Source organism: Haliotis rubra, unplaced genomic scaffold (assembly GCF_003918875.1).
Source record: "Haliotis rubra isolate DU_JTF1 unplaced genomic scaffold, ASM391887v1 Scf518, whole genome shotgun sequence".
NCBI classification, from domain to species: domain Eukaryota; kingdom Metazoa; phylum Mollusca; class Gastropoda; order Lepetellida; family Haliotidae; genus Haliotis; species Haliotis rubra.
The window spans coordinates 234,740-378,918 of NW_025767211.1; the positions used below are offsets into that span (position 1 = coordinate 234,740).

The 144,179-nt window shown below is 40.3% G+C and overlaps 3 protein-coding genes across 3 annotated transcripts; 1 reads left to right on the forward strand and 2 right to left on the reverse strand.

Annotated features, from left to right (window-relative positions):
• Positions 1-16,678: 16,678 nt before the first annotated feature.
• Positions 16,679-70,016, forward strand: LOC124292454 (electrogenic sodium bicarbonate cotransporter 1-like). The gene is given in 24 exon segments (XM_046729541.1): positions 16,679-16,784; positions 49,072-49,184; positions 52,165-52,287; positions 52,629-52,655; positions 53,718-53,856; positions 54,209-54,369; positions 54,842-55,054; positions 55,390-55,496; positions 56,009-56,041; positions 56,043-56,255; positions 56,511-56,657; positions 56,866-56,954; positions 57,759-57,933; positions 58,795-58,928; positions 59,388-59,970; positions 60,444-60,557; positions 60,987-61,151; positions 61,686-61,864; positions 62,490-62,562; positions 62,756-62,824; positions 63,340-63,516; positions 64,380-64,520; positions 65,127-65,314; positions 68,440-70,016. Coding segments are annotated over 23 exon segments (3,447 nt in total). The 5' UTR covers positions 16,679-16,784; positions 49,072-49,102; the 3' UTR covers positions 68,555-70,016.
• Positions 70,017-74,269: 4,253 nt separating this feature from the next.
• Positions 74,270-95,936, reverse strand: LOC124292449. The gene is made up of 3 exons (XM_046729533.1): positions 95,885-95,936; positions 79,008-79,619; positions 74,270-75,254 (listed from the first exon to the last, which is right to left on the reverse strand). The coding sequence occupies exons 2-3, from the start codon at positions 79,485-79,487 to the stop codon at positions 74,508-74,510; spliced, it is 1,227 nt and encodes a 408-aa protein (XP_046585489.1). The 5' UTR covers positions 79,488-79,619; positions 95,885-95,936; the 3' UTR covers positions 74,270-74,507.
• Positions 95,937-128,599: 32,663 nt separating this feature from the next.
• LOC124292445 (solute carrier family 35 member F5-like) lies at positions 128,600-140,886 on the reverse strand. The gene is made up of 12 exons (XM_046729528.1): positions 140,715-140,886; positions 137,261-137,464; positions 136,976-137,107; positions 136,510-136,563; positions 136,056-136,125; positions 134,990-135,190; positions 134,217-134,388; positions 133,530-133,696; positions 132,967-133,126; positions 131,468-131,558; positions 130,651-130,805; positions 128,600-129,796 (listed from the first exon to the last, which is right to left on the reverse strand). Exons 2-12 carry the CDS (start codon positions 137,363-137,365, stop codon positions 129,733-129,735), a joined length of 1,371 nt encoding a protein of 456 aa, XP_046585484.1. The 5' UTR covers positions 137,366-137,464; positions 140,715-140,886; the 3' UTR covers positions 128,600-129,732.
• Between the last annotated feature and the right edge of the window lie 3,293 nt (positions 140,887-144,179).

Genomic DNA, 144,179 nt, shown 5'->3' on the forward strand with positions numbered 1-144,179 from the left:
TACATCAATACCATATACACATATACCATTGTTACTAAGTCTTAATTCAGTTAGTAAATCGTTTATGAAGACAAGGAAGAACCATGCAGACAAGACTCTACCTTGCCCTACACCTTGTTTTACTTCAAATGTGTCTGAGCTATTTCCGTTGTACATTACAAAAGAAGAGCTGCAGGTGTAGCTGTGATATAGCAGATTCCACATTTTACCCGTTATACCCAAATTGTGGAGTTTTAAGAATAGACCGCCATGCCAGATGCGATCAAAAGCTTTCTCATTATCGAGAAAAGCTGAGAAAACTTGGGATCCACGCTCAGCATAATATGTTACGCAATCATTGAGCATGAACGTCGACATAATTGCACCATGTTCTTTTCTAAATCCAAACTGTAGAGGGTCTGGAAAGTGGGGATTAATATGGCTTATATAACATTGTAGACGTGACAGTAATAGTTTTTCAAATAGTTTCCCTATACAGGAGGTTAGGGTGATACCTCTGTAGTTTTTGGGATCACATTTTGCACCTTTTCCTTTATAAAGTGGAACAATCATACCCAGTCTAAAGATATTAAGAAAGTACACAGCTTTCATAATTGCGTTGTATAAGACGCAGAGCTTATCGACATGTACAGATATTGCTTGTAGAGGTAGTGACATGCACAACTATTGCTTGTAGAGGTAGTGACATGTACAACTATTGCTTGAAGAGGTAGTGACATGTACAGATATTGCCTGTAGATTTAGTGACATGTACAACTATTGCTTGTAGAGGTAGTGACATGTACAACTATTGCTTGTAGAGGTAGTGACATGTACAACTATTGCTTGTAGATTTAGTGACATGTACAACTATTGCTTGTAGATTTAGTGACATGTACAACTATTGCTTGTAGAGGTAATGACATGTACAACTATTGCTTGTAGAGGTAATTACTTGTACAACTATTGCTTGTAGATTTAGTGACATGTACATCTATCGCTTGTAGAGGTAGTGACATGTACAGATATTGCTTGTAGAGGTAGTGACATGTACAACTATTGCTTGTAGATTTAGTGACATGTACAACTATTGCTTGTAGAGGTAATGACATGTACATCTATCGCTTGTAGATTTAGTGACATGTACAACTATTGCTTGTAGATTTAGTGACATGTACAACTATTGCTTGTAGAGGTAATGACATGTACAACTATTGCTTGTAGAGGTAATTACTTGTACAACTATTGCTTGTAGATTTAGTGACATGTACATCTATCGCTTGTAGATTTAGTGACATGTACAGATATTGCTTGTAGAGGTAGTGACATGTACAACTATTGCTTGTAGATTTAGTGACATGTACAACTATTGCTTGTAGAGGTAGTGACATGTACAACTATTGCTTGTAGATTTAGTGACATGTACAACTATTGCTGGTAGATTTAGTGACATGTACAACTATTGCTTGTAGATTTAGTGACATGTACAGGTATTGCTTGTAGAGGTAGTGACATGTACAGATATTGCTTGTAGATTTAGTGACATGTACAACTATTGCTTGTAGAGGTAGTGACATGTACAACTATTGCTTGTAGAGGTAGTGACATGTACATATATTGCTGGTAGATTTAGTGACATGTACAACTATTGCTTGTAGAGGTAGTGACATGTACAACTATTGCTGGTAGATTTAGTGACATGTACAACTATGAATGAATGAATGAATGTCTTTATTTCCTCCAAAAGTATATTCGAAGATTACATAAACAAACATCAGTTAGTTACATGTATCCACATATGATATGTACAAAGCACGGATATTTACAACAATGATAGTTCAGAAAGTATACATCAAGGAATTCTTTAAAGAATAGATGTAGTTCGAAAAATGTAGTATGATCGTTTGCCATGCTGTTTCATGAAGGCCAGGGATGTGAAGTTTTGCACCACAAAACAGTACAAGGGCATCTTCATCATCAAGCATTTCAATTAATACATATAATTCTACGTCCAGTAGGTCAAGTAGCGTCATATAAAAGTTATTTCTTTGGTTCATTACAGATTCACAATGCAAAATGATGTGGGCATCGTGGTCATAGCAATACTTATTACAAAGCATACATTCTTTTGAGAATTTGGCTTTAGAACCGACTAGTACAGCAAGTTGTATATGGTCTTTATATTCTGGGTACAGATACATTAGAGTGTAAAGTCTATGTAGATTCAGTGTTTGATGGATTACAGCATATCTGGACATATCCTTCTAATGGAGAGTCTCAATTTCCATTGAGCCTCTTCATAAGAGAAGACAGAGCTTATAACTATTTTGCGCCAAACTGTCTTTGACGGAAAATACCAGTTTGCACGTAATTTGATACATAGTCCAGTAGGTTATACTTCCGTGCTGTACATAACAGAGTGTTGCAAATACTGCGTGAGCTAATATTTAAGTGAACAGTGAGTGCTAAAAATGCACAGAAGAGTGTTTTCGTTGATGAATTACAGGCGTTATTACATAATCTTCCAAGGAATAATAATCTACACTTGTCAATGTACCCAACCATTGTCCAGAGACCTAGGTTGGCACATACAGAATCTGATGGCATACGTCTGTTGAACCCTTGAATACACTTAGCGAAATATCTTTGGGTATTTTCCACCAAATCAATGTTTTTGCCATATAGCGTAGGCATGGTTTCACAACCATAGAAGCTTGTAGGTAAAACCATTCTTTTCCATATATTAACACATGTAACTGGATGTAAGTCAGTACTGTTAAGACCCAATGAGCGCAAGGAATTTATGGTTTGCCTGGCCTTTTGACAGTTAGCGAAAACTCTATCTTTACAAGACAGATCTGATGAGAGTAGGATACCACCATATTTTACTGATGGACTTATATTAATAGAGGTGTCGCAAAAGGAGAATGTGAGCTCAGGACAAGATTGTTTCCCTTTCCGAAAAACTACAACAGTGCTTTTCGATGCATTATATGTTAAGCGCCATCTGGAAGCATATTCTGAAACAATATGAAGTGAATTCTGCAGCCCAGACGGAGTGGTACTTAACAATGTCGTATCATCGGCTAACAGGACTGATGGTACATCAATACCATATACACATATACCATTGTTACTAAGTCTTTAATTCAGTTAGTAAATCGTTTATGAAGACAAGGAAGAACCATGCAGACAAGACTCTACCTTGCCCTACACCTTGTTTTACTTCAAATGTGTCTGAGCTATTTCCGTTGTACATTACAAAAGAAGAGCTGCAGGTGTAGCTGTGATATAGCAGATTCCACATTTTACCCGTTATACCCAAATTGTGGAGTTTTAAGAATAGACCGCCATGCCAGATGCGATCAAAAGCTTTCTCATTATCGAGAAAAGCTGAGAAAACTTGGGAGCCACGCTCAGCATAATATGTTACGCAATCATTGAGCATGAACGTCGACATAATTGCACCATGTTCTTTTCGAAATCCAAACTGTAGAGGGTCTGGAAAGTGGCGATTAATATGGCTTATATAACATTGTAGACGTGACAGTAATAGTTTTTCAAATAGTTTCCCTATACAGGAGGTTAGGGTGATACCTCTGTAGTTTTTGGGATCACCTTTTGCACCTTTTCCTTTATAAAGTGGAACAATCATACCTAGTCTAAAGATATTGGGAAAGTACACAGCTTTCATAATTGCGTTGTATAAGACGCAGAGCTTATCGACATGTACAGATATTGCTTGTAGAGGTAGTGACATGCACAACTATTGCTTGTAGAGGTAGTGACATGTACAACTATTGCTTGAAGAGGTAGTGACATGTACAGATATTGCTTGTAGATTTAGTGACATGTACAACTATTGCTTGTAGAGGTAGTGACATGTACAACTATTGCTTGTAGAGGTAGTGACATGTACAACTATTGCTTGTAGATTTAGTGACATGTACAACTATTGCTTGTAGATTTAGTGACATGTACAACTATTGCTTGTAGAGGTAATGACATGTACAACTATTGCTTGTAGAGGTAATTACTTGTACAACTATTGCTTGTAGATTTAGTGACATGTACATCTATCGCTTGTAGAGGTAGTGACATGTACAGATATTGCTTGTAGAGGTAGTGACATGTACAACTATTGCTTGTAGATTTAGTGACATGTACAACTATTGCTTGTAGAGGTAATGACATGTACAACTATTGCTTGTAGATTTAGTGACATGTACATCTATCGCTTGTAGAGGTAGTGACATGTACAGATATTGCTTGTAGAGGTAATGACATGTACAACTATTGCTTGTAGATTTAGTGACATGTACAACTATTGCTTGTAGATTTAGTGACATGTACAGGTATTGCTTGTAGAGGTAGTGACATGTACAGATATTGCTTGTAGATTTAGTGACATGTACATCTATTGCTTGCAGATTTAGTCACATGTACAACTGCTTGAAGAGGTAATGACATGTACAACTATTGCTTGTAGAGGTAGTGACATGTACAACTATTGCTTGCAGATTTAGTGACATGTACAACTATTGCTTGCAGATTTAGTGACATGTACAACTATTGCTTGCAGATTTAGTGACATGTACTGACATTTATCGAATCTACATATAATGCACACGTCTACTATTGCATGTATAAGCAGTGAATTGCACTTTGTCATGTTCAAAACATTGTGTTAAAACACTTATATGTTTAAGTGCCACTTAAATTTGATAGGTAGTAAATATAACATTTCTTACTCGGCCAATGGGTAGGTTGAAGTGTTTGTTTGAGGCAGCATATTCTGTCGCTGCTTTAAAGCGAACACTTTTTCCCTGAAAGATGGATGCGAAAATGTTTTTATGAAATCCAGCATGTGTAAGTATTAACTTCTAGGATCTTTTTCAGTATTTTCTGGAAAAATTGTTTGTTGTCAGACATACTTCAGCCAAATTAGGTCGGTCCCGAAAGTTCTTATGTGCGTGCCCACCTTATTCAGTCTCCTCTATTACAACTTAAGAATAACATGCACAGTAAATCTCTTCTGACATCTTTCCCGTAAAATAACACGAAAGTAGGCGACAGCACATTTCAGAACTTTAACCTACAGTCGTCCATATCAACAGGGTTACCATGGTGATGTTGCTTCTAGTCACGTGATCCTCCTGTTTAGAGGTCAATCTGTCTTTGACCATGTCACCTGTCGCGTGGTGTCATAAACTGTCCACGTAAACGTCAGACCCTTTGTCATATGACGCCCCAACACACTGGCTAATGTGTTATTGAACACAGCGGCTTAAGTTACGGTACAACCAGCGGTTGAGAGACGATGATTGAAAAATGGACCGTGCCCTGTGCCCCTCACTCAATCAAACGGTGATGTTTCCCATTAATTCGTTAAGCCTCCCCTTTAATCCTTTACATAACTGTTATAGGTGTCGTTTGTTTTCAAGCTTGGATGTCGGATTCTGACAACCCTGTTTCGATTTGAGTGAATGTTTCCGACTGATCCAGAAGATTGACATTCAGACAGAATACTTTTATCACATACATGTCAACAGTCTCTTATTAATAGTCGCTGACAAAGGAAATTATTTCTTTCATCGAGAGTGCCGTTATAAATTCTATTATCATAAATGTATTGTGTTTAACAGTTAATTATTTACCCGTGAAGACCCGGGTTAGAATGCCCGTTAGAAGTGGTCTTCAGGAACCTACACTTATTGTAAGAGGCGACTAACGGGATCGGGTGGCCAGGCTCGCTGACTTGGAGGACACACTGAGCAATATTCCAGCTATATGAGAGAGAGAGAGAGAGAGAGAGAGAGAGAGAGAGAGAGAGAGAGAGAGAGAGAGAGAGAGAGAGAGAGAGAGAGAGAGAGAGAGAGAGAGAGAGAGAGAGAGAGAGAGAGAGAGAGAGAGAGAGAGAGAGAGAGAGAGAGAGAGAGAGAGAGATTGTTTATTGCATTCTCACCCAGCACATTTACAGAAAGGTAAAACAATATTGCCTTGGTAACATGCATTGACCACCATAAAAGGTTATGAGAGAATGTTTAAAAACATAGTAGGCTATAGACCCTATAAGTAACATTTTTGTTTACAAGCATTCACATATCTTAATATAAAGATATCGTAACCATTCATACTACAGCATCACACACACACAACATAAAGTTCAAATATGATACCAGAGTGGGGGAAAGTAATAATAAACAGAAATATAAAATATTAAATGTTGTTTTTTATAATACTTTTTTTATACTTTTTAGTACTTATTAAGTGAGGCTAAATAAGGTTATTTCTTCTTGCAAACATTTTGGAAATACCATCTGCTAAATGATACTGGTATTTGCACAGCATTACTGAATTAAATTTGTCTTTTGATGAGAGATTTGTAGAAATAAATTCTAAACAACAGTTCTTAAAAAGTTCACATCTGATGTCACTGTACATTGGGCAGTCAATGAGGAAATGAGTCTCATCTTCTATAGTGTCTATAGTTTACACACTCCATGAAACTTGAAATAGAAGTTATGGTTGTATTTAAGTCCACATTTATTTTGTTTGCAAGGGAGACAATCCTTGAAAACCATGATTTTCTTCGTCGCTTTGACCAAGTGAAGATGGAGTGTAGAAGTGATCTGTTGGGTTTAATTAGCCTTGTGTAAAGTCTGAAAATCTCAACTCTTTGTTTGGTTATACAGGTTTTCCACCCCATCTCTCCATCTAAAGCTGGCGTTGGGGTTGAACGTTGGACTCCAAGAAAAAATCTACTTACTCTGTTCTAGATAGAGTTAATGCAACGGTAATCATTAAAACCCCATATTGCTGAGCCATACAGAAGCACAGGTTGTATTAGGTTTTCATGCAGCTTTGTATATGTATCATAAGTAATTCCACCTGCTGATATACATTTTGCTTGAAGACTTGATAAGGCTCTGCCAGCAGATTTGGCTATTTCCTTGACTGTACGTTGTAGGTCCAAATATTCGTCTAACCACAGTCCTAGATATTTATATTTGTTGTCTATCATAATTTCATGTTGCCCACAAAAATATTTACATTCAGTTGCGCTGATATTTTAATTTCTGAAATGTATTATCTTTGTTTTATCACTGTTGAGGGTTAGACGCCATTTAGAGCACCACATTGACACTGTGTTTAACATGTCATGTAATCATTCTTCTTTTGGAGCAAGGAGCACAATGTCATCTGCAAACAGCAACAATGACACACAGGTGTTATCAACATGGATTCCACAATTTAAAGCATTTATATATTCCACAAGGTCGTTAATGTATACTGAGAATAGAGTGGGGGATAAGGAACATCCCTGCTTCACACCATTGTTTTATATCAAACATTCAGCTCATATGACCATTAACCCGCACAGAACATTTCACATCTTCATCTGGTTGATGAATAGATTTTTCCACTGATTCCAGTTTGGCATAACTTAAACCATAGACAGTCACGGTTCCCATTGTCAAAAGCTTTTTTTCAGGTCAATGAAACATGCGAAAGTGCTTTGTTTTGCTATCTTTCTGTCTTTGAAGATTGTATACAGTGAATATATGTGCTCAAGACAGCTCCTATCCTTTCTGAATCCATTTTGCTCTTCTGATAAGATATTATGATTTTCCAGCCATGTAGACAGTCTCTGGTTCAAGATAACACAGTAAATGTTACATGGAACCGATAATAGTATGATTCCTCTGTATGTTGACGGTTTTCTCACCTCTGTACTCCCAGGTTTCATTATTGGATTTATAATTCCGTATTTCCAATGGGATGGTGTCATTCCATTTTCAAAACAATGAGTATAATGTTTTTGCAATAATTCACCTGATTTTCATGTTTCAGGGCTTCTGATGGAATTTCATCAAATCCAACCGCTTTCTTCTTTTTCGCTCTGAAAACAGCAGATCTGACTTCAGATGAAGATATTTGCGAGTTTAATAATGATTAATTATATGGCGGCGGTCTGTAAATAATCGAGTCTGGACCAGACAACCCAGTGACTAACAGCAGGAGCATCGATCTGCGCAATTGGGAACGGATGACATGTGTCAACCAAGCCAGCGAGTCTTAGGGATTGGCAAAGAAGCCAAAGGCTGATCTTAATGCCGCTGCAATACAAAAGCATTGATTATATACATATATATGACATATCAACAGTAACACACAGAAATAATTAAATGACATAGAATTTGGTCAAATGAAATAAATTCTGTATATAATCAAGTCCGGGCCACACAAACTGGTGATTAATAAAGTAAGCAGAACCCTCCGCAATTGGAGTAAGATAACGCAACCAGATAGCCAAGACTCATAGCCTGATCCATTCGGTTGTCTAAATCTTTAACATCAGTTACGTTCATTTATGTAAGATTCAGACACATTTTGACTTTAAAACCTCGCCTCACCATGCCTCGCCCCTGTACCGAAAGGTGCGGTAATAAGTATATTTCAAGTTTAAATCCGCAAAGACAGCATTACTTACTAATCTTATTCGTGTCATTCACAGGCAGTAAGGCATGTGCTCGGACATCAAGTTACGTACGTAGCATGAGTGAGTTTTAGTTAAACGCCGCTTTTAGCAATATTCCAGCCATATCACGACGGGGGACACCTAAAATGTGATTCACACATTGTACCCATGTGGTGAATCGAACCCGAGTCTTCGGCGTGGCGAGCCAACGCTTTAACTACAAGGCTACCCCTCCGCCCCGTTCCTTAAGGCGCATTATATCACAATGCTAATAACACCAGTCGGAAATTTGATGATAAATCTTAGCCGTAATTGCAATTACACTGGTTTAGATGCATTATATTGCATTGTAATAACATTAATCACAAATTGGATATCAGATAATAGCTAATATGTCACCTTTATGTATTTATTTATTAGGATTGTAATGGTACGAGAAGTCATGTAACAATTCTACTTCTGTTTTATGAATTTTAGGTAGTTTAATTATGGTTACCGCATTTCTTGGAATAAAATTTGAGTTGATTCATATCATTTAATCAGTGTTAATCAAGGACAGAACTTGAAATAGAACAACTAAATGAAGTCTTGTTTAATGCACATATGAATGTCTGTCAGAAGCATAAATACATGGCACGCTGTTATGGATAACAGCTTCTTTTTATTCTTAAAACGACGTTTCAGAGCTAATTCTTGCTCCTTCATCGTCGTCCAACTTTTGAATGCCTTTCAAGAACTTCTGTCAGAAGCAGACACACTGTAGCCTTCAGAAATATTTAAAGACCCGGGTTCGATTCCCCACATGGGTACAATGTGTGAGGCACATTTCTGGTGTCTCCCGGCGTGATATTGCTAATAGCGGCGTAAAACCATACTCACTCACTCACTAAAACATCTTATACGTTGCTAAGTATGGTAGAAAACACGGATGGTGCAATGGAATCGGGGAAGGTAACTCTGATCATAGCCTATTACTGAGTGAACTGTTGTATTTTATTCTAAACTGACACCCACATGTTTCATTACATTAAAATCAAAGTGGTTAAGCATTTGATTTTAACCGATATCAGCATTTTATTCATTTATTTAAAAAAAAAATCAATATTCTGATGTGGACTGATTGTTTTTATATTGTATGGATACATGATATATCATCATCCGGTCATGACTAATTGGAGTCATTGATCGATGAATCAATCAATTGTAATAACGCTTGTAACATTGAAACATGTGTTCTCTGGCGCGTGTGGTCAAGTCACTCCATCAGCTGTGATGTTAGCCAGTGATTAGTCACTACTGGCTCGTGCCTTATTACAGGTGACAAATCATCTGGTAATCAGTGACATAATTGTAATCTGTGTCATTTGTTTGACGTTGGTCTGTCACAGACCTTAAGGCTAGGTAACCGTATCCACACACCCGTTCATCCGTTCATTGTCTACAGGCTGTTGCTCGGGCGCGACAGAGCGTTCTGTAACGAAAGGGGCGCGACAGAGCGTTCTGTAACGAAAGTGCCAGTGTAGACACACAAGCACGCACATACATACATGCATGCATGCATATGTATAATTTTACATGCATATATTTATAAATATCCTTATACCAATATCTTCTTCCCTTACCAGAAATGGTTTGGGAATAATGAACAACGTGTCCTCAGTATTGTTCAATTGACCCTGTGGTAGAACTTGGAAAGTATAGTGACAATTTCGCATCGGACTTTATGAAGCCGTGAATCTCCGCATCATAAACGAATCAGAGGCGGACTCGGTGATACCTCAAGTCAAATGATACTCTTGAAACCGCGTGTTGTTTCCGGGTCTTTTTAAAACAATTGTTGCACAGAATATTCCTCTCAGAGTATAATGAAAGTCATGATGTCATGATTACTGTCACAGGTAATTACATGTACTCCTAAGGGCCGCAACTGGTGGTTGGGGCACCAGTAACACACACGCGCCCCATATCTCTCTCTCTCACACACACGCACACGCACGCACGCACGCACACACACACACACACACATACACCTCTCTACTAGTTCGGTGTTACCTAAACGTGTCTAACGTTGAGTACTGATGTGAGACAGCTCCAATACAGATTCAGACAGATACGTTTCATTGCCCTAAGCTTTATGTCGAGACAATGATGTTTGATTTGTGGTTTATGTTGTGTATCGTTTTTCAACGCTTGAGGTCATCAATAAAGATGCCATAGATTAAAGGGTCGTTTTTATATGCATCACACGCTAACATAAATTTACAAATTTCATCTCAATGTAAGTTATGTCCAGTAACACGCTCTTCATGATATGATGAAGTTATAAAGGACCTAGATCATATACCCGGTGCTTAAGCTTCAAATCCACACGGGACGGTGGGGTAGCCTAGTAGTTAAAGCGTTCGCTCATCACGCCGAAGATCTGGGTTCGATTCCCACATGGGTACAATGTGTGAAGCCCATTTCTGTTGTTCCCCCGCCATGATATTGCTAGGATATTGCTAAGAGCGGCGTAAAACTAAGTTCACTCACTCACTTAAACCACTCGTGAAGGTCCGGGCTAGAATTGGCCTTCAGTAACCCATGCTTGTCGTAAGAGGCGACTAACGGCTCGCTGACTTGGTTGACACGTCATCGGTTCCCAATTGCGCAGATCAATGTTCATGCTGTTGATCACTGGATTGTCTGGTCCAGACTCGTTTATTACAGACCGCCGCCATATAGCTGGAATATTGCTGAGTGTCACGTAAAACTAAACTCACTCACCCAAACCACACTTGAACGCTTTTCGTGTGGATGCCTACATGGGTGGTTGAAGTGGTACATTGGAAAAGTATAAAAATGTGTTGAAACATATTCCACAATAAACGAAACTCGTGACCACGTGAGTAAACACGTGTAAACATGTCTTCACAGGACGTGTGGTGTAGTTGGGGTTTATATTGCACGTTCTATATTCAGCAAACAATGATTTACTACCTACACTATCATTAAACATTCCTTTAATTCAGGTTTATTCTCCCCAAGTGTGTCAAGCACCGGTGATATTTATGGCTCCTATTTTTGGAAGTGTGATTCTAATTTTGGAGACAGGGAAGATCTTCTTGCCTAGGCAAATCTCCTCGTCGTGCCACATGTCCCATTACCGCCAAGGTCATGTTGGTGTAAGGTCAAAGGGGATTGTGTCGCCACGTTTGACAGGGGGGACGTGAGACTATGTCGTGTTTGCACTTCGACCCAGTGTAACACAACACGAAATCAGAACCTCCTTTCTACACTGACTAGTGAGTGTTCTGCTGGACTACAACCTACTGGGACTTACTTGTCGGAAACCCCGTCGAGATATAGGTCTCAACTATGCTGCCACTGGCCAATGTCTGTCCTGCAAATGTTAAATATACGAAAAGCCCGCATCGATGAATGTGGCTATTTAGATGACAAAAAGAGATGGTCATCAGATTCTTAGACGGTGACCATATGAGAGAACAGTTGATGGTCCTCCGTGATGTTGGTTGCTATGGGAGTCTTTGTTTGATGGTTTCAGACAATTAAGCTATCGTGAATTGTTTTTACGGATATCGCAAGAAATGAATCCAGTTGCTTGGGACATTATCATAAAGGTACCTTCTAAGGATGGCACCCATGGCGTTTGTTGTTTCAGTGGATGTCACAATACTTGATGATGGTTGAGAAAGATGTCATCACACGTGGAAGCTAAGGATGCTTTAGCCTGATGGTATTTGCCTACGAAGGCCTCAGTAGAATATATTCAAGAGAAATATATATGTAGCTGCTCATGATCTTTATTAATATTATTACCATAAGTGAGTGAGTGAGTGAGTGAGTTGGGTTTAACGTCGCTTTGAATAATAACATTCCGGTTATATCACTGGAAATTCAGAAGAGATGGATAGCCTCACACCTTTACCACTTTGGGGAAGCCACGAGCTCAGCTTTGCTGCTGCCAACCAGAATTATATTGGAGGGCACCTGGATTCGAACCTAACTGTTTCCTTGCGTGCAAAAGGGGCGACACTCTTCTGCGCCTTAGACGACTGGGAACTAAGACAAGATGGGTAATTATAATAAAAATTTAAATAAACAATACAGAATTACTATTGTCAATACTTATAATTTATTTCTGGGCCCTCACCAATATGTCAGCTATCGACCTTTAACTAATCTAGACGGGGCCAGATAACCAGTATTTCGTATCGGCTTACGATTAGACGTTATCAGTCTAGCCTAGCTACACGATCTATTAACTCAAATATTACGACAAGCGTATATACTGAATTCAAACATTAAGCATGTTTGAAATTATATGATATAAGACATAAGTCAAGAAGAAAGTCATTCTCTTATGGTGTAGTGGCTGCTGATGAAAGCCTTAGTCGATACTGAAATGTCATTTCCCATCATTCTTAAGTGACGTTACCAAATGGCGAAATCAAATAACATCTTATTGACATCATCACAAAATACTTCTGGATAATAACAAAGATCATTTCTGTGTTCACTTTAAGGACACGTTGTTTTCTTTAATTTCGTAACAAACATCATCTCTTTTTTTCACCGCTGTATCACAATTTTATGTTAGTCGCGTATCTTTTGAAACTGTGTATATGCTGCCAACAACCAATTATTATACGGAAAACCAAAATGGAATTTCCCAGACCGACAAGAACACAGTGTACTATAATGATCACTGCCCTATACATGGATTTCAAGCACACCCTGCTGTATAGTAGTAGATGAATTGATATCAGATGAAAAAAAAGTCATGTTTCCGAGGCGCACGCTATAACTTAGCATCATTGGCTTTTTATAGCACGTGTGGATTCAAATAAAAATGTCAGCATTTATTGAAGTGTCACGCAATTGCCACAATTTGGAATCCCGACATCCTCCTCAAAGTTCTTGTTTGGATTAGCTTCTCGAGTGGTATTTGTATATGCTCAAATACGTGAGTATTTAAACCCTTAGGATTTGATCCCGTCAAGGACAGATACTCGACTCGGGCTCCTCTGACCGAAAACAAATCCTGTCTCCAAAAACATCCCCTCTCCCCCTCCTAATAGTTAAAGTTTGAAGATCTAATATGTATAATTATAGTGAGTGAGTTTAGTTTAACGCCACGTTCAGAAATATTCAAGCTAAATGGCGGCGGACTGAAAATAATCGAGTCTGGACAAGATAATCCAGTGATTGACAGCATGAGCATCGATCTACGCAGTTAGGTTACAATGTCATGTATAATTATAGGATTAGATTGGCATTACTAATTGAACAACGGTGCGGATAGAACCGGGTTCCCAGCAACCGCGTTGTACGACGCGACTAAATGAGTCGGATGGTCAAGCTCGGTGGCTTAGTTTAAAGTGTGTCACCGCTCACACTCTCCATCAATTTGATTGTCTGGTCAATATATCCTTCAGACTACCAACATGTACCTGGATTATTGCTGTATGTTTCAATATAGACAAACTGTGTTGATAACAATTTCTTTTAGGACGTGAGTGCGACGTTTCGATACAGATTCTTGTACCGATGTGAAGCAGGATAGCAGCTATGTATCCTTACAAAAAACAGCCAGGAAACTAATTAATTAAACAGTATTCGTAAAGGGAAACCAAGTTCTATGGATAGTCCACTTCTTTATTGCAATGAGTGCGACGTTCCGGTGTAGGAACCTCCTTGATAACGGCGATAGTACCTACACCGATAAAGACTATCCGTAGAACTTGGTTTTTCTTCATCTTTACAACTTCTAAAATGCCTCTCACAGAAGTATTCGTAAATATTGAAAGAAATCAACACCAAGTCTTCAGTTACGTACCCAATTAACAGATGTTGCATTGCAACAATCATTCATAACTATGGTGAAACGTATATAGGAACTCGGTCACGATGACCACGATGGAAGGTCTACACATACATAGCGAATGTATATTTTTTTCCCGACTAAAATAAAATTAAGTGATCCACATATCACTGAGCCGCGATGTTCATTCAAGGCTGCTCTATATAAGTGTCATCTATTGCGTCAATTCAGCGACAAGCGTTATTGTTGTACTGTTTTGTGATGGTGTTTGTATGGTGTGCATTTCAGCGGTAGCTCGTCAGACAAGTTAGATACCTTCACCTTTGAAATTGCGTAACAGTTTAGTGACAGGGATAAGGCAAGTCATTTCAAGTATGGAGCTGTGTGTGATTCTGTCTGTATATATGGGCCTATATCTATAGAATGCGTCCACCTTCCTACTAATACTACTACTACTAATACTAATACTACTACTCCGCCATATAGCTGGAATATTACTGAGTGCGGCGTAAAACTCAACTCACTCAACTACTACTACTGCTGCTGCTGGAGCTACTACTACTACAGCTGTTGCTGCTACTGCTGTTACTATTACTACGACAACGACGGCTATCACCCTCAGCGTCTTTGATCATGAGCTATACTGAACAACTATACTACCATTGCTCTTATTATTATGATAGTTATCATCATTGCCTTCATCGTCATCACCAGCAGCGGCCTTAAATGCTTCACTCCTATTGTAGCTAAAACTTCGCCGTAACCAGCTGTACATGCAATGTTTCTTATCACAGATAATATAGTAATAATTGATACAGCACGCCATCACGCCTAAAAGGAAATTACTCTACAACAACACCATTATGTACCATGAGATAAAGAACACTACCGTATCTGTTTGAACAAGACGTCATAAAACCCTCGACTGGGTCACGATCTCCTGGGTACCGATCTACAAAGAGTGAGTGAGTGAGTTTAGTTTTACGCCGCACTCAGCAATATTCCAGCTATATGGCGGCGGTCTGTAAATAATCGAGTCTGGACCAGACAATCCGGTGATCAACAGCATGGGCATCGATCTGCGCAATTGGGAACCGATGACATGTGTCAAACAAGTCAGCGAGCCTGACCACCCGATCCCGTTAGTCGCCTCTTACGACAAGCATAGTCGCCTTTTGTGGCAAGCATGGGTTGCTGAAGACCTATTCTACCCCGGATCTTCACGGGTCCGATCTACAAAGAGCTCGTAGTGCTACGACATTCGTAAGTTTATGGTAAAATGTAGAGTTACGACAGGTCGTAACGTTACGAATTCTATGTTGATTGGGATACATATCCATAAGCCCTCTGTCCACAACTTTCCAAAACATTCATTATCACTGCTGACGTCTTCTCTGGCTCAGAAGTACACCTTTATTTACGAACATTATACTCAACTCACAAATGTTAAGGACCATATTACAATCATTAACCCGTCACACGCTGCATCCCCTGAATCAAACCTGATGCATATACATACACAATACACTCCCCTCCGAGAAGCATTATGACAAAGGTTATTTAACTCACTGCAGAATTCACCCTGGAACAATCCTACCACAATTACTCAAAAAACAGATTTACACAATTACTCCTGTAAAAGCATTTATTCCCCTGGGCTATCGAGTGCTACCGACATGCACACTGCCAAACACAATAATTAACGTATTCTGTCGAACGTCGAAACTGACAGTAGTTTCATCATTATAATCGTCGTCATCTTCATCATGGTGATGATTGATGGGGTAAAAAACACCGGATTATTGTATTATCTTCATCCTCGAAAAGCAATGTTTATCAATACCCAAATGAATCAGACTGAATTAACGAACTTGATAAATTAATATTTATGTGACAGTTCATATTCAAGTGCTCGTTTATTGTGACATATTCACAAAAAAGTATGATATAAGGTAATCAAACGGCACTGTTTCTGAAACGTGTCATCTCACAATCAAACAGTGCTAGAACATGGTGTTAATATGCAATACTGACGACACTCGAACCGAAATCAAAAACACGCTTTAATAGATACATACCCCGCTATTGCGCGCCGGATGTATCTAAATAACTAGATTTGTACAAAACTGATAATTTCACAAAGGTGGGTATTATATGCCCGCTAATTGAGATGATATGTCAAATGGCCCTTAACCAATTAACTGCCGGCAGCTATGAAAGCTCTCAAGTGCGACCAGCTGTATAATTTATGGAGGATGCGAACCTTATGCTAACCGCTCTCATATGTCAAAGGAACGACTTAAGAACCTAACGAGCGACAGGTATAATATCTCCTCCAGTTTATCACCATGTGACGTCACAGGCTGAGCAGACGACACTTGGGTGGGTTAGAAAAGATCCCAGTCTTTCTGGAACTGTCGTCTGCTTGGGTGGAGGCTGCTTGCGGAACTGACGATCTCCTTTGAGAATTTCTGGAGTACGATGAACAAGGGCTTATAGGTAAGTGTTTACACGTACTTGTTCCTTGCTGCATTTGCAAACAATGATTTGTGATGAATGAGATATGCATGCTTCAATTCATACGTAGTTTGTATAGTTGACGTTGACTGACAAACGTTACATTGTAGGATGGAACATTTATGACGTTTTTCATTGCTTTGAAATATTTTCTGATTGTTCAAAGCAATAGCTGAAAAGAAACAGCAAATGCGTGCTTGTGAAATAATTGCTTGAATGTCAGCGCAGGTAAAGGAAGCTTCAATGATGAATGGACCATCTAGTTTTAGAATAATACATCGTTTGTCTCAGAGACTCTTATATATTGAACAGTCGAAACGCTGGATGTTCTGAAACCATGCTGTATCACATGAATGCACTCTCATACAGAACAGACTTAACTTACCACGCATAATACACATTGTAGGTTAAAAACAACGAGATGGGCGTGTCTTCATTCACAACCGTTCTTATAGTGCCTCTCCGTTAATCCACGAAATGGACATTTATTCTCATGATTAAAACAAATGCGTATACGTTGAAATGGTTGCTATGAATGGTTGCTATGTGACTGATTTCGAAATCAAATGAGAAACCGTGTCACAAGTTTCGAGCGATCACTAATAAGCAAGTCACTTATTTCGTGACTGACTTCGAAATAAAATCAGAAATCGTTTCATAAATATCGAGAAATCACTAATAAGCTAGTCACTTATTTTGAAACTGGTCGGGTAGTATTATATGACACTGCAACTTGATTTGTATTCAAGCCTTAAAGTAGCTTGTAGTTTGTCTTGCTAATGAACAACATATAGGGACCCTGTGACATACAATTCGACATCCTCTGCAGAATGTGGACAGAGAAGAAACGTTCCTATGCGAACTTGTTACAAATCTTATGATGTTTTCAAAACTTAAAGTGAAAGCTCTAAAGTTAAAATTTTGAACTTTTAAATCTAACCTTTGAAAGGGCGGGGTCACACTTCTACGAGTGACGCATTTTCATGAACTGAATTTCGAAGGTTGTAGTTAGTGGAGGCATGGTTGATCCTTATAACACAATCCGCTAGCATCGGAGAATTGATTGAGATGAATCACTAAAGTTTTTAAATATGAACACTTCTGACAGCAGAGCACTATGTCCTACAGGGATTACGACAGACCTTCTTTACGCCGTTTTTTTAATCAAAAGAGTAGCTGGAGAAAAGTGAACATTTGTATCAGATTTCATGATGGTTCTGTGCGACACGTGTGATTTCCTCTCATCACTTAAGCCTTCTTGCTACACTACACTGTTGGTGGCTATTCCCGAACTCCTAGGTACTGCGTGTATCATATCTACACTGTTGGTGCGCTGTCCTTGTCGAATCGCGTTTCAAGACCTTGATATCCAGTGTTGCAGCTCTGATAGTTGATACAGTGTTCATTGTTCAGCTAGTGTGATGGAATGGTTGTATAAAAAATATCATGAGCATGTTTTCTCAATCACCTCCACCCTTTTTTAGATTTAGGCTATAGCATTTAAAATATGAGCATCTGTTTTTCATCATCATCATCATCATCATCATCATCATCATCAGGTTGACGGTTGTTGGTAGTTGTGCTAGAAGTAGCATACATTAAGTTTCTTATATATTTATTGACTCTTTCATCAGTTGTAGCGGCGTTGTCGTGTTTTTTTATCTGACGTTGGAACATGTCACCATTTCTGAAGCTGAGAGCAATATCTTGGCATAATCGTAAACTCAAAAGTATTGTATTATCTAAATATTAATATTTGAATAATTTGCAGAAATTCTGCTTAAAGTAGTATCAAGTTTCGCCAACTTGTTTTGAAATTACCTTTCTTGTTGAATTCGGGAACAGCAGCTTTCGGCATTGTAAACCTGTCACAAGGGGCGGAATGGGGACTGGGAAATACTGGCTGCAAGAGCCTGGGCGGGCTAGCACAAGGGTAGACAACTCACCCAGGACTATATATGACGAGGTGGATGACTGCACACGATGTTGTTTTACAGGCGAGAGTGTTATATTGTTATCCCTCGACACAGACGTAATACTGATTGCGCTGGAAAAATGCACACTTTTCATTTACTTTTAGTTACTTAATCGAATATTTGGATTACCTTTATATCGACATTAAACTATATTTGAATCTATTTCGTTTATGACGTTTAAACGCAATGAACGCTTTGACAAAAACGAATTGTTTCGCCATTTATTTACAGTCATCTGACCTTAGTTCACTTTTGATTTCGAAATACATCCTCTCGTCCCGAAAAACTGTATCTGCGCATTGAGTGAAGCGTCCGATAATCCCCTCACCCGCAACCAGTCGTGTTCCCAGCACGAGCCAAAACACGTGACTTTTCAGCATCCGGGTTAAAAGTTAGTGACACGTGAAGGACAGAACAGATTTGTTGTGTCCTGTTCGGCAACAGAAGGTGTGAACATGTTAAAGTGAGAAGTGAACAAAATCCCACTAAGAAATACTAAGGAAACGATGGGTGAAAAGTTCATTTAAGAACACGTTGTATGTGCATTTGCGTTGTAACATTTTTAGTGAATGAATCACTGTTCTTGGGAATATATAAATGGAGGCATACGATCTGTACAGAGCGCACACCTGCTGTGAATTAGTTGGTAAGACTGACCCCTATGACTGAACACCTGACTATTCTTTGCATCTTTGACTAATTACTGAGTGAGTGAATGTTGCCTTATGCCCCCAATCAATATAGATGTCAGTTAAATAACAATGGTAGCTAAATAATACAATCAGGACCTGGAATTCAAGCCGAGAATGACATACAATCAGTAAGGTTTGTTTCGTGGCCACCCAGTCCCCGTTCTAGCGCATCTAATGGCGTCTATCTTCTTCCCTGTAATTAATGGATATATATCACATTTTATACTCTCAAGCAAATACAGGGTATTGGTGGCCGTTTAGGGGGCAGAAGTCTCAACACGACTCATGCCATAAGTGCTTTCGTTCTTGTACTGTAGTGTACGGACCAAAGTAAGTCGGTCAGGTTTCTGAACGATGTCCAGTAACGGACGCCAGGAACACGCCATAAAGATAATGTACGAGCTTCGCCAGTTCATGTTACTGTCAACCCATTTTACTTGTAATATATAGGTATAAAACACATGGTGACGCAGCACTGTGTATGAAGAAGCATATGTTTGACTCAGTTACCGCCTGGATGGAGGTTGGTTGGTTTGTTGTTTAACACCGCACGCAGCAATATTCCAGCTATATGGCGGCGGTCTGTAAATAATCTGGACCAAACAATCCAGTGATCAACATCTTGAGTATAGATCTATGCAACTGGGATAAGATGAGATGTGTGAACCAAATCAGTGAGCCTGACCACCCGATCCCGTTAATCGCCTCTTACGACAAGCATAGGTTATTGAAGATAATTCTAACCCGGATCTTCACGGGTTTCGATGCAGGTATTGCGCCACTTCCAAACAGTAGCAGCGTTAGCAACGACAAGTAACTTTCAGCGATCGTAGCCCTAATGACGACCTACATACTACACAGTAGCAGACAGGACAATCGTAAGGCTAAGATCGTTTTAAGGAACGGGCCTCTTAACCGTGATGTCGTGCAGCTTAACCTCTGCAAGACCGGCCATCTGTTTTGATAGAACAGTTGCCTCATCTACGCAAATGGGCAGACATAGTTTGAGATTTAAGTTGAGTGAGTGAGCTGAGTCAACCCTCCCATATCCGTTTGCTGTAGAAGGACTGTCCATAGATCAAGGTCGTTAGAGTCTTTTGTGGACCAAAGAACATGGGTATACTGATTAAGCACCATGGATCATAATCGGATCCTATTATGTGTATATTTCCCAGCATGATAACTACTCGTTAATAATTTCACTATAATTAGTAACTTAGCTTTTGATGCAAAAATATTTTCTCACGTTTACAAAAAAACATCATTACAGCCTGTCCCGCTGCTATGCAATTGTCCCCGTGGACACTTGTAATCATGTCTGTTTGTATACTATGCATAATAACTTTAAACACAACAATTAACAGTGTCAGCAAATAATGTGACCTTTGGGAGGACATTCCAGTCATTGCACAGTAATTGTTAACACGAAAGCGGCAATTTTTTTCAAAATAAATAGAAATGTGAGATATATTAACATTCTTGACCAATAATTGTTGAATGCCGATTTAGATAATTGAAGTACATATAACAAGATAATGATCAGAGTAGTAGTAGAGGTGGTGGTGGTAGTAGCAGTACATGTTGACATAGCCACAGCAGCAACACCAGCAGCTGAGTAGTAGTCGTCGTATTCATGGTAGTGGTCGTCGTCGTCATACTAGTAGTAGTAGTAATAGCAGTAGTAGTCGTATTCGTGGTCGTCGTCGTATTTTCGTAATAGTAGCAGGAGCAGCAGCAGTAATAGTAGTAGTAGTCGTCGTAGCAGTAGTAGTAGTAAGGTGGGAGCATTCTACATGTATAAGGACACATACATACGGACAGAATCACACATAGCTCCGTCATGTCTGGCGTTATCGCTGTTACTAAACTGTTACGTAATTTCCTACGTGTCTGACTTCACTGACGAGCTGTCACTGACATTCATACTATCACTGAACAAAAGGGTATTGTTTCCGCAAACAACACCTTCAAACTACAAACGATCTCTGAAGGATCGGCTTGCGTCACTGGTATAATCTTTGTTGTATAGATTTTATATTGACGATATGTGAATATGAATATGAATTACGCATTGCAATATGTAATGCAAACAGCTATCTTGTATTCATTTAAACAATATTTAACCGTTCCGTCATAAACACGTACTAGAATAGACTTCAGAGATGACATCATAGAAGCTGAGTGACAACGGCCGTGTAACTTGCTGGATGAAGGTACAAGCACTGTTCCAAAACGCCACAAGAATACAAATTGACTCCACAAAACAACTCAGTTGTCATGGAAACTAACCAGGCAAAAAGAACGTACACACCATTTGATAGTGAAAATAGAATCAGATGATTTTATTTAATGGCGATGCAATTTGATACGGGTATGATGAAGGTATTTGGGACCTTAAGGATGCAGTGTTTGAGCGAATGTTTTCAGCTTAGTACCGATCAGAAATGTCTGAAAAGTTGGGTTTTGTTTTTTCTTTTTTTCTTCATTTTTTATTTACAAAAAACCTTTTGCATATTTTTCTTCTGTCAAATCCAGTTTTCCTCATTTGGACCTTTAACTTGACCAAATCACAAAACATGACACCATCCGTCTTGATGAAAAACACCTCATGCCAATGACCTTGTCATCACTCACACCGGACGGCTTGCACCTGTGTCAGTCCGGCAGGTCTAATGCATGTCGGCAACAAACACGGCATTAGATACAGATGAACAGTGTAATGAAGGACCTACACAAACATTTACAAGCTGGACCTGCCATTTATAAATCTCTAGTGTCAGCCACGGGGACTGATCGAGGCAAAGACAGATTTATAACCGTCGCGTGCCACGTGATTGTTTTACCACATCCGGGGACTGTTTATACCACAGGACATGTTATTTGCAGTTTGGAAGAATTAATTGTTCGCGAAATATATGACTCACTGCGATTCACATTCTCTGTTTTCACCCTCTTGACATCTTTCATCCCGCATGTCTTGAACATTTTAATTTGTTTACGTTTTATGCTTACTAAAATATTCCTCAATATCACTATGAGGGACACCCATAATAGGCTTCACATTTTGTACCCGTGTGAAAAGTCGAATACAAGCCTTCGGCGTGATGGTAGAACGCTTTATCCGCAAGGCTACCCAGCTGCCTTCAATGTGTTTAAGGAAAGACACAAATTGTGTTTTCTGTACTATCCAACTTTACATAAGTTAATGAATATATATTACTAAACATACACCATCTATGTGGCAAATAACATTTTTATTAGAAAAAGGCAATTTCGTTAACTCGAACTCGATATTTCGTTTAAGACGGTGCATCCCGACAGAACCAGTAATGACACTGTCGTTTTACGCGATCTGTGAATGGCGAGACATATATAGTGGCTCCATGGCATCCACATTCCGGCACAACGTATCCGACTTAACATATCACTGCCACAGGCTAATTTGCATATCACGTGACCGGACTTTTCTCTTGTTTGTATTCAAACGCGCATATTCATAATAAGAAGAGACTGGACTCACGAAAGCTTTTCGGCGCTCTCTTCATAATGTTTTACATTGTTACATATATATTCGTCCACAACTGCGACAGTAAGGTCTATGACAGTACATATGTAGATATCAAACTGGCTGCATCGTTTGCTCTCCATCAGCTTCGATGACAGCACGTGGAGCCGTACAACCTATGTAAACAAAGGATCGCTACGCAAATCGAAATAGTGTTACATGTTTTTGGATATTTTCTCAGTGAAACTAAACCATTCTATTAAAGATTTTTAGTTAGATGTGTAGACTTGTCAAAAATAAAACAGTTAAGTCATCTGTACATTATATTGAATGGACATTGCAAGATGTGACGAATCGTCACATTTTTCTGGCCTGTGGCAGAGATACTATGCTGGCTTGCCGCATGGAACTCTGGGTAGGAGAGTGCATGGCATCGACACAACGAGTTATAATGTTTTATTAACAAATATAAATACCCACGCAAAAAATTAAAACAAATTCCTTTAAGCAATTAGTCTTTTTCGAAACTACAGTTCACGATCGTTAAAGAGAAAGGGCTGACACAAAGATGCCTTAACTGGACACAAAGATGCCTTAACTGAACACAGGGACGCCTACATAGCAAGTACAGATACAATCACGTATCTTGCCTGGCTTCGCCACATATCAAGATGAGATACGAGGCACCTAGTAACATATGATCTCGTAATAATATGAAATATTTGACAGAAATCTCGTCGTTCAAAGAACCACTTACAGTCATACCTGTCCTCCTAATGTCCCTTCTGGCAACCTTTGACCTCCAGGGGTCAACTGAGGTCGTCCGCCTGATGGATTGAGGTTAAAGTGGGTTATGGCTGAAGAAGAACGTCGAGTACAGTAGGGTGGTGTGAGGTCTCTCAGCGTTTTTTCAGTGCAGCCGAGGACTTAATTTATAATGGACTCTGAGCTTTACTTGAAACGTGACTATAGGTTACTACAAGTTTGATAGGGAAGCGCTATAGAACATTAGAAGATCCACCTCCGACATGAAATGTTATTAACAATGTCAAGAAAAAATCAAGAATAAAAGTAACAAAATTATTTATAGGTGAAGTAGCAAAATTACTAACAAAGATGGGTGATGATAATGACACTCATCTCAGGGTTACTGAAAATTCAAAGCAACCAAATAACGTGTTGTCTTAGGTAACCCGGCAGGCGCAACGAGTGACTTTGAACGATGTTACGGAAACGCCCGAGAAGATCCAAGTGGCATTTAAATATAGACCAGGAACATGTCAGTTAAACAAGAGAGAACACTTTATCTTAACATTTCCTTAATAATGTCACTTTTTCATCCCTGTGACAAATCCAAATCCAAAAAGGATGTTTGTGTGATGTCACGAAGCCTATTAACATAACAAGGTTAAAATATCAACTGGGTTTTTGTTAGGCTGTCAGATGATGTTTGCGCATATCCGTTTATAAGAATTATTGTCATTACTGTCGTCATTGAATATTTCCAATGACATTAGGGGCGGTGGGGTAGCCTAGTGGTTAAAGCGTTGGCTCGTCACGCCGAAGACCCGGGTTCGATTCCCCACATGGGCACACTGTGTTAGCCCATTTCTGGTGTCCCCCGCCGTGATATTGCTGGAATATTGCTAAAAGCGGCGTAAAACCAAACTCAGTCAGTCAGTCAGTCCAATGACATTAACAATTTTAAGGTCTTTGTGCTTGTATATCATTCTATGCAAAATGGTAGAAATGGAGTTTTATAGTGATCTATCGTAAAAAATAATTCCTTTGAAAACGTACAGTTGCTGATGAATGCTTAATATAATTTTTCTGATGTACTTTGGGTATTCTCTGAAAATGTTAATTTAATTATTAAACCAAACAGTATCTAAACAGGTTAGGTCGGAAACACAACAACGTTGTATTTATTAAGTTGACCTTTTACGAAGCACGCAAATACTGGTGACGTCATAGCACGACTTAAATTGACTGCTGACACGATGGACCCATCCCATACACGCAACACGCTCTAATGCTCATGTGGACCGCATCTCCGTAACTATAGATGGAAATATCATCAAATATGCCTGTCATGGTTGATTCAGCTCAGCTGTATAAATTTTGAAATGCACGGAAACACCAGTACGAGCCAAAGAACACGACAGCTCCATTCAGTGTGGAGATACTGTGTTCAATGCCTCAAATAGGAGGCTTGCATGACATATATCCTACGGTTAAAAAATTAAAAGATTACAACGTTCATCGCCAAATGTCATACCCTCATACGACCTAAACCTTAATGATGATGATGATGATGATGACACGTTCAAACCGATTTTATTATATAAAGCGTGACTAATGCTTTAAGAATGAAAAATAGCACGATATTGAACGACATGACTTTGTATACCAACATCGGGAACCAAAAGAAGTTGTTTAATGTATATTTCATGTCGTTTTACCAACGATATCGACTGTTGATTGAAGTACAAACGACATTTTCAAGTGTTGTTGACGGAATAGTACTGAAAAACCCTGAACATCTGAAAATTTGCAGACTGGTTAACCTCACACAGGCTCACAGTTTAAGAAATTAACAAATCCTGTTATGGGATATTTGAACAGGTGACAAAGCCTTATCGTTTCATAGCCACTTGTATCTTCAAACTGGCCGAAACACGTCACCACGCCACGTGAAATACAAATCTAACCATATTTACACGTCTAATTATATAACAGTGTAGAGTACAGTGGAAAAGTACAACTGTAGTACTATATTAAACCACACCAAGTTGATTGTTCACGAATTTCATCGATAGTCAGAGCAGACGACAGGTCACGTGACAGACGTCATGAATATTCATCGTCTGTCCTGTAAATGTCCCAGCTGAAGGTTGGGGAATCTCTAGTCCTTCAATGTCGGCTGTTGAGTATGCCTAGAAGAGTTTGGAAAGAAGTGAGCTGGACCAGTTTTCACAGTCTACGCTGGGCGACAACTAGCAATCACTTATTCATACAGGTAACGTAATACACAACACATTTCTTTCGTAGTGTTTGTGATACTCCATGGCGCGGAAGACTCACGTGTGACGATGTCAATAATTTTAAATGTACATCATCCACATGCGATGCTTTATGTTTATAGATACATATATATGGCGTTGTTTGTCGACAGCAGTGAAATAACTCAACAGAATTAATTTTAACCCGTACAAACATTTTAGTAAGCGATGACCCGACCGTTCATTGTTTGACATTCTCATCAGGTGAATGACTGAGACATGATATTTGAGGACAAAAGAAAGTGTTGCTATGGCAACTTGAGTTACAGGTATCATCTTGGACCGTAAACATTTTAGGGTTGGGAAAGGGGGTTCAGATGAAGAGGGACGGGAGGGACGCGGTCAGCTGAACATGTGAAACATGAATGATACATCATGTTGAATAGGCAGCCACACACTTCACTGGGATCTATACGATGAACGAGTAAGCTGAAACATCTGGGCATGTTGGTACAAATATATCCACACAAACCTTGTACGTAACAGGGAGTAACGAGTGCAGTCGATATCGTCATTTGAACATTTGAAAATAAAATCCGAATATGATTATAAAATCCGGTTTATATGAATGAAGTTAAGCTGAGGTATGAATCAAAAGGATTAGCGGTAGTGACCTATATTCATATGAACAAACTGTCCTCAACCTGCCATTGAGATGAATTTCTATACGTTTTAGGCAGCTGTCACTGTTATACATCAACCACTTAAGCGGAAACAACAGTACGAATTCAAATTAACTCCTGCTTTTCGGGGACATTTCTTGAGTGGGATGCGTGGGGGTCAGTGTGAATCAGATCATGCCTGGGGTCACAAAGTGGACAGAAGACCGATATTCCGGGGTTAAAAGCCGTCCGTTTGTGGGATCTTCCCCTCATCCAACGCCCCTTTGTTTGGGCTAACATTGTTTTGTGTGCATGTCGCCTTCAGCTGTCGTTATTTATGTTTCTCGGTGAACTTGGACAAGGGATTGGTAGGCGTCATTTCGTGGGATATGTCTCGAGTTAGTGTGTTTGCTTCCGGCTCCGTTGTATGTGCGTTTGTGTCCGTCCTCTACTCTACCACACTCCTCTTTCAAACTGATCTGTCCTCTTTTGCCTTTTCTTTACAATCTTGTCTTTTTCTCTATCATGCATACATGCCCACCTCTGCTGATCTCAACATGTGCCGGTTCATCTACCTCACACGCACACGCACACGCACACGCACACGCACATACGCACTCACACAAACAAGCGTCCTCCTTCTCCAACTCCAATCATCAAGCCCACCATCGTCCCACCCAGTGCTACATTAATTGCCATTGTCAGTATAAACTGCTGTCGTCTTTACACACGACGTATGCTTTCCTCTTGGTTGAAGATGAAGGCCGAGGTCATTTCTCTCTCCATCGCCCATTCACACCTCTCACAGATCTATTCATAATCGAGACACTCTCGCCTCTACAGGCCAATTGAAAAACTAATCTGAGGGACCGTATCAAAACCACAAAGAGCAATATCAATCAGTAGTTGTTAGTTTCTATCTATAGTTTAAGTCTGTTTTCCCAGTGATAAATGTTCAATTTATCGGTCCCGACCGATACCGTATCGAACGTTGGACACACACAGGTTTGTAGACTAGGTCAGGCAGATAGAGTCTCATTAACTGTGGAAAACCATTCATCCATTTCAATGCCCGTTGACCTCAGGAGGTCAGACTTTGTGAGCCATTCACAATTTCAACAAGGTCCATGAAGAATGTACATGTACAGCTTTGTTTGATAGCGGGACCACGTGGAAGTTGAATGCCAGGAAAATGATTAATTCAAACGTGTGGCCCAGCTTTCGGGTGGATATCGAGGTTTCAGGCAAATTATGTTTGTGGTTAATTTGAATGCGTGAAAAAAAATTTAAAAAAAAATAATAATTAAATTTGAACCCATGAATTCTGCATGGTCGAAGTGTTTGTCTCTCGGGGCAAGGGTGTCACGCTGGCAGTGTCAAAAGTGCAAACTAGATTTTCTTATGGGCTAATGGACATTCTCGCCTCAGAAAGATGGTCTCTGATTTGAATTGACAATGCAATTGTGTGTCGCAATAGGGATTCTTCATCCAAACAGTCACAGAACCTACACGTAAACCGTAAAAATCCGGGTTAGAACTGGTCTTCAGCAACCAATGCTTGTCGTAAGTGGCGACTAACGGGATCGGGTGGTCAGGCTTGCTGACTTGATTGACACATGTCATCGGTTCCCAACTGCATAGATCAATGCTCACGTCAATCACGGGACCACTGGTCCAGACTCGATTATATACAAATTATACGATTATATAGATGGAATATTGCTCAATGCGGAAGTAATAGCAAAGAGAGCATAACCTGCAGAGACATCATTACATTTAACTAGTTGCTATAATAATATGATTTTTGAGTCATCAGACATCGGCTCGGATTCAGCTGTTTCAAATCAGAATAATAATGCAATATTTAGCTCCAGGTCTGACCACCTAAGTCCATTAGCTATTGAAAGGGTTGAATGGTTCTCGAATGTTCATAAGACCTCTATCAAACATATGCTATTTCTTGTATATAGACCCGTGAAGATCCGGGTTAGAATTGATCTTCAGTAACCTATGCTTGTCGTAAGGGGCTACTAACGGGATCGGGTGGTCAGGCTCGCTGGCTTGGTTGACACATGTCATCGGTTACCGATTGCGCAGATCGATGCTCATGCTGTTGAACACTGGATTGTCTGGTCCAAACTCGATTATTTACAGACCGCCGCCATTTGGCTGGAATATTGCTGAGTGCTTCGTAAAACTAAACTCACTCTTACTATACATATAGGATCAGTTCTCTAATATACTGGCGTTACTGCATATTCTGATTACTGAATGCGAAGGTTACAGTCTGAAATCAGTGGGTGTCCAATCACGCATGGCGTCAACCAAACCAATTTAATGTTACAACCTGTGAATCATCAAACGGAATGATCGCTGTTGCTTAAGATCAACCATCAAATATACTCTCCCAAAAAGAAACGCATATAGGAATTTCGACTGTATTTGTATGTTTATTTTGAAACATCTTGTAGGCTTTATGTGTCAATGAAATATAGCGAAATTGCACACTGGGAATGCAGACTTATCCGTCTTTGGCACCAACTCGAGGAAAAGTCAGTTTGAGTGTCACATGGAGACGTGTGGTGGCGCTGAAGTCAATACCTCGTGTGACCACGGTGGGCATCCAGAACTGCACGGCATCGATATCGCCTCGGCATCGAACGAATAAGTCTCAAAATCTCGTGTTGCCCAATCGCAGCCCACTCTGCCTGTAGTGTCTGTGCGAGTTGCAGAAGTGTCTGGGGCTGAGGGTTACGGCGTCGCACCCGTCTGTCCAGGGCATCCCACAGATGTTCGATCGGGTTTAAGTCCGGTGATCTTGAGGGCCAGGGGAGCACATTGATGCTGTGGTTCTGGAGGACGTCTCTAGTGTGACGTGCTGTGTGGGGCCTGGCATTGTCCTGTTGAAACAACTCCCTCTGGCGATCAATGATTGGAAGGAGGTGTGGGCGTAGGATTTCGTCACAGTACCGTTGAGCTGTCAGGTTGCCCTGGATCATCACCAAATCACTTCTCCTACGGCAGGTGATCGCTCCCCACATCATAACACTGACCCGGCCGAATCTGTCCACCTGGGGAACGCAAGCGTCGGCGAAACGTTCACGTCGACGTCTGTACACCTGCATTCTTCCATCGCGTCGTTCCAATAGAAATCGTGATTCATCACTGAACCAGATTCTACGCCAATTCGGTAGGTTCCAGGCCTGAACGTTGGTGCACCATTGAACTCGATGTCGACGATGTTGTTGTCGAAGCACAGGGCCAAAATAAGGTCTTCTGGCACGTAAACCAGCCTCTCTCAACCTGTTCCTGGCGGTCTGTGCAAAATACTTCCTCAATCCGGGTATTTGTCGCCGTAGCTGTTCGATGACGCAGGTGATGTGCGCCGCAGTGGTCGCTCGAGGTCGCCAACTGCGAGGGGCATCTGCTACCGCATTCTGTCGGCGATATCTCTCCCAGAGCCGTGAAATGGTGCTTTGGTGAACATTCATGCGTCGGGCAACTGCACGTTGAGACTGGCCAGCTTCAAGCAAACCAATAGCGATATGACGGTTGGCTTCACTTAGACGTGGCAGTTTGCGTGTCGTCAACAATATTCCAAATACAGTGAATAATCGACAGACAGCGATCACCCTTTTATACCCATCATTGAGACTATCTGATCCCAAACTTTCACGTGCATTGCATGTGAATTGTGTATTCTGTGACACTACACGCCGAAATTGAAAATCATGCTGTTAAATACGGGTATTTTACGGATGGTGCGTTTTGTTGTGATGTTTCAAAACATAAACACCATAGGACTCATAAACAGAGCAAACCCTTTTGTAAAATGAATCACGTTTTAATTCATTGCTACATGAAATTGCTATTTTCATGATGCGTTTCTTTTTTGGGAGAGTATATTTTAGCGAACCAGGCTTTACGCCAATCATGTATTTAATGATAAATAATATGAGTCATTAATATAATATCATACCACTTAAGGTTTAATAACATTCGGAACACACCACCGCAATCATGATATACGGGATTCTTGCAGTCGGAAACTAGCACCGAGAGCCTCCCTCTAGGATATTTCTGATTTCTGTGTAAGTTCGGTAACTTGGCCATCTTGTTTGATGAGATTCCCGTCTCCCCGAGATCGCTGCCCCCAGACGTGTTTGGAAGCCGGTAACACTTTAACCGTGGAAAGTTTTCTGGTTGAGGAGGTGGGTATCTGGAACGCGGTGTTGCAATACCGGTGTGGATGAAGAGAGTTAACGGTACTTACGTCACGCGCTGCACCAGTTTATGTCTCTTCATTCACTGTTCTTGGTTACTGGAGGTATGGGGCGGTGGGGTAGCCTCGTAGTTAAAGCGTTCACTCGTCGTGACGAAGACCCGGGTTCGATTCTCCTCATGGGTACAATGTGTGAAGCCCATTTCTGGTGTCCCCGGCCGTGATATTGCTGGAATAGTGGAAAACGGCGTAAAAAGAGACTCATTCACTACTGGAGGTATAGGTGAGGTGAGGTGAGGTGAAATTGGGTTTAACGTCGTGCATGAGAATATTTCGCTCATATGACGACGTGCATGCGTGGGTATGTGTATGTGTGGCTGCTTGTACTAGCCCAGACTGAAGCTGGTTTTATAGTGCTAGCCCACTGAAATACCACGCCGCAGTGAAGCATGAATACCCCACTCAGACACATTATACTGACTCCGAGCCGACCAGTCCTTGTTGTACCCATAATGCCGAGCGCCAGGCAGGGACCAACAAGTACCATATTTTAACGTCTTTTGGTATGACGCGGTCGGGGATCGAACCCGCGACCTTCCGCTCTCCGGGCGGACGCTCTAACCACTACACCAAGGAGGCGGTTTCTGGAGGTATGGTAGTTAATGCTAACGATAACATGGTCCTAAATACTACTATTACTATTTTGGGAGGGCGTGGTTTGAGGCTCATCGTTATAGAATAATTTTATTGTGAACTTTTGCCCACATTTTTAGTCTGATGATCCTCTTGTGATGCATGTTAAAACTCATGATGACACAGTTTTCGTGAACAAGTCAAAGGTGTTGAGCACAATCTCAATATCAAGTTTACTAATGGTTTTGCACTCTTTGACGATAAGGAAATTAGTGTCACTAAAGCCTCATGTCAGTGAGTGAGTTTTAGTTTCTCGCCGCTTTTAGCAATATTCCAGCAATATCACGGCGGGGAACACCAGAAAAGGGCAAGTGTCATATGAAATCAGCACAGTGTTTACAAGGAAAGGCCTCCTTAACGATCGGTCCAACCACCGAGTTTATGTGTTGAGGAAGAGAGCAGCCAAGCGGAGTCCTTAGCTTTGATGAAGTTGGCTAACCTGAAAAGTGAACCAGAAGGCTTTTTTAAGCTTCTCAGGATCAGTTACTTCCAACACGTAAACATCGGAATGTGATTTTGCATTAACCTATACATATGAACTTTATATCATGTATTGAAGTTTCTGAACTGCCCAACACCTTGTCAGCGGAGCCCCGTGTCGCCACAACCACAACACTTAAAGCGACGTGATCACGCGGCTCGTTCCAACACCACATGCAAAAGCTTAAAGCCACTACACACTGTCGTATGCTCTACATATATAACAGGCTTGGCTGGGTGTAATGTTCCACGCAAGTGGGTTAATTCTGTGCAAAAGCTCGAGTTACGTTTTAATGTTTTTCTATAAATAATGTGTGCAACATCTGGCAGTTTTTGGTGAGTTCAGTCGTCAAATACGTCACATGTCACATGTCACTTACGACCATATTGTATACTAACGCATATGTTGTAAATATTCATACATGCGTGGATAATGCAGTAATGTAAACGAATAAGTAAACAGTCGACTGTTGTTGTTTATGACTGTGGTCTGTAAATAATCGAGCATGGACCTGACCTTCCAGTGATTGTCATCATTTGTATTGAACTGCATAAATGGGATACGATGACATTGTCCAACCCAATCTACGAGCCTGACCACTCGATCCAGTTGTCACCTCGTGGTCAACAACATATGCGTTAATTGCCTAATATGGTCGTAGGCATGTGATGAACGTATTGTTGAGCTCACCAAAAAGCTACCGGAAATGCACACATTATTATAGAAACGTAAAACGTAACTCAACTACTAAGGAATAACGCTGCGTGGGTATGCCAATAGCCTGATGTGAAACATACGGCTGGTGTCGAAAGTAATAGCTGCGTAATATTAGGCTGGACTTCGCGTGATCACGTCATGTTAATATTGTCTTGACTACAAAATATTATACATGCAGCTTAAAGCCACTGCACTGTCGTATGCTCACATATAACAGGCAGTTGTAATGTTCCGCAAATTGGGTTAATTCTGTGCAAAGCTCGAGTTGCGTTTTAATGTTTTCTGAAATAATGTGTGCAACATCTGGCGGTTTTGGTGAGTTCGGTCGTCCGTACGTCACATGTCTTTATGTCTTACACGACCATATTGTATGCTAACGCATATGTTGTAAATATTCATACATGCGTGGATAATGCAGTAATGTAAACGAATAAGTAAACAGTCGACTGTTGTTGTTTATGACTGTGGTCTGTAAATAATCGAGCATGGACCTGACCTTCCAGTGATTGTCATCATTTGTATTGAACTGCATAAATGGGATACGATGACATTGTCCAACCCAATCTACGAGCCTGACCACTCGATCCAGTTGTCACCTCGTGGTCAAGCATGGGCTGCAGAATACCAATTCTAACCTAGAATTTTACGGGTCTCAGGTTACAATAACACGGACAGCCTGGTCACTTGTCATGGGAAACCTATTTCAGAGGTGAGGTGAGGTGAAATTGGTTTTACGTCGTGCTTGAGAATATTTCGCTCATATGACGACGTGCATGCATGTGTATGTGTATGTGCGGCTGCTTGTACTAGCCCAGACTGAAGCTGGTTTTATAGTGCTAGCCCACTGAGATACCATGCCGCAGTGAAGCATGAATACCCCACTCAGACACATTATACTGACTCCGAGCCGACCAGTCCTTGTTGTACCCATTAATGCCGAGCGCCAGGCAGGGACCAACAAGTACCATATTTTAACGTCTTTTTGGTATGACGCGGTCGGGGATCGAACCCACGACCTTCCGCTGTCCGGGCGGACGCTCTAACCACTACACCACAGAGGCGGTCCCTGTTTCAAAGATCCTATTGTTAGTCGTAAGACCTTAATAGACATCTCACATTAATAGATAATAAACGGTAATTAATGAATAAATGATACAGGCAACATCTGGAGCTTTGCCAAGACTGGCGTAATTCCAGCAAATATTTCCGACGGATCGCATTAAATGAATATCTAGTTACAGTGAGTAACTATGGCCAGTGTAATACCTGCAGCTGACAGTTATACTTTGAAACAGACCATCTCCCACACAAGAGCACATGTGGAGGGTGTGAGGAAGAAATGGAGGCATGCTTGCCGATCGTGTGTGTTATTACTTGGCAGGTTTCCGGGACAATCCTGTTTTGGACTCAAAGGCCAGAAGCCACTGGCGAAATGCTAGTTCCTTGCGGTACGCCATTCAGTTTGGGTTAAGCATTAGCCTCGTGCAGTTGTAATTCCAACGCCTTTGATCACGCTCACGTTGAGGGTGTCGTAGTTGAAGCAGCGTCTGTGACGACATGTGCCAAGTGAGGAGACACGCTATACGTTGTGTAATCTATTCCCGGACGCTGTGTCCAGTGAAACAGGTAATATCTATACCTATATCACCTCATCATTTAGATGCAGTAATATTCAACAGCATGCGTGACCGTCTGTACAGTACCGTACAATAATAAGTGTCACGAGCAGGTCATACTCCGTTCGTGTTATGACTGTGCGTTTAGATCAATGCTGGATATATCAGTCTATAGATGCTGTATCCAAGCCATTTGTCTTGCTGTCCTTTGGGTCATCAAGACCATCAAGTCCGTCTCAATCACTTTCCCTATAATGGTCAGTCCGACAGAAGTCCCATCCCGACGTTAAAACGGTCCTTAGTATACCTTTACTTCTACTTTGTAAGCGGCGCCCTTTTACATGTTGTTGTCAGCATCTTTGTCGAATTACGTCCATGGATCCCTTTCTAATGGGTCATGTGGGCTGTGGGTTAGCCTAGTGGTTAAAGCGTTAGCTCGTCACGCCGTAGACCCGGGTTCGATTTTACACATGGGTACATGCGTGAAGCCCATTTCGGTTGTAACCCGCTGTGATATTGCTGGCATATTGCTAAAAGCGGCGTAAAAGTAAACTCGCTCACAACTGTCCCCAAGAGGTAAAAGGGACTAAGGTTTGTCTAAGGTGTCAAACCGATCATGCAAGAGGATCGGGTGGTCGGACAATGTTCATCAGGTGTCAGTGTGCCTCCATGATGGGAATCGTTTCATATGCTGTCACTGGTTCACCTGGACCAGAATCGGTTGTTTACAGGGAGCCCTGACAAAGTATAATGATAACAGAGCGTTTAAATGTATTCACTCAGTTTACATGCAGTACTGACAGTAATACCATATATGGATTATTCAAGGCTCAAGCATGTACGTTACTAATCATACAGTTTGTCTAAATTCTTATTATAACTAAGACAACAACAAACAAAGATATACATTCGTACGTTCTATATAGAAGTGGGGGCGGTGGGGTAGCCTAGTGGTTAAAGCGTTCGCTCGTCGCGCCGAAGACCCGGGTTCGAATCCCCACATGGGTACATTGTGTGAAGCTCATTTCTGGTGTCCCCCGCCGTGATGTTGCTGGAATATTGCTAAAAGCGGCGTAAAACCAAACTCACTCACTCACTCACTATATAGAAGTGATGTGAATATAAGAACATATATGCATGATACGAGCTATACATTTATACATGATAATGAGATCGGCTGTTTGTTTAGGCTGTATCTTGTCTGGAAATAACGATTTATTTGATATATAAACAATAACATATGGAGATATCTCCATTACGTCGACGTGTTTGCACAACAAATGAATACAGCGTTCAGTACACATGCTCTGTTCCCATGAACCAGTGCACGTGGCGGGCATACTGCCTCTCTACATGCGTCATTGAATAGCGTGTACACAACCGGAAGTAACATGATCATCGTAGTTATCTCCCCTTCAATCTGGTCTCGTTCTGATATGTGTCCTTTACGAATTCTGTCTTTCACTTTGTTTCTGGAAATAATGTGCGCACACTTCGTTATCTGGCTGAACATTGCTGTTATCTGCTGGAATCGTTCAGGATCCGATGACTATGGGTTCGAATCCGGGTTCACGCCGATTATGTCAACATTTTACCCCAGCTTGTGGTTATTCAAAAGTGGATATTGTCCTATGTCACTTCGAGGAATCTCTTACGTAAAGCTAACACACCGCGATAGAACTGCAATGGCGTGACCTTCATCTAACTCACTTTCTAATGAACCATTATCCACTCCTGTCAAGCAGGAAACAACGGTACAAAAATCTGTATCGAAACTTCGCACCCACGAAATACAGTTGTTATCCATAAAAACTTGTCCTATATTGTACGTCTGAACTTCTAAAATGCCACTCAAACATTATCCACTAGGAACATTCTATGTTCTACTGTGATTTTCTTTTATATAAAAATATAAAAATTATCTATTATCGTACCGTGTTATAATCTCCATTATCAGGTAACAGACCCGTGAAGGTCCGGGTTAGAATGAATCTTCAGTAACCCATGCTTGTCGTAAGAGGCGACTAACGGGATCGGGTGGTTAGGCTCGCTGGCTTGGTTGACACATGTCATCGGTTCCAAATTCCGCAGATCGATCCTCATGCTGCTGATCACTGGATTGTCTGGTCCAGACTCGATTATTTACAGACCGCCGCTATATAGCGGGAATATTGTTGAGTGCGGCGTAAAACTAAACTCACTCACTCACTATCTGGAAACATCAGGATACACCCACTGTACATTCAGTACTTCAAATGATAGCTGGTGCTTACATATAGACTACTGGAAATTAACGTATTATTGCTTGAAAGGTATTATTACGAAAAACGATTGCACCTAATTTCACCGTACAACAATGTATTTTAATCGAAAAGTCCAAGTCCTTTCCTGCATTGTCTGTTCTATAATTAAAACAAGATTATTACGTACAATGGAACTATTTTTGTAAAATACCACTTGGGTTAACTGACCTAGACTTTGTAACACAAATACCGCCCTCTAGAGGGAGGGAAGGTCATGAGACAGGCAGTAAAAGACGATTTATGGCAGCCATCTTGAATTTTTCTACACCTTAAGTGACTGCACGTCAGACTTCGCGTCCTGCTCCGCTACTTTTAGACATCTTTAACTCTAATCTGGTTGAGTGGACGAGCCTATAAATCTAGCCATACCGTTAAAATAAGTATTTGTAAACAGATCGAAGTTCATTGGGAACAGGTTCGCTTCTTCTGATACAAAGTGTGAAGTAAAAATTTGATCACGTGGTACCTGAGTGATTGACATGCGTTTAATGTCTTTGAACCCCACCTCTTTATGTCATGTCTTGTAATCACCTGAATATGTACAGAACGTTGATAAATGTAAGACCCTAAAATGGTTGAGGGCAAGAACAGACACTTGACTAGTTAAAATCTAGAGGAACTAGTTGTATTCTACAAAACCTACCTATTTTAAATAAAACATGTCTGCGGACTTCTTTGATTTGACACTTCACTGGCTCCAGCTTAACATAGCGATCTCAGAGCCACGGCTGGATAGTGTATTCTTGTTTAATATGGTAACATGGAAAAATGATAATTTTCGTAACTAATTAACCCACTTGAAAAGAGTCTTTAATCCTTGAGGTCTTCTGTAAACTATGTACAACGCTTTTTAACACGTGGATTGTCAACATATGACCTTTTCTCTGAGTCGACATTTAAGGGCTTAGCCTCATTACGGGTTTATCTATGTTTGGGGCCCGTACATATTAAAAACACTATAAGGTAAATGAAATATCGGTTTCCTACGCCTGCTAAGGCAAATATTTGAAAATCAAAGCAATTTCAAGTCTACAAAAAGGGATAAAGGCAATTACCCCAAACAGTCTCTTTTCGGAGAGCAGTGAGACAACTCAGACAACTGGACAACATGAGTGAGTGAGTATGGTTTACCGCCACTTGTAGCACTATTCCAGCAGTTCTAAGGCAAGGAACACCAGAAATTGGCTTCCCACATTGTACCCATGTGGAGAATCGAATCCGGGTCTTCGGTACGAACGCTTTAACCACTAGGCTACCTGAACGTCCCTTGGTCAACGCAAGTCAGTATTGACTGACCACGGTGAAAGGAAAGTAATTGAGAGATTGAACCGAGTTTTCGGTGAATAGTTTGAATTAAAGTACTTCATTTATAATATAGGATGTCAGCATATGAGAGTAAATGCCATGTGACTTCTCCCAAGCTTCACATTACAGTGAAACCAACATTCACGGTGGTCGTCTTGACTTATCAATTTTCACACTGGAGTCTATGATTTGAGCAACGTGTTATGGTGTGAAACCTGTTTTATAAACCAGTATAGACTATTGCGCAGGTGTTATACCAAACTGAGTCAAGTAGACCTCAAGATCCGATTATATGTGTATATATATTGCATGTCCAATAACCTCATCATTAACAGTTACAGTTATTGTACAGTTACAAACCATAAACCCTAACGGTTCGTTGATATACCATCTCTTTGCGTCTTGAGTTCGTTCAATAAAAGTGCCAGCGGTGTTGTTGGACTATGCACTCTCTCCCTACGTCACGTGGTCTCTCGTGTGACTCAGAGTATATGGTATAGACAACTTTCATTTAACTGAAATGTTGACAACTCTCATATGTTGACTTTTGATTAAACAAGAGTTTATCGTATCATTTAAGATATTTCTTTCGTTCTTACTTTGTCAGATTCTGACTGACCAGAAACTATCCACAAATCTAAATGTATATAGTAAGTGAATGGGTTTGTTTGTAATATTCCAGCATTATCAGGGCGAGGGACACCCGAAATGGGCTTCACACATTGTACTCATATGGGGAATAGAACCCGGGTCTTCCGCGTGACGAGCGAACGCTTTAACCACTAGGTTACCCCACCGCCCCACGAAATATATAGAGATGGGTGACCTTCAACTATTTCGAGCAATATTCCAGCCTTTCACGTCCACATTTTACAACTTTGAGATACAACCAAACATTTTTTATTTCTACGAAGATTTCAAAGAGAGTCATATATTTCTTGCTAAAAAGTAGTTTGATATGGGTTACAACATTCACGGCATAATAAATCTGTCCAAACAACTACGGTAGTCATAATATCCGACTGTTCTAACTACAATATATTCGGCGTTAACAACAAACAAACACTTTTGTTCCACTAAGTCCTCGAGTAAAATAACCGACTCCGTTAATTGACCCGTAGCTCGTTTAACCCATATTTGTCATATCCGTGTTGTAGGGTCCTTGTGAGAGGATGACAGTAGTTTGTTATTCCTCGAGAACGTAAGCTACAGAACGAGTATATACCTGCGGTCGATCATAAAAACAACACACAGTGGTTGTATTGAGTCCAGGAAACCAAGCTGGATTTTATCTGTAATGAGACCATACGTTATACATACATTAACTAGATTATTGAGATCCCTGTATATATAGCACAAGGAAGTGAGGGAAGGTTGAACTCAAACAGGATACGTCGGAGTCCACATCCTTGTCTTGATCCTTACATCTGTATCGTTGTAAAAACTTACGTAGTACAGACTACAGTGAATTGTAACGCTCATGGTGACTCGACAAATTGTAATTGCAATATTACCTGCAGGGTGTTTTACCTTTTTTACTTGCATAATTATGTTTATTGGAACAATCACAAGTATAATTGCAGCCTCTAGCTACAGGACGTTGAGAATCAGGCAACAAACATCTACGTTTATGTAATTGTAAGCAACTGTGTGGTGGTTGCTTCCGGTAAGGTGGATATTCTTGCGAACACCTGGTGTCATCGTGGATTTTAGTGATCCATTCACCGCTATTGTGCCTTTTACTCCCAGTGGAATCTGTTTCAGAGATGGTTATTCCATTATTCCATTGGCGTTTTGTATTAAATATATTCAGCATCAATGACGTCTCCTCCTTACAAAGGTGTCAATCAAATCAATGTTTCATTATTTCAGAGTACAAATTGTAAAACCCATTGTGGTGTCCCGAATCCTGATTTTTCTGGAAAATGGTTTAAACCCATACTCACCCAGTCTTAATTAGATCCGAAAAGGTTTCGTAAGATGTGTATCGCAAGGTTAAGATGGGTATGGGTGTTGTTGTACACCCTGCCTATGTGTGTCTTTCCGTTTTGAAAACATCTTTGATATGACGTATTCATATATTTCATATATCATAAATATTTCATAAATTACATATATCAAGAACATAACGAACACGCTTATTACGAAGTGGTGGATATAACGTAATATTTATTGCCCGTGACACCTGCTTTATCTTAGTATTTTAGTCGAAATGCGTATGACGAACTACGGTTATAACGAACTAAAATGGCGGTGTGTGGTCCTGTACGTAGAGCTCAGGTCACGAATAAGTTGAAGTTAAGCAACGTCGACCTCGGAGAGTCCTTGGATGGGTGACCGTGTTTGGCAGCTTGACTCCTGAGAGTTTCTAGGACTGAAGTCCTGCCCCACAACGAAGCACACTCGATACATGTGGTCTCACCTTAGGCTAGTGAGTTTCTTCAAAATTGCCTCTGTTCACCCAGCAGAAAATGGGTACCCGGTTGGATAAATTCTTGTGACTATAACCTTCTAGCGTTAATCAGATTATGATTACAGCCTCCAGTGAGCAACTAGTCAGATGGATACTAGGCGCTATATAAATGAATTATTATTATCATTATTATTATAAAATTAGTGTGTTCGTTATAACCGTAGTCAACTGTATAATACTACTACTTATGCATGATATAACATTTTACCGATATAAATTATGCATGTTGCATTTACACATGAGTGGAAATAATATTTTAACATCCATTTTGTAATCACAAATGCACAATGTTTCAACAAAACGTGCTATCATGAAACTACCTATTCCATTGCAAAATATTAAATGTAAAAGTCGGATTAAATAGTCTCTATTAAAGGAGCCTGTTTGTCAGTTTCAATGCACCTTAGAATCCAGACGACATAAACATCGTTCCAGTTTTAAACAGACTGGCACAACAGGTTTCGTTTCGCGTCAGATTCTTCTTTTTAAAACGTTGACAGAGTGACGGAATTAACGGTTCTAACGTGTCAGACGATTTCCTTCCCAGATAACGGAAGTCATGTGGTACTGACACAGCTGACTCAGAGGGAGGTATCTTGTTGCAGGTCCTCCGGTGAATAATGCATGTGAATGTGACGGATATAGGTGGACTGGAGATATAATATCAACTGCATATATTAACTCGCGACAAAAGGCAACCTAGTGTGTTCAGGTGTTGATGACCTGGGTCTCCGTGTCTGACGTGACATTGGAGGAGTACCTGTTGCTGCTTGTAGCGTAAAACGTAGTGGGATGATTGGGCAGGAGCATGTGTTTTGATGGTAGTAGTGGTAGTAGTAGTAGTAGCAGTAGTAGTAGTAGAAGTAGTAGTAGTGGTAGAAGTAGTAGTGGTAGTGGTAGAAGTAGTAGTGGTAGTACCAGTAGTAGTAGTAGTAGAAGTAGTAGAAGTAGTAGTAGTAGTAGTAGTAGTGGTAGTAGAAGTGGTTGTAGTAGTAGAAGTGGTGGTAGTAGTAGAAGTGGTGGTAGTAGCAGTAGAGTGGTAGTAGCAGTGGCAGTAGTGGTAGTAGTAGTGGTGGTAGTGGTAGAAGTAGTGGTAGTAGCAGTGGTGGTAGTAGCAGTAGTAGTGGTTGTAGAAGTAGTAGTAGTAGTGGTAGTAGTGGTATTGTGGTGGTGGTAGTAGTAAGTAGTGGTAGTAGTAGTGGTGAGTAGCAGTAGTGTAGTGAGTGAGTGGTAGTGGTGAGTGGTGGTGGTGGTGGTGGTGGTGGTAGCCGGCAGTGGTGGTGGTGGTGGTGGTAGTAGAGTGGTGGTAGTAGTGGTGGTGGTGGTGAGTGGTAAGTGGTAGTAGTGGTGGTAAGAGTGGTGGTGAAGTAGTGGGAGTGGTGGTGGTGGTGGTAGTGGTAGTGGTAGTGGTAGTGGTGGTGGTGGTGGTGGTGGGAGTGGTGGTGGTAGCGGTGGTAGCAGTGGTGGTTGTAGTGAGTAGTGGTAGTGAGTGGTAGTGGTAGTAGTGGTGGTGGTAGTGGGGAGTGGTGGTGGTGGTGGTAGTGGTGAGTAGAGAAGTAGTAGTGAGTAGAGTAGTGGTGAGTAGTAGCAGTGGTAGTAGGGTAGTGGTGGTGGTAGTGGTAGTGGTAGTGTAGTGGTGGTAGTGGTGGTGGTGAGTAGTGAGAGTAGTAGTGAGTGGTAGTAGTGGTGAGTGGTGTAGTGAGAGTAGTGGTAGTAGTGGTGGTAGAGTGGTGGTAGCAGCAGCAGCAGTAGTGAGTAGTAGTGAGTGGTGGTGGTAGTGGTAGTAGAAGTGTGTGGTAGTGGCAGTAGTAGCAGTAGTAGTAGTAGCAGTAGTAGTAGTAGTAGTAGTAGTAGTAGCAGTGGTAGTAGTAGTAGTAGTAGTAGTAGTAGTAGTGGTAGTGGTAGTAGTAGTAGTAGTAGTAGTAGTAGAAGTAGTAGTAGTAGTAGTAGTAGTAGTAGTAGTAGTAGTAGTAGTAGTAGTAGTAGTAGTAGTAGAAGTAGCAGTAGTAGTAGTAGTAGTAGTAGTGGCGGCAGCAGTAAATGTTGTAGTAATTCCAATGTATCGTCCGTTTTTTATTGCATTTGAAAGTAATTCGGCGCGTACAAGAAACAAATATGGCGACAAAGGATCCCCTTGTCTGCAGCATCTCCCAAGATTGAAATAATCTGATATGTGACCAGCATTAATAGTAGCACTGCAGATATTTGATTGGAATAGTTTGACCCATTTTCGAAAAGAGGGTCGCATGTAATGACAGAGTCTAGTAGCAATAGCAGCAGCAGTAGTCGTAGTCGTAGTCGTAGTCGTAGTAGCAGTAAACGTAGAAGTTGTAGTAGTGACTGCAGCAGTAGTAAGTTGTAATAAATCCAGTGTAGTGGTAGATTCTAGTAGTAGTTGTGGTAGTAGTGGTAGTAGACACGGCAGTAGAAGTAGTTGTGGCGGTGGTAGTAGTCGTTGTTGTCGTAGTATCAACAGTAGTAGTAGTTGTAGTTGATGTGAAGTGGTGTTGATCAGTCAGGATAGTCACATAGTTTCATCGGAATGAGTTCGTGAATCAGGCATACCAGAATCCTAGTGAATGTATGTACAAACATACACACACATGTAAAGCAAAGAAATACCCAACTATTAACGTATTATAAAGTACTGGTACACAATAGTAATACAATGTGATATCACATTTAAACCATGGTAGACTTATGACGTCATGCATTACCATAAGAACAGCACATGTACACGCACTGGTGACAGTCGACAATGAACTCCTTTTTTGAAAAACTATCGCATTTCGTATGTGAATTGTCTTCTTCAACCAGAGCTATTTCAGTGATGCAGATTTAGGACTGCTCGAACCGACCTGAGCCCCATTTTGGTAGCGCTTAGGTGACCGTAACTCCCATACTTTAACATAGACTTACAATAGTCGTAGCGCTACGATCGCTTCGTGAAACGGATCCTTCATCTCTGCCCTGGTAACAGACTCACCATGGGCTATTTTTGTACAGGTGTTTTATACGTGTATTTATCAATGGCTCAATGATTTTGTTTCCACTCAAGATGTTATCACATCATGTGTGATAGCTAAAAGCGTGGTAGGCCCTCCGGCGTTCTATATTATATTTCAAACTGCGGATGATTTACCGGAATACGTTTTCGCGCATGCGTAATGCTTGTTTCCACGTCAAACCTCACTGATTCAGTGACTGGAAAACGGAACACACTACATGCTTTGTAACTTCTGATAATGGTTGACCTCGCTGTGCTGTGCAATTTGGGGGATTTCAGAAACAATATAATGTTATATGGAAAATTGAAAGCGTCAGTGAACATGTTAAGTCCTGTTCAAATTTCATGTCATGTGTTTTTGTTTTGGAAACTCGTTACAGTTCTTTCACGGAAGCGTGCAGTGCTGTCAACAGATATACCGTTGTAGCTTCTTTCACATGCTTCATTTCTAAAATTGGAGAATTCATTGGTGTGTATAAGTTAACCGGTTTCACATGTATGAGGGTTGAAGAAGCGAAACCAACTTGTTTGACGTTAAACAAAGCGAATTAAGAATGTGTACGGCGTTAATGTGAATTTTGAAATTGGCACTAAGGTGAGGTGAAATTGGTTTTAACGTCGTGCTTGAGAATATTTCGCTCATATGACGACGTGCATGCGTGTGTATGTGTATGTGTGGCTGCTTGTACTAGCCCAGACTTAAGCTGGTTTTATAGTGCTAGCCCACTGAGACACCATGCCGCAGTGAAGCATGAATACCCCACTCAGACACATTATACTGACTCCGAACCGACCAGTCCTTGTTGTACCCATTAAAGCCGAGCGCCAGGCAGGGACCAACAAGTACCACATTTTAACGTCTTTTGGTATTACGCGGTCGGGGATCGAACCCGCGACCTTCCGCTCTCCGGGCGGACGCTCTAACCACTACACCACGGAGCGGTCGAAACAGGCACTAACCTAGAAATACATTTTCATAAATATGTCGATAGAAATATCACGACAGAATTTCGTTTCTTTGAGAAATTTAAATCATTCAATGTATAGGTGCACGTTACGTATGTCTCGGTTTGTACAGCTGCAAAAGAAAGTGTTTGGCAATGGCTTACAGACATTCGTCAGCACACGCATCTTTCTAAAAATAAGATGGCTTGTTCCAGAATGACAAGAGAGGTGACAAACGAGACACGTCTCAGCACATCCTCCTCCTGTGAAGGGCAATAACTAGACCAAGCAAAAAACATGAATGACGTTTTGTTTACAGATAACGTATGACAATGCAGATTATGCTGTTATGCCTTTCCCCTTTCATTCATTTCATCACATGTCGGTTTGGAGGTTCCGGTGAATTTGATATTGGCACGTATGTCCTGATGATGTCTGTCCAAGTTGTGCCAAGATGCGTTTATCATTGTTCGAATCACAAGTGTTTTTTAACAAGATTCAAAACCGTGACGGTGTGCGTTAATTTAGGCGTATTCCCAATGTGCCTAGTCCGAGTGCACCTAGATTAAAAATAGGGATAGACACGGTCTAATGCTCAGAAAGTAATGACGGGTGAACGCGACTGTTAGCTGTTTATCCTATCATATGGACTTGCCTATATTTAACAAAACAACGCACAAGTATTGGGATTCCCTTACACGGCTTCAAACACAACACACTCACTAACTCAGTCAGTATCATGCTAACTTCAAGCGATTCAGAATCAAGAGACATTGTTAGAAATAGGCCGACAAGGGAACCTTTGGTGAGTAGCCAGTTCCTGATGTGAAGCGGGTGTAATTCATTCATTCATTCATTCATTTATTCATTTCACTCTCACCCATCCACTCATTCATTCATTCATCCATATATACAGGGAGACTGTAGATTATCCCTGATACATATCGTGTGTGTGTGTGTGTGTGTGTGTGTGCGTGTGCGTGTCTACTATGTCCAAAATATTTAATAAGACATATAAGTGAGTAACATATATGTCTAACACAGTCGGAGCACCGACCGTCATAGATACAGACTACTTCTTTAAGTGACAGTATATTTTCGACCCCATACCGATATGTGCTTTGATTATTTGCAAACGAAGCTGCTTCCATGTCCTTGTCTTCGACAGCCACAGTCAGCAGATTTTGATTTATTCAATCATGTATCTGATTCTGCAATCGAAAACGTTTTTATATGACGTTATTGCGTTTCATGTTTACCTGTTGGGTTACAATCAAAGCTGATACCCGTAAATCAGACTGCTACCGTCACAGTAGCCGCTACAAGCAATATCGGGTCACACACGTTAGGTACTTCCAACTCATTTCGTTTAGCTTCACTATGGGAAAATAACCTTTAGCCTCATGTAATCAGGAAAAGTTCATTGGAAGCCCTTAACCTAACCTAACCCTCTTTCCATGACTTAAACTTGTAAATCTCACAAAGGTGCTTTTAATTTCACTACTTGCTCCAAACCGTCTAAAAACTGCAACGTCATGCTTCAAACTTTACATGTGAGGTTGTTAAGTTCAAAAAGATTCCAGACAGGATTATCTGGCGTATAAATAACCCTGGTGAACTGCCATACACTTTGATGCTGATAAGCCGCTGTCGGATCATAATTGGCATCCTAATACACTTACATGTCGTATTTGTCAAAGTAGTTGAACGTGAATTACGGATGTTTAATAGCGTTATCAAACTTCTATTAGTATTTACATTACGTCAACTGTAAATGTTTCATTTCAATAAAAGTACGATCATGGCACACTTTTGAAATGGTTTTAACTTTTGAAATCGAACTTCATATTATAATAGGGGTTACCGGTGAAGGGTTAGAATTGGTCTCCAGCAACCCATGTATGTCGTAAGAGGCGAGTGGCCAGGCTCGCTGACCTGGATGACACATGTCATCGTATCCCAATTCCGTTGATCGATGCACATGATGCCTGTCACTGGATTTTCTGGTCCAGACAAGCAAAACGTTTCCTAGACTCGTTTGTTGTGATATATACCCGTATACCACCCGTATTGTCACCACGGAATAGACTCCGTGACACTCGTGCGTTCCGAGCCAGTAACTCTGTATAACTACACAAGTGTGTGTCATACTGGCTGTATCGTTCCACTGATGCAGCAACACGATCACGTGATATGCAACAACACGATCACGTGATATGCAGCGACACGATCACATGGTATGCAGACAGATATTAAAGGTACAAGGATATCATTTTCCTTATCGGGAATGTATCTTTTACAGGATTTACTGTATCTTTGGGGATTTGTGTACCAACTGCGAACATAAAATATCGATTCGACATATACCAAGAAATGAAGAACTGTAATATTTCATGAAAAATGAAATTTGAAATATACGTGTTTCAAATAATGCAAATGAACATGTACCTTTGCAATACATTTTCAAGTTGGAAAGACAATCCTTTAAACAGTTATATGAAGAATTAGCCCTTAATTCGCGGATATAGAGATATTTTATGGCCCTTTGTCCAACACTAAGTGATCATTTGGTTAATACTTTAAACACATAGAATCGATGATCTAGCAAGAGCTATAAACCCATGAAACCAGTTTGGACTAAGTACCATCCATTGTAGTCGATGTGTGATACTCATCTTAGTGTACCCGTGCTTATCGGGCACAGGTCAACAATCTATACGTCACAGAACGCTGGCGGTAACTGTAGTGTAATTCTCCACTCGACCGTCACGCCGGTAGTGCAGTAATACTACCAATCCTCGGTACAGCGCGGGGCACGAAAGCGTTAGTGCTGATATAGTGTCAAAATTGCTCGAATGTTGTTTTTTTGTTTATGTTGATATCCAATAGACATGTACATTTAAGCAAAATTCAATATATGGTACATCATCTGTCATTTTGTTTCTGTAATGTACGCGATAACATATATTGTTGTCTTTCCTTAGGCGAAAGGCACATGAATAAAATGTACATGAACATGAACACGAAACAAGGAGTTTTTTGGCCTTATATCGGGGTATGTTGGTAGACATTTGGCATCTCACTCAATATTTAGCTGGGAACTTGAGGCACACTTGTCCATCATTCTCTCTTTGGACGCAGAGGGGATCGGACCTCATATTATGGGCTGTAGTGAACTCCTTCAGTAACATCAGCAGCACCACCGTACAAGGTAACGACGACAACATGAGTTAAGCCTTATAACATTGGTCTTATTTTCGTTTGTCCTTTGCAACCAATGTAGTATTAATGGTAAAGATTTGAATAGTCATTCTTAAGGCAAATTCATACATGTTTCATTGGCGTTGTCGTGAGAAGAAAATATTCTGATATGATTGTGAGACTCTAAAATAGTAAAGTAGTTTCGTTAATTAACTGTGGTTTAGTTACATCAACATAATGACATGACTCAAATGTAAGGTATTTGCACTCGGAAGATGAGGATTTAGGTTTTTTGGTTGTTTTTATTACCCAATTCAGAAAAAGTTACCAAATCATTCATTTAATAAGTTCGTGTAAGAAAAGAACTAAGGTTATGTTGTTTTATTACCCTATTCCGACAAAGTTAGTAAATCATTCACTTTATCACGATATGAAAAAAACTGACACCGATATGAAAGAAAATGGTGTCAGACAAGGCGATGTATTAACACCGGTCGTGTATGTGTCGGTCTGTAACGGAACTGATATATGTAACACTATGATTTAGACCACGTTATTGACCTGATGCATGTAACTCTAGGACATAGACCACGTTATAAACTTGATGAATCTTCCCAATAACACCGCCATTAATCGTCACTTAACAGGCATCTCGACATCACCAACGGCAGTGTCAGTACAGAACCAATATTGCCATTACCATGCATCGCTCAGTATAACTGGTAAAGAGGTCGTGTTTTAAACACATAAACAAAGAATTAATGCCGCCCGTTTTTTGTTATGTGGTGAGTGAGTATGGTTTTACGCATCTTTTAGTAATATTCCAACAATATCCCAGCAATATCACGGCCGAGAACACAAGAAAATTGTTTTACGCACTGTACTCCATGTCGGGAATCGAACCCGAGTCTTCTAGGTGACGAGCAAACACTTTAACGCGTCAATACCCCCAACGGGTCAATAGTTCAGTTATATATGACCATATGGAACCTGGGATTGTTGGGAAAATCCAGGGAAAGCGCTGATGAAGAGGATTATAACCATGAAATATTTAGAATGTCAGTGTAAAAGAATAACCAGTCCTAAATTAATACTTCTACCTCTAGTCTATCTCAAAGCGCCTGATCAAAACCATAACAAGATAATGACGTGAGGCGTTGATGATGATGATGATGATGATGATGATGACGATGATACATTTCACCACTAATACATTTATGCCATTTACTTCGTCATACTGTGTCCGAAATGTCGGCATTTGTTTTCACTGTTGGCGATGACGGGAGTTTCCAAAGTGAGGTAGTGAACGAAAGCACTCTGAGATAAGCAATGTTGGAGTGTATAGGTATTCATCACACGGTGTCAAGAAGTAGGTTTCACTCCAGAAAAAAGTAGGGGTCAATAAGCGAGACAAAGAGATGTTTGACAGAACTTTGACATGACCTTGACATTCCTCTTCTTATTTGCAGGTTAAAGTGATATAGGAAAAGAGTAGCCACCATGGATCCAGTAGAAAATGGCGAGGCAGTCCGTGACATGGGTGCCAACCGTCAGATCACTGACCCTGACTTTGACACGACTGGTAAGTAAACAGTACAACAGTGAATATACGGCTACCATCGAGAAGACGCCGCCTTTTAGCACAAGCAGTAATACAAATAATATGACAAGAAGAAAAGGCGTTTTGTACAAGTATGACCATGGGGAACAGCGTATTGTATGAGTATGACAATAAGGAATATACCATTGTGGAAGTATGACCAAAAGAGGAGTGTATTATAGAAGTATGGCAACGAGAAAATGGTATGAGAGAATCGCGGCAACAGGAAGGCCGTATTGTAGGACTTCAAAGTGTGACAATGACAATGTGGAGTGTTACAGAAGTATGGCAATGACAAAAATAGTATGTTAGGTGTATGACAATGAGAGGTGTATTATTGAAGTGTGGCAAACAGTCAGATGGTTTGTGTACCGTACATTTGTTCACATGACAACCTCGTGCAGAGGGTTGTCTGAATAGTTCCAGAGAAGGCTTACTATGAACTGCACGTGTGACGTAATCCGGTGTTGCAAAACACAAGAAAAGATGGGATAGGCTAAATGACGTAAACATGTATAATGTGTAATGCAGAACAAAGCGACTCATTCAATCAATGGTTTGCAGCCCCAGGTTTAAAAACCTTTCGTCGTGAGAAGAAATATGGGTCACCAATTTTGCACGGTATAATTGTTAACCTCTGCTTGAGTTGAGAAGAGTGCTGCAAATACGACAAGTTTCCAAATGTCTGACATATCTCTTAAATGGTTTGCTTCTACGGATTTGTGACCAGATTATGTTAATACACCTTAACTTGAACAGAACACACATTTTAGTCGAACCAGTTTATCTGTGAGATATATTAATTAAATTAAATCTAATTTAAATATAACTAATCTATCAATAAACTGACTAAGCCTTCATGTTCACCCGTTATATAATTAATGATTAGGTTAGCCTCCTGTGTCATAGTGTCCTAGATCAATTGTAAAACTGGTCCTGCCCGAAGACACATTCAGGAGTCATCGGCTGTTCGCGGAATGTTCAACCCACTCCGTCATCTTGGTAATAATTCTGCTACCGCCATGATATGGTCAGATAGCCCCATATGTCGTCACCCCTTTCCTGGAGCACGTCATCTGCACGTATGTTGGTGTTAAGATAAAGAAAAAACACGTCATTCTCTGATTACACTGCCGGACTGTAAACTGAAATTCCAACAAATGTCATTCGATTTACACCACATTAAAAAGTCATTCACCTACAGAATATAAAAAAAGAGGAAACCGGTGTGTTTCACTGTCAAGATGACCCGGTGATAAATTGCCAACTAGTCAGTGCATAAACCCCCTAAATATTTGTGTATGAATACGCTACTCCGTGTCGATATCCTCCTAGACTTCAAGACGAGGTTAATGGAGTGCCTTCTTCTACACTTGACCAAACAGACGACACTAATCTCGAACCCAGATCGCTCAACCTTGCAGCAAACGTTTGGTTCGAGGACTGTCAGCACGTGTGTATATATCTCACAGGAAGGCAATTTTGTACAGGTAGTGTTTTCTGCACTGCAGCGTTGAATTCATGGCTGGTGTAAAGAAATGAGGTCATGATTTAGTCCAAACTATATTTTCTTTATTTCTGTGGGGTTTCACTCGTGACATGCAATGGGTCTGGAGCTGCATGCAGACGGAATGTAATGAAAACCCATCATTGTCTGGAGGTATAATACATACGAGACATAGACGCCATTGATTGGATGTCCTTATATTGTAATATCCTCTATAAGAAATTATACAGATTATTTCAAATATATCACAATAATTACGATACATAAACACTCTAAGGTAATAATTTCACATTCTCGTCAGTCGTTACACAGTCCCTGTTTAACATGCATTTTCATCCTCAGATGCAGTTTGGGGACTTTGCAAAAATACACTGAGTAACCCATGCTTGTCATAAGAGGCGACTAACGAGATCGGATGGTCAGGTTCGCTGACTTGTTTGACACATGTCATCGTATTCCAATTGCGTAGATCGATGCTCATGTTGTTAAACAACAACCCAACCAAACTTAAGCTGTTAAAGCAGATGCATAACACCTGTTAATACCCTTATACATGTACTCGTATGCCTCTCTTTAAGAAGAGTCTATGCTATGGCTGGTGTTTTGGTTACACCAGATAAGTTACAATGGTAACAGATGCATAAAGAAATAAATGAATTCCCTTGGGTATTAACACAGCACACCTGGTGGGGGAGACTTTCAACATAAATTCATCGTACATTCTGATACTAAATCATTGACCTATATCTAACGGACATAGGGTTCGTGTATGGGTGATCCTGAATGGATATAGTGACATTCATCTTTAGGTGATGTTTACAGCCATAAGCATATGGATGACTTCAGTTGCTCAGACTGTCCATTGACAGAACCCACGTCCCCATTTAGAGAACCTCAATATATTTTCTACTGAATGCTTAGAGAATTTCCTTTGTCCTTACTTGAAGTCATGATCTTCATGCTCCATTATTCTAGGGGCGGTGGGGTAGCCTAGTGGTTAAAGCGTTGGCTCGTCACGCCGAAGACCCGGGTTCGATTCCCCACATGGGCACAATGTGTTAAGCCCATTTCTGGTGTCCCCCGCCGTGATATTGCTGGAATATTGCTTTAAAGCGGCGTAAAACTAAACTCAGTCAGTCAGTCAGTCCATTATTCTATCATTCAAAGGTAGTCATTCAATGTGTCTTACATCTAAACAACGATAACACATATACACACTCTCCCTAGCCTTCCTCCTTAACAAATACTTCATCACAGAACATTGTTCACTTCAAGTTTTTCATTAAAATCTGTGTTTCACCCGTCCGTTCTTCTATTCAAACCTTCAATCCTATTCAAACTCTTCTCCGTCTTGGATCAAAAGTTTCTTCTTATGTTTCTGTGTCGTCTTAAGTATTCTAAAGTTGGTATACGACTCTAAACACATTCAAATGAGATAAACCTGTTCTGTTTCAGTTGCTGATCATCGTCATCAGTACATAGGTCTGCGACTCCCACACAAACCGAAGCGTCCGGGTCGGGGTCACAGTCACAGGCGAACAAAGGGAGAGTACAAAGTCAATGACGCAGTATCTCCAAGTGAGGACCGTTAAATATATTTTGCATTTGTGTTTTGTGTGATCGCTGTAGAATGCTTACTTCACTATATAATGGAATATCTCCTTTTACGCTTTGCTAAGAGAATTACGGTTTTGTGTATACCCATCTTTATCACTGGTGTTACGCCATTTCCAGACGTCAAGGTCATGGAGTTGGCCGTTTTATCATAATATACTGTGATACTGATATTTATTGTCTCGATTTATGCTTCCTCCATTTTCTCTTATGCCACAATTTCTTCTACGATTTACGCCTGAATAACTGCCAAGATTCTTCAGATTGTAATACTCTCTTTTAACCACTTACTCTCGAACTTGCAGATGAGGATGTATATATTCCACCACAAGGTAAACGGGCTGGGTTATCGTTTTATATCTGTGTCTATTAATGCCACCTTTGTGAGCACTCGTACCTCTTCGGCGATACGACAGATGCCGGAAATGTACGAGTGTTTACGAAAGTGAAGTTCGATGTTACTTACGAGGAATCATATTATTAGCTAACTTCATTGGAAAATTGGTTGGTTGTGGGTACTGTTTCGGTATTCTTACCTATGTCTGTTTTATGTTTATGTTGTAGCGTCCACTTCATTTCTGTGAATATTGTGTTGTCATATTATTTGTTGTTTATGTAATCTGGAGCCTGTTGTGTGGAGGTGATAAAGGAGAGGTTTAAAAACAACATTATTTGTACGATGTAAATGATTTCAAACAACATTTTCCTACTTGTACACACTACGTGAGACCAAGAAAACCGGTGGTTACAAATTCGAAATGGAAGATGTACAAATGTGTCAGTTATGTTCAGCATGAAGGTATTTTATTGCGAATGATTGTGAAAAGCATGTTTATGTTTCCTAATACGATATTATCAAAAATTACTATCAACATACATATGTATTCACTTACAACTTGTTAAACCACAAAATGTCATGACATCGTATTTCATTTTAATGACCCATCACACTGACTTAAAATCTCATATAATCCCTCACAGAACCATCCCATCCATGCTAAAGCATTCAGCAAGAACCAACGATTACTATGTTGACGTACATTTGCTTGGTTTTCCTCAATTGTTATTTCTTCAGTTGCTTCAGATGTTCTGAAAAAAAAGATATTCATAACTCTGATTTACAAGAAATATCGAATCGGAATACTTGTTCTTGCAAAAGAATATCTACGACCAAGTGACTTCGTTACTTAAACACAATCTTACAGTGTGAACGATTTCTGATTTTTCAGATACTATCTTCTTCAAGTTCACTTATCCAACAACGAATTGTCCTCTTGTTCTTTTCAGTGGCCAGTGTTCTTTTCATATTTCCATTTTTAATAATTACCATCGAAAGAGATGTATAGAAACTGGGGAAAAGATTCCACTCTTGATGTTGTCTGCTCTTCTTGCAGCGTCCTTGACCCCGAGCGAGCAGATTCACCACCTGCTGGACGAGGTGACTGACGACGCCCATCAGACGCACGATGTGTTCTGCCAGATGGACAATCTGTACACCCTGGCAGGGGAGTCTGAGTGGCGAGAAATGGCCAGGTCAGAGGACGACAATAATTATTTTTTACCCAAATCGTTAAAATCCTATTTCCACCTTTATCACATAATTGTCAGTGCATTGAAATTTTCAACAGGCTGCATCACTCAAAGTAAGATTGCATCCGACGACAAAAATACCTTCATTTGGTGGCACCTGAAAACAAAACATGGAAACTCAAGACTTATTATTATTATTATTATTAAAACAAAACGTGGTGCAATATTTTGATCATTTAGATTTTGAAAACTTTGTTCGTATCCTATGTTTGGAAACGTTTAAATTTATGTTTCAAGCGTATGCATTCCCATCTTATAGGCCCTCCTAGGTAACGGCGTTTACGTCATGTTGCAGGTGGGTGAAGTACGAGGAGGACGTGGAGGAGGGTGGGGAGCGGTGGTCTAAACCCCACGTGGCCTCATTGTCTCTGCACTCCCTGTTCGAGCTTAGGAGTAGTCTGATGAGCGGATGCGTTACCCTGGAGATGGACGCCTACCACATCACACAAGTAGCAGGTACGTCCCTTCCTACAATCCAACCTCAATAGTCCCAACTATGCAACCAACATAGTTGTTGAAAATGATTGACTTACAAGTGTATGTCATGAAGACGAAAAGTCTTGGACGATGAGGTATTAATCGTCATTCCAAATTTACGATTTGCAAAACGTAAAATGTCCTCGTCCTCATCTGTTTCCTTTTTCAGTATATTTTAAACGTACCTCAAGATAGTATCACACAATTCAATTATTTTAAATTAAAATTGACATTATCATATGTTTTACAGTGATGCCCTCAAAATCCACACACATCGAGATATCCATTGTTCGAGACAGCTCTGCTCTCTATGAGCACGCTGCTGATAACCATGGCGTCACTTTATAGATATATCTGATTCGATATGCAGGTTATTATATGTTCATGTTCATGTAATGATCCTATGAAGTTCGACACATCCGGAGTTAACTGTTACATGTTCCTGTTCCAGATCTCCTGCTGGACAACCTGATTGCGTCCAAGCTGTTGGAGGAGGGTTTGCGGGACGACATCCGCAACGCCATGCTGAGCCCTCACGTATTTCAACACACGAAGCGTCGCAGGGCGTCGCAGGCTGACATCGACAACGCCCCCTTTCTTCGCCGGCTGTCCATGAGGAGGAGCATGTCCGACAAATCCAGGAACATGTCCATTAAAGGAAAAGGTAATGTCCATTCCATGGCGTACAGTTACATAAAGACACATAGGAGGGGGGAAAGAGTTGTGTTTTATAATTTGGACCGTATTCCATGTTTAACTATGCGATGTCAATTTTAAATAAGGGGAAAGTTTTTGTAAGAGGAAACGTCTGTGGCTGAGTGGGTTAGATCGCTGCTGGTGATTAGGTTACTTATTCTGAGAGTGTGGGTTCGAATGAATCACAGATTCCTCCTTCAATAGGTATCATGGCTGGATGCTGCTTGAATGTTGGCCAAGCTCACTCACACTATAAGAGATGGCAATAACTGACCTCTGCCATCACTTGTTGGTTTATTGCAGACTCGATGACCAACGTGAGGAACATGTCTATGAAGAGGAACCCCAATAGCAACCCCAACTTTGAGAACACGAACGGAGACCTCACCGAGTCAGCATCTTCAGGAAAGGTGGGTTGGACAATAACTACAGGGATGTGTCCTTCAGTGCTGTACCGGAGTGCTTCCTGACAGATACCGTTGATGAACCTGAACGGAACCGTGGATAATCACAATTTTGCCGATGTCGAGAGTGTCATTTGTATGAGTTCCATTATACTCAATATGACCTACCCTCACTGGTGGCGTATCTTTTAGAATGAAAAATGTGAAATTTTGAACAAAGACGTGTGCTGATAAATCGAACAGTTTCTGTCCTCTACCAAGTGCGATGTACCAAGATGCTACTAAATATCCACAATCAATACAGTGACTGTGACTCATCCAATTCTGAACTGTCGGAAAATCATAATCAGTTCCAAAGCATTTTAATGCAACTGTTTCGCGGAGATGGAGATCCATTCTGATAAGGGTTGATGTTTTCACGTATGCCATGTTTGTATGCAAAGAATATTTTGAGGATAAAAGTGAGATTTAAACTCCGAAATATTTATGACTATATGATTGCTTCTGTTGTTGAACAGCTGAATCAGCAGTTTATGAGGAAGATCCCCGAGGGGGGCTGAGGCCGCCAACATCATGGTGGGTGAGATTGAGGGCCTCAAGTACCAGGTGGTGGCCCTAGTGAGACTGATAGAAGGGAGGTCTATCGGTGACCTCACGGAGGTCCCTATCCCAACCCGCTTCCTCTTCTTCTTCTTCGGACCGCCAGGCAGTCAGGCCAAGAACATAGAAATCGGCAGAGCAATCTCGACCATCATGGTAGATCAGGTAAGTGGCATTCCTTGGCTAGATTTGGTTCCTTGTTTAAAGCTGCAGCTGGATATTGCACATATGCGACAGCGGCCTGTGAAAAATCGAATCTGGACCAGACAAACCACTCACTGATATCATGAGCTCGGAACCCTCCAGGATACACAGTGACCGAAGTCCTGGCCACCTAACCCATTAATTAGCCTCTTTCGACCAACGGATCCTGATTATCTCACCTTGATGTGGTTTTACACAGCTGCGTTGTATCTGTAGGTGTTCCGGGAGGTGGCGTACAAAGCCAGGAGCCGCCAAGACATTCTGGCCGGAGTGGACGAGTTCCTTGACCAGGTCACCGCACTGCCTCCAGGCGAGTGGGACCCCAAGATTAGGATAGAACCACCCCAGAGCGTTCCCTCACAGGTAAGTAATGACCTGCTTCAAAAACTCTAATGATGACCTTTTCTCAGTTAACGTGGACCTACAACTACAGCCTCGAATATTATCAAATAGGACAAGATCTCATCACCTGAAACGTTCAACTAGACAACGGGGGTGCGCTAATGGCTATCAACGCTTATCATCTCTGAGTCTTATAAAACATGTGGTAAAAGCTTTTCACTTTTCCCAGGAACCCAGAAAAGCTCCCAAACCGGTCGAACCGGAAGAGCCCGAGGAGGAAGAGAGTCACTGTGATCCGACCCTACAGAGGAGTGGCAGGTACGCCATGTGCACACACTGTCAGTGATGCAGATAGGTTGTTTTGTTTCAGTTACATGGTAACTATATAGGGAAACGTTTAAAACCAGAACCAGTAACTTCACGCTCGCTGACGGTGGAAGTGTAGTGTTTTAATGTTCTCTGAAGGAACTATGGAAACCACAATGGAAGCGGCAGGATGATCCTTTTGTTGGCCTACTGTTATCGTCAAGTTTTTTAGATGCAAAAATCCTTGAAATATTTAGGAGCAAATACGTAAGAAAAGTTCAAATGAGCAAAAATGGCAAATGTAATGATGAATAGATCTCCTATATTTGAGTTTGGGTTAAAATAAAACATTCAAATATTCATTAAAGACTCTAAAGTCAGCTTCTCTGGCACCTGGTCAAATGTGTCATCTGATGTATTTAGTGCTGTTGCGGTAGCCTAGTGGTTAAAGCGCTGGCTCGTCTCGCCAAAGACCCGGGTTCGATTCCCCACATGGGTACAATGTCGGAAGCCCATTTTTGGTGTCTCCCGCCGTGATATTTCTGGAATAGTGCTAAAGGCGGCGTAACACCATATTCACTCAGTCACTCACTAGTTGGAAGTACCAAACATTCAGCCGATGAAATTCACAGTCTGAGGGTCCTTTGTATTAACTTTCATTAATGATCTGGGTCGCGATCCACAAACCTTTCGTACTTTACCATAGGCTTACGAATGGCATAGTGCGACGAGCGCTTAGCAGATCGGGACCCTGAACATGTTTTTGTTTTCATTTTTGAGTTTAGCATATCACATGCATATCGCTATTATTTCCAGGTTGTTCGGAGGCATGATCGCCGACATCAAGCGTAAGCTACCCTGGTATGGCAGCGACTTCAAGGATTGTTTACACATACAGTGCGTGGCGTCAGTCATCTTCTTGTACCTTGCAACGTTAACCCCCAACGTTACATTTGGAGGCCTGCTGGGTCAGGCTACAGACCAGTACATGGTAAGCACGAACCTGTGAGAATATATGATTATGTTTTAGTTAAAGCGTATTAAAGTATTTCAGGGATTGCTAAGAAATAAATGAAAAAGTACAGTGCAATATATGCACGCATGTCGCCAAAACAAGGTTGTACTTTGAATATTAGTGATCCAGTTCGGATATTTGGTCAAGACCATATAATATACAGTAAAGTTCACGTTATTGTGAATATAAATATGTTATTTACCAAACCAGTTCTATGACGTTGTGAGACATTGCTGGTAATGTGATGGTAAAAGTTGGGCTGGTTGAATGTCGTGTTTACACCGGTTTAAGGAATATCCTTGGAAATTCACAACGAAGATTGCAAAGATTTGTTTTCGTCCCGATATTTTGCCTATTAGTGGAGCGTGACAATTGAACGAGTAATTAAAACCATTACTTCACCGTGCTTAGACACTGCAGATATAAGCACAGTATGTTTATAGTCACATATAATTATCGTTTGGTTACTGTCAGCATCGCGCCCAAGCCTGGCATGGCTATTGCCATTATGTAAGAAAGTAAGATACTTTATGGATAAGGGGCGGTGGGGTACCCTAGTGGTTAAAACGTTCGCTCGTCACGCCAAAGACCCGGGTTCGATTCCCTTCATGGGTACAATGTGAAGCCCATTTCTAATGTCCCCCGCCATGATATTGCTGGAATATTGCTAAAAGCGGGGTAAAACTAAAGTCACTCACTCACTTTATGGATAACAACTTCTTTATTATATATAATGCGACGTTTCGGTGTAGATTCTTATACGTTGTCAAGCAAGATCGCCATTATGTAGCTTTGCACTTGTATAAATATTGAACATCTTCATCCCTCTGACTCCAGGGTACTATGGAATGTATTCTGACCGCTGCCATCACCGGCGTGTTGTTTGCTCTGTTTGCTGGTCAGCCGTTGAACATCCTCGGCAGTACAGGGCCTATGTTGGTTCTGGAGATGATCCTGTATCATTTCTGCCAGTAAGTTATCTGATTCATTCTGAACATAGTTCAGTCTTTCACACCCTACACCCACACCAATCCTTTTCACATTCTCACAGTTCCACCCCAACCCATTCTAAGCTGCTTAGTAGCTTGCTTCTTTCATAAACATATTAATAGGATATTGCTGGAATAGGTTTTTGTGGTGTTTTTATGAAAAGGAAAACGGAACAATATCATGAATGTCACATCATTTGTCCATAAGAAGGGGGAGATGGGTTAGACTAGTGGTTAAAGCCTTCGCTCGTCACGCAGAAGACCCGGTTTCGATTCTCTTTATGGGTACAATGTGTGAAGCTCATTTTCTGGTGTCCTCCGCCGTGATATTGATGGAATATTGCTGAAAGCGGCATAAAACTAAAATCACTCACTCACATTGTCAATAACAACAACAAAATAAACGTTTAGTTTACCTATAGACGTTCTGATTTTTCTTAGCGACAACGAACTGGATTTCTTACCATTGCGGTGCTGGATTGGACTTTGGACAGCGTTCATATTGCTTCTGATCGTTGCCTTTGACCTGAGCGCCCTAGTTCGATACATCACTCGCTTCACAGAGGAGAGCTTTGCATGTCTCATCGCTGTTATCTTCATTGCTGAGGCCTTCAAGAAGCTGGTTGGCATCTTGGACAAATCCCCCGTGAATACAAATCCGGACATGGAGCTCATCTATGATTGTGAATGCTTCCCACCCAATAGCACCAACTCAACACTCTGGAACACAACGTTTGGTGGCATGACCTCAACCACGGCCGTCCCAGTCGTCGCTTACACTATCGACGATGGCATGGATGTCCTGAACTCCTCCTTGAACGGCACGATGGACATGGTCATCAACTGGACCACTGTTACCAAGAAGGAATGCATCGAATATGGCGGAGAGCTGATAGGCGAAGGGTGTAACACACCGCACTACGTCAGTGACGTCTTCTTCCTCTCCGTCCTGCTCTTCCTTGGCACCTTCACCGTCGCATCAGCCCTCACAGGATTCAAAAACAGCAGCTTCTTCCCGACATTCGTAAGTAGGGTTTGACGCGACTTACAGGCACGCAGTTATGTTGTTTGCTCCAAATTCTCAATAAAAGATATATAGTACATGTTATAAACGAAACAGATACGTACGTATTGTACACAGTACAGTACAATATTTCATTACTTTACAGGATCGTGAGTTTTTAAGGGCAAAGTAAAACTCTGCAATTACGTCAGATTGTTATTTTGTCGGGTATTAGACGTCTCCATACTACCTCTCAGCCAAATGAATGTGCTTTTCGACGAGTGAGTGAGGTGATTCCAAAGACACAAGATGTCTGTTACATTCTGGTGTGACACACATATCAACAGACAGGGCGATTGAGAATGGCTTATCCAGACTACAGGGGGTTGGGGACGGGGGTTCTCGCAGCTAAGGGACGCAACTCTGTTTGGCATCATGAGCCAGCCATTGCTGATATTCATTGATTGTACTACAATAGTTGCTGTCTTTTACAGGTCCGCCAATCCTGCGCTGACTTCGCCGTGTTGATCGCTATCCTTCTGATGGTGGGACTTGACGCAGCTATAGGAATACACACCCCAAAATTGGAAGTCCCAGAAAAGTTCAAGGTGAGTAAGTGAGTGAGTACGGTTTTACGCCGTTTTAGCAATATTCCAGCAATATCACGGCGGGGGACACCAGAAATGAGCTTCACACACTGTATCAATGTGGGAAATCGAACCCGGATCTTCAGCGTGATGAGTGAACGCTTTATCCACTGGGCTACCCAACCGCCCCCTAAAGAAGTTCAAGGTAGATGGCATATCGGAGTTCAATATGATACATATATCCCTGTACGTTACTCAATTAACAGACACCAAAACATCTTTAATGCCAATAAGAGATTGTGTATATCGTTCTGCTCTGCTTGAACTTTTTATGTTTACATTATTCATCATTTTGTAAACATTTATATTTTTCAATTTTTTTACTACAAGAGAACCAGTCTTCATCATGCGAACGCATTCCCTGACTTCCATATTTCAACTTTTCTATAGCCCACACGTGACGACCGAGGATGGTTCGTCAACCCCTGGTCAGACAAAAACCCTTGGTGGATGATCATTGCTGCTATCGTACCAGCTCTCCTCGCCACCATCCTCGTCTTCATGGATCAGCAGATCACTGCCGTCATCGTCAACAGGAAGGAGAACAAGCTTAAGGTAGGCGCATGTGAAACCTCACTTATCCGGACGATATAAATGTTTCACATTGAAGCTGGACCGGATGAACGAATCATTAGCGCAGAGTAGTGTCCCTTGTATCATATTGAACTGTGTTCATGTGATATATGATGTCAAAGTGAAAAACAGTTTTTGGTTTACATATATAAGCAGTTAATAATTAGATATGGTATGGCTCTTGATGGAATCTACAAAATGTAAATTCTACTTTTTTACCATCATTAAACTCTTTGAATAAAGGGAGCAAATTCTCTGGATGTCAACTTCGCTAATATGAGTCACATGACGTTTCGGAGTATATTCTCACTCCTTTATCAGGTAATGATGAAGATGGATGAAGTAGTATAAATGTACTCCGAAACAAAGACGTATCCCTCATCTTACAGAAGTTGACATTTATAAAGTTTCACCTTTTACTGGCATTATTAATATTACTACATTGAGAAGTCAGGATAATTATAGTCTCACCCAAGCAGCGTCATCGTATCTACATACATGTGTTGTGAATTACAGAAAGGAAGTGGATACCATCTTGACATGTTCGTCGTCGCTATCTGCATCGCGTTGTGTTCCCTGCTGGGGCTGCCGTGGTATGTTGCTGCCACCGTCTCTGCCCTCGCCCACGTTATGAGTCTCAAGAAGGAGTCCGAGTGCACAGCCCCCGGCGAAAAACCAACTTTCCTCGGATGCAGGTGCGTGTCATGTTGGTTAGGTTTGGTTTGGTTGTGTTGTACGCCGCACTCAGCAATATTCCAGCTATACAGTATATTTGGCGGCGGTCTGTAAATAATCGAGCCTGGACCACACAATCCAGTGATCAACAACGCTTTCTACTCTTCACCCCCTGCAATTTTAACATTTTCTACACGCATCTCATTCATACACCAAATAATAGGGTCCACGGAATGTCGTTTCCTCGAGGCCTGTGCAATCGAAATCTGTACAACATGCACCCGATATTTTTGTTACGGATGTACACCTCTAACAGCATCCTTTGGACAAGGACAGTTTATGTCTGAGGATATATTTTAACATTTATACAGCTAAAAACGCATCTGCTTGATACCTTCCCCATCATTCTATTGAGGGGCGGTCGTGTAGCGAAATGGTTAAAGTGTTCGTTCATTACTCCGAAGCCTCGGGTTCAATTCCCGACATTGGGTATGTATGTGAAGCCAAAACTGGCAACAGCTCACTGTTCAGTTGGAACACTGAAGCAGATTAAACTTCCACTCACTCAGTCACTTGCTCACACTTCCTCAGACGCTATAATTAGTCATGTACAATCTGATGAACACAACCCAAATCTGATTTCAGGGAACAGCGAGTTACGGCTTTGATGGTGGGTCTCCTCAGTGGTCTTTCTGTCCTCTTCACCACAGTCCTAAAGGTACGTCCTCCTCCCATCAAAGTACTTTCACTATTTTTGTTCGAAAGCTATTTATTATTACACCATTTCCTCATAATGTGAAATGAATTGAAACATTCTGCTGCCACCAGTCGAATTGAAAAATATAATTTCGGACATTATCTGATGTAAATATCTTTGCATAGTATGTAATTTATGGCTTCTGGTTTTTTAGTTTATCCCTATGCCAGTGTTGTATGGAGTGTTCCTCTACATGGGTGTGGCTGCCCTCAAGGGTATGCAGGTGAGTAGGCCTCATAGCAGGCTATTGGAGTTCAAATGGAAAGACAATTCTTTTTTTCTTTTCTTTTTTTTTATTGAAAGACAATTCTTTATTGGCGAGATGGGGGACTAGATTAGTTGCGCTTTTTGGCTGGTTTAATAATGAGATGTTATACACTGACATGGTTGTATGCAATTACGCATCACGGCGCGTTTTCCCATAATGACGGATGACATAATTGTAACATAAATACATAAAATACAGCTTCAGCCATGGTGACGTGGATAAAGTCAGTTGTACTCACGGGACAACGCACAGAGAATAATTTTAGGTCACGTTTAACCACCCCAATGTTTGTTCTGGTCACGTTCAATAAAAGTTTCGATGCGGCTGGTTTAGTTTTTCCTGAACACAAACTTTCCATTGAAAGAGTTCTTTAACCTGGTGTGTTCTTAGAAATAAGGACAGTCCCTAGAAACTACCCGGTATGAAGGCAGGAAGTTCAAATTGATTCTGATAATGTTCCACTGTTCCAGTTCATCGACCGTCTCCTGCTGCTGTTCATGCCCAAGAAGTACCAGCCAGATTTCACTTACCTGCGTCACGTACCTACGAAGAGAGTTCACTTGTTCACCTTTATCCAAGCCATTTGTCTTGCCGTTCTCTGGGTCATCAAGACCATCAAGTCCGTCTCAATCATTTTCCCTATAATGGTCTGTATGATAAAAGTCTCATCCCGTACTTCTTTTACTTTTTTGAGGGGCGCCTTTTCACATCTCGTTATCAGCAGCTTTGTTGAATTTCATCCAAGGATCCTTTTCGAATGGGTCATTGGGGCGGTGGGGTCACTTTGTGGTTAAAACGTTGGATCGTCACGCCGTAGACCCGGGTTCAAATCCCGACATGGGTACAACTTTTTAAACTCATGATGTTTCTGGAATATTGCTAAAGCCATACTCATCCACTCCCTAATGGGTCATGTGCGTAATCTGAAATCCTGATACAGGTTTCATTAGATCTATCACTGGTTTATTCTGACACTGTCAAGACTCAAATATACTCATGCCAATAATGGTTGTCAGCCCCCTCCCCACCCCCCTCCCTCTCCAATAAAAAAAATTGAAGGGGGTGACAACCATTATTGGCATGAGTATATTTAAAGCAGCCGTCATATATATATTGCTGAATGTAGGGTTAACTTAAATTAGTTCAGCTGTTTATGTTAACACGTCAACTACCGAACAAAAGATTTTATAAACCCATGTTTGATGGTGCCCAAAACTGAAACAAGAAATGCCGATCATACGGCCATAGTTACGTTTTACAGTATTTCGGCTATATTCTCAGTTTTGTAACTGTAGAAAACGTCCCCTATATTTGTTTCGGCAAATCCAGCTTTCAAGTATTTTGTTCTTTGGCCCAACAGTTTCATTTTCACTTTCCGGTTGTATCCTGGAAGACTAATCTCCTTAATGTCATACAAGCAGCCAAAGTTGGATCCTGTTCTCACCACAGCTGGGTAGCTGTGTTTGAAAATCGTTCCACGGATTTTACTGATAGTCTTATCCATCTCCAGGTTTTAGGCACCTGTTTCGTGCGTAAAGGTATGGACTACATCTTCACCCAGCACGAGCTTAAATGGTTGGACGACATTATGCCTGAGGCCAACAAGAAGGCAAAGGACGATGCAAAGAAGAAGGCGCTAGAAGAGGCTGAGGCGAGTTATCTTTCCTTGACTCACTATCGTAATTAGTTGTCTCCCTTGAACCTTGTAATGTACAGACAATATTGCATGTTACCTACAAGCGCGCTTAACGCTTCCGATGACCCAGTTGTTTCCCAAAGAGTCAATCATCGTACACTTAGTGTTCATGACTTGCTTTGAATTGGTATTAATTGCATTTTAACACGAAATTATATCAACATCTGAAGTTTAGATATATGTTTAAACTGTATGTATGGAATAAAATTTCAGAATTTGGTAGCCGTACGAGTACCAATCATTCATGATTTACTTACGGTCAAAACATCTTTCTGTAGGATTAAGTATATTCCGTCACTTTGTAAAAGATCAAAACAATAGCAACCTTTCTCATTCTCCTTTGATGAACCCAACTAGAAAACAAAATTATTTATGCATAAATTCGTGTGTGGATTTTGATAGCATGTGCTGTTTATGTGACATAAGGATTTTGGAAATGTGCCCACGGGTTTTTCAGCTCTGCCCGTGTGCGCCTAGACGGAACGAGTCGCTATTCGGCTTGTCACGTACTATCACAAGTTGATCACAAACGATATTGACCTTCACCTTGTGTTTGTTTAGGACCTGCTCCAGAACGACTACGACGACAAGATGATGGAGGTAAAGTACCACCAGACACATCTGGGGGACAAGTTTTCCCCCAAGACTAGGCGAGTCTCTACTGACACTGACAGGGTAAATATCTCGGAAGAGATGGCCAAGACAGCTATCTGGCTGAAGATGAAACAGGATAGTGATGACCAGGGGAGGTAAATCAGATTGCACTCGGTGTCGGTTTGGTTTCAACCTCTTGCTTGTGCAACCTTGTGGATTGTCCTGCTTTCCCGACGGTGCCTTCACTATCCTGCATGCTTGTGTAGAGTAGAGACGTCCGTAGAACTATATGTGTTTTTGTATTTTTTCTTGGTTTGGGTTTTATACTTTCCTGTATTCTGGTCTGCATCTTCATTAGCTAGGGGCGGTGAGGTAGCCTAGTGGTTAAGGCGTTCGCTCGTCTCACTGAAGACCCGGGTTTGATTTCCTCATGGGTACAACGTGTGAAGCCCATTTCTGGTGTCCCCCGCCGTAATATTACTGGAATATTGCTAAAAGCGGCGTAATAACACTCACTTACTCATTAGCTAGGCCGTTGTCGTCAATCACTGTTGTGTTGTAGTCGAATTTTGTTGAAGTTATCATTAAGATTGACTACCTCCAAGGCCCCTTTCCACAAGGCGAGCTTCGCGCTACGACAATCGAGTTACGATCAACGTGTCATTAAGATTGCTTTGTTGAACGGGGCCCTGGTTCGTATAGGGTTTCTTTCGTAGTCTATTCGGCGTGGAGCGTATCTGTATTGTTCTCAATTCTATCCTTTAAGGCGGTGATTTAGCCAGCGTTCGCGCGTCATGCTGAACTGATGTGTTTGATTTTTAACATGGGTACGAGGTGTGTAGTCATTTTTATAATGTCCACCGCCGTAATATTGCTGGAATATTGCTAGAAAAGCGGCGTATGGCTGTAATACTCACACACATTCACTCCAGTCCCATCACACCCTGTCTCAAACACCAATCCCCAACAAATCCTCAACTCAGTAGACGAAATGATTTAAGAAATTTATGATGTGTCAGCACTAACAGGTCCTTCTATAACACACTTTGGAAATCTAAGTATAAATCTTCAATTTAACTATATTCAGGCTTGTTAAAAGTCCGTGATTGATAATTGTGTACGTCGTCAGACAAGGTTCTACATGCTTTTGGTTTTGAGTTAAATAAACTGAGTTACCTCCCCTACGCAAAGACTTCCCCTTCCGCTTCAAGCCTCTTCCGTGTCCTCCTCCGCTTTAAGCCAGCACCTGCAGCCTTTAGCTACCCATGTGCGTGAACATGATCATATGTATGCAGAAATGAGTGACTTTTCAATAGCTTGTATGCATGGCATGCTTTGATTTGGCTTTTCCCTTGAATGCATTTTTGCGTCATATATTTTGTAATTGTTGATTGGAACATTTTGCCTGTATGTATTATTAAGAATCATCCATATCGTTAATTGAGAAAACAAAGGTTGGCCTTTCTATCTTCGGTATTTTGATATAAATAATCTCGATATCTCGACGTCTACTTACTTTTGAGAGAAGCGTAGTGGCCATAGTTTATTTGGGTCTGATCTTATACATTGGAATACCTACACAGATATAGCGGAACGTTTCTGACATAAAGGTATGTCCCAAATTATCACATTATTACACAAATTACACATGATTGTATTCTCGCGGCAAATTTTATACTTCCAGCTGATTTTTTTTTAAAATATGGCTCCGTACACAATTTTGAATGTCTTTTCGAAGTGATATAGAATCATCAAATTCCAAACAAAGATCGGTTTCGAAACCTCCAATGGCGTCTCTTTGTCGAGAAACTCTTGAACTGGTGCAATATCAGGGAATTTAGATATAGAATCCCTCCAATGGTACATATGAAATACGCCAGGTCGAAACTGCAACCTTCGTATGGGAACCATTGCAGAGGCGATGATGAATCGCACTGTCTTTAAGATCTCTTTTTGCAGGTCTATGTGCCCCTGCAAGTGATATGAAGTCCGTTCGCTAAACATAATAAATTTCTTGATATATGTATCCATCTGTTTCCTAAGTGAGATTCCCCTCCTTTTTTCTTACATTATGATAATCAAAACCTTGGTCTGAGGATGTGTGTTGTGTCTAGTCAGGGTGGGTGGGGTAACCTAGTGGTTAAAGTGTTCGCTCGTCACGCCAAAGACCCGGGTTCTATTCCCCACATGGGTACAATGTGTGAAGCCCATTTCTGGTGTCCCGCGCCGTGATATTGCTGGAATATTGCTAAAGGGGGCGTAAAACTAAACTCACTCACTGTATCTAAACATAAATATCAGTAACGTTTACCACACAACTGTTTAAAGTTGATAAACATGGTATGGCGTTATCGGCTGAACAGGTGTATTTCTTAAACCAAGAGAAAGGTTATCTCAAATCGACGTTCGTTTCCTTATACATTGTATCTGGGAAGTATACTTGAAGGGCGAGCATATACTTGTATTCGCTGGACATCTCATGTATAGGTCGTGTTCGGTTCTGATGATTCTTATTATCTTGAAAACGTCAGTGACGTCACGGACACGGTAGTGAGTGACGTGCAAGTGACTGTCACGCTGACTGGTGCATCTGCGAACCACGTTACAAAATAGAAAATACAATCACGAATCTAAAACTAATGTTATGATATATTCTTTGCACAGTGCATGTTTTCATTTTCGAATGTATTCATACAGTCATTATATTAGATTAAACATTCTTCCTCGAGTCTTACAATGGCACGAGGTTTGTTGCAATCTATCACTGACTTGTTTATTCGGGACATTTTTCATGGGAAATAGGAAACTGTCCGGATTAAAGGTTTCAGTGTTACAGATATTATGTGGGCTAATAAATACAAGTCTTTGAAAGTTATTCATGGGTTGTATTTAACAGTCGGAATTGAACAATCGACTCTGCTTTTAGCAGAAATTTCTTATGGTTGTAGCAGTGTTTTGTCATTTGTTATGTTATAAAATTAATAACAACTGTCTTATTATTGTAATGACATAGGAAAAGGAAAGGCTTAAACGAAGATCGGCGTAACAAACGAATATAAACTTCCAAATCTTGTTCACGTCATTGATGCTTATCGAAACAAGTCATACTAGACATTTCAATTCAGTGATGCAATGATATATGCTAAACGGTCCCCAGGAAACTGACGTCAAGTAGGCTTTTTAGATGTTACCATAATGAATCTTCTTTGAGCTGTTGGTAAGTATACAAGTATTGAAATCATCATTGCATTTAGACTAACTTATGTGACGTAATTTGCAGATCAAAGCGCAAAAAGTCTGATAAGAATGGACGAAATGGACACTCGGGCGCCAGTAAAGCTAATTTCTATATGGGAGACGAAGAGGAGGCGAAAGAAAGAGAGAGCAAGATATGATCGTCTACGCCAACTTCATCAAAGAAAGTTATAAAACCATTTAACCCTAAGAGGGCCTCAATAATCTTTCACTGCTCGTCTTCCATTGGTCACACTCGCTAGGGTTAATTCAGTGACCCTTTGACCAGAAAAGCCGTTTGAGGTTGTAATATTTTCTGAGGAAGTGCACTTATGAACGAACTTTGTTGCTGATTCAGTGAAGGGAATAGTATTTTTAAGGACAGGAAAAAAACATTGTTCACAGCCAGTCCGTGTGGTTATTAACCTGATCGATCTGGTAGATACGTAAACGTGATATGTGTTCATTACCAATCGATTTGATAAACGTTTCAAGTAAGAGTATTTTAAAAGATCACAGAGACTTTACGTTTTGGTCTATTGTTCAATACAGATCTATGCAACATGAGTAATTCAGTATGATAGATACGTATAGTTATCGTGCCCTTTCCGACAATGTACATATCCGTCAAAACACCCCATTGATTGACAGCTGTCACTCTCAGTGAATGTATATTTCAGCAAACTATTATATACCTTGGTGCCTTTGAAAACAATGCAAGATACAGAATATATCTACTGTCCTATCTTGTTGCTGAATTCAGTCAGCCCTGTGTGTGTTACTGTAGTTGATTTCACGGTGTATAATCTATTGTATGATTATGACCAGATTATATATTTAGAAAATGTTGTCAATGAGAGTATTTAAGTCGTCACAAGTTCCAACACAGGTGTACATATCAGCGTTGTTATTTGTAACACGAACCTCCATTGGACTATTTTCTAGCCAATCAGGAACCTTTTGCTGAGGATCGAAAACGTAAAACAAAATTGACAATCACAGCAAATACTTTCAACGGGCATGTTTAGATTTAATATTTCCGTTAAACATTAATGCTTAAATCAAGCTCGTTAAACGGAAATGAAACCTACATACATCGATGACGTGTACCTACTCTGTAGAGTAAATAAATGTAAATAGAATAATTCCTGTTTGTCTATATGCTATTAGGAAATTGTATGGATTTCAGATGTATAGGTATGGATTTCACAGGTTAGAGGTATGGATTTCACCTCTGGTATGGCGCTGTGTAGAGTTTACATTCCAGCTTAGGGATTTCACATGATAAGTATGGATACCAGGTTTGAAATGTGTACGCACATCACATTTCAACTGTACAGATGTCACATGCTATATACACAGAATTCATATATCAGCTATGTCAATTTCATTTATCATCTGTTAGCTTCAGGTTTGGTTGGAATGTCATGTCTAACTGGATGTCACATTCTGCTGTACGGATTTCACTGTACTACCACAGTGTACGGTATCACACTGTGCAGTGACATGATCTGGATGTGAGATTAATGTCAGATCACGAAATATATATTTACCAAAGATTGCAATGTGTTATCCGGACTCTAACGTTGTATATATTTTGGTTAATAAAGTCATGACAAACTGCTTCCTGCTTTTGTTTTCATTATCATAGAGTGGGGTGGTGGGGTAGCCTAGTAGTTAAATCGTTCGCTCGTCACGCCGAAGACCCGGGTTCGATTCCCTACATGGGTACAATGTGTGAAGCCTATTTCTGGTGTCGCCCGCCGTGATATTGCTCGAAAATTCTAAAAGCGGCGTAAAACCATACTCGCTCACATATTATAGTACTTTTTGGGTTGGGTCATTCACCAAATCGTGATTTCTTACAACCGAGTTATGTTTAGATAACTTAAACGTTTGTAATTGTCAGGTTCATTTTTCAGTCCTACATACCCGTGAAGACCAGGAGTTGGTCTTTAGCAACCCATGTCTGTTGTAAGAGGTGACAAACCAAACTGGGTGGTCAGGGTCGCTGACCTGGTTAACAACTGTCATCGTATCAGATTTGTATAGACCATTGCTCATGATGTTAATCACTGGATTTACTGGTCCAGATTCGATTATTTACAGACCGCCGTCATATAGCTAGGAAACTGCTGATACCATGAATCTAAGTTATTTCCAGATCAAATGTAACTCTTCTATTGATTTTTCTTTAAAATAGATATTGGAGATTTCACCTTCGCGCGCCTTCAAGGAAATTATAAAATAAATATCTTTTGTCTTGTTAAGTGTTTCTTGGTGCGAAAACACAAGTGTTCGCGTGAAACAACTACTTCCAACAAGTTAAGACATGAGTGTTCCTTGTCATGTTAAAAGCTACACAACACATTAACGATATAAGTGTTTGTGTACATGTTGAAACTTAGTGTCTCGCTCCTGCTAATCGCATGTGTCATTTGTTGCATTAAATTAGTGCACACAATAACTGCAAACGTTCTGTACTCCTACACATTATCTTCAAGAGGTAGTTCAAGGGCTGTTAAACGTTAGAACTGCGACATTAAAACTTTGTGGAAAAACAAACTATGTTTGAAAACTATAAGATTTTTCTTAACTGTTGGCACATTGTGGGAAAAAACAATTGTTTTAGGGGTTTTCTACACTCATAAGCACCGGAATACCGTACATGTGCGGTGGTGGGGTAGCCCAGTGGTTAAAGCGTCCGCTCGTCACGCCGAAGACCCGGGTTCGATTCCCTACAGGGTACAATGTGTGAAGCCCATTTCTGGTGTCCCCCGCCGTGATAATCCTGTCATATTGCTAAAAGCGGCCTAAACCCACGATTCATAAACTCTGGTTCACCACTAGACACATCACACAACGTGGGGAATCGAACCCGGGCCTTCCGCGTGACGAGCGACGGCTTTAGCCACTGGGCTACCCCCACCGCCCCTGTAACGCTAGAACTTATATTAAGTGAGCGACAGCATGGGAAAAAAACAATCAGTCAACTCGGTCTTGATGGACGTGACACAATCCAGTAGTGATTGAACAAGTGTGAGAGGACTGACATCGAGGAGGATTACAATTTAACGTCAAGGTGAGTTAGCCTTGGGATGGAAAATAGTTTAGTAAGTGAATGAGTTGGGTTTAACCCCGCCTCGTACAGTATTCTATGTGTCCGCTTAATAAGCGAGGGACGTGATGCGGTTCCAAGACGTTTACCACATTGGTGAAACGCATGAACATGCGTATGTTGCGTACAAGCCAAATTTATAATCGACGTGAATCATGTTTCGGCCGTGGGGTAGCCTAGTGGTTGAGGCGTTCGCTCGTCACGCCGAAAACCTGGGTTCGATTCCCCATATGGGCACAATGTGTTAAGCCCATTTCTGGTGTCCCCCGCCGGGATATTGCTGGAATATTGCTAAAAGCGGCGTAAAACGTAATTCACTCACTCACTGTTTGGACCCCACGGCCTTACACAGAATCTGGCATGATCAAGGGACACAATTCTGTACAGCAATTCGCAGCGTCTCACTGCATCCGTGCTCTCAAAGAAAGTCGTGCAAGTGAAACACTTACTGACACCCTGCGTTCCTGACAGAACGAACGGTCATAATCGAGGTGAAACAAAGATCCGAACGATCGAATCTAATTGCAGAGCCAGTAAATACAAAGATGAAAAAACATATTACATATGACTGAATTACTTAATGCATCCTCTTGATGCTAAGTTTATAACAACAAACGCACTTGAGAATATATATTTTTTATTTTCTCAAGAAACACTCGTGCTTTAAAGTCTGATCAAAGAAAAACTAACAACGCCCATGCATTCAAAGGAGACACGTAGTGGTTATTGCTAAAATACGTCTCTGTAGGCGGAACTGGGAATCTGTTTATGTTTCCCACGAGGCCGAAGAACGATTAGTGCAAAAAAGGAATTTATAATACTGGGCCCACTTTAACAAAGCGGTTTTAGCACTACGATTATCTTACATTTGTGTTAGAGTATAGGGTTACGATCATCGTGGCGCCAAGATCACTTTGTGCGCGTGGGCCCTGTCCTGAAGCTTTATGTTTGTGGTTCAGAGAGGCGAAGTGGAATTGAATGGTCTTGCAATAGGTGTTAATTTTACTTTGGAAAGAAGACATCCACAATAAATATGACAATCCTTATTGTCCTTATTATGCTATGAAACGCTATTCCAATCATTCAACTTACGGACTCCAATGGGCAAGTTTAAAGTGATATGAATGTCAACATTTATGTTCCGTGGTCTTTTGAATTTGTGGGGAACCAGTAACTGAATTGTGCATATATCACGTCAAGGAATTATATACGGCGACTGGCGAGATCAGAGGTTCAGGTTTGGTTGACGCAAGTCATCATATCCCAAATGCATCAACAGTTACTTGATTGTCTGATTTAGTTATTTACATTCCGACGGAATATATCTAGACTATTGCCGAGTGCGGCGTAAAACAGCAAACGAAACATGGAACCTGGTTCGAAAAAAGTCGTGTCATTGGGTCGGTAGGGAATCTGCTCTAACACGCCCCAATGTAAAGTTTTGGATATGAAACATGACGTTTTCAAAATACCATATGGATAAAATGGCAAAATAATTTTTGGGGCGAGAAAAGGTTCGTGGCAAAAATTTGCACTGCATGATTGTTATTAATGAAGATAATTAAAAACTGTCCTTGACCATTTGCATCGGCGACCAAGGCTCCTGTGCAGAGCTCTCCCTTCGCTTAAAGCTCCGTAAAACAGGTACCGCTGTCAGGAGCTTACCCTAAGCAAGGCGTTTACGCCTAGAAAGGCAACCATTTTGATCACGAAGTCCAAGGTTTTAAGTGCTGTAGCAAATGAGGTTTAGAAACGGTTGTAAATGCTAAGTTGTGGTATGTATAATATATTGTGACTATTTATTGAGTATCCGACACGCCGTCATGATTTCAATACGAGGTTGAAGTTCGGCACCTAAAGAAATATAAAGACAGTAATCATTTGTTTTAGAAAGCATTTTCAAAAGTACAGTCTAGTTAATTCAGATGATGGGCGATGGGGTAGCCTAATGGTTAAAGCGTTGGCTCGTCACGCCGAACACCCGGGTTCGAATCCCCACAAGGGCACAATGTGTGAAGCCCATTTCTGGTGTCCCCCGCCGTGATGTTGCTGGAATATTGCTAAAAGCGGCGTAAAACCAAACTCAGTCAGTCAGTCAGTTCTTCAGATGAAAGCAAACCAGTGAACAGTTTCGAATTGGATCGTCATTGGATCGCTTTCGTAATTTTACAAGAATACGTCACAAGTAAAAAAGCAACATTTTATTAAACTGTTAAACAGAGGTAACATAACAGGAGACGTTTTAGTTTTATTCTCAGAAAAGTATATGAACACTGTCACTCTTTCGATTGATAATGAGTTTCAAAGAATCAGAAACAACTATATAATTACACAGGTATTTCACCCATTAATAATTTAAAACAGAAGAGAAAACAAAGCCTGGTATATAATCGAGTATGGGGAAGCGAACGGGTGATTGACATCATGAGCAACGATTATCATTGTCGGGGTACAATGACTTTGGAGTGACCTTATGCGACACCCGACCTTCATGTATGTCGGTTCTCACAGAAGCTGCTTGTCCTTTGCCCCCTATCTGCCTCGGAATGCCAGCGGATATGCGTTAACATGCATGTAAGGACCAATGTGTTGGATTACCCAGGTCAGCTAAAGTGCACATATATTCCCATGTTAGGAATATCGGGGGCGGTGGGGCAGCCTAATGGTTAAAGCGTTCGTTCGTCACGCCGAAGACCCGGGTTCGATTCCATGCATGAGTACAATGTGTGAAGCCCATTTCTGGTGTCCCCCGCCGTGATATTGCTGGAATATTACTAAAAGCGGCGTAGAACTAAACTCACTCACTCACCCATGTTAAGACAATGAGGAAACATACAAGAAGTGGTTGTGCAGTGATAAGGGTGTAATACAACTAGCTGCGATTTGGAATGTACATATACAGTGTTTCGGTGACTGTGTTCAGTCTAGAAACGTTTTGATGAAGTTTCTAATTTTGAAATCACTCAAGTGTCGACTGTTTTCAGTTATTCCTGCATTTATTGTTTACAAACTGGAAATGTTGCTGTCGTGTAGTCGGGAACAAAGTTTGTATCATACTCAAGACTGATAGCACCGTTGTCAAAACCAGAACCTGTTGGTTTGCAGACGGAACAACCACCACGACAGGATCCGAATATTACATTCCCGTTACTGGATCTGGTAACGGTTGTCCCGCTTGTCCATGCCAAGTAGTCCACAACCTTCACACCGGTTCCAGTTGTATCAATGCGGAATGAACCAGCCTCTTTAGCAACGCACGACTGAGAATCTCGGCAGTCCGCCCCCCGGCCAAAATATGTGAAACGACCGCTGGTCTCAGCAAACGCGTCGCCACCGTGAAGAAACCTGAAGTTCCACACGTTTAACTTCACTTTACTGAACGTAGTATTCCCTGCGTGTGTCCCTTTCCAATATGGCGAACATTCGTCAATATCGGTGTCTAGAAAATAGGAATAGTTGTCCCCGAATAAAGTGATATAAGAGACAGGACTAGCTGTCTCCATACCAGTGCAATATACTTTCACATACTGATAGTTCACATTTCTTATACGCATCCAGTATTCGCCGTCACTATAGTCGCTGTTGCAAGCCTTGACGTCAGCGCATGTGGCGACACGCTGACATGTGAAAGCGCTCCACGATCCATCTGGTTGACACACCCGCTCTCCTAATGGTTCGAACCCATATGAGCAGTTGTATGGTACAGACTGGTTGATATTCCAGAAATCCGGGATTTCACCAATCTGTAGAGTACAGAAATAATCACATTAACAAACGATTGTCAGAACCGTTCCATGTTGCTTTTTCAGATGTTTTGTTTGTTGTTTAACGCCGCACTCAGCAATATTCCAGCTATATGGCGGCGTTCTGTAGAGAATCAAGTTTGGACCAGACAATCCAATGAAAATATCATGAGCATCGATCTACGCAGTTGGGTTGCGATGACTTGTGTCAACCAAGTCACCGAGCCTGACCACCCGAACCCGTTATACGCCTCTTACGACAAGAATGGGTTCTTGAAGACCAGGGACGGTGGGGTAGTCCTAGTGGTTAAAGCGTTGGCTCGTCACGCCGAAGACCCGGGTTCGAATCCCCACATGGGTACAATGTGTGAAGCCCATTTCTGGTGTCCCCCGCCGTGATGTTGCTGGAATATTGCTAAAAGCGGCGTAAAACCAAACTCAGTCAGTCAGTCAGTCTTGAATACCATTCTAACCCGGAACTTTAGGTTAAGGCAGGGTGAAGTGTTGTCTTCAATACTGTTTTCTATTTGATGTTATTAATTGAAGATAACTGCATTTGTTATGATGTAAATTTCATTGTTTAATGGATATTGATGACCGGGATACTTTCTAAAACAAGTAAAGGACTACATAAGTTGGAATTAGAAGTTAACGTTCTTGAAATAGTTGTATTTAGCAAGAGTAGTAACAATTAGAGCAGTGACATGATAGTAAAATGAAAGTTGTTAAAATTTTAGATATGTAGGAATTGTTCTGTGTTATAATAGGTTTACTAAGGATGAAACACAGCTGATGTGTCAGTGCTGAAAACTGTTATTAACCAGGGTGTTATGAACAGTTATTTGACAAGGTGAATAACCATGCTATTCAAAACTTGGCGCATCAGGTGAAGATTTTCTTTTTGTAATACTGGCTTCAGTAAACAACCGTATGAGCAAGAATTATCTCTGGTGGCCCTGCTATGATCTTTGGATCAAGCCTTTTATCATGTCATAAATCAATTGTCTAATTCAGCTTGGTTCGAATCCCCAGCTTCAGTGTGGGTTCGAATATATGACAAATATTCCTAAGAAAGTGTAATCCCAAATATAACATATGTTACATTTGACCACTTTTTAAAATGGCATTGTGTATTTCATAGGTTTAAATTTAGCTGATTTAAACATTAGGATTATTGGTAAATACATGCTAAGATCATGTCAATATCTGACCACTTGTTCGAATATTCAGAAAAGTGCTGACATAATACCCCTGGTCAACGAGTACAGAACACTCCCTGCGGACTGATAATTATTCATCCTAACTGTTTCTTTGTACCAAGGATGCTCTGTCTCCGAAACATGTCTTAAGGACCACAAAGTGTAAAAGGCTTCATTATCGATTTACTTGGATTCTATGTACACGTTTCATACATAATATATGATGACGACCATGGTCTGAGAAAATGTTTAACTACGTTTGGAAAATACTGTGTAGATGAGAAAAGGTTTTAATGTTTTTGTTAACGATCTTTCAAGAACAAAGTTGTCAGGGATGTAAATAGAGCCAAAGGCTCGCATAATACAATTATTATTCCTAAAATATGATATTAATGACACGGAAACACACTCCCTTTATCATATAATGTCATTCTTAAAATTACTCTAAAAAAGAAGCAAATCGTACGTAAATATATATATGAAGAGAATCGAGCTTTCGCGTAAGAATACTTAGCGGTACACCAAGCTGAAGGTCGTTCATGACGGCGGCATATGGTTGTGACTAGTCGCTAATACAGTGCAAACATAATTCATGCCTAAAATAAGGATCTTTCTGTCTAAAAAGAAGAACAAAATCAGGCAGGGTTTTCTTGGTAGTGTTCCTATGTTCATTGCAGGTAATCACCTCATCACTATCAGTTTCTGATACCTGACGGAATCGATTCATCGTTTTCTTTGTTGTGATCGATAGATCGAAATCCTTGGTTGGTACCTTTCTTAGACGATAGCCTGTCACTCATGCCTCGTAATCCGTACCTTCAATTTGAATGAAGTTCTCCGTTACATGTTTTCCAAAGTCAATTACTGCAGTAACGACTCCAGAATATCTGTCATCAATTCTTACAGAATCACCAATATTGATAATGGGGGCAGCCATGTTTGTTTACAAACTCGTCCACGCAATGTAAACTCGCGACGACGTCATCAATGAAATGTTAAAACGTTTTAGGATTCTCATGGCATGTATGGAGTTTTGAGAAAGTAGTTCGTGGATTGACGTAATTTGCATAGTTATCAGATTTGGATACCAAGTTTATAAGATTGCTTTATTGCACTGATAACACCCTCCACTAGACTGACTGCGTTTGGTTTTACGCCGCTTTTAGCAATATTCCAACAACATCACGGCGGGGGACACCAGAAATGGGCTTCACACATTGTACCCATGTGGGGATTCGAACTCGGGTCTTCGGCGTGACGAGCCAACGCTTTAACCACTAGGCTACCCCACCGATGATAAATGAATATGTTTGTCTTGGTGCAATGCTTACGAACACGGGTACTAGTGTACACCTATCTCTATAGTGAGTGAGTGAGTATGGTTTTACGCCGCTTTTAACAATATTCCAACAATGTCATGGCGGGGAACACCAGAAATGGACTTCACACACAGTATCATTGTGGGGAATCGAACCCGGGTTTCAGCGTGACGAGCGAACGCTTGACAATGACAATACTTTATTACCCCAAAGGAAATTCCTTTTACATTTGATCACATGTGGTCACATAATTAAATATTAAATATGGCATAAAGGTTAAGAAAACACAAAACAACACAATAGGCAGACAAAGTTAACAGTCATTTAAAGCCACAAGACTACCCCACCGGTTTCCATTTCTCTGTACCACGGTTGTGAATTAAGATCCGGCGCTTATAAGAGACCCGGCGTTTATTTCTTAAACGGCTGCTTTACCCCCGGCGCTTGTTAGAGGCCGGCGCTTATTAAAGGAAATACGGTATTCGTTTTCTACTTTTGTTCACGCTTGAGGGGAACGGATGACATCTTCCATCTTGTTTCTCTTGGTATAAGTTGTGGACACCGTTATCAAATGGAGAAAAACAGAAAATCATAAATCCTGACGGAAGCTGTAGACTTAGTAGAGTCGCGATCGCTGAAATTGAGCAGCGAGAAAAAACAACGGGGAACAACTTATCATGGGGTCACACAAAGTCCGTGGTCTAGACTACCATTTGTCTGACCTCAGTTTTTGTGGAAGCCGCGGTGGCTGAGCGGGTTATGCGACTTTGAGTGTTGGCGATCAGGTGCCCGACTCTGAGAGCGTGGGTTCGAATCCAGGATGGGACTCAACCCAAGAAAAGTACTATGAAAGTGTAATCACAAATATAACGATATGTTAAACAGGGAACAAGTATGCATGATCCCTGTAACGGATTTCTCCTTGTTTACTAATATGATTTAGCATTCAAATGTTATCTCGTGACTGTGACTGTTCTTACGTGGTTTTTTTTTTCAAATTGTATTTGGTCAAACATTTGTAATTTACCATGCCCTAAAATATCAAAATCAGCAAAGTTGTTGATCAGTACTGACTTCAAAGTGGACCTTGACATGGATCCGTTTCGTTTCGTACTTTCCATTTCACGAAACCTACCTTTCAACATGTTGCTAATGAGTATGCAATGTTATACTTTTAAACGTTTTACTCATATATTTCCAACATGTAATTCGAAAACCAAAGCTATCAAACTTACTATTTCTCCTTTATGAACAGCCGGTGGCTCCCCGCAACACACAGTCAAACATTCTGATTCGTTGCCGTTCAGCTCCTTACAGACTTCAGTTTTCGTGCAGTTATGATTAGCGCATCCTCCAAGACTCATTGGCGGCCACCCACTTATATTACTGAACACATAGTCCTTTACATTTACCAAGTTGGTGGTAAAAGACTCCATTTTCGTTTTTTCGTTCAAGATGCAAAGGCCTGTATTTAGGTCAAAGTTGAAGGATAGGCATCGTCCATACATTTGACACTCCTTCACGCACTTTAGAACACTTCCGGTTGTTGTGTTCTGAAACTGTGAGCCAAGAAGGTAGGCATCCTGCTCAAGTTGAGAAAAGTTTGCCAAAGATGAACATACTGTTGTTTGTTTTGCTGACACAAGAAATATATTCAGCAGTATAAGAATGACCAGCATAGATTTACCCAGAGAGTTCAGTTCAGCGGATTTCATCCCTCGTCTAGTTTCAGCTTGAAGAACAGATATCTATGAAACTATTACTGTTTCACATGAAGTTTTCCATACAGTCTTCCGTCTCTGAAATCACCTGATCTCTCGACTAAATGATCGGATTTCTTCTTTTATCTGAAAACGTTTCAAGTTAAGCCAATTAGTGATGGACCTTGGCAGAGATCAATTAGATGTGTATCAAAAGACGCATTTTCAATTGGTTATTTCATACTGCAGTCGTTGGACTTTGTAATCAGATAATAGGATGACTTTGGACGACAGTGTTTACTACTATGTCTACAAACGCAGTTAACGATTCTAATTATTTCTTAGGTGTTTTTTGATTTTCAATTTTGAGAACGAAATATTGTATAACAAGAATTAGAGTTGCATTTTTCACAAATTTAAGCAGGATATACATGATTCGTGTCATTTGATTAGAACGTAGCCATGGTAACGAAGGGTTCAAAAGTATACATCCCATTAGACAGGAGGTATTGAATAATCCAGGATAAATTGGGAATAAACAGGGGAAACGCCGGAAGGAAATACAAGTTACAAGCAAACTCAATTCATTAGGAAACATATGTCGATGGGAATCACGAAACTTGGAAGCACAAGTTATTAGGAAATCCACGTCAGTAGAAACTATATGTCGATGAGAAACATGGCGGTAGGAAACATGATAGCAGGAAACAGATTAGTATTAAACCCACGCCAGTATGAAACATATGTCGATGGAAAATACATTAGAAGGAAAGACCTTAGTAGAAAATAAAATACGAAACACACACGTCATTAGGAAACAAATGTCGAAAGGAAACATGACAGTTGGAAGCACAACTTACTAGAAAACACGTGTCATGAGAAACCATATGTCGATGGGAAACATAACAATAGGTAAACATGTTAGTGGGAAATATATGTCAAAAGGAATAAGGTTGGTAGAAACCCATGTCAGTGGAAAACATATGCCATTAGAAAACACCAAAAATAGATCAGTAGGAAACACGCGCCAGTAGCAATCATACGTCGATGGGAAACATGACAATAAGAAACACAAGTTAGTAGGAAACACGCGTAGGAAACACGCGCCAGTAGCAACCATACGTCGATGGGAAACATGACAATAAGAAACACAAGTTAGTAGGAAACACGCGCCAGTAGCAATCATACGTCGATGGGAAACATGACAATAAGAAACACAAGTTAGTAGGAAACACGCGTAGGAAACACGCGCCAGTAGCAATCATACGTCGATGGGAAACATGACAATAAGAAACACAAGTTAGTAGGAAACACGCGTAGGAAACACGCGCCAGTAGCAATCATACGTCGATGGGAAACATGACAATAAGAAACACAAGTTAGTAGGAAACACGCGTAGGAAACACGCGCCAGTAGCAATCATACGTCGATGGGAAACATGACAATAAGAAACACAAGTTAGTAGGAAACACGCGTAGGAAACACGCGCCAGTAGCAATCATACGTCGATGGGAAACATGACAATAAGAAACACAAGTTAGTATGCAAAACACGCGTAGGAAACACGCGCCAGTAGCAATCATACGTCGATGGGAAACATGACAATAAGAAACACAAGTTAGTAGGAAACACGCGTAGGAAACACGCGCCAGTAGCAATCATACGTCGATGGGAAACATGACAATAAGAAACACAAGTTAGTAGGAAACACGCGTAGGAAACACGCGCCAGTAGCAATCATACGTCGATGGGAAACATGACAATAAGAAACACAAGTTAGTAGGAAACACGCGAAGGAAACACGCGCCAGTAGCAATCATACGTCGATGGGAAACATGACAATAAGAAACACAAGTTAGTAGGAAACACGCGTAGGAAACACGCGCCAGTAGCAATCATACGTCGATGGGAAACATGACAATAAGAAACACAAGTTAGTAGGAAACACGCGTAGGAAACACGCGCCAGTAGCAATCATACGTCGATGGGAAACATGACAATAAGAAACACAAGTTAGTATGAAACACGCGTAGGAAACACGCGCCAGTAGCAATCATACGTCGATGGGAAACATGACAATAAGAAACACAAGTTAGTAGGAAACACGCGTAGGAAACACGCGCCAGTAGCAATCATACGTCGATGGGAAACATGACAATAAGAAACACAAGTAAGTAGGAAACACGCGAAGGAAACACGCGCCAGTAGCAATCATACGTCGATGGGAAACATGACAATAAGAAACACAAGTAAGTATGAAACACGCGAAGGAAACACGCGCCAGTAGCAATCATACGTCGATGGGAAACATGACAATAAGAAACACAAGTAAGTATGAAACACGCGAAGGAAACACGCGCCAGTAGCAATCATACGTCGATGGGAAACATGACAATAAGAAACACAAGTAAGTATGAAACACGCGTAGGAAACACGCGCCAGTAGCAATCATACGTCGATGGGAAACATGACAATAAGAAACACAAAGTATGAAAGTATGAAACACGCGTAGGAAACACGCACCAGTAGCAATCATACGTCGATGGGAAACATGACAATAAGAAACACAAGTTAGTATGAAACACGCGTAGGAAACACGCGCCAGTAGCAATCATACGTCGATGGGAAACATGACAATAAGAAACACAAGTTAGTAGGAAACACGCGCGGGGAAACACGCACCAGTAGCAATCATACGTCGATGGGAAACATGACAATAAGAAACACAAGTAAGTAGGAAACACGCGTAGGAAACACGCGCCAGTAGCAATCATACGTCGATGGGAAACATGACAATAAGAAACACAAGTTAGTATGAAACACGCGTAGGAAACACGCGCCAGTAGCAATCATACGTCGATGGGAAACATGACAATAAGAAACACAAGTTAGTAGGAAACACGCGTAGGAAACACGCGCCAGTAGCAATCATACGTCGATGGGAAACATGACAATAAGAAACACAAGTTAGTAGGAAACACGCGTAGGAAACACGCACCAGTAGCAATCATACGTCGATGGGAAACATGACAATAAGAAACACAAGTTAGTAGGAAACACGCGTAGGAAACACGCGCCAGTAGCAATCATACGTCGATGGGAAACATGACAATAAGAAACACAAGTTAGTAGGAAACACGCGTAGGAAACACGCGCCAGTAGCAATCATACGTCGATGGGAAACATGACAATAAGAAACACAAGTTAGTATGAAACACGCGTAGGAAACACGCACCAGTAGCAATCATACGTCGATGGGAAACATGACAATAAGAAACACAAGTTAGTAGGAAACACGCGTAGGAAACACGCGCCAGTAGCAATCATACGTCGATGGGAAACATGACAATAAGAAACACAAGTTAGTAGGAAACACGCGTAGGAAACACGCGCCAGTAGCAATCATACGTCGATGGGAAACATGACAATAAGAAACACAAGTAAGTACGAAACACGCGTAGGAAACACGCGCCAGTAGCAATCATACGTCGATGGGAAACGTGACAATAAGAAACACAAGTTAGTATGAAAATCAAGTTAGCGAGGAACATGCTGGAAACAGGTTGGTAGGAAACACATGTCAATATCACACATACGTCATTAGAAAACACCAAAATCGGAAACACACAAGTCAGTAACAACCGCCGATGGGAAGCATGTCAATAGGAAACGTAGGTCGACGAGAAACACAGCAGTAGGAACCAATGTAGTGGAAAGCATGTTAACTGAAACAGGTTAGTAGGAAATCCATGTCAACAGGAAACATGTCATCAAAAAACAGGACAGTAGGAAACACACATGACAATAGGAAACACGCAAATCAGTGTAAAACAAATACATCCGTTTGGATTTAACCCAAAGCTTGAGTCCTACTACTTTTCCTACCTGTGAGCTGTGGAGTTCCGGCGTCGTGCCATCAGTGCAGGGACATCTTCACCTCTGTCTGTTACGATAAATATTGTACAGCCACTAAGTTCGTGGTAAACTGATCATTAGCGCCGATAACGATTGATTTTCTCCGTTAATGCCGGCGTCCATGAAATATAAATACAATACTCGGAAACCATGTCCACAACTTAACTCACTTGCTAACTTCAAACAAGTCATTATCGACACAGACGATGACGACACACGACGTCGACACACACCTACACGATGAACACAATACACACCTACCACACTTCACCAAGGACAAAGTACTTCAGCGTGTTAAACATTACCGTACATTAGAAGAAACATGGTCGCAATTGTTTGCCTTGCTTCGATATTAACAAACCGTTTACTAACATGATGGTTTGGACGTCATCGTTGACAAAACAAATTCATTAGACGTGTCAATGCGCCATAAAAGGTTTATTTCGGGACGTTTTAATGGATGGGTTAAAGGGATACGTCTTTAGAGCATAGGTATTTCTTAGTCCGTCCACTTGTCAATATCTGGTCATGGTTCCACACTTGCCTTTTCTGTGTTAACCGATTAATGGATTATTGCACATATCGATAATCATTAGAGAAGATTTTACAAAGTCAACATCCATGTTCCGATCTTGGCTTGTTTCGTTTCATCGTTTCTTGACGTGGTATATGTCACGTGACAACTACCTATACCAGTGAGAAAGTAAGATACTTCATGGATAACAACTTCTTTATTATATATGATGCGAGGTTTTGGCATAGATTATTATACCGTTGTCGACCCATGAAAGTCCGGGTTAGAGTGCATCTTCAGTAACCCACGCTTGTCGTTAGAGCAGACTAAAGGGATAGGGTGGTCAGGCTCGCTGGCTTGGTTGACACATGTCTTCGGTTCCCAATTGCGCAGGTCGATGCTCATGCTGTTGATCACTGGATTGTGAGGTCCAGACTTCATTATTTACAGACCACCGCCATATAGCTGGAATATTGCTGAGTGCGCCGTAAAACTCACTCACTCACCATATGCATGAAATCCAGCTACAGCTGTGAATAGGTTCATTATGAAGATTATATACAATAGAATATACCATTGAAGATAACTTAGATGAATTGTTTGTAAATAATTTAGACCTAAAAGTTGACATACGAGTTTTAACATCAACAGAAAGTGGGACTCTACCTAGTTCACCATAAAGCATATACAATGGGGTACTTTTCATTACAGGTAATACTTTGCTCATAAAACATATATGTACATTTTCAATTTGTTTTAAATTAACATATCCCCAACATAGCACAGCCGTACAACAAACTGGTGTCACCACTGAATCAAAGAGCTGACATTGTATTGATAAATTTGACATTCGACTTCTGTGTAAAACAAAATACATGGCTTTTTAGTAGTAGCTTGTTGGCTCGTCACGCCGAACACCCGAGTTCGAATCCCCACATGGGTACAATATGTTAAGCCCATTCCTGGTGTCCCCCGCCGTGATGTTGCTGGAATATTGCTAAAAGCGGCGTAAAACCAAACTCAGTCAGTCAGTCAGTGTTGACAGAGATTTGATCTAGATAATTTGAAAGAACATTTTCTATCAAAACTAACTCCAAGATATTTATGCACAATATCAGTTTTCCTTAGGTTCAACTAACTGGCTGTAATATCCAATTGGGACATTCCCATTTAAAAATGGGTTCTGCCCTAATTAATCCCTAAAAGCAAAAGGACAATTGGGATGTCTAGATAATGGGATGCCTAACTAATGGGAGTAAACCGATAGGCAGTAATGCAGTCAACTAATTGATCAGGGCCTAATTACCAATCACTGAGAGGATGTTTAAATGACTAACCTGGCTGCCCGACCACCCGGGACGGGTTATTTTCAACACGGACTGCCAGATTCTCAAATTCACCTGCCCGACGGTCGGGTTAAAATTTAGACGTGTACATGAAGAAATTCATCATATTTCAGGATAATAAATCATTATTAATTCACTCGTAAAAATAAATGATGAATTCCAATTGGATGATAAACTACGTCGCTTGTCAAACCTAAACTATTAGCGGGCAGGTAAGTTTTGGTCAGGGCTGGCAAGTTTTACATCTAACCAGCCTTGAGGTCTGGCTGAAATATTTGGGAGTTTCATACCCTGCTAATATACCACGACCACTTGGGTGAGTACAAACACACTTAGTGATCCGATAAGTGCTTTCAGTATTAAGTGAGTGAGTGAGTATGGTTTTAGCAATATTCCAGCAATGTCACTGCGGGGGACGCCAGAAATGGACTTCACACATTGTACCCATGTGAGTAATCGAACCCGGGCTTTCAGCGTGACGTGCGACCGATTTAGCCACCACTGTAGGCTACCACATCGTCCCTTCAGCGTTAAGGGTCACTCACTATCACTCTCTGAGTGACTAAATGATGTAGGTAAAACTACATCAGCCTACTATACAGACACACGGGCACTTGGCCAGAACTACCTCTCGGTAAATAAGTGAAAGCAAGTCAGACTAAATTAGAACATTTCATAATGAAAAACGTACAAGTCAAAACATTGATTACACAACAGTCTCGTTTCTTGTTGACAGGGTTCCGCCCTATCGCGCAACTAAGTACAATAACCAGACCAGAATTTTGAGACCAATTCATTTAACTGGATACATAAATATTAATCAGTATTATTTGATACATCTAAGCACTTGTATATTGCAACACTACGCTCCTTATAATCCTTGCAAACATGTCGTGCAGCGTGCTCTGTCGTACAGCGAGCTCTGACAAATGGAAACCTGGAAATCTCAAAACGAGGCTCTGCCGCTAGAAAGGTTGGGCGGCCTGGTACGGAACTGATATTATATCAATCAAATTGTGCGTTACAGAACTACACTGAATAAGTGCAACACACATAACAGGTGTAACCAGTAAGCCAGATGCATTGTGAATCAGTTTACGACCTCATCAATCATGGGCAGTCTGTGACGTCTTAGTTAAGGTCATGCTGCCTACGCCTCGCCATAAAATATAGAAATACGATGTTGTTAAAGTTTAAAATTCAAATTCATTTAACAATACCATTTTCTTATGAAACAAGGCATTGGAATTCAGTGTAACCATAGTTATTTGTGATGTCTACTTTCTCTTTCACACGAGAAACTTCGGATCGGCTGAAAAGTAGGTCATTGTCTGAATAGGTTAATGAGACTCATGTTTCGGTTTGGCACTTGGCCTGGTCAAGTTCATCCATAGATACAGACCAGTAATCTAAATATACGATTAAAAACAAACTGCTATTATATAAACCATGTATGGTGTCTACGTTTTTCGTTTATTGTACCATAAACATACATTAGCAATAACACAAACAGTTCAGAAAACGGAAACACACAATCTATATCCAAGTTTCCACGTAGAGACTTCAGTGGCGATCATCGGGAGACAAGCAGTAGCAGGTGGACCAAGCATGGCCCAGCAGTCACTGGAAGTGAGTGAGTGAGTATGGTTTTACTCCGCTTTTAGCGATAGTCCAACAATATCAGGGCGGGTGGGTGGGTTTTCACCAGAAATAGGCTTCACACATTGTATCCATGTGGAGAATCGAATCCGGGTCTTCAGAGTGACGAGCGCACGCTTTAAAACACACGCGCACGCACACACGCACACGCACACACAAACCACCCAATCACCAAAGTCACTGGCAGTGTTGATCCCTACTCAACCAGTCTTATTCATAGGGCGTGGACAGACTTCGGGGAAGACTATCTTTCTTCAGTGTCGCCTAATTAAACAATCTTTTTGACATGGCCGGATTAACAGAATTTGTGTTAGATTAGATACAAGAATATGTACAGTAAAGTAGGATATTTGTGTAGAAAGAGCGTGAAGGATACTACGAGAATGTTTTTTTTATTGAGAATAATTTGACAATGGTGAGGTAAAAATCAAGTTTGAACGGAAGCAGAGGTGCGCAGAACACATGCGCACTAACAATGGTAGAAAAAGGGTAGGCTACACGCGAACTGCGTGACAGTATCATCGTATTGTATCATGGAATAAATACTGTTATCGCTTCGCATCGTCGTTTCATCGCTTGGCGTCATTACATCATAGTTTTGCCCTCAGGTATCGTGCTTTTATATCATCGCTTCGAGTCATCATACCATCGCATCCTGGCATCCTACATTCAGAGCTACAGATAACTTTTTTGGGTCATTGAGTTATGTACCCGCTTGTCTTCATCTCAATTGGGTATCCTGATTTTCCTTTGAGTAACCAAACAAATTGTACTCACCTCACTCAAAATCTATAGGGTATTTTGCCATTTTCCATTAATTGTAAAAATATAATAAAGTTTAAATGTTAGTGTTTGTTATTTATATTTGATCTGTAATATGAGAAACGATATGAAAGACTGCTAGTTGAGTGTTCATGTGCCGAAATAGAATCTCTCAATATACCTCAGTTGCTTTATCTATCCACCGGTACGCAAGCTGAGATTTGACATTTTTGTGTGTACGCATGTACAATCAAATTTATTGAGTATTTACAAAAATACAAGCGTACTTGTACGCAACAGACGTAATAGAAATTGAGTTTTCACATACATATTTGCGTAACTTACGCAGATACGTAGCTTATCTGTACCTCTGACTACATGTATCATCATATAACGTCGGTGTGTTCCTATCACAGAACTCGCTCCTCCCGTCGAAGACCCGGGTTCGATTCCGTACGTGGGCCTAACGTGTAAAGCCCATTTCTGGTGCCCCCGTCGTGATACTGCTGGAATATTGCTAAAAGTGGCGTAAAACATAACTCACTCCTATCACAGACCCGAGCAATCAAATCGCTTCGCGTCGTATCTTCATTTCGTAATGGGAGGTGGGGTAGCCTAGTGGTTAAAGCGTTCGCTTATCACGCCGAAGATCCGGGTTCGATAGTCAACTCAGATAGTCATTTCGCAACATCACAAATTCCTTTCACCTCTAGTATGTAGTGCAATCTCTTGCTACAATCAAACAGAAATATTGTCTTAGAGAAGTCTCTCAGTAAGAGTAAGTGATTGAGTGAGTGAGTATGGATTTATGCCGCTTTTAGCAATATTCCAGTAATATCACGGCGGGGGACACCGGAAATGGGCTTCACACATTGTGCCCATGTGGGGAATCGAACCCGGGTCATCGGCGTGACGAGCGAACGCTTTAACCACTAGGCTACCCCACCGCCCCTCTCTCAGTAAGGTTCTGTTGTCCCCCGCTGTGATATTGCTGGAATATTGCTAAAAGCGGTGTAAAACCAAACTCAGTCAGTCAGTCTCTCAGTAAGACAATTCAAGAATCATGAACAGTGCATGTTATATAAGTAAATATTGACTGTGGTGTGCCTCCTTATGTGCTTCGCGTCTAATGACTAGACGCCGTGGAACATCCACATTCTTGTGCATCAGACAATAATCGACTGGATTTTAGCAGCATAAATGATACATGTAAGTCAGTACTGCCACTCAATTGTTCTCCAAGGACAACACGTGTGTTCGCATCAGTCCATTACTATCTGAAGAATTACCTTTTTATTAAGTCCTAAATCGATGCATAGTGACAGTAACGCTCAGAAATTCTTCTTGTTTCACAAAGCACCGGCACAAGAAGCGTGTTTTTAATGTAAATGATATTCAAGCGATTGAATTTTAGATGTGTTCTCAACATTTTTAAGCTATGCTGCGATTCGAGGACAAGCAAAGAGACATTAAGCTTTAAAGGTTTCGATTCAGTCAACATATGGTCGTGACCTTGAAGTAAAGGGGGACGGTATTTTGGTCTTCTAAATTCGATATTTTATGGATCGTCTACTAATATCAACATTCGTATTAACTTCTTTAAGAGGCATTTAGAAGTTGGATCAATATGGAAGGATGACAATATATGGATGAACAACTTCTTTATTGCTGTGAGAGCAACGGGGTTTTTTTTGTAGGTTCTAACACGGTTATCAAACAAGTGATGAACAGAATGATGACAGAGAAGCATATACAAGCAGGAGGTCAAATTAATATTATTAATTATTATATAGGTAGTATTTTTCCTGTACCACGATTTGTCAAAAGACCGTCACATGATTGACTACAAAACACGATATTGACTTGAGTTTTCTGATAAATTACGATATTGACTTGGGTTACTAAAAATAGACAAGGAATCCCATACGAAGGGGCTTCCCCCGCTTTTCAGCCAATCAGATCACTCGGATAGATGGCACAGTATGTGCATTAAAAGTTTATGTTAAAACCCGTTTCTCTTTCATTATATAATAAAACAATTATAGACTATAATTGTATAATAATCTCGGTCATCGGTATATCACCCAGGAACCGATCATTTTACATTCTTGGGTGGGGTTTGGGAGGATGGGATCGGGTTTGGTGGAGGGGGTTTAGGGGTGCGGCAGGGATAAGCCTCCTGGATTTCATAGCTAACATTGTCCTGGATATTGTTTGAAAGAAATAATTGCTTCAGACATATTGCCTTGTTGACAGTGGTCAAATGTTATAAATACTGTATGCGAAAAACACCGTTTTTAGACAAGTACAGTGTCCGTCGGATATATAATTGGCAAAGCTAAATAAAGAAATATGTGAGTCTATCTTTGGTCTGATTTAAACGACTGAAAGGTTCTTTTTATGACTGAAGTATTATCTGAACAATTGTGTAACAAAATAAATCATATCATATTCAATGACTTGCAAAAATATATTTTATATAAAGCACATTTATATGAAGTAAAGGAAATCTGAAAGAAGCATTTCAAAATTTACTTAAATCGTCAGCTATTATCAAATATATCAACAAATAAGAAAATAACCGATTATAGTGTTTGGGGGGATCTACACAGGCGGTAAATGTTGGATTTACATTTTACAACAAATGATTTGCGGTACATACTCAACAGGCAAAATAGAATAAAAATAAAAGTTTCATGTTTTTGTCTTCTTTTCTGATGTAGATATGAACAATTTATAACTTTAAAACTGACCGACCCAACTTTAGGGCAGGGTGGCTCCGTGAAAACAGAAAACAATTGCCCACCTTACATCCCGAAGGTCTGACGACATGAAGTGAGTGAGTGAGTGAGTTGAGTTTTACGCCACACTCAGCAATATTCCAGCTATATGGCGGCGGTCTGTAAATAATCGAGTCTGGACCAGACAATCCAGTGATCAACAGCATGAGCATCGATCTGCACAATTGGGAACCGATGACATGTGTCAACCAAGTCAGCGAAACTGACCACCCGATCCCGTTAGTCGCCTCTTACGACAAGATAGTCGCCTTTTTTATGGCAAGCACATGGGTTGCTGAAGACCTATTCTACCCCGGATCTTCATGAAAGTTCCAGCGAAGACTCTGATAAGCATGACTGTAAAAGCAAAGTCTGATACGGTTTTTGAAGCAAGGGACGCCAGAACACTCTTCCGACATTAGCATAACTGGTAGCACCTCCGTACCCTATTAAGACCCTAACAGTAATACGCATCCTGCTGAGGTATCTGCCTCTTAATGGGTAAGTTCCTCGATTGGTGCCCGACTGGGACCAGATGGAGATTCAGTGTCTTACTGATTTTCATAAATTCTGGATTAAACCTGATTTTAAGTGTTGACTGACTGAGTTTGATTTTACGCCGCTTTTAGCAATATCACGGCGAGGGACACCAGAAATAGGCTTCACTCATTGTACCCATGTGGGGATTCGAACCCGGGTCTATGGCGTGACGAGCCAACGCTTTAACCACTAGGCTACCCCACCGCCCCTTTAAGTGTTGAAATCATCTCAAAATCAATATATACCCATGTCTTTTGTTATTCTATGGACATGAAGCAGAGGCGGAAGAGGCCAAATTTAATGTGACATGCAATTTTTCAGTTGTAAAGGGGCGATGGGGTAGCATAGGGGTTAAAGCGTTCGCTCGTCACGCCGAAGACCCAGGTTCGATTCCCCACATGGGTACAATGTGTGAAGCTCATTTATTGTGTCCCCTGCCGTGATATAGCTGGAATATCGCTGAAAGTGGCGTAAAACTTCACTCACTCACTCATTGGTAAAGGCTAGACAACCAGACGCCGATCAGTCTTAAGTGCTGACGTCAGACCTCTATTCATCATTCTGGAACAGGTTCCACATGCCACGCCTCGGGGAAAATAAGAGATGGAGAGCGACAGGTGCGCTTCAGTCTGGTACCTCGCAGCGTGACGTTGCTCTTGGATTCAATGTCCATAGAAACACCATTTGACACTTATGTCGACGTTTTCAGAAAAATAACTAGCAAGTTATAGACCGTTGTCGTAGTGGCTGTTGTGGTTGACAAGTAACGGTCAGGTGTCAAGACCGATGGATTCGAACCACGTACCTCCGACACGGGTTCCACTCAGCAACCCTTACAGCCCGTACATATCTGGCAACAGAGGTGTATCTGCGAGCACAGTTCGACGTCTTCCACATGCAAGACGCCCAGCCCGGCGGCCAATATTAACGCCGGAACGTAGATGTCGACGTCTCCAGTGGACCAGGCCAAGTGCTCAGCTTGTACAGCAATGTCTTAATCAGAACAGTGATGATGTGTTACTCAGGCCCGCACTATTCAATGATTTGTGATCCATGACGTTCTCGTCATCCGAATCCTCCAACAACGCGTCAGGAACTCTTCCCAAGGACTTTCAAAGTCTTTTCGTGGCCTCAGTGAGGTGAAAGTGCCAGGTCGGCATCAATACACGAGGTAGACACGCCCCCTACTAACAGTGTGAACTTATTTGCATATGCCACGTGTGCTGTACCTGTGGACTGTAGATCGTTACCATACCTTAGAATTTTGTCTTTCCGTGTAATAACATTTCATTCGCGGCAGTATCTGTTTAACACTGTGTGACAATCACTTTTGCATTCGAGTATACTTTGATTCTGAAATGCATCGAAAAGGAAAGGTCACCATGGTACAGAAACATAATTTATATTAATAATAATAATAATATGCGAAATTTATACAGCGCCCTATATGGCTTAACATAAAACCACTCTAAGGCGCTCAACAGTGTTCAAGGGTGAGATCTTCAAAATATTTTCATTTTTTATTGTATAAATTGTTTTTGTGACGATATGGCTGAGATATTGCCGATGTGACGTTAAATATTAACTCACTCACTCACTCATTCACTCAAGGGTGAGAGTCGGTATAAACATTTATATATATATATATATATATATATATATATATATGTGGGTTTTGATGCCCTTTTGAAACAATTGTATGAATCAGAGTCTCTGATTGTGACTGGTAGATTTTTTTGGCCAATGACAGTGGAGATTGAATAGGAAATAAAGGTTCGAAAAAGGAAAGGACGACTGAAATGTCTGTCATACTGGTGTAAAGCCAGTTCTATCTTTTGTATTCTTTAAATTGTCTCTCGTAATCCCATAAGGGATAGCTCATCAAATGTATATTTTATACGTGTAAATATTTTATATATGTTATACTTGTATAAGGTGAGACTTAAAACATCTGTCTGCCCATTATTGGCGCTCTTTCTCTCAGACAAAGCTCTAGGTGGACAACAACCCAACCGTAATTATCTTATATAGATAATTCAATTTGGTGGTATGATTAATTTCAACAAAAACATGTACCTCTCTATAAAGAACATAGTCGATGATATTTCAGATCTACCGATCAATGTGTTAGTGCGATACCCTTTGATGGCAACAGAACAATATACCTTCGTTTGAACAAGGAGGTATTCATAGATTTCCATTCACCATGGTAAACACGTGCCAGTAGCAATCATACGTCGATGGGAAACATGACAATAAGAAACACAAGTTAGTAGGAAACACGCGTAGGAAACACGCCAGTAGCAATCATACGTCGATGGGAAACATGACAATAAGAAACACAAGTTAGTATGAAACACGCGTAGGAAACACGCACCAGTAGCAATCATACGTCGATGGGAAACATGACAATAAGAAACACAAGTTAGTATGAAACACGCGTAGGAAAACACGCGCCAGTAGCAATCATACGTCGTTGGGAAACATGACAATAAGAAACACAAGTTAGTAGGAAACACGCGTAGGAAACACGCGCCAGTAATCATACGTTGATGGGAAACATGACAATTAGAAACACAAGTTAGTAGGAAACACGCGTGGGAAGCACGCGCCAGTAGCAATCATACGTCGATGGGAAACATGACAATAAAACACAAGTTAGTAGGAAACACGCGTGGGAAGCACGCGCCAGTAGCAATCATACGTCATTGGGAAACATGACAATAAGAAACACAAGTTAGTAGGAAACACGCGTAGGAAACACGCGCCAGTAGCAATCATACGTCGATGGGAAACATGACAATAAGAAACACAAGTTAGTATGAAACACGCGTGGGAAGCACGCGCCAGTAGCAATCATACGTCGTTGGGAAACATGACAATAAGAAACACAAGTTAGTAGGAAACACGCGTAGGAAACAAGCGCCAGTAGCAATCATACGTCAATGGGAAACGTGACAATAAGAAACACAAGTTAGTATGAAACATGCGTGGGAAACACGCGCCAGTAGCAATCATACGTCGATGGGAAACATGACAATAAGAAACACAAGTTAGTAGGAAACACGCGTAGGAAACACGCGCCAGTAGCAATCATACGTCGATGGGAAACATGACAATAAGAAACACAAGTTAGTAGGAAACACGCGTAGGAAACACGCCCCAGTAGCAATCATACGTCGATGGGAAACATGACGATAAGAAACACAAGTTAGTATGAAACACGCGCAGGAAACACGCGCCAGTAGCAATCATACGTCGATGGGAAACATGACAATAAGAAACACAAGTTAGTATGAAACACGCGTAGGAAACACGCGCCAGTAGCAATCATACGTCGATGGGAAACATGACAATAAGAAACACAAATTAGTAGGAAACACGCGTAGGAAACACGCACCAGTAGCAATCATACGTCGATGGGAAACATGACAATAAGAAACACAAGTTAGTAGGAAACACGCGTAGGAAACACGCGCCAGTAGCAATCATACGTCGATGGGAAACATGACAATAAGAAACACAAGTTAGTAGGAAACATGCGTTGGAAACACGCACCAGTAGCAATCATACGTCGATGGGAAACGTGACAATAAGAAACACAAGTTAGTAGGAAACACGCGTAGGAAACACGCGCCAGTAGCAATCATACGTCGATGGGAAACATGACAATAAGAAACACAAGTTAGTATGAAACACGCGCCAGTAGCAATCATACGTCGATGGGAAACATGACAATAAGAAACACAAGTTAGTAGGAAACACGCGTAGAAAACACACGCCAGTAGCAATCATACGTCGATGGGAAACATGACAATAAGAAACACAAGTTTGTAAAGAAACACGCGTAGGAAACACGCGCCAGTAGCAATCATACGTCGATGGGAAACATGACAATAAGAAACACAAGTTAGTAGGAAACACGCGTAGGAAACACGCGCCAGTAGCAATCATACGTCGATGGGAAACATGACAATAAGAAACACAAGTTGGTAGGAAACACGCCTAGGAAACACGCGCCAGTAGCAATCATACGTCGATGGGAAACATGACAATAAGAAACACAAGTTGGTAGGAAACACGCGTAGGAAACACGCGCCAGTAGCAATCATACGTCGATGGGAAACATGACAATAAGAAACACAAGTTAGTATGAAACACGCGTAGGAAACAAGCGCCAGTAGCAATCATACGTCGATGGGAAACATGACAATAAGAAACACAAGTAAGTAGGAAACACGCGTAGGAAACACGCGCCAGTAGCAATCATACGTCGATGGGAAACATGACAATAAGAAACACAAGTTGGTAGGAAACACGCGTAGGAAACAAGCGCCAGTAGCAATCATACGTCGATGGGAAACATGACAATAAGAAACACAAGTTAGTATGAAACACGCGTAGGAAACACGCGCCAGTAGCAATCATACGTCGATGGGAAACATGACAATAAGAAACACAAGTAGGAAACACGCGTAGGAAACACGCGCCAGTAGCAATCATACGTCGATGGGAAACATGACAATAAGAAACACAAGTTAGTATGAAAATCAAGTTAGTGAGGAACATGCTGGAAACAGGTTGGTAGGAAACACATGTCAATATCACACATACGCCATTAGGAAACACCAAAATCGGAAACACACAAGTCAGTAACAACCGCCGATGGGAAGCATGTCAATAGGAAACGTAGGTCGACGAGAAACACACAAGTAGGAACCAATGTAGTGGAAAGCATGCTAACTGAAACATGTTAGTAGGAAATCCATGGAAACATGTCATCAAAAAACAGGACAGTAGGAAACACACATGACAATAGGAAACACGCAAATCAGTGTAAAACAAATACATCCGTTTGGATTTAACCCAAAGCTTGAGTCCTACTACTTTTCCTACCTTTGAGCTGTGGAGTTCCGGCGTCGTGCCATCAGTGCAGGGACATCTTCACCTCTGTCTGTTACGATAGATATTGTACAGCCACTAAGTTCGTGGTAAACTGATCATTAGCGCCGATAACGATTGATTCTCTCCGTTAATGCCGGCGTGCATGAAATATAAATACAATACTCGGAAACCATGTCCACAACTTAACTCACTTGTTAACTTCAAACAAGTCATTATCGACACAGACGATGACGACACACGACGTCGACACACACCTACACGATGAACACAATACACACCTACCACACTTCACCAAGGACAAAGTACTTCAGCGTGTTAAACATTACCGTACATTAGAAGAAACATGGTCGCAATTGTTTGCCTTGCTTCGATATTAACAAACCGTTTACTAACATGATGGTTTGGACGTCATCGTTGACAAAACAAATTCATTAGACGTGTCAATGCGCCATGAAAGGTTTATTTCGGGACGTTTTAATGGATGGGTTAAAGGGATACGTCTTTAGAGCATAGGTATTTCTTAGTCCGTCCACTTGTCAATATCTGGTCATGGTTCCACACTTGCCTTTTCTGTGTTAACCGATTCATAGATTATTGCACATATCGATAATCATTAGAGAAGATTTTACAAAGTCAACATCCATGTTCCGATCTTGGCTTGTTTCGTTTCATCGTTTCTTGACGTGGTATAGTCACGTGACAACTACCTATACCAGTGAGAAAGTAAGATACTTCATGGTTAACAACTTCTTTATTATATATGATGCGAGGTTTTGGTATAGATTATTATACCGTTGTCGACCCATGAAAGTCCGGGTTAGAGTGCATCTTCAGTAACCCACGCTTGTCGTTAGAGCAGACTAAAGGGATAGGTAGGTCAGGCTCGCTGGCTTGGTTGACACATGTCTTCGGTTCCCAATTGCGCAGGTCGATGCTCATGCTGTTGATCACTGGATTGTGAGGTCCAGACTTCATTATTTACAGACCACCGCCATATAACTGGAATATTGCTGAGTGCGCCGTAAAACTCACTCACTCACCATATGCATGAAATCCAGCTACAGCTGTGAATAGGTTCATTATGAAGATTATATACAATAGAATATACCATTGAAGATAACTTAGATGAATTGTTTGTAAATAATTTAGACCTAAAAGTTGACATACTAGTTTTAACATCAACAGAAAGTGGGACTCTACCTAGTTCACCATAAAGCATATACAATGGGGTACTTTTCATTACAGGTAATACTTTGCTCATAAAACATATATGCACATTTTCAATTTGTTTTAAATTAACATATCCCCAACATAGCACAACCGTACAACAAACTGGTGTCACCATTGAATCAAAGAGCTGACATTGTATTGATAAATTTGACATTCGACTTCTGCGTAAAACAAAATACATGGCTTTTTAGTAGTAGCTTGTTGGCTCGTCACGCCGAAGACCAGGTTCGAATCCCACATGGGTACAATATGTTAAGCCCATTTCTGGTGTCCCCCGCCGTGATGTTGCTGGAATATTGCTAAAAGCGGCGTAAAACCAAACTCAGTCAGTCAGTCAGTGTTGACAGAGATTTGATCTAGATAATTTGAAAGAACATTTTCTATCAAAACTAACTCCAAGATATTTATGCACAATATCAGTTTTCCTTAGGTTCAACTAACTGGCTGTAATATCCAATTGGGACATTCCCATTTAAAAATGGGTTCTGCCCTAATTAATCCCTAAAAGCAAAAGGACAATTGGGATGTCTAGATAATGGGATGCCTAACTAATGGGAGTAAACCGATAGGCAGTAATGCAGTCAACTAATTGATCAGGGCCTAATTACCAATCACTGAGAGGATGTTTAAAGGACTAACCTGGCTGCCCGACCACCCGGGACGGGTTATTTTCAACACGGACTGCCAGATTCTCAAATTCACCTGCCCGACGGTCGGGTTAAAATTTAGACGTGTACATGAAGAAATTCATCATATTTCAGGATAATAAATCATTATTAATTCCTCGTAAAATAAATGATGAATTCCAATTGGATGATAAACTACGTCGCTTGTCAAACCCTAAACTATTAGCGGGCAGGTAAGTTTTGGTCAGGGCTGGCAAGTTTTACATCTAACCAGCCTTGAGGTCTGGCTGAAATATTTGGGAGTTTCATACCCTGCTAATATACCACGACCACTTGGGTGAGTACAAACACACTTAGTGATCCGATAAGTGCTTTCAGTATTAAGTGTGGTGAGTGAGTATGGTTTTAGCAATATTCCAGCAATGTCACTGCGGGGGACGCCAGAAATGGACTTCACACATTGTACCCATGTGAGTAATCGAACCCGGGCCTTCAGCGTGACGTGCGGCCGATTTAGTCACCACTGTAGGCTACCACATCGCCCCACAGCGTTATGGGTCACTGACTATCACTCTCTGAGTGACTAAATGATGTAGGTAAAACTACATCAGCCTACTATACAGACACACGGGCACTTGGCCAGAACTACCTCTCGGTAAATAAGTGAAAGCAAGTCAGACTAAATTAGAACATTTTATAATGAAAAACGTACAAGTCAAAACATTGATTACACAACAGTCTCGTTTCCTGTTGACTGGGTTCCGCCCTATCGCGCAACTAAGTACAATAACCAGACCAGAATTTTGAGACCAATTCATTTAACTGGATACATAAATATTAATCAGTATTATTTGATACATCTAAGCACTTGTATATTGCAACACTACGCTCCTTATAATCCTTGCAAACACGTCGTGCAGCGTGCTCTGTCGTACAGCGAGCTCTGACAAACGGAAACCTGGAAATCTCAAAACGAGGCTCTGCCGCTAGAAAGGTTTGGCGGCCTGGTACGGAACTGATATTATATCAATCAAATTGTGCGTTACAGAACTACACTGAATAAGTGCAACACACATAACAGGTGTAACCAGTAAGCCAGATGCATTGTGAATCAGTTTACGACCTCATCAATCATGGGCAGTCTGTGACGTCTTAGTTAAGGTCATGCTGCCTACGCCTCGCCATAAAATATAGAAATACGATGTTGTTAAAGTTTAAAATTCAAATTCATTTAAAAATACCATTTTCTTATGAAACAAGGAATTGGAATTCAGTGTAACCATAGTTGTTTGTGATGTCTACTTTCTCTTTCACACGAGAAACTTCGGATCGGCTGAAAAGTAGGTCATTGTCTGAATAGGTTAATGAGACTCATGTTTCGGTTTGGCACTTGGCCTGGTCAAGTTCATCCATAGATACAGACCAGTAATCTAAATATACGATTAAAAACAAACTGCTATTATATAAACCATGTATGGTGCCTACGTTTTTCGTTTATTGTACCATAAACATACATTAGAAATAACACAAACAGTTCAGAAAACGGAAACACACAATCTATATCCAAGTTTCCCCGTAGAGACTTCAGTGGCGATCATCGGGAGAGAAGCAGTAGCAGGTGGACCAAGCATGGCTTAGCAGTCACTGGAAGTGAGTGAGTGAGTATGGTTTCACTCCGCTTTTAGCGATAGTCCAACAACATCAGGGCGGGTGGGTGGGTTTTCACCAGAAATAGGCTTCACACATTGTATCCATGTGGGGAATCGAATCCGGGTCTTCAGAGTGACGAGCGGACGCTTTAAAACACACCACACACGCGCACACACACACACACACACACACACACGCACGCACGCACACACGCACGCACACACACACACACACACACACACACACACACACACACACACACACACACACACACACACACCACCCAATCACCAAAGTCACTGGCAGTGTTGATCCCTACTCAACCCGTCTTATTCATAGGGCGTTGACAGACTTCGGGGAAGACTATCTTTCTTCAGTGTCGCCTAATTAAACAATCTTTTTGACATGGCCGGATTAACAGAATTTGTGTTAGATTAGATACAGCAACCTTACAAGAATATGTACAGTAAAGTATGATATTTGTGTAGAAAGAGCGTGAACGATACTACGAGAATGTTTTTTTTAAGATGTTGTGAGAATAATTTGGCAATGCTGAGGTAAAAATCAAGTTTGAACGGAAGCAGAGCTGCGCAGAACACATGCGCACTAACAAAGGTAGAAAAAAGGGTAGTCTACCCGCGAACTGCGTGACAGTATCATCGTATTGTATTATGGAATAAATACTGTTATCGCTTCGCATCGTCGTTTCATCTCTTGGCGTCATTACATCATAGTTTTGCCCTTAGGTATTGTGCTTTTATATCATCGCTTCGAGTCATCATACTATCGCATCCTGGCATCCTACATTACAGAGCTACAGATAATTTTTTGGGTCATTGAGTTATGTACCCGCTTGTCTTCATCTCAATTGGGTATCCTGATTTTCCTTTGAGTAACCTAACAAATTGTACTCACCTCACTCAAAATCTATTGGGTATTTTGCCATTTTCCATTAATTGTAAAAATATAATAAAGTTTAAATGTTAGTGTTTGTTATTTATATTTGATCTGTAATATGAGAAACGATATGAAAGACTGCTAGTTGAGTGTTCATGTGCCGAAATAGAATCTCTCAATATACCTCAGTTGCTTTATCTATCCACCGGTACGCAAGCTGAGATTTGACATTTTTGTGTGTACGCATGTACAATCAAATTTATTGAGTATTTACAAAAATACAAGCGTACTTGTACGCAACAGACGTAATAGGAATTGAGTTTTCACATAAATATTTGCGTAATTTACGCAGATACGCAGCTTATCTGTACCTCTGGACTACATGTATCATCATATAACGTCGGTGTGTTCCTATCACAGAACTCGCTCCTCCCGTCGAAGACCCGGGTTCGATTCCGTACGTGGGCCTAACGTGTAAAGCCCATTTCTGGTGCCCCCGTCGTGATACTGCTGGAATATTGCTAAAAGTGGCGTAAAACATAACTCACTCCTATCACAGACCCGAGCAATCAAATCGCTTCGCGTCGTATCTTTATTTCGTAATGGGCGGTGGGGTAGCCTAGTGGTTAAAGCGTTCGCTCATCACGCCGAAGATCCGGGTTCGATAGTCAACTCAGATAGTCATTTCGCAACATCACAAATTCCTTTCACCTCTAGTATGTAGTGCAATCTCTTGCTACAATCGAACAGAAATATTGTCTTAGAGAAGTCTCTCAGTAAGAGTAAGTGATTGAGTGAGTGAGTATGGATTTATGCCGCTTTCAGCAATATTCCAGTAATATCACGGCGGGGGACACCGGAAATGGGCTTCACACATTGTGCCCATGTGGGGAATCGAACCCGGGTCATCAGCGTGACGAGCGAACGCTTTAACCACTAGGCTACCCCACCGCCCTCTCTCAGTAAGGTTCTGTTGTCCCCCGCTGGAATATTGCTAAAAGCGGCGTAAAACCAAACTCAGTCAGTCAGTCTCTCAGTAAGACAATTCAAGAATCATGAACAGTGCATGTTATATAAGTAAATATTGACTGTGGTGTGCCTCCTTATGTGCTTCGCGTCTAATGACTAGACGCCGTGGAACATCCACATTCTTGTGCATCAGACAATAATCGACTGGATTTTAGCAGCATAAACGATACATGTCAGTCAGTACTGCCACTCAATTGTTCTCCAAGGACAACACGTGTGTTCGCATCAGTCCATTACTATCTGAACAATTACCTTTTTATTAAGTCCTAAATCGATGCATAGTGACAGTAACGCTCAGAAATTCTTCTTGTTTCACAAAGCACCGGCACAAGAAGCGTGTTTTTAATGTAAATGATATTCAAGCGATTGAATTTTAGATGTGTTCTCAACATTTTTAAGCTATGCTGCGATTCGAGGACAAGCAAAGAGACATTAAGCTTTAAAGGTTTCGATTCAGTCAGCATATGGCCGTGACCTTGATGTAAAGGGGGACGGTATTTTCGTCTTCTAAATTCGATATTTTATCGATCGTCTACTAATATCAACATTCGTATTAACTTCTTTGAGAGGCATTTAGAAGTTGGATCAATATGGAAGGATGACAATATATGGATGATCAACTTTATTACAGTGAGAGCAACGTTTCGGTGTAGGTTCTAACGCCGTTATCAAGCAAGTGATATACAGACTCATGACAGAGAAACATATACAAGCGGGAGGTCAAATTAATATTATAAAATAATCTCGGTCATCGGTATATCACCCAGGAACCGATCATTTTACATTCTTGGGTGGGGGTTGGGAGGATGGGATCGGGTTGGGTGGAGGAGGTTTAGGGGTGCGGCAGGGATAAGCCTCCTGGATTTCATAGCTAACATTGTCCTGGATATTGTTTGAAAGAAATAATTGCTTGAGACATATTGCCTTGTTGACAGTGGTCAAATGTTATAAATACTGTATGCGAAAAACACCGTTTTTAGAAAAGTACAGTGTCCGTCGGATATATAATTGGCATAGCTAAATAAAGAAACTATGTGAGTCTATCTTTGATCTGATTTAAACGATTGAAAGGTTCTTTTTATGACTGAAGTATTATCTGAACAATTGTGTAACAAAATAAATCATATCATATTCAATGACTTGCAAAAATATATTTTATATAAAGCACATTTATATGAAGTAAAGGAAATCTGAAAGAAGCATTTCAAAATTTACTTAAATCGTCAGCTATTAGCAAATTTATCAACAAATAACAAATACACAGGCGGTAAATGTTGGATTTACATTTTACAACAAATGATTTGCCGTACATACTCAACAGGCAAAATAGATAAAATAAAAGTTTCATGTTTTTGTCTTCTTTCTGATGTAGATATGAACAATTTATAATTTTAAAACTGACCGACCCAACTTTAGGGCAGGGTGGCTCCGTGAAAACAGAAAACAATTGCCCACCTTACATCCCGAAGGTCAGACGACATGAAAGTTCCAGCCAAGACTCTGATAAGAATGACTGTAAAAGCAAAGTCTGATACGGTTTTTGAAGCAAGGGACGCCAGAACATCTTTCCGACATTAGCATAACTGGTAGCATCTCCGTACCCCAATAAGACCCTATCAGCTTTTTTAATGGGTAAGTTCCTCGATTGGAGTCCGACTGGGACCAGATGGAGATTCAGTGTCTTACTGATTTTCATAAATTCTGGATTAAACCTGATTTTAAGTGTTGAAATCATCTCAAAATCAATATATACCCATGTCTTTTGTTATTCTATGGACATGAAGCAGAGGCAGAAGAGGCCAAAAAATTTGACATGCAATTTGTCAGTTGTAAAGAGGGCGATGGGGTAGCATAGGGGTTAAAGCGTTCGCTCGTCACGCCGAAGACCCAGGTTCGATTCCCCACATGGGTACAATGTGTGAAGCTCATTTATCGTGTCCCCTGCCGTGATATAGCTGGAATATTGCTGAAAGTGGCGTAAAACTTCACTCACTCACTCATTGGTAAAGGCTAGACAACCAGACGCCGATCAGTCTTAAGTGCTGACGTCAGACCTCTATTCATCATTCTGGAACAGGTTCCACATGCCACGCCTCGGGGAAAATAAGAGATGGAGAGCGACAGGTGCGCTTCTGTCTGGTACCTCGCAGCGTTACGTTGCTCTTGGATTCAACGTCCATAGAAACACCATTTAACACTTGTGGCGACGTTTTCAGAAAAATAACTAGCAAGTTATAGACGGTTGTCGTAGTGGCTGTTGTGGTTGACAAGTAACGGCCACGTGCCAAGACCGATGGATTCGAACCACGTACCTCTGACACGGGTTCCACTCAGCAACCCTTACAGCCCGTACATATCTGGCAACAGAGGTGTATCTGCGAGCACAGTTCGACGTCTTCCACATGCAAGACGCCTAGCCCGGCGGCCAATATTAACGCCGGAACGTAGATGTCGACGTCTCCAGTGGACCAGGCCAAGTGCTCAGCTTGTAGAGCAATGTCTTAATCAGAACAGTGATGATGTGTTACTCAGGCCCGCACGATTCAATGATTTGTGATCCATGACGTTCTCGTCATCCGAATCCTCCAACAACGCTGCAGGAACTCTTCTCAAGGACTTTCGAAGTCTTTTCGTGGCCTCAGTGAGGTGAAAGTGCCAGGTCGGCATCAATACACGAGGTAGACACGCCCCCTACTGACAGTGTGAACTTATTTGCATATGCCACGTGTGCTGTACTTGTGGACTGTAGATCGTTACCATACCTTAGAATTTTGTCTTTCCGTGTAATAACATTTCATTCGCGGCAGTAACTGTTTAACACTGTGTGACAATAACTTTTGCATTTGAGTATACTATGATTCTGAAATGCATCGAAAAGGAAAGGTCACCATGGTACAGAAACATAATATATATTAATAATAATAATAATAATATGCGAAATTTATACAGCGCCCTATATGGCTTAACATAAAACCACTCTAAGGCGCTCAACAGTGTTCAAGGGTGAGAGTCGGTATAAACATTTATATATATATATAGGTTTTGATGCCCTTTTTGAAACAATTGTATGAATCAGAGTCTCTGATTGTGACTGGTAGATTTTTTTGGCCAATGACAGTGGAGATTGAATAGGAAATAAAAGTTCGAAAAAGGAAAGGACGACTGAAATGCCTGTCATACTGGTGTAAAGCTGGGAACCTTTATCCCAGTTGTAACTGTTGTATGTATATTCTTAAAATTGTCTCTCGTAATCCCATAAGGGATAGCTCATCAAATGGATATTTTATACGTGTAAATAATTTATATATGTTATACTTGTATAAAGTGAGACTTCAATAAAACATCTGTCTGCACATTATTGGCGCTGTTACTCTCAGACAAAGCTCTAGGTGGACAACAACCCAACCGTAACTATCTCATATAGATAATTCAGTTTGATGGTAAGATTAATTTCAACAAATACACGTACCTCTCTATAAAGAATATAGTCGATGATATTTCAGATCTACCGATCAATGTGTTAGTGCGATACTCTTTGATGGCAACAGAACAATATACCTTCGTTTGAACAAGGAGGTATTCATAGATTTCCATTCACCATATTTGCGCAAAAAATAATTCCCACATAAATCGGGAATAATTAGAATTACAACCTTGTTTTCACCAATATACATCAAGAACGTACTGTGTGTAATCGAATATTTGCTTTGGTTAGTTGACAAAACTGAGGTGTGGCCAAAGCTCGTGCAATTAAGATTTTAACAATGTATCAATGAGCAAATAAGCAATTTGAAGATAAGTGTTTCAACTCTCGAACGCAACTGTTTAGGAAAACACGGGGATAACAGTACGCCAAAAAAAACAGAAATGGAACGCTAACAAAGGAGGATTGTAAATTATTAAAACAGAACACTCGTTGGACAATCATCCAATCAGTTTCATTGTGTAAGACAGGAACTGGAAATTTCCTTGAGTGGAAAAGTGACAACGCAGTATTGTGAGCAACTCTGACTCAGATTGCATGTAGGTGTATATTACATCGTATCAACTTCAAGATGCTCTGTTTGGGGTGGACGTATATCATTATCATCATATTGTGTTACCTTACCTATCCCGTGAAGTCTGAAGAAAACGCCTGTACTAATATAGAATACTTTCCCAGCCTGCATACTGGGTACGTACAAAACTCAGAATTCCTTGACTTCGCAAACACCACCGTCTTAGGTTGCGTCAAACAGTGTCAGTTACGCAGACGGTGTACGTCTTTCAACTTCAACGTCACGTCCGGAACGTGTCTTCTTAACGAGAATTCATCCAGTGACGCAAGTAGCCTGGTGCATACAGCTCCCAACAGCGTATACAGCGATATCGGAACTTGGCCAAGTCGTCTTGCTGGCGCATGCGCGTCACACACCTGCCCGGAAAATGCCGAATGCCGTGAAACAACATCTGGGGTCTTCGACTGTGAGGTTACCTCTTGCGTCGATCCACCTGGAGTACATAGTGGGAAGGTATGTACAGTCGTTTAATGATATGCATAGGTGTGTACAGTCGTTTAATGATATGCTTTAACCACAAGGCGTTGGGTTAGCCTTGTGGTTAAAGCGTTCGCTCGTCACGCCGAAGGCCCGGGTTCGATTCGCCTCATGGGTACAATGTGTGAAGCCCATTTCTGGTGCCCCCGCCGTGATATTGCTGGAATATTGCTAAAAGCGGCGTAAAACGTAATTCACTCACTCACTGTTTGGACCCCACGGCCTTACATATGAATCTGGCATGATCAAGGGACACAATTCTGTACAGCAATTCGCAGCGTCTCACTGCACCCGTGCTCTCAATGAAACTCACTCACTCACTCATAGTATAATATTGGGACAGATTATCAGTTAAATATGACATTTAGGCATTTTGGAAACAGTGATTAAATTTCTTTTTTCAGTCATTTACACATTCACTGTAAATATTTGCAGTTTTGCAATGTTTTGGACTGTATAAGTTGATGAACAAATTTCGTTTTAATTGAGGTTTTCCGGATAAAGAAATCATAAACTGACGGGCAGAGGAAAGTATTCATTTGAAAACTAAATTTAACCGATATATTAGTCAGTCCCATAATTTCCGAACTGCATAATTTCCCACCGCCCAGACCATTCTGCAATGCGAAAGGCCTAGATTTCCTCTGCATCTCAAATCTCACTTGGGCTCCTTTTCAATTCTAAAGGAATTATCTGTTTCTATCAAAATTATATGTATTCAGAGGCTAAGCGGTAGTCTACCAATATATTATATACGTTATCCAAACGTTATAGTCGAAACATTACTTACGCATTGTCTGTCAAGGTCAGTCCCCCGCCGTGATATTGCTGGAATATTTCTAAAAGCGGCATAAAACTACTCACTCACTCAAAGATCGTCATACTGCTCATGATCAGAAGTTGTCCAGTTTACAAGATTCCAGACTTCAGAAAAGCTTTCAAAAGGCTTTAGAGTAGGCATGCGGGGGAAATCAGTGGCAAAAATTATATCCGATGCAATTCCTTATTTGATTTATACCATGCTATACGTTACCGGCTTTCAGGTGAACGATTTACTGGATTTTGATGACGGGTGTCACCGGTGGGGCAGAATGCGCTCACGTTTTCACGAACACGTGGTATTATTACTATTTTTTTAGGAATTCCTAAACCCATGCTCATGATATAGTTGGAATTGTGCAATCGCCTCCTATGGATCAAGATTTCTTAAGGATGTGGAAAGGGGTTTGTCGCATTTATAAAATGATTTTTTTGAGCTCACATGCCTAATACCGGTACATAGCGCTACGACTGTCGCACGTCTATGTTACTGTATGTCATACTGTTTACATATATTGACCGACCAATCACATTGCTGTATTTGTTTAAAGGTCACATGCAACGTAAAACACAACTTTGCAGATTCTGATACCTTTCGGTGTGGACTTACCGAAACAAATCGTCAAAAATGCAAATTCAACTTATAAAGATGAAAAATAACGCGATGAAAAAAAACGCGCGAAATCGGAGTTCAAACGTTTCACTAATTTTCCCCCGACGTTTCTGGGGAAAACGGGTTTCAACAGCTGGGCTGCGCTCATAGCACGTGCGCAGTGAAATAGGTTCGCGCAGCTTGGAAGCGGGTTGTCCGGTGAATACTCGGTGAAGGCTTTGGTGTGAGCTATTTTTCTAATGTTTTGTTGATATCTCACAGGCGCGAGCTTTTTTTATATGTTATGACAGTAACTTAACTGTTTATATAATTTCACCACACGTTCTTCTTACCGAGTCACTTTCTCAGTTCGATACTTAAAAGCAATGTCATTATTTAGCGTTGACAGAATTTCTAACTGTGATATAGATATGTCGTTGTCACAGACAAAACTCAATGTCTTGTTTTATTGACCTGCCTGCCGGTCTGCTAATGACAATATTTAATACACAGCTGCTATCACTGACCACATGCAATTTGAACTTAACACCAATCAGGCTATACACCATCAACAAATGCGGTCTCTGTCACATTATGTAATTACTCAGACAGGCAGGTGTGATAGTTGAACACTTGACATGTTATGATGTCTGTTGATTGCAAAATGTTATACACAAAAAAATGAGCATGTATTTACAAAACCCAACATCTCTACATATACACACACAATAAGCCGTGAGAGCATACGCAAATGAACCAGCCGTTACACTTGAGTGCACATCCACCCGCTCTGACAGGGTTCGGTATCCCGGCTGCTTCGTTTCTTGGGAGGTAAACCGAAGTACACAATATTGCACTTTTGATTTGCGATTGTACGCTTATAATTTTGTTTATATGTTTTTTTCATAACCAGCAATGTATATTATATGTCATGAATAAATGATAATTGTGTTTTAATTATGTTTGATTTTTTGGTTGCATGTGACCTTTAAGGAATTGTGAAATTCTCGGTTCACAGCTGAACTTGACAAGCCGCTTCGTGAAATTCTACGACACCGTACCCTTCACGTGCATCGATGGCCACGCGCCCAGGGGAAGGACCACCTGCAGTCCTGACGGATCCTGGCAGGTGAGCTCCGAGTGTCTTCCGCTCCAGTCGTGCTCTCACGTGAAGGCATGCAATCCATCTTACACTGACGGGGAGTACTTGATCCACAAACACCAGGACCCGTCCATCTTGATGAAGGTCTACTGTCACAACATGGCCGGTGGTCCTGTTGAGTTTATAACTGTAGGAAACACATACTCAAAATTTGCCGACAAAACAACGAGTGAAGCGTGCTGGGCGTCGTGGCAATATGACAACTGCGGGAAGACCGACTTTGAAAAAGTTCGACTTAATCAATGGGATATGGTTGCTTATAGGTATGACCACACATTTGCACGTTCGCATTGCCTCACAAGTGCGCCTCTCGGTTACGCAGGGGATTGTCGGAAGTGTCACCTATCCCAGGGTGCATCGGGAGAAGGCTCATTCCGAATCAACACAACCGGAACCGGTTTCAGAATTGCGTCTAACGTTGTATGGACAAGCGAAGGAGGCAAGGTCAATATATCCAGAAGCTCGAACGGTTTGGTTATTCAGGGTGTTTGTGGGGGTGGGTGCGCACTCTGTAAAGGTACAGGAGCGGGGGTATATGACTATGGCTTTCAGCTTGAACTTGACCCGAGTTATGATCCTAGACTTTCTACGGCTACCTACCCAATGTGTAAGTAGCTGCGGAATACATGCATCAGTAGATCGATCCTCGGGCGGTGGGGTAGCCTAGTGGTCAAAGCGTTCGCTCATCACGCCGAAGACCTGGGTTCGATTCCCACATGGATACAATGATTGAAGCCCAATGATATTGCTGGAATATTGCTAAAGGCGACGTAAAACTCACTCACCCTGGCATCTTCACACATCAAGCTGACATGTCTATATATAACTGTAACAGTGTTCACGGCGGCGTTGGACCAAAATTCACTCACTCACAATGAATAGACAATATCTTTAAAATATGTAGTATGTTGAACACAGCGTTGACCAAACGCTTTAACATATTCTGCGCACTCCTCTTGGTCGGAATGTAAGCTCAAAAGAACTTAGAGAACGCAATTTTCTGTTAGCCTATGGACTCGTGAATTGGTCTTGTTCATCAATGTTCATAAGTGGGGATAAGCATGTAAATAATTATTTGTGTTTTGTGGGGTAGAACTTTGTGAAATAGTGTAAATAAAAATCACTACAATAAAATAAGTGTTACAGATTTGTCTGCAGCTTATTTTTGGATACAGTTCTTCTGAATTCATATACCCGGATTAGAAATGGTCTCAGCAATCCATGCTTGTCGTTAAAGGCGACTAACGGGATCGGGTGGTCAGGCTCGCTGACTTGGTAGACACATGTCATAGTATCCCAACTGCGTAGATTGATGCTCATGATGCTGATCAGAGGATTGTCTGGTTCAGACTCGATTATTTACAGACCACCGCCATATAGCTGGAACATTGCTGGGTGCAGCATTAAACAACAAACAAACAAACATATGTAACATATGTATGTCTGTTACATATACATACTATTATGTTTGTGTACATTTCATCTGAAACACTTTAAACTGTGAACCGCTGCTTGACATGTATTACACGTGCATAGTAACCTGTAAAGATGTTTGTTAGCATGGATCTTCAGCAACCCATACTTGTAAGAGGCGACTAACGGGATCAGTGGTGAGACAAGCTGTCTTAGTTTACGCATGCCATCGTATCTTAGCAACGTAGATCGATGCCTGGTTTCCCTGGACATATAGTTTCGATATCACCGAGCATGGCGTAAAGAGCAAACAAATCATGTTATGGGTGTTAAGGACAAATGTGGTCTTCATCAATAATAGCTTAAAGACTACAAAGCTGTCCCCGTGTCTCCTGAACACTCACGGACTGGAGGAACCTAAGCTGCCTACACTAATTGTACAATATATGCATTTTGTTGCTCGGTACTTTGATCTTAATCTAATATATATATGTATACCTGTTTATCATCTAAAACTGCGTTCCGCTAGAGATATAGTACTAACAGGTTATTAGATGAAAGTTTTCCTTTTGCCAGTCATATCAGCCCGTGGGCCGAAGGCTGATGATAAAGGGTTTTATACGTCTACGTCACAGCACGTATATGTTAATATCACAGCCACATATACTGCAACCACATATCACATCCACATATTCCAGCCATATATCACATGTACGGCCATACAGTACAACCATATATCACATCCACATATTCCAGCCATATATTCCAGTCATATATCACATGTACAGCCATACAGTACAACCATATATCACATCCACATATTCCAGCCATATATCACATGTACAGCCATACAGTACAACCATATATCACATCCACATATTCCAGCCATATATTCCAGCCATATATCACATGTACAGCCATACAGTACAACCATATATCACATCCAACCATATGTCAGGCCATATATTCCAGCCATATATTCACATATATTCCAGCCATATATCACATGTACAGCCATACAGTACAACCACATATCACATCCACATATTCCAGCCATATATTCCAGCCATATATCACATGTACAGCCATACAGTACAACCACATATCACATCCACATATTCCAGCCATATATTCCAGCCATATATCACATGTACAGCCATACAGTACAACCATATATCACATCCACATATTCCAGCCATATATCACATGTACAGCCATACAGTACAACCACATATCACATCCACATATTCCAGCCATATATTCCAGCCATATATCACATGTACAGCCATACAGTACAACCATAAATCACAGCCATATGTGACAACCATATACTACAACTATACTGACTCACTCACAACCATACAGTGTATCATCATATCCTTGAAACACCCATGTAGCATGAATATATAACTATTAATTTGTACATTGCAACCGCTAAATTTTGCAAATTATATTGTATATCATAGGGGTGACTATTGAAGTGGAAATAACTATTGCGATAGCGATAGTCTATTGCAACATACTGTTGCGATATCGATAGTCTATTGCGACCAACTATTGTAATGCTATTGCAATAGGTTTTTATCTCCTTCAATTGTCTCATTTGAAGTTATTTCCCAAATGAATGTATAGTTTATATGAAATAAAATCAAGTTGAAGTAGTTTCAGTCTCTTTTAATAACTGACAAGAAGCTTGAGACCCAGATCAAGTAAACAGTTAAAACACAAACTCAATGAAGCTGCAAGTCTGCATCCAAACATCCTGTATTTTGCGCTACGCATTTATCAACGGAAGTCAATTACTAAACTATCAATAGGCACACATACCATCGATGCATCGATAGTTTTTCGTTTCTACCATAGATTAATTGATATCGGAAACTCAGCAATTGCAATCCGTCGATGGGCGCCAGGTGGTCAGTAAGAGCTGGGCGCCATGGTCACCCTAATATCACCCAACCTTTTCAGCTCTGTAGAATGTGCTCGTTTGGAATTAGCAATGATGGCCGTGGTGGAATTGTGGCTGTCTAAGTAAACTTAGGCTCAGTATTATTCGTTACACTGCTACACTGAGTCAGTCTGATTGGTCAGTCCAAAAGGTTAGCTGACGCGACCTTCTACTAGGGTTTGTTAGACTCAGTATAGCAGTGTAACGAATAATACTGAGCCTAAGTTTACTTAGACTGGAATTGTGGCAGACTCCCATCACTGCACGACTTATTTTGGGCCTAGCGTTGTCATCCATGTAAACCTGCCTTGGGAAAACAGGATGGTTGTCTAAATGTGGCACTACAAGCCCCGTCTAAGATTTTCGGGCACTTCCTATCACAGTGACAGGTTGACACGTGCTCGCTGACACTGCACGTGTATGGCAGCAACATGGCAACCCCACCATAACGGAATCGTCACCAAATGGAACCCTCCAGAATGTTTACTTTGTTGTTGTCTGAACCAGACCCTTCGTTTTGTTTCTGTGAGCGTTTGCTGTGTTGCTACGACTCCATCGACTACTCTACCGTCGGCCATTTACCGAAGTCACCGGCTTTTATAACTACTGATCACATGGTCATCAGCTTTTATTTGCAACATGGCGCCAAGGTCTTACTGACCACGTGGCGCCCATCGTTCACTGGCCACGCGAAAACATTACTATTGATTACACGAAGCCGATTGTAAATACACGTTGTTTCCTCGGGGAGGTATTGTGTCAGTAGTTGTAGACGTATTCTGTCTCAAAACGCACAGCAATTGGTCTGTTTGTTTACTAAAACATCACACGGAAACGTTTTCCTTCTTTTGTGTGTAAAGCCCCGTTGGACTGACTAATTGTTAGTACACAAAACCTTTATTATAATTACCCAACATAAACCCCGAGTTTCTTCGTCACTATTTAAACAACTATTATTTACAAGAAGAAAACAAATATTTCGCGTGTTAATGAGTTTGTGGTGCAAGGTTCTGGTCAGCCAATAAGTTATATTCACATTATTCAAATATATCTTGTTTTTTGTGAAAAATGACATTTCTTGATCAATATTATGATTATAATCGCCAAAGCAAAAGTCAGTGATCGTCCTGGTCAAAACATTTGACCTCCTAAGCACAGGCTACGTGTCTTTGTGAGGATTAAAGATTTAAAAAACATTTTTGGAGATGACCCCCGACTCGAAATGCTTTACAGTACAATAAATCATGACTCGTGATTTATCGTACAGTGAAACATTTCGAGTCGCAATTATAGCGTCTCGGACATAGTTTTAGTCTCTCTCTCAGACTCAGTTTCGTTAACTGCTGAAAACTGGTCGGTTTGTTGTTTAACACCGTACTCAGCAATATTCCAGGAAAATAATCGAGTCTGGACCAGACAATCCAGTTATCAACAGCACGAGCATCGATCTACGCAATTGGGATACGATGACATGTGTCAACCAAGTCAGCGAGCCTGACCACCAGATCCCGTTAGTAGCTTCTTACGACAAGTATTGCTTGCTGCGCTGAAAATTGGCTTTTCACATTGCACGTACAGTCTCGTGCAAAAAGTATTCGGACACTTGACGTAATTTCCATAGACTAACTTGTTAATTTAGTGTAGCATAAATAATTTTCTTGAATTTAATTTTCTTAAGATCAAGTCAAATTTTGCACATTTGTGAGAAATCATCTTACCTACAAATGCATAACTTCTGTTTAATTTTCCGTTGCTTATTTATCGAATGGCAACAATGTAATCAACATGTGTACAAACGCCCTGGCGGCCTACGGGGGTACCAAAGTACTTTATAAATGTGATGTCATTAGTTAAATAACTAACTCAGAGATGATTTCATTCGTTACAAAGATCTAAAGGTCACATAAACCCTAGGGGTCATACATAAATCACTAACTCGCATCGTTATTGACCCCGTCATTTAATTTCGACCTTTAATTGACTTAAATCGACCTTTTTGACAACAGTGCACAATTCTCACCCGCGAACGAAATTTCAACCAATCAGAGCGGCGCGACTCTGTGACGTCATATGAGGAATAGCTTGGAGGGCCTGTGCAGAATTCATCTACATTTTAGGGTTAAATTATCTTGTTTACAGGCTTGTATAAACCTGAAATCGTGACAATTGTTGTGGAAAATGAAAGCTATATGTTCTCACAATCTACTGTCATTTAATTTTGTCTCATGCTTTGCCTAGTTTCGAGTTACAACTTGTTTTCCTAGACGATTCTGTCAAAATCGATTGGTGTCGTTAGGCCCTATTTGTATAATGACTGATCCAAATTGATCCCATTTCTGTGTTTTTTACCTCGATATTTAATCATGTCATGTAAAAATCTGTTTGTATTCTCAAAACAGTGTCGGCCCATAAGTTTTCACATGCAATACAGCAATTAATACTCCCTTGTTGTAACCCGTGTTAGGTGGTATAAACCTACACATGTTATTTGTCATCATTCACTTGATGGTCAGTTAATGAATTTATAACAGGTATAATTAGTGGTAACACACTTAAATTACCCGACAAAGGTTCCCATTTGGCATTTCTTGTGTCTGGAGTAAATATTCAACATTATAAACATCGATCAAAGGATTAACCGATAACACGCTGATTGATTAATTACTTTTATCTTACACAGCGGAATTGTCAAAAGGTAGTGTTTATGTATGTAGATTGACTAATCTATACTGAATACACTCTGTCGTGTCGGTGTCTGCGTAAAAACAACGTCCTTCTTTCAAAGGATTAACCGGCAATACATTGATTGATTGCCCATTATTGGCTAACTAAATTACTGTTTTTAAAGAAAGGCGGACATTATGCAATTAGTTGCCAGGTGTGCTATCTTGGGTGACCAATGAGACTATACACCAATACCTGAAAAGATTTATCACTTTTTCGTATATTAAACTGTTAAAAGACACATCATTTGGAACAGTTTTGTGGATATTAATGGATACATTCCTCGAACAAGGTAATGGCCTGATATTGTTCCTATAACTTTAATCTGTTTTAATTTTAATATTTGCATTTTGTTTTTATTCATTTGTCGTAGCATTCAACAGAATCATTGTTTTCGCCGTGAAGTGTAATGAGACAGACAACATGCACTAGGGTGTGTGTGCGAATTATGATTCACATTGGCAAACTATAAAATGTCTAGATATTACAGTTCTGTTATAAATTCACTATAAGTATCAGCAGATCGTCTGCTTTTATTTAGTTTCAAAATGCATACAAGTATGATAATAAACTAATTAGGATTATAACACCAAATATAAAGACGCACATTGACTAGTATCTACATACTGGTGAGTGGACATTAACCATGGGAATGTAGCAAGAAATTTATCGCGCAGTATTGTGACTTCGACCCCCACCTCGCTTCCGTGGAAGAAATCGTTATGTTATAAGTTGTGTCATGCAAAATCCGTTTGGTTATGATTCCAATACATATTTAACTACGAGTAGAAAGTAGTCTTGATTATCTAACTTGATGAAAACAAACCATAATCTCCCTTAATTCTAACAGATTTTTTTATTTTTAAAAATGGCGGCGCCCTGTCGGGAACATCCGCCAGTCTGAGGATAAATGGTATTTGGGTTTGTTTCCACCGAGTTACAAAATCAAAACTACTTTCTACTGGTAGTAAAATATGTATTTTATTGATGGCCAATAGGATTTTGCATGACAAAGCGTATAACATAACAATTTCTCTCGTGGCAGCGAGGTGGGTGTCAATATAATACAACTTACAATATTATTGTTACTTCGACCACAACCTCACTTCCGAGGAAGAAATCGTTATGTTACAAGTTGTGTCATAGAAAATCTTTATGGTCATCAATCATATGCATATTTTACTACAACTAGTAAGTAGTTTTGATTCTTTAACTTCCGTGAAGCGATCTGAACACAAGTAAGATATCGTTTCAGGCTTCCACAACGCTCGCTTCGCACTCACAAACATAACCCATTTAGCACGAACTGCGGGGTCCTGTGGAAATCTGTGCATGGGGACACCATCGCCCGACCCCCTAGGAGCAATTGACGACAAAGCAACGATTCGGCATGTCATCGTTGATGTCGAGAAATCATCAAAATGATGAGCGTGCTACACATTTTCTATACAACTAACTGAAAATCGTTCCTCATATGACGTCACTCCAGTGCTCTGGCGACAGAGTTACGTAACCTGTCTGTGGTTTCGTTGGCGGGCGAGAGGGAAGCAGGCGACTTTTTGGCAACTTTTAATCGCTCGGTATTAAATAACCACAAGTTTTTAAAGAATAAATTTGGTGTTCCGCATAAGACTAACCACAAATCTTTCATATGTAATGGTTAAAAGAGTAACAAAAAACAAAGTTTAGTGGTTCTTTAAACTCACTTCATGAAAGTTATTTATGCTACACTGAAATAACATGTAAGTCTATGGAAATTACGTCATGTGTCCGAATACTTTTTTGCACGGGTCTGTATGTACGGTTTAGAACCCGGGCGTGAACAGCCAGCAACTAAACGACCTACCCAACCTTACCAGCCAGATTGTTTACAAAAACATATATCATATCAGGTTTGAAGAGTTGCACATTTCACGCAGGTGTTCATTAGCATTGTCACGTGATGCTATGGGTACAAGTTCAACCAATTGGGGCTCACTTCCGCTGCACGTTTTTAATGCGCGTCAATCCAGACTCCATGCATGAATGGAAGCAGACGAGACATTTATTAATTTTCAACTTGAAGTTTCGCGTGCTTTTATTTTCAGGTGAACGGTGAAAATAAGGTAAGTAAAAGAATATACAATCAATCTGTTCACGATGTGAACTTCTGGGATAAAACCGACCGAATCTCTTATTCTGAAGAATCAAAAGTCAAAGTCATTATAATGTTGTCTACATTTTACATTTACGAACATTTGTATATTCAACTTTATATTTTGTTTTCCTTCTAAATTTGCTTTCATCTCTAAAATTCAAGCAAAACGATTCTTACATTTACACAAACACACACAAACGAGAAACACGTCTTATGTATATATTATCGTTTATAAATAAAACATCTAAATAAATATTTGCATTTGCCACAACTCTTACAATTCTCACAGATCTGCAATTCAAGGTACTGCATATGCCAGGCGAACTCGACCTGAATATGCTGTGGTTTGTATCAATATTTGCTGGAGAAAACGACAATTAAGACACAAGGAATGTTTAATATTGATGTTATAGTAGGTCAAACACTTATTCTCATTTATTTCTTTGCCTAACTATTTTGGCATGACACTGAGCAATTGCCCTATTGAAAGTTGAAGGTCAAGAATCTGTATATAAGTGCCAGAATGCGCTTTCAGAAACATTTACTAGCATTCGCCTGCGGAGTCATCACTGGATGCTTAATGCTAAACTCACGGTTCCAAATCTGCCTAAGCTCGTACAGGTTTACAAGCATTTGTAAAGTGACGTAATACGACAAAACAACGTAGTACCTCGTACCTGGGCTCCTCGTAAGACAATAGCATGAAATTCTCAGCAGAATTCATGAGTATGTCTGGTCTCCAATGCCACACTGCCCCAGTGAAGCGGGACATTCAGAACATGAAGAAATTCTTGCTTCATTTTGGGCTTCTGCATTACAGAAAGGGTTTGGTGGTAAGGCAATAACGAAGTTCAGAGACTTAAGGCAAACTAGCAAAACAGGTTACGCGTACACGTCGGACCAGTGACCTTATTGCCAATTAGACCTGTGGAGAATTATTCAGTTAAGTTAGTAAATACACACTCTTGTTTGAGTATCAATACTAATTATAGACTTATGAAAATGTTAAGAATGTTTTCTTGCTTTGTTTGGGAACCCGTAATCCAGCCTCTTATTACAACGCGAGAGAGTGAGTGAGTGAGTTTAGTTTTACGCCGCATTCAGCAATATTCCAGCTATATGGCGGCAGTCTGTAAATGATTGAGTCTGGACTGGCACAAAGCGACCTTAGCGCTACGACTAACTTAAGTCTATATTAGAGGATGGAAGTTAAGATCGTGTTGTGCATGTGGGCCCTGGTCATAAGTCAGTTACAGTGCACCATTGCTAACTTGTTAAAAACAATAGTAAACGTATTAGACGACAAAATCTATATATCGGATACTATTTCAAAGGTTGTGAGTAATAGGTTTGTTGCAGATGGGCGATAATTTTCCTTTTGTAAGCGTGATAAACACTTAGTGTTTAAAATTGTCAGTGTATAATGACCATTTGCAATCAAATATGTCTCGACAAATGCCGATTTAAAAAAACCCAAAAACTTGACTGCCTGTATTGTATTTCAAAGGTTATTTGTGCAGATTGGGTTAGAATTAGTCATATACTACCTATATGCTTATACGAAGCCAGGGGCGTAGGAACAGTTTTCAGAGCGGGGTGGGGTGGTTGGGGGTGGGGTTATTTTATGAAAGTATTGAAAATCAACATGAAATTGTAGTTATGGTAAGCTAGATATGGTTTCGTCTTGAAAAAAGTGGGGGCTAACCCCCGACCGCTCCCCCCTCTTCCTACGCCCCTGGAAGCGATAGGAAGCCGATTTAGTTGACTGCCCGCCAATGGACACAAGATGGCTTGGAACGTGGCTCATTGTATCTGGTAGCGTGTATATTCCGGGTGTTGCCCGTCAGTAGGTCGGACAAATTGTGAGCGGCACTAAACAACATATAACTAAATAGGTGGTGAGAAAACAAACGGTAGCCCTCAATGGGACTGCCATGGCAAGTTCGCCTTACCACACTCACGTGTACATGAAGTTGAAATTTTGGCCAATAACTCTACACCCCAACTCACATCTTGAGGTCCCGGTAAGCAGTGTAATTTCAGAAAAAATCAAACTATATCTCAATAACCTATTTCTTGCCAATACTTGTAAAATGCAACCTCAATGGAAAAACACTGCCTATTTCAAACAATACAGTCACATCAGTTTGAGAATACATATGCCCTTACAGATTCCTATTTATTGACAGAATGCTTCACAATTACCGTTTGCGAATCGTAAATAGCAACATTTAACTGTTCCACTCAAGGTGCGTGACACGAGTTGGAAAAGTGTGCTGAATACATAAAACCGCCAGTAAACAATGAGAATGACAACATGTGGGAAAATATACACAGTTGCTCAAAATATGCCTGGAGCCCGGCGATCTGGAGTATCGGCTCTATTGGTGAGGCCTTCGAATCTTCGATTCATTCCATGATGTATCATTTGTTCCCGCAGGATAGCCACTTGTGTCTATAATTGAATACAATTACTATCAGACATTGTTGTACCTCGGACTACTTACCAGTAAGAATGGAATAACAATCGGGCATATCAATAGGCAAATACAGGAATTCATTACTGTCGTTCCTTCTCCGCAAGTCGAAGGAAAACATTCTCAGGTTTGAGTGAGTGAGTTTAGTTTTACGCCGCTAATATTCCAGCTATATGGAGGCGGTCTGTATATAATCGAGTCTGGACCAGACAATCCAGTATTCAACAACATGAACATCGATATGTGCAACTGGGATACGATGACATGTGTCAACCAAGTCAGCGAGCCTGACCACCCAATCCCGTTAGTCGCCTCTTCCGACAGGCATGAGTTACTGAAGATCGAAGCTAAATTGAACACATCTCTAAAACCCACTGAAATGAAACTTTGTATTGGCGATTCTTGCATTAGTGTATCTAAAATCTACATGAATACGATCCCATTCCAAATGATTTATGTTTAGCAGCGTACTGGTGGTTATTTTTCATTTGGCCTTTCTATCTTTTTATAACTGAAATCATTTCAAGGTATCAGCGGTAAAATGAAGAGAAAAAATCCAAACATCTCCAATTTTAATTAACACAAGCAGGACAAATTTTAAAAAAGAGTTACATTATAGAATGTTCTTATACGTACCTCAATGAAGACAGATCAAGGTTGATAACCAAACAAATCGATCCTTGTTAATTATGCCTGAGGTTAAATCAACAGACCAGAAACTGTGTTACTCGAGAAAATATGGTTACAAAGTACCAGATGATACGTCTTCCCAAGTAGGCACTATCATATACCTTAATTCAAGTATCATCTACATACAGCTTGTTGGACTGTGGCACTAATACGATTCCATAGTAACGCGCTATGCACTTTTGAATTATTTTTTCATTTGTTTTCCTGCTATGATGTTTTTACCTTTAGCGTCACAATGGGGACAGAATATCAGCAGGGAGCATTCGCATCACATATTGTACCCATGTTGTGAATCAAACCCAAGCCTACACCCTAATCACTATTTTTCAGTGATCCCCTCATTTTCAGCTCGCTTTTTTACACTCCACTGAAACTCTTATCAGTGGATAATCGTGATGTATCCTCCGGTGAGGATGTATTTTCAGAGTGAGTGAGTGAGTGAGTTTAGTTTTAGGCCGCACTCAGCTATATTCCAGCTATATGGCGGAGGTCTGTTATAATCGAGTCTGGACCAGACAATCCAGTGATCAACAGCATGAGCATCGACCTGCGCAATTGGGAACGGATGACATGTGTCAACCAAGCCAGCGAGCCTGACCACCGGGTTAGTCACCTTTTACGACAAGCATGGGTCACTGAAGGTTCATTCTAACCCGAACCTTCACGGGTCTATTTTCAGTGTGAGAAGTGGATGCCCCAACCACTGGAATACCCAATATATCTGACTGCTTACAAGCCATTTCCCTCTGTACAGTGTTAGTATTGCTGAAACACCAATGTCATGGCAAACCTCTTACTGTGTTTCACTGAATTCAGGAGATTTTCGTTCGTTTTTGTTTGGTGTTTAATGCCACACTCAGTAATATTCCAGTTACATGGCAGCGGTCTGGACAAGGCAATTCAGTGATCAACAGCATGAGCATCGATCTAAGCAATTGGGATTCAATGACTTTTCAAAGTGAGCTACCCGATCCTTAGTGCTTACAACAAGCATGGGTTGCTGAGACCAATTCTAACAGGATATGAATTCATGATAATTGTATCCAAAAATAAACTTCACACAAATCTGTAAAACTTAATTTATTATACTGATTTTATTTACACTATTTCACAAAGTTTTACCCCACAAAACACAAATAATTATTTACATGCTTATTCCCAGACATGAACATTGATTAGCATTCAAGAGTAGGATGAAGTATAGTTACATGTTCAACAATACATCCCATGAATAAATCAGAATAAACACTTTCACAACACAGCTTTCATATCCATAACATAATATTGTTCATAAACACTTTATACCAAGAGTGACACTGAATATATCTGAAAATAATTTGTTTACATGTAGAGTTACTAAGGAACTTCACAAACATTGTTGCAATATTTCATCAGGACATACACACCAGACTGTTTTATCATGCATCAAAATGTTATATTATAAGGTTATTTGGAGTTATGTCTTTGAAACAGTATATTGCCTATCAACTGTTACATATTAAAATGACCGCCTCCGTGGTGTAGCGGTTAGAGCGTCCGCCCGGAGTGCGGAAGGTCGCGGGTTCGATCCCGACCGCGTCATACCAAAAGACGTTAAAATATGGTACTTGTTGGTCCCTGCCTGGCGCTCGGCATTAATGGGTACAACAAGGACTGGTCGGCTCGGAGTCAGTATAATGTGTCTGAGTGGAATATTCATGCTTCACTGCGGCATGGTATCTCAGTGGGCTAGCACTATAAAACCAGCTTCAGTCTGGGCTAGTACAAGCAGCCGCACATACAAATACACACGCATGCACGTCGTCATATGAGCGAAATATTCTCAAGCACGACGTTAAACCCAATTTCACCTCACCTCACATATTAAAATAGAGGAGACTCATCATCAAAACATGAAAGATATCAGTTTGGTCCGACAGAAACCACTGTTTATACATTCAACATTGAAAGAAATCTGGATTAAAAAACATCCTTTCGAACAATTTTCAACACACAGGGTAATTCAGTACCAGTTAATTCTGAGTGAGTGAGTTTAGTTTTACACCGCTTTCAGCAATATTCCAGCAATATCACAGGGGCTTGTAACACTAAAAACTGCCATCAAGGTATGTAGTGTCACTAATGGGTCTTTTATATAGTGATAAGACCCCGTTAGTGACACTACATACCTTGATGGCAGTTTTTAGCGTTACAAGCTCCTGTGAGAAATATCACGTCGGGGGACACCAGAAATGGGCTTCACACATTGTACCCATGTGGGGAATCGAACCTGGGCCCTGTTTCACAAAGCGATCGTAGCCCTAAGTTGATCGTAACTCCCATACTTGAACTTAGACTTACAACTGTCGTAGCCCTATGATCGCTTTGAGGAACGAAACCCTGGGTCTTCGGTCGTGATAAGCCAACACTTTAACAATTAGGCTATCCCACCGCCCCTCTTAGAGTGAGAGAGGAATCCTCCCATGTATACTTACATCATGTATCCCACACTTGCGTACACTGAATAAATGTGTTCATAACTTCTATTAAAATCATTCTATGATACAGAATCAGGTTTCAGTTGGCTCACATATATCCTGTTCTGAATACCTGAAGTGAAAAATTGGAAACAGTGTCAAATTTCAAATCACTTGAAAACATATCAGCTCATCACAACTTTCATCATAAGAAACATTTTTTTAGACTGTAATCTTACTGAGTGATATAGTGTTTAACCAATACAGGACTGATATAACTGTGTCAACATTACTACAGTGGAATTTGTCAAAGTCGAATCAGACCAATCTAGATTTCTGTTTATGCCTGTGATAACACTTACTGTCTTGAATATCTACTTCCCATCAAATCTTTAGACTCACTTAAAACACTCACTATATGTTACGTACATACATATATTTATGGTTACATCAAGATTGATTTCTATACTAACTTGGGGGAATCAACTGCAAACCTTATGCAGATGAATTGCACGAGGACCATGCATCAAATTGCTGAAAAGCATGTGCAAATGTGAACAGCTGCGTTTTGGTGTAAAGTCGTTTAGAATTCGCCAATTTTCACATATTTTTTATCATTTATTGAACTCATGACAATTATCTTTTCAACGTTTCGAATTTCTTTTTACAATACATCAGTTTATGTGTAAACAGTACCTGTAAACAGTATGGAATATTTTGCAAAATTTAGTTTAGAACAGTTGCCTGAAGTAAATGGCTATATTTACACTAGTGAGTCTAAACTTTTGATGGGAAGTATATTATGATTCCTCTGTACCTCAGACATGAAGCAATGTTGAGGCAAAATAACTAACCTTCTTTCTCATAAGCTTAGTCAATGCTCCTGCCTTACAAAATGTCATTCTGCTCAAGATAAAAATCAGAATTCATATTCCCATAAAGCGTGCTCCTTCACCCTCTTTCCAAACACATACTGGCCTAACAGAAACATTTTTTCATCTGCATAAAAATACTGTGTGAGATATTGGTATGGAACAGGATCATGAAATTCATTAACTGAATCATCTGGGACAGTCGAAAGTATGTTAAGTTATCCATAAGTAGCATCGTACCTATATCAAGTTCGTAGTTGCAATAATGAGTGTATCGTATGCCTTTAATGTTTTTTGTTTAATGCTGCTATTAAGAAAATTACAGCTACATTATAGCGGCCTGTAAATAATGAAATCTGAACCAGACAATCTAGTGATTGATATTAGGAGAAACGATCCACACCATCAAGATATGATACCATGCTGTCAAGTAGTCACCCATAAGTCTCCACATACAACCATCAGTTGGTGGGACCTATTCCAACATGGAATGCAGTATGCCCAAATGATATATTAACATAGTGGATTTAAATAAGGTAAGAAAGTTTTGCTGTAAGTCTTTCACCTGTAAATTGAAGGGTAGTTTATGTACAATATTAGTGTGCTTAGAGTAAAACATTCATATACACAGTGATAAGAACTGCTTCACAGATTGACTTAATTCAACAAAATATCATTCAAAGTCAGAACAAAAATATTTGGTTAGACACCAAATACACACATTCACTGATAGAAGCAATAATGCCATCAGATTTATTGGAAATGTAAAGTATATCTTAGGTATTTAGTACAGAGGTATGGGCACTTGCTAGATTATTCAATAAACAAATTCATTCTTTGTATCCTGATAATTTTCTGGATAAAGTCTATACGTATTGTAAACATATAAATACTGACATTGAAATAACAATGATAACAATAATAGCCATTCCTCAGACACACAAACCATCACATGGAACAGAATTGCCTCATATGAAATGCACAGGTTTAGGACCTATACTGTAACCAGGGCCTAGATTTCGAAGCTCTCTTAGCGCTAAGATAGTCGTAAGTTAATGTTAATGAATGGCACTTACGACTATCTTAGCGCTAAGAGAGCTTGGAAAATCTAGGCCCTGGTATCTCCATAGCAATGCAGTATTATTGATAACACTAAGCGTTTGAAATAGCTTCTGGCCCGCTGGCCAAATACTAGTTGACTGTGAATCGGGCCAGTAGTATACTGTTAAAGCTACCCGACTGGCTAGCCAAAAATCTCAGATAACATGTTCTTTATTTAATGCACTTGAATATGATGAAGTCACTTACTAAGGTGTTAAAAGTCTGCCCTCAAAGGTTTTGTGATATTTATTATCTCTTGTCACACATCCTGGCCAGTGATTTTTCAAAATAAATTCATCCACTGATGACACTCCCCATATTATTATTTGATACAAAATGATGTTTTTATGTATCTTGCTTATATAGTTGGACAGTTTTCATGCTTCACAAACCAAATTTAACAAAATGCTACATAAGCAGAACTAAAGCTCATTAGCAATGACAGGGTCTCAATACGTTTTTTGTCCTTTGCTAAAATTAACAAATCACTGCATTTCACAAATGTTGACATTTAGGTTGAATTTAATTTTTCTGCGAGTTTCAGTACGTATTTCAGCCAACTGCATTCTACAAGACCTTTCTAAAGGTCTCTAATAAAATGTTTCACAAATTCATAACCTCTGCAAAAAGATTTATTTCATCATCCTTAAAAAATAAATTATTAACTCATATATACTTTGAAATCATACAACATATATTATAACATCTCCTCCTCAATTAGGTTCAGCTATATCAATTAACTATACAAACAGCAAACAATAATTGTCAGGGACAAATACCTTTTTAAAAGCCATACCTTTATAAAATCCAACTGAAAAAAACTGAAACGTGAAAAAATATTAAATGTGGTTGGTTTCTTCATTCCACCCACTAAAATAAGTAAAATGTTCAAAAACAAATTCATTACCGGTAACTGTCATAGATATAAATGAAAAGATTGATATGCACTACTTAAAGTTTGTTGAAGTTAAATCTTAAAAAGTTTCAATTAATTTATGACAAATCCCTGTTCCTCCCATCCCACTATCTTTCCTAATATCGTAACATTTTGATCACATCAAATAATGTAATTGAAACTTTATTTTTTTTATTTTATGTTTTTGACCTAGTGACCTGAATTTGGGGCCAAAAATATTTGATTAAAAAACGGAAGAAACTATGGCTTAAAAAAGAAAGATACTTTTCTTTTTTGTGAACACAATACAACTTGGAATCACATTACAGATAGATATACAATCAATAAATAAAAAGGACTAACACATCAGAATTATTTAAGATATATGTATATAGGCTACAAGCGGGTCCGGTAATTTCGCACGTCTGGATGTGCTTAGGTGCGCGGAATTACCAGACGGCATTGTAATAATTACAAGATCAGCTGACTACCCATCAGTTTTGTGCTGAGCTCTAATATTGATCAAGAAAATGGTTGAGTATATTATTTCTTGAAGCACATAATAGTGAATTTGTAGAAATATGTAATATCTAATTAATATTGCACAACCATATTCACATACTTTAAGTGCATTGTCCTGTGCAACAGAAATTTCAAATGAATTCTTATATTTCTCATATCAACTCTCATGAATATATACAACCTTGTAAAACTTGACAGTACTGTTGATATTGAAATTGTCTGATTCATTTTCATGTACACAGTCATTGTTACATATTTATGTCTGTGGTAAATATGTAGCTATTCCTAACTAGACATTCAGGGTCCTGGGTTCTGATCCACAAAGCCTTCGTAACGTTACGACCTGTCGCAACACTATAGTTTATCATAGGCTTACGAATGTTGTAAAGCTAACGCTAACGCTTTGTGGATCAAGACCCTGACGACTGATCCACAGAGTGACTGGCGTTACGACCTGTCGTAGCTCTATAGTTTATCATAGGCTTAGGAATGTCGTAAAGCTACGAACCACTAACGCTTTGTTTATCGAGAGCCTGAGCACTGATCCACAGAGTGACTGGCGTTACGACCTGCATAAATCTGTGTGAAAGAATCATGGTAGCACTAGTAATACTTTGTGGGGCACTGATTAGGATTTAATTGCAACAAATATTTCCATTTACAAACAACTTAGCACCTGTGTTTCATGTGAAACTATTTGTAAACTTCCATATGACCCATGTGGTATTAGGATATAGGATATTGAAATAATTTTCAGTAATTCAGCAAGTTCGCGTAAGGATTTTACGAAATGGTTAACCATCTGTACAGTTGCACTATTCCCTATCAAAGCAGATCTACACTGTCGATACAACACAGAGAATGAGTGAGTGAGTTTAGTTTTACGCCGCTTTTAGCAATATTTGAACAATATCACGGCGGGGAACACAAGAAATGGGCTTCACACATTGTACCCATGTGGGGAATTGAACCCAAGTTTTTGGCGTGATCAGCGAAAGCATTAACCACTAGGCTACCCCACCGGTCCCGATTTATTTCTCCCACGGACAGTAGTGACATGTGCAGCTACTGAGATGTGGAGAATATATCAATTTTCAGACAAGTATATGGCAGAATGGTCCCCCTTGACCATGAAGACGTAAGCATATACCATTCATCTCCATACTATTGCTATTATTGCATCTACTTATTCCCTTAATTAAAAACATCACAGTGCAGCCACGATTCATAAAGTGACCACAGTGTCATGTAGAATCGAAGGGTAGCGGTTTTGTAAATCTATGTAAAAATGCAAGGTTTAAAACAGGCAAAGTGCCGCATTTGATTCAGGAGACTAGGCCAGTGATATATCAATACTGTTAAATCGTCTCAGTTCTAGCACTAGGTTCACATTTTCATGTATACACATTTTCTACTTCATCTCACATACTTAACATTTCATTGCAGGACAAGATGAGTGAGTACCTGATCGAAATGATTTGCCTCACATGAAGAAGTGAATGAGTGAGTATGGTTCTATGCTGCTTCTAGAAATATTCCAGCAATATCACAGCAGGAGACACCAGAAATGGGATTCACACATTGTATCCATGTGCAGAATTGAGCCCAGGGGCTCCTTTCACGAAGCAACCTTTACTAAGGTTAACCTTAACTCCCATTCTTTAACACTGCACTAAGGTTACCTTAGTGACTTACATCACCTTAGTGTTTTGTGAAAGGAGGCCCTGGTCTGACAAGCGGATGCTTAAACCATTAGGCTACCCCACTGTCCCCAGGTGTAGTAGAAATGGTAAGCACACCGATGAACTAACAGGCACCTTTACTTTTAGAACATATTCATGCCATTGTATTGTAAATGTACACCTGAATGACAGCTACAATCGAATCAGAACCTAGTTTATTGTCCACTGTATAGATCTCTTATAACAAAAAGGGCATAAAGTGTCTCAAAAACAGGTCAGCCATGCTATACTGAATTCCAGCTGAGAGTTGTGGCAAATGAAAGCTGAAAAACAAAAAGTGACCTTGACAATTCAGACACATTTGGTTTCAATACCTTAATCTGGCCAGGCAGTATTGGCAAATGTCTCACACAACATATTTGACAGTGAGTGAGTGTAGTCAGAAATGGGCGTCAACTGACTGACTTACTGAGTTTGGTTTTACGCCGCTTTTAGCAATATTCCAGCAATATCACGGCGGGGGACACCAGAAATGGGCTTCACTCATTGTACCCATGTGGGGATTCGAACCCGGGTCTTCGGCGTGACGAGCCAACGCTTTAACCACTAGACTACCCCACCGCCCAGAAATGGGCGTCAAACATTGTAAACCCATGTTGGGAATCTTACCCAGGTCTTCAGCATGATGAACGAATGCTTTAACCATTTGGCTACCCCACCGCCCTTATTTGACAGGATTGGGATGAACCAGGGAGCCTGTCACTGAAGTGCTTGGACTATCCACCAAGGACAGGTGAAAGACAAACAAAGAGGTAGGGTGTAGACCTTTCTGGTTCACCGAAATTAGTTTACAAAGATCTTTGACTTATGATATGAAACATATTCTGACTGCAGCCATTTTCTGTCTAATGGTTGGACATAATATACCCCATGTGTCTAAACTGATTGAAAACTCTGCTTCAGTCAGAGACATGCTCCTTCATGTTCAAATACACTGTATTGGAAAAACATTTGCTGAATACCTCTAAAAGTAGGCTTGATCATAGCTTCGCATTCAGTTTTCCTAAAGTTCAAAACATGAAAGTGTTGTAAAGGGAAATGATGACTTCAGATTCATTGGAGCACAAACAGTTACCTCCCTTTAAAACATGAGTGTAATTTATTTGATTTTATCCAAAATCAGAAAATTTTGAGGTAAGTGATCTGTAAACAAAGTAATACTTGAAATAAACAAAGTTTTTTAAGCTTCTGTGAAGAACCATGTATATTCTAATGTATTGCTGAGTTACAAAATGTGCTTACTACAACATCAAGTGGGTCATTCTCTCACAAACTGACAAGTGACAAGACAAACAAAATGAAAGAATTCATTTCCTGATGAGCTAATTAACAAATGAAGACAATTTATAGCCCAACTCGATAAACCTCTAACAGGTTGGTAGCAATGGGTAGCTTTTCAGGTTTTCAATATTCCAGCAATATCATGGTGGGACACCAGAAATGGGCTTCACACATTGTAACTATGTGATGAATCGAATCCAGGTCTCGGCATGACGAGTGAACGCTTTAACCACTAGGCTATCCCAACACTCCCATGAGCCTAAGACACGCACAAATGTAGAAATAATTACTGAATTATCTGGCTGTGAAAGGTCAAGTGTTCATTCAATGACCAGTGTCCAGAATTGCTGCCTACCATTATGTTACTGGAAATGTTTCATGAAATATGCCCGTCCCATTAAGGGTAGATCAGATTGTCATGTGTTTTCCTGTTTCTACCTGTTTTGTGTATGAAATAGGAAGACAAATCACCAAAATACTTGAAGCATTATTTTTTGCCAAATGAAGAGTATTCTATGCATGCTAGGATAATACTTCAAATGCTTGACAAACATGCTTGCTGGAAAATAACTTCAAAGCATGTGAAGAATAACTATTTCTAACGTTAAGAATAATTTTTTCTAACATAGCAAAGCATTTCTGAAAATAAGCTTCATATGGGACATTCATGATTATTCAATAATAATCTTCAACCACGAAATCACTCTTCCGGGTAATGATACACATGTAATATTCCATTGATACACATGTAATATTCCATTGATACACATGTAATATTCCATTGATACATATTAAATATTCTATCTAGAGACAACTATACTGGAATCTTTCATTGCCCTGAATATGGATACACCTAACAGGTGAGAGTTGAAGGAAATGATTGTACAAACAGATTGTATAGTATGTGAATGAACACTGGAGGAAAGACAATTTAAGATTGAGATACACGTGCACCCTGGTTCTGTTTGAATGCTCTGAAGACAATATCACAATATGCCTGATGTACAAAATTATTGGAGAAACAGATCCTGTGTGTTGAATTTACTGCATGCCGTCAGACACTCCAATCAAACTCTCTGTTTGTTCACGATCCAACTCCCGTGTCCTGGAAAAAGATATTCTCATATACAGTAAGATACATCTATAATCAACAAGCTTATAACGAACTGATGGACATAACGAATGAGTTTTTTGGTCCCAGCCACTTTCTGAATGTTTTAGTTGAAAGTAAATTCAAGTAATTTGTTATCCCTTTGCTTTTGTTACAACCATTGTTTACTGTCCAAGTATAATCTTTAAGTAACTTATTGTTAATTATAAGTTACATATTCAAATTTGAGTTTCATTTTTATATATTCATAAAATCAAGTTTAGCGATTCAGACTGTATAGTAAAGAATCAAAGAGGGAAAGATTAAAAAAAAAAACTTCAAGCATGTTTGAATAAGTTTCATTGGGTTAGTGAGTGAGTTTAGTTTTACACCACTTTCAGCAAAATTCCAGCAATATCACTGTCCTGGACACCAGAAATAGGCTTCACATATTGTACCCATGCAGGGACTTGATCCTTGTTCTTTGGCGTGACAAGCGAACGCTTTAACTACTTGGCTACCCAATTGACCCTTTCATTGGGTTAATTGTTTTGTTCAGCAGTCAGAAATATTCCAACTATTTCACTGCACCCTGAAAAACTGTGGGTATATGACACACAATCAACTAGGCCAATCTTTGTAAACACTGTATCTTCCCTATATTTGACATGTAGAATACTAAGAATTTAATTGAATCACAAAAATGACCATCAAGCCGTGGGCTTGTACAAGAAATTTTAACTGTGTGGAAATTCTAGTTCTGTCTTTAAGTGGTCGGCCATATTTTCAGTCACAACTTCACAGATTATCTGTGACATTACTAGACTGACTGTGTCAGGATTCATGTAACAAAGGAATTCCAATCTTACCTGGATTTTAGTCGGCGCCGACAGAGGCAGTGTATAAGTTTTTTCACAGCAATGAGAACCGGATCCCAGTTCTCATAGTGGGTTAAAAAGCTAACAGCGAAGAACGCAACAAAGACAGGCACAGATCCCAGGTAGAACATCCAGGAGTAATTAACCTGGAACAGGATCAACACATCACATTTCATTCACAATCATCAGTTGCATAGATGACTGATTACTCTTCATTGGTTTCAGTTGCCAGTTAAATAAATTTGATTATCAACTGGTTATTCTCTAGTTCATTTTTCTATTACCACAAAACAGTTCAGTGCAAAACAACAGGCCTGATCAAGGTATTCCTGAATAAACAGTGACGAGACGTTTCATATTTCATATTTCAGAAAGGAGTAATTGATGTAGATAAAGTTGTAAGTGATGCTTGGGATGATAAACTGTAGCTTTGGTCCCATTCGTAAAGGAACTGTCAAAGTAAGACTTACAACATTCGTAGCATTAAGGTCACTTCAAGTGTGTGGAAGACCAAAGCCCAAGTTATCCCAGTTTTGTTACAATTTTAAAAACTTATGCTGATAGTGTTTCAGACAATGGTTGCCTTCTATTTTTCCTCCAATGAATCCATTCCAGGATGCATCTTTATGTAGGATGTGTACATGCTATCTTGGGCCCTGTTTCACAAAGTTCTCGTAAGCCTAAGATCTTGCAGCATTTGTACCTCCTATACTGTAACATTGACTTACAATAGTCGTAGCGCTATGAGAGCTTTGTGAAACAGGGCCCAGGCTCTATCATAAAATGTGAGCACAGATTCTTTGCTTACCCCTTTCATGATTACATCGGCCATCATGGTGAGAGGTATTGTGAGACTTAAGGCAAGGGTTGCGATAAGAGATGACGTCAGAAAACAGCCCCTTGAAAACAAGAGAAATACCATGTTTCACAATATCTCAAGAACAACTCTGTTAAATCACTGAACTGTCTGATTATATCACAGAGGAAGTGGGTGTGAATCTAATTTTAAGTCAAAAAGTTTAATTCTGAAACTAAATGCCATTAAGTGAGATCCGAAGTCAACTGTTGTGCAAAATGTCGTCTCTGTGCCATGGTTTGGATGACAAATAGACAGTTTCCATAATTGAAACATTATGTTCCTCCACAAAGAAGACTATTATTACAGATTTTCAGTTTTATTTTACCATTTTTTATTGTGCATTTTTATTGCTGTGCATTGAGTATTGCTATACTTAAATTCAATGTTTATGATTCCATCACGTTGTGATGTCTGAGAAGAGAATTCGAAAAACATCCAATTTTGTTTTTATTTCAATCTGTATGTATTTATCTCAAGAGCAAGAAGAAACCTGAGTGCCATTCTCCTTAGTTTCAGGCTCATCTTTTCAGTTGGTACAAACAAGAAGTTACAAGTTATCCGACAGCAAGAAGGAAAGATGTCCAATGCTGTGATGTAGGACACTGCTAGTTTAAAAGCATATACAGTGAAGCCCCGTTAGTCCGGACTCCGATAATCCGGATGTCTCGTCTCCCGGACGATTTTAGCTTGTTACCAATCTATGCCTAGATAATTTGCCTCGATAATCCGGAAATTCGGTTTCCGGAACCGGACGGTAAGTAGCTGTCACCAATCAGTAAAATAAACAGTAAATTGCTTCACAGTCCGGACGCTGTAAGTCGTGTTCACGAACCGTAACAACACCTCCCCGGCGATGTTTACTTAATTAACTGGCCAACTGGGTTGTTGTTTTAATTAGACATTAAAAGCTCCCGACTGAAGATGCTGTACATTTACACTTTGATTGACATCACAAAACAAAGGCGTGGATGACAAGTGAGCTGTTTTGCGATTGGTTAATGTACTTTGACAGACAGATGCGGTCACGTAGACTTAAAGAGATTTTGCATACTACAATAGATCGCTTGTTAGACATTACCTCACCTGTACTGAGGAAGGACGTGATCAGACACGCCGGATCAACATGCGGATGTCACTCGGTAAACTTATTGATGTGATGAATTAAGCTTTACATTAAATGCCTATTTGTTTTATCCAGATTCGTGTCGTTTTTGTAATAGTTAGGGAAGCAACTTGGGTCTTGATTCAGTAGTCCGGACTATTCGCAATCCGGACGAATTTACTGAGAAACGCAACCGTCCGGATTAACGAGGCTTCACTGTATCTCTCTTCTTTAAATATTTCCTTCACAACTTTAAACTTTAAAATTTAGAGAAAATAGTGGTATAACTGGATACAAATCACTCTGCACAAACAATTATTGAGGATGACCAGAGTCACCAACTTACCACAGCCACAGGAACTCGGAGAAGACTGTTCCAACAAGGCCATTGATAGCTATCAGCAGCCATTGACTCTTGTCTGGCCACTCAAACACCTCAGCCTTGGAATAGTGGATGATGAAGAACCCTGGCCACAATAGAAGTGTACAGAAGAGACCCACAAACCCTGGAAAACAACGGCGGACATGTTAGATTGGCATACCTGATACATCATCCCTTGAAGGACTTTCCAATATGGGCTGTACAGAATAGACCAACAAATCTAGGAAAACAACGGCAGATGTATCAGATTGGCAGAGATATCCCCAATACATCATTACATACATTGTAACACATTGACACGAAGACATGTATATATATATAGCCTTGTTGTGTGTTTAAGAAGCATGACTGACATAATAAATAACATATGAAGCCACGGAGAAACATATTGTGTAATTGTGTGACAAATCCTATAAATCCATAAATCTGGAAATGCTGAAACCTGACAAAATCATAAGCATTATCATTATGATTAACTTTCCAGCAGGAAAGTATAAAAGGAACATGATATATGTATTTAAACTTACCAAAAAACATGGGAATATCAATCTTATCCTCGTGGTCAACTTTCCGCCTCAGCGACACAAGGTACAGGGCGTAGCATATCGCGTCTCCAAGGGCCCAAAGTGCACCTGCCGGAACACCGTTCTCCAGCTTTATATCTGATATACTCACTAGCACCACACCTGCAATACTGGAAATACAAAGAGATGCTGGAATAAGGATGGCCATTGTTGGCAGTGTTTGTGAGTGAGTTGGAAGCCCCCCTGAATGGTATCACAAGTAGCGTCACCTTTGTAAGCCCTCATATATGAGTATTGAGTAAAAAAGTGAAGTCCTAAATGTTACTGTTTTTATGTAGGTTTAAAAACACTTTCTGGAGCCCACATCTGAAGACTGAATTGTCACTCCCTCACGGACTATGTCTTTTCTACCTTCAACAAAAGTGTCCTTTCATCGATCCCGAATTGACTCTAGTTCTAACGTACATATGGTAACAATAATGCAATGCTTAGATACAAATAGTAAGTGAGTATGGCTTAACGCTGCTTTTAGCAATATCACGGTGGGGGGCACTAGAAATGGGCTTCATACATTGTACCCATGTGGGGAGTCGAACCCGGCTCTTTGGTGTGACGAGCGAACGCTTTAACAACCAGGCTACCCCATCACCCCTTTAGGTACAAATAACTTTAAAGAAAACTTTTCAGTACCTGACTAAAACAGCTACTAATTTGGACAGCGTAAACTTGTCTGCCCCTGAACTTGGGTAAACAGCTGCACAGACAAGGGTAAACAGTCCTGACGTAGATGACAATACATTGACCATGCCAGCCTCCGTCTCAACTAGGGCCTTCTGATAGAAATACTGGGCAAAAAAAACCACTGAAAAGAAAAATGAGAAAGTGTAAATAATTGACAGTGTTCTGGTGGAAAGAGCCACAGTGGCACCAAAATGAAGACTGCTGTCGTCTGAGATACATTTCATATTGTAGTCATTTCAATCTTCAAAAACAAATGATAGAGTCGTTTATAAAAAAGAGAATGTTGCTTTTGCATCCCAATGATAAATACATTTGTCTGAAGAATATTACATTCTATGGAAGACTTGTTTAGCTTTGGCATAAAGAATGAATATTAGGGGTGAAACGGTACGCTCTTACCACGGTACAGTAAGTATTGCGGTACAAGGCCTTCGGTTTGGTCCGTTTAGGTTCGGTATATGAGAACTTACTTCCGTAAAAAAAGCCTAGCAAAGACCTGCATAGATTTTGACAAAATTATTCAATTTCAAGACATTTTAGGAAAGGTTTAAAAAGGTTAATAAAATGATGGTACAAAAACCGAAAACACCAAATGTTTGGATTGCATTACGGTATATTGAACCGACGGCAAAATACCATGGTTCTACTAATACCATTATATACCTTTTCACCCCTATTGAATATTTCTTAATGACAATGTTTAAATGGCAGTAATCCCAAACTTACCAAGACACAGAAAAATACAGATAACTTGATAACCTGACGTATTGTCAGTTTGCTCATAGAGCGGAGCCGAGCCTCCTCAGCTCGCTGAGATGCCTGGTACGACAGTCTCGCCATCAAGTGTTCCTCTGCATAGGTCTCTGACAACTGTCGTACTTCTGATAGGTTGTTGAACCTAACAGACTTGCTAGATGTAATACCTGTAAGAGACAAGGGTCTTGAATAATCTGAAATATCATAGTTTCAGTAAGTGTGACTGTTTTCCTCTTATGATCATTAAGTAGAAAGCAATGCCTGTGATGATCAAGGTTACACCTGTCTTCAGAAACCCACACTTGTCATAAAAGGCCACTTGTGCTGAAGGGGTCGTTGTGGGCACAAGTACTACAGATGTGTACCACAGGTACGTTTCTGCATGCAGAAATGAACCCTTGCCAATTCAGAATACAGAAACATACCGCATTGTCTATTAAGTCTATTCCGCATTGTACTTTTTTTCTATTGGAACTGCCATTGTATTAGATACATTTGAGTGCATTATATAAGAAACGAGCATACACAGTAACAAATACCACACATATTTTGTTGAACGGGAACAACCACATATGGTTTTGGATTTGGGATGCGGAATATGGTCTCGTCCAACGTTTAGGGTACCGTGTTGCTGTATTTTGACTTTGTTTTGGGTACATTTCTGTATACAGAAACATACCTGGGGTACATGTCTGTAGTACCTGAGACGACAACTTTCATGTACAAGTGGTCAAACTCACTGATCTGGTGGATGCATGTCATTGTATCCCAGTACAAACTACCATCATATAACTTAAATTCTGCTGCACACACATATGTTGCTAGTCCTAGACATAGAGACAACAAAACATTTACTATGTGCATATTTGTGTCCTACTACTCAGTTCAAGTTTGTAGCAAACTGGATGTATTAAAATCTGGTTCTGAGTTATAAAAGCGACTAATCAGTGATGACCAGCACAATTCAGTAGTCCCAGGCAAGCAGACTAAAGTGAACTTTGAGGCTTGTGTTATTGGTACAGTTCTACTCACTCCCTGCATCATCGGATTCAGTGCCACTGTTCTTGTCTTCATTCTTCACAGGCACATATACTGGATCACCCTGAAACAATAGACTGGGATGTAATTCATATGTTTATTTGTATCACTTCTTAATGCTGTTCAAAGACTTTAAACTGGCTGTTGTAACATGTAAACTGGCTGTCAATGTAACATGAATATTCAAATATCATAAGCTGCAAAAACAACAGAAATTACTGTCTAGTAGACATGATCAAAGGCGAAATCTTACTACCACCATGTTGCATGTATTTATTGTCTGTTATGAAATGGACTCGGGCCTGTGGATTTTATACTGAATAACCTTCTCTAGAAGGCAAACCCTAGTTTCCAATAAGAACAAAAGATCTCTCACAGGCCTTTGAAGTGATGAGGAAACTACTACCAGCAGGAGAGCCATGTGAAAACATGAGACACCCTTACTCACCAGCATGTTATCCACTGCTGGAGGACTTTCAATATGGTGTTCCTCGACTGTTTTCTGAAAAATATGAAATTATTAACAATAACAAAGCTCATCCACACTGGTCAGCTAAAGTGCAGTAGCTGGGAATGGTGTCTTAAGAGTAAGATTTTAGAAAAACTATGAGCAGGATCCCCAAAATTCATCTTGTGTGATATACACAACCAGTAGTGCATCTGGATTTCTTGCAGCAGGCTGCCACCCTTGATAAAGTAACTGCTTCATAAATAGTAAACATACATAGGTCAGAATACGTCCTCAACGCACTGGATGCAGGGAACCATTTTAAGGTAATTGCAAAACAGAAACATTTCATGACCCACATTATTTATGACCCTTTTCCAAATTTTTAATTGGCAAATGATAAACAAAAAATTAAAATCCATCATTAACCTAACAACATGACCTTAATGACCTTAGTGAAACTGACCTTCGGTCCTCGCCTGCACTGGTCTCGCCAAGGTCGCCACAGTATGAACCCCGTCAAGTAAACCACAAACATGGCAGTCTTGAAGTATGATGTAAAGTATGGCTTCTTGAAATCTGTGTTCTTGAATATGTACTGCAAGAACATGGTCCAAAGTGAAACTCAAAATACATTTAACATAAGGTCTAGTAAAAATAATTTTGCTGAGTTTAATAGGGCTATCTGCCAAAGACATACTTTTCAACACAATGGCTGGTCTGTACAAGAATCTATTTGACGGGTACTTACCTCCGTCAACTCGGATGATGCTACCCATATTAGATCCACAATGAGCAGCACCACAATCCCTAGTATAAGTCTCTGTACTTTCGATAGGCCGCTTAAACCCAGCATCTCTCTTATTTCAGAACAGACACAGCTAAATCATGACTGTCAAACGCTGAATTTACAGCAAACAAAACGTTTTCACAACTCTTGGGCTTCTCTTTACATCTGAAACAAAACAAGAATGCAATGATCTAAATACAAACATCTGGGTGTTACATTAACTCTTGTACTCTGATAAAAGACATGTAAAATTCAGACGGGAAAAGTGACATTTTCTTGTGGCCTCCACTTTCAGCATAAACTAGATGGCACTTCAATGGAAAACAGAGATTCAGAAAGGGCTAAGTAAAGACAAAAATGCCTTATTCAATATGGCTGCCTTGCTGCCATGTTTGAAATATTATGGGAATTATGCAAACAAATATTAACTTGGACATACAAAGAAAGCATCTGGTCCACAGGCTTCATATTTCCACAGATGTTGATAAGTTACCAACAGGCAGACAAGAAATCCATGTGCCATGACAGAATCATTAGAATAAAAACTTCTCACCCTGCAAAGGGATTGAATATCAAGGTTTTTTCAAGTTTTGAAATTCTACAGAGTTGGCCTTTTTGACATATACATCAAACCATCTAACCACAAAATTACCATAGTTGTTTTGCATGTTGATATTTACACACACATCCAAGTGAAGTTCATATTGTCGGTGCATTTATTCATAACATTTGTTGATAGCATCTTAGTTTTGCATTAAATCATTATTCAGATTGTTGTAATGTCAGTAGCCATGATGCCCGACGTGATGTTGCTGGAATATTGCTAAAAGCGGCATAAAACCAAACTCAGTCAGTCCGTCAGTCAGTCAATCGCCATTATGAGTGATGAAGCCAAGCTGCATGGTGAACTTTTCTTAACTAGACAATCTGTCACTTTCAGAATTACATTTGTTTTGCCATGTAACCATGGTAACATACTTTTATGTATGGCTTGCCATCATCAACATCCCTGAAAGTCATGTGGAGTGTGGCACATAATTTTTCAAAATCACCTTATTTTTTAAGACCTACTTTTTGTGATATTTAGATTATTGTATATCACATACATGCTTATCATGTCCATTAGTCAAGCTGAAATCGATCCAACAGTCTGAATAGTCCAGACAATCAAAACAATGCAGTTTCATTTTTTTCACTGCCTGCACCAGCTACAATCAAGTGAATCAGATTACATCATGAAAATATTAACTGCACAGTGACATCAACAATTTTATCGTTGTCACTGACAGCAGGCGATTCCTTATCAGTAGAGTGAGAGGGTTATTCATCCAATGTCATGGCCAACTATCTTGAGAAATTCTCACAATACTGCATGTCTGGAGGAATATTTTGACAGATGGTTGCTTTTAACAGACATTTTCCATGTATTCATTCATAAATTTACTTTCTTTTCAACTTAAAATCAGCTTGTCCCTCTCTTTCACAGTACTCTCAGCCCTTCCATAAATTGTTACAAGATTGTGTACCCAAAGTGAGATCTAAGTAATTATGATAAAATCTACATTTTCTACTTCCAGTAATTGATCTACTTGATACACAAGATGGGAAAAGACTTATTTATTATTTATACCAATAAAACTGCTGCCATGCACGTGTAGTGGAAAATGTTACCTGCACTGGGTTCAACCTGACAATAAACACTCCCTCACCAACAATGATTTACCTGCACTGGTGCAATCTGGACAGAGCAAAATCAATCCCTGTACAATTATACACCAGGAATAATATCAAGCACCTCTCATTCATGATCATGCAGTCAGAACATCCCAATAGCTTTGGAAAATATCTGCATGTGACCAGCAGAGGACGTAACGTGTACCCGAGACGGTCCCCATTACTCTTAACAAGTGACTACCTAAGAGGGGGTCACTCATTCCCATGACTGCCTGATCACAGACAGGGACATTCAGCTTGTCACACAAAAACGCGTCTAAAAGTGTTATTTATGAAAATAATTAAACACACTTTGGTGACACTGGCATCATGTTGATATGTTGAGGATACTGATACTGATAGCTAATGCATTAATATATAGTTGGTACATGAACACTGTTCTTCCTGATAGTCACATGAGGCTGTGTGATAACTCGCTGTGCCTAACAGGCTGCATGAGTTAAATACTCCCCAGGGAGTTGAGATGGTTAAAAGAATGCCAGAAAAAAAAAGACACCCGTTGATCAAGGGAACACTCAAGTGCCTTAGCATGCACTAGTTCGGTGGATATGTGCGCTATATAAATATCCTATCATCATCATCATCAAATGGACTGTGAAATCGATCCCTGACTAATCATTCTAGTGTCTACTACAAAATCTATCACACAGGCATCTACAGCAGGGCGGATAGCTTTTTCAGGGGGTCTATGAGCAGGGGTACACTTCATTTTCATGAGAGTTTCCATTGCCACTGCCCCCCTCTGTGCTATGATCTACAGGATCTAGTGAATGGAATATTCTATTTTTTAAACAATTTTGCTTATTATGAAATCAGAGCAGACAGTCCAGATGGAAATCTTTTATGATGCTTTACATTATTATTATAATACATGTACATTATTTATTGATTTATTGATTTATTTATTCAACATTGAGAATAATATCTTTCTACATTAAAGAGAGCATACCGCTTACTCTTCTAAGGGCTTTGATGGTTGCCTGTGGAGACAAACATTGTAAAATAATAATCATACATATATAAATGGAAATTTGTGTTTCATGTCTGAGGATATCTTCTCAGTGAAAGTGAAAATAGTCTTGAGAACAGTTTCATCAATAAAGGTCTCTTGTACCAACTACAAACTCTTGGTATCCGATCAGTCATTCAGGGCAGCACAGGTAGCCTTGTAGCATTCAACAACAAGAGCTGTAGAACAATGCCCATAATGATAACTGAACCTCATCATGTTGAACGTAACATAAAAAATATTGCATTAAAGCCAGATGTTACAAGAGAATATATTTGTACTCTGTCATTGTCAATGATGGCAATATCCTCCATGATAGTTGTACAACTAATAACTGTCGGGCAGTGTTTGCCAGGATGATATGCAAAATGAATAGGACACTGCTGTCCAGGTACAGTTCTATAGACAATCTCAATGGATGCTCCAATTTCCACATTTAATTATCCAATGATCTTGTTTACATCTGTGCATCACTATTGTACAATTTTACCATGTATGTAATGTGGAAACCGCATGACATTAAACAAGTCAATTATTGACTGGAACTAATATATCTATAAATACAATATTATGAGTGTATCAATATTTCTTGTCTCGACTCACCGTAAATAATTCAGCATTTACCTAAACAGCTGAGTGGAACGTCGAAAATTTGATGTAAAGAGCACTCACATTTCTACGGAATCAAGCCTTTGATACCATCAAAACTGGCACTCATTACAATGTTCCGTGCATTATAATGTCAAGCAATGGTGGATGTCCTCCTGTCTATGCTATTATTTGACTTTCTGGCAAATATTCCAGTGATTCATAATCAACAGTTCGCAGTTTTAACAACCGGAAGTTTGTGTGTAGGCAGTGGTATTAACCGACAGAACAATTCTTCAGTCATAAGCGTGTCACGAACAAGATGCAGTACCGCATACACATGACCGTAACGTCAAAGCCTTCAATAGCGGAATTTATTCTCACCTAAAACAAGGTTGAGTTTTTTAAAACTTCACAATGCATTCATTTCGAAGGGTGAGGAGTTTATAATGCAACATGAGTGATTTACATTGCTTTCGACAACTTTTAATGACGCTTCACCCAATAATTTCCGTTCAGATTACAAAGTGGGGTGAGGTGAGGTGAAATTGGGTTGTACGTCGTGCTTGAGAATATTTCGCTCATATGACGACGTGCATGCATGCGTGTGTATGTGTATGTGCGGCTGCTTGTACTACTTAAGCTGGTTTTATAGCCCACTGAGACACCATGCCAGATTACAAAGTAATAACAGGGACGTCATTGGGGCTATTGAGTGGGATTACGCTCGGGTAGATAATTGTGCGGGTGATGATAAGCGTGTAACTTTAATCAGTGGCTATTTTTAGATAACAATGTCCTGGCTGTTTCACTTTGTTTGTCTGTTTGGGAAATACCAAATTCTTAGAAAAAGACACTGCTGATTTAATACGTGACGTATAAATGTTATGTTCTGTCGTAATGGAACGCGTGCGCACTGTAACAAGACTGCCTGAGACAGAAGAGTTCCGGAACCAAATCCCAACTTCACAACATATCCGAACTATTCCACCTGGACCATGCAAGTAACCTGTGTACTGTTTTCCCAGAAATAATTGAGAAATTCCTTGTTAAGTGATACTGATAATAGAATTTTAAAATAGGTGTTGCAATATGTAGTAAGGTACTCAACATGGGAAGCAACTCTTGAAGGCTTAAGAATGAACCTTACTACATCAAGAGTTATCTCCCCTGAAGTGGCAGACGGCTTCCTTTGTTGACATGGCAGATTTGACAACAGAAGAGAAAAGAAAGCTGGTTCTAAATGATTTGAAAGGGGTGTGACTAATGCAAAAGAGTTAGCTGATAGACATAACTTTCCTCTGTCTACAGTATACAGAACTTTGAACAATATTCAGCCATGAGTTGGGACTGAACACAAGATAGGAGCAGGGAGGCCAAGGAAGTTCAGTACTACGGATCGCCGCCCGGCGACTTTGTCAGACTGTGAGTAGGGGAAAATTGAAAAGAGTTGTGAATCTCAGAAATGAGATGATAAATAGAGGAAGTCCTCAGGTATGTAATGATATTTAGACAAGAATAACTAAGACTTAGCTGGGTGAAAAAGCGCGGAATTCCCTCACCATTGGTGAAAGATGCACAAAAAGAAAGACGTTTTCTGTTAGAACTGATGAAAGCTCTGTCAGGCTTTTCTCCCAATATTGTGTAAAAATTTGGACAAAAGATACCGAGAAACCTATCTACCAACGCCCAAAACATAGCTCGAATGTTCACATGGGGGTGGGATATCATCACGAGGAGTGACACCGGGCCGCTGTGTATTTTCACTGAACTTTTGACGAAGGAACGATATGTTGATCACCTCCTTCCAACGGCCCGAACACTGTATGAAGATACATGTAATTGGATTGATAACGACCCAAAACACACTGCGAGCTACACAAAACAGTGGTTGTCGGACGAAGATGTTCAAGTTTTAGATGTGGCTCAGCTACATCCCATATCTTACCGGCCCCTATTAAGAATGTGTGGGGACTAATGCAGAACAGAATAAACCAAAAATGACTTAGAAATATTGAGGATATGAAAGAAGAAGTGGTCGAATATTGGGATACGCTGTCACACGATTTCCTACAAACTTTTATCGGTAGTAATAAATACTAGTATACCTAGGCGCATTCAGTCGTGTATTGAAGGGCAAGGAGGTCTCACAAAGTACTGAAAAGACACTTTGACTGTTAGAGAATCACGTCTCAACATAGTCATTTAAGTAAAACTTCTGAGGGTTGTTTATTGTCGAAACAACTTTCTCAATATTTTCTGGGAGTACTATCCGTGGATAGGGAGTTATTCTTCATTGTGACACTACAGTGAACATCATCAAACCTCTCTGGGGCATTAGTTTTGATTTTCCTTATCCACGTCAACAAGAAGAATATCTTTACGTTTGCTTTGCTGTAGTATTTGTGATCAGAATGAGAATACATCCTCCACAACGCGATGAGTGACTGAATATGTTTTTTACGCCGCTTTTAGCAATATTAAAGCAACATCACGGCGGGGGACACCAAAAATGGGCTTCACACATTGTACCCATGTGGGGATTCGGACCCGGGCACAACGCGATGAACGCCTAAGAGTTTCTAGCATGCTTCAAACTGGTAGACCTCCGAGAGGTGGCTAGTCTGTCTCACAGTCCCTGAACCTTTACTGCCTTGCCCTCCTGCAAAGCTAGAGCCCTAAATGAAGCAAGTCTAGATTTCCTTAGGTTAATCTCCAATCTCAGTGGGCTCCTCTTTCAATTAAAAAGGGTTTATTTGTTACTATCAAAATTGTATACATATTCATAGACTAAGCGCTAGTCTAAGGGGTAGCCATTGTGTTCTTTGTATCCTTTGTCGTTAGAACATGATCTTGCAGACACGATTTGTTAATGATCGCTCCACCAGGTCGCCAGAGACAACACATGCAAGTTCAGGATCGAAAAGCCAAAAGCCAGTCAAATCACTATTCACTTGCGTCGGGATACTAGGGTTAAACTTAGTCAGCAAACACTTGTTGAAGAACTTACAATCTACACATTCCAGCTTGCCGCCAAAGGTGTTTAGAGCGTAGAGTGAGTGAGTGAAAGCGTATGGTTTTACGCCGGCTTTAGCAATAATCCAGCAATATCACGGCGGGGGACACCAGAAATGGGCTTCACACATTGTACCCGCATGGGGAATCAACCCGGGTCTTTAGCGTGACGAGCGAACGCTGTAACCACTTGGCTACCCTATCGCCCCCTTTAGAGCGTAGAAACTGTGGGAATGACTGATGGCCTCGTGTAATGACACCGGCTGACCGTGTACATGTCTGGAAGCGTCTTTGGTAAGAGTATACTAGTATATAAGGTAACACGACAGAGTTTGATTTAGGTCTGGAAACTGCTAAAACGCCACTGAATATTGTCCATGGGATTTGTTGGTTAACTGGTTGTTAACGCCGGACTCGGCAGCATTCAAGCTATATGGCGACAGTCTGTAAATAATCCAGAGACCAACAGCATGAGCATCGAACTACACAATTGGGATAACATGACATGTCAACTAAGTCTGCGAGCCTGACCAG

Bases quoted from the DNA above. Each gene is read 5' to 3' on its own strand.
- LOC124292449 (XM_046729533.1), bottom strand. From the start codon at position 79,487: ATGAAATCCGCTGAACTGAACTCTCTGGGTAAATCTATGCTGGTCATT. The intron at 75,255-79,007 runs GTAAGTTTGATA...TGTACTCTACAG, and splicing joins CTGTTCATAAAGGAGAAATA to ATTGGTGAAATCCCGGATTT.
- LOC124292445 (XM_046729528.1), bottom strand. From the start codon at position 137,365: ATGCTGGGTTTAAGCGGCCTATCGAAAGTACAGAGACTTATACTAGGG. The intron at 136,126-136,509 runs GTGAGTAAGGGT...CTATTGTTTCAG, and splicing joins CAGCAGTGGATAACATGCTG to GGTGATCCAGTATATGTGCC. The intron at 133,127-133,529 runs GTAAGTTTAAAT...GTTGTTTTCCAG, and splicing joins TGATATTCCCATGTTTTTTG to GGTTTGTGGGTCTCTTCTGT.